General features: G+C 30.5%; 2 protein-coding genes across 2 annotated transcripts; one reads left to right on the forward strand and one right to left on the reverse strand.

Moving 5' to 3' along the window:
* Positions 1-57,463: 57,463 nt before the first annotated feature.
* Positions 57,464-82,747, reverse strand: LOC148303721 (uncharacterized). The gene is made up of 2 exons (XM_088269498.1): positions 81,709-82,747; positions 57,464-57,606 (listed from the first exon to the last, which is right to left on the reverse strand). Exons 1-2 carry the CDS (start codon positions 82,745-82,747, stop codon positions 57,464-57,466), a joined length of 1,182 nt encoding a protein of 393 aa, XP_088125624.1.
* Positions 78,443-102,069, forward strand: LOC148303722 (uncharacterized). The gene is made up of 5 exons (XM_088269478.1): positions 78,443-78,846; positions 97,353-97,510; positions 98,573-98,717; positions 98,802-98,912; positions 99,010-102,069. The coding sequence occupies exons 2-5, from the start codon at positions 97,366-97,368 to the stop codon at positions 101,993-101,995; spliced, it is 3,387 nt and encodes a 1,128-aa protein (XP_088125604.1). The 5' UTR covers positions 78,443-78,846; positions 97,353-97,365; the 3' UTR covers positions 101,996-102,069.
* The last annotated feature ends 42,110 nt before the right edge of the window (positions 102,070-144,179 follow it).

Here is a 144,179-nt window from a genome sequence, read left to right on the forward strand (position 1 = left end):
TCATATATTTGGGAAGTATGTTTTCAAGGGATGGGAAGATTGATAGAGATGAAAGTGAATACTGGGAACCAGATTACATGGTGATCAGTCCTGCGAGTATTTCTGTTACGTTAAATACATAGCGTTTCGCCATAAAAACCTGTCATATAAATACAATAACGAATTTTTAATTTCAAAGCAATACATGAAGGAGGTACTTTAAGAGATTTGATATTTCGCACAGACTTTAATGTGTATTTGTATTTATTATAGATAGATAAATAACAAGGTAGAGAAAAAGCAATCGAGAGGCAAATAGGAGGCAAAGAACATGAACATTTTGTAAACCGAGCGATCGTCATGGATCTTCCTCAAAAGGCATCTAGAGGAAGACTAAAAAATTCTTGGATGCTACAGAAAGATTCATGATTACAGGTTGTAATAACGCCATTGTTGCACCAAATGAGCGAGACGGTGTTAAAATTTCAAAACAATAGATTAATTACCTTAGGATATTTGAGATGTTAAGCAGACATAAACATATTCAAAACATTTTGAGTGTGTCCAAATACTTGTTCATAATACTTGTTTTTGGATAAGAGTTTTTACTAAATAAAAAGGTTCTTTTCATCTCACCAATTGATGTCTCTAATGATGTTCTGGTGATTCAATAACAATGTTTCTGAATTGGTTCATACATAACGAACTTCTAAGAATTTGAGTGGTGTGGTTGCCAATAATAGGTATAATTGTTGAATGATGTAAAGTGATCACTTAAACCAGCCTATGACGGTCGTCAGCCCCGTAAACGCCCAGACTTCCATATTATTCTTCATATTTGATGAGATGTCAAACAATAATATAAACATATTTATTTATTGTATGTGTATATTTCTTGTGTTTTTTTATCATGTCTCCGTAATTTGTAATTTTTTACACCCTCATTGATATCAATACACTACCGATAAACCGATATTAACTTCATAGGTTTCCAATTTATAGGGAGTGCCGTTTTCCGGTAATTTTCTATCCCAGCATTGTTATACGCCAGCTTTGTACAGAGGTGGGCAAAAAAAACGAGCCCTTATGAATGGGTGTGGTTCAGTGTCCTGACCGCCCAGGTTTGGAATACAAATGTACACTGCTGGTCCCCTGATTGATGCTCGCTGGGTACACTTAACCCTAGAATGGAGGCGCTCATTTTTTAGGTAAAAAAAAACTCTAGCGCCAGGTGTAAGCGATGAACGCAAACGGGAAAAAATAAAACCATCGCGAATTGTTTCATTAAATAACGAAAATGGCAATAAAGGTTTGTATAATTTATTAAATATATATTATCAAAAAGATTTTTTGCATGAAAATTAAATTGAATTGAAAATCTAAAAGGAATAGCTTCGACTAAAGTGGTGTTTAATTTGTGAATTGAATAAAAAATTGCCTGACATTGAGATTATGGATTTTCCTAAATTAGTGGGTCTATATTAAACGAGTCTAATATTAACACCTAAATATTAAAATCTTCAAGACAGTTTTTTTTTCATATATGAAGCAGAGGAAGACCGAGAAAAACATGGCCCGATCAGGTATGCCAAATACTTGAAAGTGGTCAGGTTAGGAGTCGTAACAATCGGCTTTTATGTATGAGGAGATGCATGAACGTGGAAGAGACGAAGAATGTTTGCAAAGACAGAGTGGTGTGGCGTTCTATTCTCTCTGCTTACCGCTGCGGGGAAGCAGCGTGATGGTTAGTTAGTTTTGTTAGTTATTTATGAAAAAAATATTGTTTTAAATTGATGACCAAATGTTAACGTTGTCTCGACAGATACGAATAAGTATAAGTACATAGATAGGGTATATGATAGTATACACTACACTCAAGAATTAGTTAATCTCATTGACATAATCAATATTATGTTAATAAGATTATAATATGATCACTTAAACCAGCCTCTGAGGGTTGTCTTGTATTATCGATTTAGTATCACTATTATGGATTTAGTTTTTGTGTACGGTTAAAAGATACAATATTGTAACTTAATTAATTTTCATGCCTAGAAACACTCAAAATTCCTGTAAAATGGTTCTTGGTTGAAATTGCGAAGCCAGCAATGAAATTAAAATTTAGTTGATGTGGTTTAAAATATATCAACTAAAATTTACTAAAAGATTGAAAAATTACTGTTAAAAATGCCGTCAATTTGGGGTTAATCCTTTTTCACTAGAAAACTCTCGTACCTATGTAACGGGTGTCACAGAATAAGCGGACGCATTCCCAAACTGACTGCAGTAGTTAATATTGTAGACCCAATCACGGAGACACCCGGTACCAGTTCCGTTGGCTTGTTTATGTATTCAATAAACTTTTTATAGTATAGCTATACATTTTTTATGTACAAAAAGAAAAAAGCCATTTGCATTTTGTGGAACACGAGTAAGAAAAACATGTTGAGAAAGTAAGAAATACATTATTTAATTTAAAACGAATACTGATTTGGAAAAATTTTAGGTTTTGAAAAAAGTCAATTTTATAAACATTATAAAATAAAAAGATTATTTTTAAACCCCTTTTTATTGTTTTTTTTTAACCGGTTTCGACAAGAACCTTGTCAACATCAGGTTAAAACATGCACATATTTAACCCTGATGATGACAAGGTTCTTGACGAAACCGGTTGGAGAAAAAATGAACCTATAAAAATTGATGAAAAACAAAGTTGTTTTATTTTATAAAAAATAATTTACCGTTTCATACTGTAATATGTACATTTCCCCTCAAAGTAATAAAAATTAGAAAAATATAAGGGTATTAATTAGAAAATTAGAATTTTTTAATGAAATTGTTTCACTCATAAAACATTTTTTTCTAACAAAAGTTATGATGTTTAATTTTTAGCCCCATGTGTTAGAAATGTGTTTTTATTATTTTAAAAAATACTTCAATTTCACACTATTTCATCGAATATGTATCGAATTGTGGTAGAGTGGATTCGAACCGGGAAACTCTGACTCAAGAGTTCGTGATACTAACCACGAGACCACAACCCGACACGAAACTATTAAAGAACTAGTCTATAAATAAGTAAACAAACCTATGTGTTTTTTTCAAGCAAGGTTTTTTGTGATTAATTGTTCTTAACTTTATATTAATATAAAATAAACCATTTAAGTTTCTTTGTATTATGAGAACAAATAAACAATAATAAAAGTCTCAGTCTAGGAAGCATTGTCGAAGATATATTGAGAAAGGGGTTAAAAAAGAGGAAAAACCTTATCTCCTTTAAGAAGCCTTAAATATGTAGCGTTAGGGTATTTTGTTTCCAAATAGTGAACAGGCGAGATACAAATTTCAGAGCTTTTAAGGCTAATGGACTATGTCCTTATCTGAGTTTGCTTACCTCAACAATCTTCTGTCATTTCGAGCTTAATGGCAAGAGATACCAGTTTTTTTTACATGTAAAATTGTTATTTCTAGTGTTTTGCACTTAGATATTAATTTCACTGCAAGAGAGAAATTTATTTTGACTACTTTTATAAATAAAACTTGAAATTTAAAATATATAACTAACTACCTAAAATAAACTTACCATCACGCCACTTCCCCGTAAGGGTAGGCAGAGAGAATAGAACGCCACACCACTCTTTCATTGCAAACATTCTTCGCCTCTTTCGTATTCATACATCTCCTACATACTCGCCTATTATTTCGACTCCTAACCTGACCGTTTTCAAATATTTGATATACCTGATCGTGATAACTTTGTCTCGGTCTTCTTTGACTCCTTTTTCCCATTTCATTCGCCTAATTAATTTGGTAATATCCAAACCATCTCAACACATATTTTTTTTTAATTTTGTGGATAATGCTTATCTCAGCTTTGCATTCCTTTCTTATTTCACCATTCGTTTTGCCGTACATTCTGAGAGATTGCATTTCGACTGCGTTTAGTCTACTTTCATTCATATTTTTCTAACTCCATGCTACACTTCCATACATTGGCCTTGGAACCCGGACGTTGATATATGCTGCAGTTTAGCGAAATATTTTTAAATATATAGAATTTTTTTAACCTAAACACACTTACATTTATATTTATTCAAAACTAACGGGTACCTGCGATAAATCACGAAAAAGCTTATTTACTGAAGGAAATGAAAAATATTTTCATTTTAAAAAAAGTTCAAGGGTAGAATTTGGTATAAATATTAATCCCATATCGCATATTTAATATGACAGCTTCATATGTGATTTTTTATGTGAAATTTTCGTAGATATCATAAATGATTATCTATATGCTTATCACATTACAAATATTCTTAATTTTTTGCTTTCTTTTTCTTTTTCTGCTTGGCGTTGGCCTTTTTTGTGGCCTGTTTTTAAGATGGATTAGATGCGATGTTGATTCCCCAGCTGTCAATCCATATCTTTCGTGATCTGCCTGGGAGTTGTCTATCTTAGAGTTGGCCGTGCAGTTCAATTTAGGGAGTCTAGATTATTCCATTCTCCTCACATGAGCATACCATTGTCTTCCTCATTATCTTCTCCACCCAAAGACGTCTTATGTAAATCTCGCATATCGCTCACTCCTTTCCAGAACGTCATAAATCAAAAATCGTCAATTTTCCGTTGTGCATGTTTTCGGAATTCCCAGAAAATGTACTATATCCCAGCAAAATAGGCATATTTTTAACTTAATATTTACCCTTTATAGGGCAGAAAGTGTTGTTTTTACATTTTGAACAAAAGGTATTGCTTAATTATTTTCTTAAATATACTAAATATTTTTCAAATGGAGAAAAATACTTCAGGTTTTACCTAAACAGATCTGTTGCACAGTAAAAAGTCCAATAAGTGGTTTGATATTTATTTTCAATACATTGTATTATATTTTTAAACTTTAAAAACGTTCTCCTGAAAAATCAAGTTTTTATTTTATTTATGACGTTCTTGAAAGGAGTGAGCGATATGTCTATTAAGCTGGTATTCCTTATTCTCTCTTATACTCTTGCCAGATATGCTCTGCATTTCTGACATCCTTTTTTTTTACTTTAAGTTATTTTGTCACTTTATATTATTGCGATATATTCTTTAAATTGCTATTAAAAAAAGGAATGAAAAAAATATGTAAGAATTTTTGTTTTTTTTACGAGAATTGTATGTATCACACCTCACATAGTACCTACTCAATATGTACAGGAACCCTTGCATGTTAGCACGTAAAACAATCATGCTTTGTCTACGATTCATACATACAGGCTATGTTTGTTTTCTCAGCGTATTAGCATAGTTCGACAATGAAAGGGATAACTAAATCAGTTTAATAATTGTTGCTTATTGTTGAGAGTTGAGACTTTTATTGCCTATATTTACTCCTAGATTCAATGAAATTATAATCTAGATTTACATTTTTAGGTACATTATTTATTTTAAAATTGTTTTGAATAAAAAATCCATACATAAAAATTATTTAAAAAAAATCAAAATCTATTTGCAAAACTTAGTAGAACGACTACAACTACTGCTTTTACTACCATCACGCCGTTTCTCCGAAGGGGTAGACAGAGAAGATAGAACGCCACACTCTTATGTCCTGATATATTATCCTCGTCTCCTTCATATCCTAGTCATACATGACATCAACAGATTAAATGTTCTGTTTATCTGATGGTGCCAAGTCTCATATTAACCACATAGCCTTTCTTAGTCATTCTCTCATATATAATTCTTATCTTTTATCATTAACTTTGTGTAATGGTAATGAAAATATACTTTTGATAATATAATTTTCCCATTGTGATTCATTTATTTTCTTTTCTCATTCAATTTTATTTTTTTATTTTTCTATAAATGTCAGACTTTAACAATTTCATTTTAATGTATATTTGACCTAATGATGGAATGATTATTCCTAAACCGGTAGTCACGAAGTACTGTTTTTTAAAGTGATATTACACAAAGTGAACGATGATTCATAAGGGTGTTATTTTGACATATGTTTATACAAAAATACAAAAATAATATGAGGGACAAGTGTAGATAAAAGCGATACGTGTGCCCTCTGAGATCCGTTTTGACCCCATGTGCTTCCTTCCTGTACCGTTGGATGGGAAGTAATGTATTATAATAGGGATGTTCTGCGACCACCCCTAGGACATAAACCAGACTGCACTGGCACCAAACACGTAACGTCAGGAGACAAAATGCAATCCGTTTATTTGCACGATACACGAAAGGCTAACATCTATTTATTTATTTTTGGTATGAATGGTTTTTTAAAAAAGTAAACGTTAGCATAAAAATTGAAAACAATTAAGAACACAATAAAAAAACAGAAGTTGTATAATATGTAAAAATATGTACTTATTATTAACACCCTAACTCTTATCACCCTAACCCTAATTCGCGAACCTCTGATTCTTAGCCTTTTTCAGGACATTGTTTACAAAAATGTGTAGGATGATTGTGTTTATAAATATACACATATTTGTTAAATAAATTCAATTTAATCTCACTTTCTTTTCACCTGTAGATGAAATTCAAATTCAAACCCTTATCCGCACCCCAATGGTGCATAGGGCACTGCATTATATAAACACAGTGTTATCTTGATCGTTGACACACGAAGGAAAGGTGATCAGCCCTCCGCTTTAAGTACCAGTCCAGGGTAATATTGAGTAAATATAAGAATGAAAAAATCACTTATATTTATTTGACCCCCCCTGGGAATCGAACCCGGGACCTCCAGAACGGTAGCCGACCATGCTGACCATTACACTACGGAGGCGGACGAAAACGCCTGTTTATTTTCAAAACTAGTCGTGTGTTATGAAATAAAACTCATTAAGTGGTATTATAAAAATGTTTAATTAAAAAAAAATCAACCTTGGCTCAGTTCGCAAAGTATTTTACTCCATCTGGAATAATATTATAAAAGTATTATATGAATAAATAACATAAATTTATAGAAATAACGATTTTTATCTAATTAAATCTCAATAAAAATGGACATTTGAAGTCAGGGCATTTACAGAGATTACGACCTAGGCTGGTTTAAGTGACCACTTTTAACATTCTACTGATGATTGACAGCTACATTACACCAAACGTTGGAGGCATATATTTATGCTTCTTTTAACGATCCTTTTGTGCTACCTCTTTGGTGATATCTATGGTTGAAATAAGTTAATTTTTATTATAATAAACCTCCATGAAAATTATGTTAAATTTTGAAAAATCTTTTCTTATCACTCAAAATATTAAAAAAGAAATTTTCGGTTTTCATTTTGACTCGGCAGTCACTTTGTAGTAATATTATTCCATTTTTAATTTAAGTTTTACTTGGTAAGTACAAATATTTCTTAAAATCTATTGTGACACTTGTTTCATACGGTATTTAAAAAAATATTGGTATCAACCAAGTAAAACTTACATTAAAAAAGAAATTAATAATTTTTGAAAATAGGCATTATTTTATTCCTATTTACATATACCTACGAGTATGCATATGAGTACATTATAAAAACAAACAAAAATAGAAATAAGTAATATTTGTGTTTTTATTATTTACACACATATTTCAATTTCATGCTATTACTGCCAGCCTTGGTAGCTCATAATTAGAAATAGGTATCAAATTGTGGTAAAGTGGGTTCGAACCGAGAAACTCTGACTGAAGAGTCCGCGACACAAACTACGAGACCAGAACCAGACTTGATAAATTATGCTTGGTTAAATTATAACTCTTTTATTCCACCGTGCAAAGCTATCTTTAATAGAGTTAGACACTTTGAAATGTATGAAAAAATATTTCCTTTAATTTCAATTTTTTTATAAAAATATTTTTATCGCACATTCTATATGCCTTTGTTCACTGTCATTTCGCGGGTGCTACATAGAGAACACAAAGCTCTTAAACGCATCTATATAAATGCACGTACATGTAATATCACTAGGTAACATGCAAAGTGTAGACTGGTTTATCGCTTTACTTATTTGTGAGAGACACTTTCTCTAAAGGTTGAACCATTAACATGTCACTTCTAATATATGGATAAAGACGGTTTGAACTTTTGCGCCGGAAGATGGAAAATGACGCGGAGAAGCGTTCATTTTTCACTGTGAGAAAGAGCTTTATGAATACCGGTTGAACTGAAAATAGGTTTCACATTTCTTCGGTTTAAAATTATATTTAATATTTCAGAACATAAATAGACATGAATTCAATAGTGATAAGTATTGTTGAGATTAAATAAACCTGACCAGGAGTGAGTTTAAATAAAATAATTTTCTTTTTAATTTATATCATAGTCGATGCTATAAGCGACATATTTTCTTGAAAAAAAAACATTTACACTAGTAAACATGATTTATCGCAACATTGGTTATTTTGACCTAAATCATGTTTTAAAAATGTTTTGATATAAATCACGTCATAAATCATGTTTTGTATTGGTCATATGTATATATATATATATATATATATATATATATATATATATATATATATATATATATATATATATATATATATATATATATATATATATATATATATATATATATATATATATATATATATATATATATATATATATATATATATATATATATATATATATATATATATATATATATATATATATATATATATATATATATCGCCAGGAACTACGCTTGGATGGCTTGTCTCTGGCCAATATCTGTACCCGACGGATTCTCCAGTTCTTTGGACACGTTGCGCGTGGCAACGAGGATAGCCTGGAACGCCTAGTTGTGATCGGTAGCCTGGAGGGAAAGAGAGGGAGAGGAAGATCCCCCACACGATGGACCGATCAAATTAAGGCAGCAGCAGGCACCTCAGTGGTTGGAGCGCTACGTGCAGCGCAGTCAAGGGATAACTGGAGAAGAGTCATTGCTTCTGCAAGGGTCACAACCCTCAGCAATGAGGATTAAGACGGAGAAGAAGAAGAATATATATATATATAAATATATATATATAAATATATATATATATATATATATATATATATATATATATATATATATATATATATATATATATATATATATATATATATATATATATATATATATATATATATATATATATATATATATAAATATACGACCATACTCTTGGAAAGGTTAAAGTAAATTGAATATTGTCCGCGTCCGTGGTGTAAAGGTTAGATTGTTAAACCAACGTGTTGGTGGTCCCAGGTTCGATTCCGAGGGGGGGGATTTATTTCCTTAAATAAATATTAGAGATTTTACACATTATTATATTCATGTAATATTTCCCAGGATATTACCCTGAAGCGCTTGAGTGATCACCTTGCTTCCATGAAAGTAACTATCAAGATAACACTGCGTCATTACGATGTAGTGCCCTATACACCATTGGGTGCGGATAACGGTTAGAAGAAGAAGAAGAGGAAATATTTGTTACTGAAAATCAAGGATAATTCTGACATATTTCAGTATATTAGTCCATGTGATTCCGATAATGGAGCCAACCAAAGTCAGCATATTAGATATGGATTGCTCAGCATTTAGATTGCCTCATATTCCGATATATTTGATAATCCGTCTGATATTATGCTTATTCGAGGAGATGCTTTGTACTGATTGATACTCGTATCATTTCGGACATTGATTTGTTGTAATATACGGTGGATTTGCTTGAATAAATCCTATTGGATTACAATTATAAGGAATCATTAAGCAGCTGCTCAATTAAAGGAAGCGATCATAATATCTGACAATGTATATTTGAAATTAAATGCGAGTATTTTATCAAAGAAATTCTTTAATAAAAATAAATATAATACTTTAAATGTGCATTTGCTTATCTTAAGAGTTACTTAAATTAAGTTTTGTGTTTGAATATTTCAATATAGACGTAGAAGTAAATTGATGTAAGAATATGGTTTTCAACATGGTTTACAACACAACTTGATCGCAAATCATGTTTTTTTCACAATGTTGGTGCCAAATCAATCAATAATTATTGTTAATGAGATATTGTGCGATGGGGGAGAGAAAGAAGACGTTTCTGGAGAGATCATGTGAGAAGAGCGAGTTCGGATCGAGTGGTGAGGGTGGCAGCGGACAGCAGCATAGGCGGAATCAAACCCCCAGGAAGACCACCTAAACGATGGAAGGATAGCTGGTCTTCCGCCTCCCAGGAGACACCCGAGAATGACAGGACCTAGTCCTAAAAGAAGAAGAAGAAGAGAAAATATTTTTTTATTTAATTAAATTTCATGTAATCATTTTATTATTTAATATCTTTCGGGTCATTCTATACCTTGTACATGGTGTGTAGGTATAATAAGTGCATCTCATACTATAGAACGTTTTGCAAATGGACCAGTGTTGCAAGTTTGAAAAATATTCTCGCTCCAGTTTTTGTTTGTATGACAGTTGCAACGTGGTCCCGCTTGCAGGAAAGAGTTAAGCTTTCGCTTATTTCGCTTTTTATTCTCCGTTCGCCGGTTAATATCGGAGCGCTGTGATAAAACCAAACACGTTCGGTCTGTTATTCATGCAAAAATGTACATTGATTGTATGCTCTGGACTCGCGCCTGCACTAAATAAGACTTTATTCTATTTCGCTTTGTAGAAAGCAGAGGGTTATTATGGACCAAAAAAATGGTCTGGGAAATTAATATTATTAATTCAATGAGAGTGGCTAGGATACAAAATACAGGAAACAGAGTACAGAAGGGTTACTGACGTGAACATATCCTTTTAATGTATTTCAAATCTGGACAGTTTTTATGAGAAAAAAATAACTTTTGTTAAGGTTTTATTCTGTATCTTTTTCATTAAAGTAAATATCCATTTCTATCCGTTTCCGTACTAATTATAATAACTTAACTTAAGCTGAGTGATTTTACAATATAAACATGAATTCGCTTAGTGCGATTCTATAAGAGATAAATAAATAAATTAACACAGGAGTTATTACCGTAAAGATAAATTCAAGAAAAGAGATATATAAAACATTAAATGATTATTTGTTAACATTGAAATCTGTACAAAAGTTCTAGGCGTAAACCTCCGACTGAGTGTTATCAAGAAAAAATAAAGGTGTCTTTAAAGATATAAAAAAAGTAAATCAATAAAGAATAGAAAAGTGAATCATGGGCCAAATGGTGAATATTACACAATAGATAAATCAAAACACTTTAACCAGCCTTTAACAGGTAATAATCCCGGTAAATGCACAGATTTTCACATTTTATTACAAATGTAAATATTTTGGTGTTAACGACACACTTCTCTGACCTGCTTAGAATAAAGTACCTACCCGATTTTTGCGTAGTATAACAGTATGAAAACCGCATTTTCCTTTCAGGCACTATTCCATCCACGATCTCGAATCTTCAACAATTCCTTGAATTCGTTCAAAAAATATCTAAATCCTTTCAAACATCATTTAAATAACAGTTCGATCTTATTTCCATATCGGTGGAACGTGCTTTCAGTGAAATTCATCCGCCCGGTCCAACTTCAATGGCGCAATCGAAATTCTCAAATTATTTATGTAAATATTAGTAACAGTTTAAATTACTTCCCGAAATCATTCAACAATTCAACCATTCCCTTTTGGAATCTTACTCAAGAATTATACAATATTATTACCACAAACATAAGAAAGTTTTTTTTCCATAATTCAACAGGAAACAACAAATAACCATATTCTCAATATTATTAATATTTAAAGCATTTACTTTGTCGTTAATCATTTTTACTTATTTATTTTTTTACAAAAATGGTATTTATAATAATATAAAACCACTCACCGAGAAAAAAATAAGTTACAAATAACCAATTTATACTTTCTACTTACTGAAGAATTATTTATTATAGCATTTTTAAGTTCTTCTTTCTCAACCCTTTCTCCACTACTAGACATAGATCTCTTCTAATATTCTCCATTCCTTCATGTCTTAAGCTCCACCAAATTCTACTCACGACAGGGATTATATCATCAACTCATTTTTGTGGAAGTTATCATACAGATTTTTGGTCTTCGACGATCCTATTTTAGAACTCTGGGTGTCCATCTCTCGTACCTCTGTCTCGCAACATGACCTGCTGATTGCCACAGTAAAAATGTATTGATAAGAATTGACTACATATGTATGCAATATTGCCATTTATATTCTAATGAAAAGCCTATTGAACTGCCTATGGGTTGTCAGTAGAGGATATCTTGATCAATGGGAACCTGATGCCTTGTAAAAGAGGCAAGCTTGATGGCGTCTCTCGGCATCAAGCGAAGTGCATGACCTAGACAACTAAATCGCATTTACTTGACAAAATTTATATTAAAAGATACGTTGATATAATGTTCATCTCCTGAAACTAATTCAAATGGACTGTTGCACAAACCTATAGCACAGTGAAATGATGTTTTTTTATAACTAAGATTTACTAATATTTTTTTTAATTTTATATATTGACTAAAATATAATTAAAGCATTTATTTTTTACCACTTGCGTATTATATTTTAACGACTAGCATCGAAAGCTACAGATGCTTCCATCTACGGGTTTAAATTTAAAAAAAAAACTGGTTGGATAAAGTGTACCAATCAAAAGTGGTTAAAACAAAGTTATTCATTTTATAATGTTTATAAAAAAAGTGTTTTATTTTTAATTTAATCATATCTTAACACAAAGAGAATACCGAACCACTAAATAAAATTTTATAAAGACCACACATTTTTTTGTCGTAGGTACTAATAAAAACTCTTTTTCAGGTGTTTGATTAAAAAAACTTCTTTGGATACATTCAAGCTAGAGGGTTTTAACAAAACCCTATGTTTTAACAAAACCCCTTAAAAACCACTTAAACTCTCCATTAAATCTAAAATACGGGGAGTGTCAATTAACGTTTTGTAGGACTGACGACACTACTTTCCCCCACAAAGGATGTTAATAATTTAGAAAACTTCGAGTCCTATAGCACAAAGAGTTTAACGGGTGAAACAAAATGGCCTCTTAGTTTATACGGCGATGTACTTTCAGCTTGTTCTAGCATAACACTGTAAGTGCCATCACACGCAAAGAGTTTGTCACACAAATACGTCATGAATACTCGGTATGTTGGTAAGTTTTATCATACTAGTTGATGTGATGAAACTTTCCAACATTATCTGAGCGGAACGAAAGGTTGCATATTTTTGAAGAGTGTAAATCTACTCCTATGTTAAGATTATTCCTATGTTAATTATTATATGTAAAAAGTAATAAAAAACACTTCAATGATTTTGATATAAAAAGAGATTACATTATATATATATATATATATATATATATATATATATATATATATATATATATATATATATACATATATATATATATATATATATATATATATATATATATATATATATATATATATATATATATATATATATATATATATATATATATATATATATATATATATATATATATATATATATATATATATATATATATATATATATATATATATATATATATATATATATATATATATATATATATATATATATATATATATATATATATATATATATATATATATATATATATATATATATATATATATATATATATATATATATATATATATATATATATATATATATATATATATATATATATATATATATATATATATATATATATATATATATATATATATATATATATATATATATATATATATATATATATATATATATATATATATATATATATATATATATATATATAAATATATATATATATATATATATATGTATATATACATATGAATGAGTGAAGAAAGAACGGTTAAACAAATTTATGAAGCGAATGTAGCTGGAAAAAGAAGCAGAGGACGACCGAGGAAAACTTGGCACAATCAGGTATGTCAAATACTTGAAAGCGGCCGGGTCAGGAGTCGTAATAATCGTCGAGTATGTATGAGGAGATGCATGAATGTAGAAGAGGCAAAGAATGTTTGCAAAGACAGAGAAATTCTCTCTGCCTACCCCTGCGAGGAAGCGGCGTGATGTTTAGTTAGTTAGTTAGTTACATAAACATTGTATATATATAAACTACTTACTTAATAAAATAATAATAACGCGCTTCACGCTTAAATAAATCAGTATTTGAAAAAGCTTAAATGTTTAAAAATGTTGCTGTTTACAGTGTTTTGTTAGAAAGGGTTTCATTAGAAAATTTCAAGAGCGGGTTTTTATCGTCCTTCGAAATATTTCCCACAATGTTTTTCCTCATAATAAATATCGAGTGAGCGCAGACACTCTCAGGGAAAATGCTTTGTCTTGGATTCGTAAAATTTTAATGGGAAATTTGAAAAAAGGTAAACACTAGCTTACAAAGGCCGTAAATAAGTTATACGCCGCTAAGTAAAGTGGGAGGAACGTTTTAGCCGAGGAATATTTTAACAAAATAAAAAGCCTATTTATATCACTCAAGAGATTAACATTTCGTAGTCACGTTAGACGTTTTATCGATGTTCACTTAAACTTTACAGATACCACCGCATTCAAGATATTATACAAACAAACTTAAATTTATTCAATAAAATATTTTTGTTTATTTTTTGAATTGGCATTTATTTCGTTGTAGAATTCCATGACTTTTTTGTTGTTGACAGAAATCAATTATTTGTTCACCCATTCTAATTTCTGATACTGAATGAAATTCTTTTGCTGTGAGTCATTTTTTTTATTATTTGAAAATGAATGTAAGTTATCTAAGTAGTAAATAAACACTCAACGAGATTTTTTCTCTCGGTTTTGAGACGTACCATCCTCGAAATCAGTTATCATTTATCACTTTCTGAGTTTATCAATGTCAACACCACTAATTTATAGAGCACAGATATTCTCATCAACAGGTGAAAATGCAGTTTGCTTTTACTTAAATTAATAACCAAGCAATAAAGTAAAATATTTTTATCGGGATATACAAGATTTTGAACAAACAAATTTTAACATGATTATTGTTTTATTTTATCTATTTAAATATAAAAATTAAAGACAACGTGCTTCATGACAGTGCTGTTACTTTTAGTTAGTGCTGCTGCTATTTTTATTTTATTTTATTTTATTTTATTTTATTTATTTGGGATTTTTACAGCCACTATAAAACAATAAACAATAACAATTAACAAATTTACAGCCAATTAAAAAAATCCACTGATAATACTATTCTTGTGAAAGTTATGTTGGTTGGGGTGTGTGTGGGTGTGTACAGTACCTATTCCATGTCAACATAAATCATCCATTGCCTCACGAAATTAACTAAATAAGAAATGGATGCATTTTTTTCTTTTCCATTTAATCAAACTGAGTTTAAAAACTGAGTTTGAACTGAGTGAGCCGGGTACAGCTAGTTTATATTGAAAACGTTTCAAAACATAAATCGCAAATAAAATCACAACATGATGACCAAATCACGTAATCGCATCCACAATAGATAAGCCAAATTAACACTTTGAAATGCCAATTGAACGATATGGACATTCTTGAGGTAATCTGACGGCTGACCCAAATCAATCAGAATGGCATGGGGTGCTCTATCGGCCTAGGGGTGTCCAGCTTCATTTACGGCAAGTTTCGTCATGGATTATCTGGTAAATGGAGCTTGATGGGGTTTATGAATCCATTTTGCGACACAGGAATCAGCCGGATGTCGCAACTAGGATAAACCCTGCGCAAAGTGCGTCGTGACGTAAATACAAATGCTTTTATGTAAAATTATGCTTCTCTGCATAGGAGCGGCTAGTATTCTAACGTACAGAGTACAGAGTCTAAAGCGCAATTAAAACAAATAATATGTGAACAAACAGATATTTGATGATGTTATTGTCCGCCTCCGTAGTGTGATGGTCAGCATGCTCGGCTACCGTTCTGGAGGTCCCGGGTTCAATTTCCAGGGGGGTTTAATAAATATAAGTGATTTTTTCAGTCTAATATTTATTCAATATTACACTGGACTGGTACCTGAAGTGGAGGGCTGATCACCTTTCCTTCATGTGTAAAACGATCGAGATAACACTGCGTTTATATGAAGCAGTGCCCTATGCACCATTAGGGTGCGGTAAGGGTTTTATTTATTATTATTATTGTCATGTATTAGAATTTAAGACATAGTAAAGTTGACTCCAAAAAATATGAGCTGATGACTTATTTTCTTTTGCCGGCAAAAAATGGACAAGAGTTGCCCAAGAAAGACAATCATTGAAGAATTTGGAAAAAGTCTGCATCCAGCAGTGAAGACATGGCTGAAGAAGAAGAAGAAGCATTTCGGAATTAAAAACGCTGGACTGGTTAACAAGTTTTAATGCAAATAACGATCAAGGTTTAATTTCGTTGATACGCTGCAGTGCCTTGTGCACCATTGGGTGATAAGTGTAAGAGGAAGATATATTCATGTCAATTTTGACTATTCTACACAATTTGAAGAAAATTACTCAATAAATATAATTAAGAAAGATGTGTACAGATGGTTTGGACATGTGGAACAAATGAGTGAGGAAATAACAGTAAAACAATTATATAAGGCGAATGTAGTGAGTAATAGAAACAACGGAAGACCGAAAACCCAGGAGATAACACAGGATATGATGGACGATGATGAATATATGATGGGAAGGTTTATGAAATTTATAAGAAAACTTTTAAAATTTCTTAATGTATGAATTTAAAGCACGGAGCAAAAAAGGATGAAATAGAATGAATGCAGTCGAATTATAAACACAAAGTTAATATAATTATAATTAAATAATAATATAAACATTCAGTAGGAAAAAGAAAAACATCAATATGGAAGAGGCGATGATTGTTTACGAAGACAGTGTAGTGTGGCGTTCTGTTCTATCTGTATTGAATTAAAGGAAGTAGCGTGATGGTCAATTAGTAAGTTGGATCATGTACTCGAAACATTTTTGTGACGCCCATCTTATTCATCGGAAGATTTATCTAATTCACCCCACCCAGTGCAGTGCAGGTCCAGTCCGACTTCTCGGCTGTATATTGTTTCCAATCCAGTTGGTCCCTTTTTTACAGCGAGCTAAAGTAATTTCGACAATCCCCGAAATTGGCTCGAGAAAGATCGGATGAAATGCTAAAAGAAAAACTTCAAGGCTTGTTAGTAATTAAATAAGGGATCAAAACGCTTCCTGCAAACGATCGCCGCGCGCGAGGAATACATATCAGTTCGGGAAGGATCGTTCAAGGCAGAAATCAACTAATGTGATATGTGCGCTAAAACGTGCGAATTTTGAATACGTTATCTCGGAACATGTGCACCTAAGGAAAAAACGAATTTTGTTATTAGGTTACAAAAATATACGAAATAAATCCATTACAATATTTTTTGATATCTTAACTTATGTAGATGAAGTAGAAAACGTTATGGAAGTCTGGGATTTAGAGGGGTAACGAGCGTCATAGGCATGGTTAAGTGATCGCTTTACACACGTGTAACATTCACCAATTTCACTCGTGATTGACAACCACAAGAATTTTCGGAACTCCTAGATATATTGATCAAACTCGTGACACAGTACATGTGATTTCATAACAGCCATCTATGTTGGAATGGAGAAAGCTTTTATTAAGCAAAGACTCTTTCTTTTTGTGTGTAAGGTCTGAATCTTGGATTAAATTCACATACTTAAGACCTGTCTGAAAACATGATTTTCAATTTATCCATTTTAATAAACAATTATAAATTATACTTCCTTCATAATCATATTATAGGGGGATACGTGGAGCAAATGGATGGCGAAGGAATTATTAAGAGTTATTTGGTAAATATGAATAAGAGAACAGAACAATGATGGCCTAGAAAGACTTGGCGCGACAAGAAAAGTAAAATCTGTTCTTTCAAAAGCCTAACTGAAAAACATGTATGACTAGATGTCTAGATGTAGCTAGAAGTACAGTCAGGACAGAAGGTTGTAGAATTTCATCTTCTCTGCCTACTGTTGGTGAAAACGGCGTTATAGTAGGTACCTACTCGTAAATTGTAGGTACTATAACACGTTTACGCACATGTTTTTTTTGGTAGAAAAAAATCCTTTACGGATGGTTAATTCAATATTTCTGATATCATGCGCAGTAAGAAGGCGAACTTTTTCACCAGAAGAATTCACATCCATTGGCCGCTTAAAATAAATTTTATATTTAAACTTTAAAACAAACAAACATATATTATTATTAGTTAAAATTTATTTTCAATAAATAAATCAAATCACAATTTGCTTGTTTCAAGGGTAAATGTTTTATATAATGTTATTAAAAGCATAATTATAATGCTAAATATTAACAATGTAGGGTCAAGTACCAATATTCCACAGGAAAATTCCTTGTTGATGTGAATTTGTTGCTTCTGCAATAAAGGCATTGTTCAGTCGATAATAAATAGCTGGGATCCTCGTTTTTCAATAAATATCGATTAGGGTAGATAAATTAGCAGCTTTTATGAATCAATGATTTATTAACGGCCATATTTCAGACAAAACATGCTCAAAAATACATATCACAGTGGTGTAGTTATTTTTGGCAAATTTTAAAATAACTCTATTTTTTATTCAAATAATACAAAACTCATAAAATTACTGAATATATGGAAATGTTACAAGTTAGAAAAGTTGATTTGTATGTTTGAATGTGAAGATTATAATGGATAGATATCAATATTTAAAGAAGACAAGGTATTTGAAAAATGAAATTGGTTGGAATAATATTACTTAATATGAAAATGGTTAGAAATAAAATTCATGTTATATTCATTTCAAAAAATGGACCACAAATAAGAAACAAAAACGTGTTTACAATCCCTTAATTTTTTTAAAAAAATATAAGTTTATTAATAATATTCAATTAATTGGTGTTTTATCGTATTCTTTCATGTGCTAAGGTTTTTATCAGAAGGTTGTTATTATTTTAGGGATCATAAAATAAAATTAGTTAAACATAAAATACTTTACATATCGCTCACTCCTTCCAAGAACGTCATAAATCAAAAATCGTCAATGTTCAGTTGTGCATGTTTTCAGAATGCCCAAAATTGTACTATATCCCAGCAAAAGAGGCATATTTTTAACTTAATATTTACCCGCTACAGGGCAGAAAATGTTGTTTTTGTATTGTGAAGAAAAGGTATTACTAAATTATTTTTAAAAATAAACTAAATATTTTTCAAATGGAGAAAAAACCTTCAAGTTGTAACTAAAAAAGATCTGCCGCACAGTTAAAAGTTCAATTAATGGCTTGATATTTATTTTTAATACATCTTATTCTATTCTTAAACTTTAAAAACGATCTCCTGAAAAATCAAGTTTTTTGATAATTGACGTTGTTGAAAAGAGTAAGTGATATATTTTTAATATTAACGTTTTAATTTTTATATTATTTCCTCACCAATTGATAAAAAAATTGATGAAATAACAAACCTTGGATAATCGTAGGACGTAGTCAGGTAGATACTATTGTAAAAACTACTTAAACTTCGTTTATAGATTTCCCTCGGTTTTCACATTCTAAAATAATCTAACAATTTCCTTTTATTTGTATCTGTAATGGGAATTTAAAATAGCAAATAACAGTAATGTAATTTCTCCACGTAACGCTTGCGCTCGCGTGATGCCTTCACGTAAATAATGATCTATTGAACTGAAACTGAAAATATGTCCGCAATCAGCTAACCACGCAAAATCTAAACGGTTTTCTATACACACTACACATGCCCTACATGTTATATGCCTTATACGCTAGTCTACCCTTACAATTGAAATGCTTATGAAACTAAATATTATATTGAAATATCTTCTGATGTGTTTTCGCGTTTAAGAAAAAATGGCTATAGGAGTATAAGGGGTAGTATCTTTTCAAGGCTTATATAAGTGTAATTTTTTTATTAAACTTTTTTTTTAGTTGGTTCCGTATACGTATGTATAAGTAAAGACCCCTACTTTGGTTAAAAATACTACAAAACAAGAAAATGAAATAAAAAACTCATTGTAATATAACTAGTTCTTTTTTCGATTTTTTTTTATTTCAAATCAAAAGCAATTTTTACAAATGATGTTTAAATGTATTTATGATACAGGTGGAACGTGGTCATTTCCTTATTTCAAATATAATGTCAGTTTTCAAAAAGTTTTGTCAAATTAATTCTATTTTCTGTGTACAGGGGCACATAAAAGTTTCATTGGGTTTTAAAAACGACATCTCGAAGGTTGCCACCTTAGTCGTTAAGATAGATAATAGTTGATTTACAAGCATATTATTTTGAGAAAATATAGCGGTGTATTGGTAAACCTGTACCCAAAATTCCCTGGTGTACTGAGTATGATAAATCAATTGGCTACATAATAAATTAACATCGCACATGATAAATGGGAATATCATGATCTACGAGGAATAATTTTAAAGGGTTTTATGATAGAAGCACAACATGATATTTTCATTTTCTATTAAAAGATTCAACGTTTCAAACTTGAAATGCTACAATCAAATATTATTGTAGTTATAAGTCATTTTTAAAGTAAGAAAATAATATGAGAAAAAAATAATCGGCTGCAATCGGTTTTCTTTGTTTTAGTCAAATTTAATACACACCTATCCGTAATATTGTTTTTTCTTCTGGAGATTAGTTTTGTAATGATTTAGAGTATTTTTTAGTTACAATTTTATATTTTTTTTTGTAAATATTGTCAATTTTTCCCAAAAGGTGTCCCTTTTAAAAGTAATACTTTTTATCAGGATCCAGTCTTTTGTTCAATCACTCTTTTTCTTTTTTAACTTTTTTGTCTGCCCTTATATACGTACTATGGTAGTTAGCGCATTTGGCTAGCTACCATATTTTATTTTATTTTTTATCTAGTGATGTTTGTGATCATTATTATTATAACATAAATATGGAATTATGTAATTGGCTTTCTTTTTTTTATAAATGTAACTATTATTTTTTTATACTTTTACTAAATGTAAAGCTGTACAATTCCTAAATAAACAAAATAAAATAAATATAAAAATTCACTTTTTGTAATTAGCGATTAATTTAACAGTGCATCGATGCGATGAAGTGCTGTTTGACTTATTGCTGTAGATAATATAAGAGTTAGAAAAATTTAACAAGGTGTGCCAAAATAGTTATTAGAATTAAGGAAAAAAATACAATTTTACGCCAGTTTTATTTTGTTTCCTTTTTATAAAAAAAAAAAAAACAATTTTTTTAAATGGATGGTTGGGTTTTGATAGCAATGTTATATGAAAGGAACACCAAAAACTTTCCATATTTTTTTCTTATTCTCAAGAGACTGAAAGATCTTGGCAGGGTTTAACCCTTTACCAAGGATCCTCCTGCCTGAAACGTTGTCCTATTTACACAGGACAAGCTCATCAACTTAACCAATATTTTGTCAGCGTGTTACGTCACCAAAGGACGTGTTATTATTGAACGTTTTGAGGTTTGTATGTTTTTCTGCTATCCTGGTATTTCCGTTTCTCAACTCGCTGTGTTTACAAAAAAAATACTGTTATTTTTTGTAAAACAAAATATCTAGGGAGAAATGTTGGATTGTGAGTATGGTAAAACATAAAAGGAAATAAAATAACAGAAATATTAATAAATTTTATACGTGATGATGTTATATCATAATTTCAACTTGTGAATTGAAATAATTATAATGAGAGAATAGTTATTTCGAAACAGGTAATCGTGAAGTAGAGTTTTTAAGTGGAATTACATTAAGTGAACGATGAATGAAAAGGTGAATTTTACATTTCTGTACCACAAAGTTAAAAATCGTTTAAAAATACAAAGTATCAAATTATCAATGTGCCCTTTTTACAGTTTATTATTGTAAAATCTATATTTACTTTAAAAAAAACAGTATGTATTTTAGTTTATGTTTTGTTTGAATAAAAATATATAAAGTCCGTCAGTATTCAAATATTTTTAAACTGAGTTTATAAATATGTAGAACAATAAAAATTAAAGATTGGCTGTGAAAATGCCATTGAAACACCTTGAAATTCATGAAAAATATCAGGACAAAATATTAATTTTAAATATTATATTGTACTATTTTATAAATAATTTAATTTTTGATTTTGAACATCGAACTCAATTTTCTCTCTTAAATTTAAATTCAATTAAATTTCATTTAAATTTTGTTGTTGTTTTAATTTGATACATATTCAAAAAAAATATATAACCTTCAATACTAAAAAGGTTGAAGGGTGGTGAACTTTTCAGGCTAAACGGAGTAAGCCGTGTAGGTCAATAGACATAGGTTCTTTGGGACAAAAAATAAATGCTTTTATCCCAAATATTATTTATATTTAAACTCATTCAAATCTATCAGATAACCTTTATTTTGGTTCAAGTATTTTTTGTGGTTTTAAAAAAACAAACAATTATTAAATACTTATATACTTATACAGGAAATTCAACGGTTATTTTGCATGAACTTGGTATGATCAAGAATTTTAAATACAAGAAAGCTGTCAGACCAGGAGTCTGTAAGGAGTTTTAAATACAAGAAAATTTAGCGGGTGTGTATGAAGAGATCCATGAATGTGGAAGAGGAAAAGATTGTAAAGACAGATTGGTGTGGCGTTCAAATCTCTCTGCCTTCCACTGCGGATAAGTGGCGTGATGGTTAGATAGTTTTTAGCATATAAATTTTTTAATGAATTCAAACTCGTTTTCTTTCATGAGTGCAAGAATTATAAATTTCGTTAATATTTTCATTTTTTAATCGTTGTTGTAGAATATCATAAGAAAATTCTTACCCCAACACACGAGAATTAAGGTTAGAAAGCCGACATTTTGACGTATAGACCCGTATTGTATAGACCCGTATTTTTAACTATGTTTTGCCATTGTGTTAATTATTATATTTATCATATATTTTAAATATATTTGTAATAATTATATCAAATATATATATATATACATATATATATATATATATATATATATATATATATATATATATATATATATATATATATATATATATACATATATGTTTATATATATATATATATATACATATATATATATATATATATATATGTATATATATATATATATATATATATATATATATATATATATATATATATATATATATATATATATATATATTTATATATATATATATATATATATAATATATATATAAATATATATATATATATATATATATATATATATATATATATATATATATATATATATATATATATATTATATATATATATATACATATATATATATATATATGTATATATATATATTTAAAAACATATATATATATATATATATATATATATATATATATATATATATATATATATATATATATATATATATATATATATATATATATATATATATATATATATATTATATATATATATATATATATATATATATAAATATATATATATATATATATATATATATATAAATATATATAAATATATATATATTTATATATATATATATATTTATATATATATATTTAAAATGTGTATTTCCCTTTTCTAAGAGTCTTTTGATGCGATTGATGTTGGTCCGGTTGGGAGATAAAAGTAAAAGTGAATAGAACAAATTTAGTATCCCGTATTTTATTTACGTATGCAATGCAAACTGTAAAATAAATGAAAATATTTGTTTAATCCAAATATGCTGTTGAATTTTGCGAGCCGCCTTAAAACTCACACAATAATTACGTTTACAAACGGGCTTATTTATTCATGAAAAAAATAAAGCAGTTTTATTTTATAAAATAAATATTTTGGATCTCTGAATACGCAGTACGGACAAGCTAAACAAGGAGACTTATAAGGGGAATTCACCCAGGCCACGGCCACGGTATAATTTCATAATTTATATACAAAAAGAAAAGTTAAAATTAATCCTTTAAGCCTGATAAATACAGTGAACTTTTCATCCCCTCACGTTAGGTACATTAAAAGAGCTAAGGCTTCCCCAGGAAGCAGATAATTTTTCTTGTACCGCTGTCTTTTAAATTTGAGGCAAAAACTTGATTGTTGAGAGAATTTTGAAGTAAGAAATTTGGAGCTTAAAAGTGACGTTAATTTGATGGTTATATTTGGTCCTTGGTGAAATTAGTAATAAAAAAATATAAAATTAGTAATAAAAAAATATACACACTTTACTTAAAATAAAAAAGTATAAAACAAAATTGTAAATACAAATAAAAAAACATATCGCATTTTTTTCTAAATACCTTTTTATGTACCATAATATTTATCCATCCACCTCCGTAGAGTAATGGTCACCTCACTCGGCTACTGGCAGTCCCGGGTTCAATACCTAGGTGTGGTAAAATAAATATAAGTAATTTTTTCACTTAATATTACCCTCGACTGATACCTGAAGCGGAGGGCTGATCACCTTTCCTTCATATGCTAACTAACGATCAAGATAGCGCTGTGTTTATATGATGCAGATGCTATGCACCATTGAAGAAGCAGAATGTTTTTAATGTACAAAGATCATTATCATTCCGCGTATATTGGGACGCTTGTTTTTGTAGGGTTGGAAAATTAAATTAAATTGTTTCCATTCAAGTTGCGTTGACACAAGTCAAGAGTTATTTACTAGGGGTTGATAGGGGAAATACGAAGCAGCATGGTTTTTTTAACACTAATATATGGTCGCCCTTACCGGATATAGGCCTCGGGGGACCCATTACACTTTAGTAGCGTTACCTTGTAAGGATTGCTTTATAGATGGTAAACTTTTTTTTTTGTTTTTGTTTATGGGCAAAAAAAACGAAGCGTTATTAGAAAAATACTATCAAGACTTATTGTCATTAGACGCGAGATTTTCTCAACACATAAAAAATCATGTAATTGAATTTTTTTTGTATGTCATCGTACATTTACTTTAAAATTACTTATTTTTTTTTACAAATATGTTAAAAATGTTAGTATATATATAACCACTCACCGAGATTTTTATGTCTACCGGTTTTGAGACGTACCCGTCTCTTCATCAGGACATCATGCAAACAATACCACCCTTCACCACCATAATCATTCAGGTGTCAAATGGAATCAAGACAGGTGTCACAATAGATTGAAAAAAAAGTGGTATATACAAATTAAAACTTAAATAAAAAATTTATAGATTTTATCACAAAGTGACTACTGAATATTTCATGAATGTTGTCAAGGTGTCATTTGGAGTTGACATATTTAAGTTGTCATATTTTTTAAATCATATTTTCAAATAGTGTACGGAGTGCGTGGAAGTTTTTGGTAAGGGAAGTGTAATTAACTATGAGTATTTCCATGTTTTAGAATTTAGTACATAAACCCTGATGATGACAAGGTTCTTGTCGAAACCGGTCGGATAAAGTGTTCCAAGAAAAAAGTGGTTAAAACAAAGTTTAATTTATTTTATAAACTGCTGAATCATTTAATGAAAATTGGTAAAAAATCATTCAAAATATTTTGCGAGCGCCCAGAACTTTTTTCACAATTTAACATACATTTAATGAAGATATTGTTAGTTAAAACCTACTAATTTCAAACAGAGTTGTTGCCAAAGAAGCAACACAAGGAAGATATAAAAATGGTTAGATTTTACAACAAAGTGACTGCCGAATCAATTCATGAAATGTAAAATTACATTACTTTGTCTTAATTTTAATGAAATAATTCGGAGTGTGTCTAAATACTTGTTCACAAATCTGGATTATCTCCAATCATGGGAGTTATTTTTCATATTGTTTTTTGACATCTCATCAAAGTTGAAGAAGAATTTGGAAGTCTGGGCATTTACGGGGCTGACGACTGTCATAGGCTGGTTTAAGTGATTACTTTACACACGTGTAACATTCACCAATTCTACTTATTATTGACACCCACACTACGCAAATTCTTGGAAGTTCCATATATATTTACAAACCAATTTTGAAACATTGTTCTTGAATCATTAAAATTTCACTAGAGACATCTATTGGTGAGATGAAAAGAAACTTTTTACTGTACAGATACTCTTAGTGATTCAAGAACAATGTTTCCAATAGAACTTCCAAGAATTTGAGTAGTGTGGTTATCAATAATGGGTAGAATTGGTGAATGTTACACGTGTGTAAAGTGATTACTTAAACCAACCTATGACGGTCGTCAGCCCCGTAAATGTCCAGATTTCCATATTCTTCTTCATCTTTGACGAGATGTCAAAAAATAATATGAACGAATTCAGGTCTGATGAGGTTACCGTATTAGCCGTCTCGTGAGCTTCCCTCGAAAAGTCCGCTTAAAATATAGTGTCTGAGCAGCATTCCGATTTGTCCAATTGGACGCAGTAGTTAAACCGGGAGATAATACACTTTTTATTCTCGAGTTATAACCTTCCGAGGAAATAAAACAGCAGAAGAACTCGAGTTCCTTATTGGACTAAAACTTAAGGAGTACCCAGAAAGGGAAAATACGATATTTATAGAGGCTTAAACAGAACACGAAATTGGGCCATAAACTTTAAGGCGCTTGTATTTGCTTTCTTCACATTTCGGAGGGGGGCTTTGATGCGAATCGGATTAAAAAGGTTTGAGATTAATTCGACGCGTAAACTTGATGATTCAATAAAAGGCATTCAGCTAAATTGCCTCGTTATTCCTCGGAGTAATAAACAGGAGAAGAAGCAGAAAGCAAATAATTGATTTCACTTTTCGATTTTTAGCATAATGGCGACTGTGCACTTAAAATGGGGAAAGAGCATTTAATTTATTTTACCACCTTTGTAGTTAAGTATTTAGTAAGAATGTAATACTGGCCCAAGGTCCCGGGGTCAATAAACTACGACAAAAATAAAATCATCGATTACTGTGATTGTACGAGGTTTACCCTTAATTGGAAATATGACTTTTGGTTAAAGGATTTTTTGTCTATTTTTCTTCTTAAACGTATCCATACCCAATGGTGCGTAGGGGACTGCATGGCAAAATTATCAATCTTACGCTTCACAAACCAGTGCAGGATAAAATTTAATAAATACTACAGTGAAAAACCACTGATATTCATACGCCCCCTTCTGGGAATTGAACCTATGTCACCAGCACAGCAGTTGAACGCGCTTACCATTACATTGTGGAGAGAAATTTGGTGTTTATATATATAAATATATATATATATATATATATATATATATATATATATATATATATATATATATATATATATATGTATATATATATATATATATATATATATATATATATATATATATATATATATATATATATATATATATATATATATATATATATATATATATATATATATATATATATAAATATATATATATATATATATATATATATATATATATATATATATATATATATATATATATATATATATATATATATATATATATATATATATAATATATATATATATATATATATATATATATATATATATATATATATATATATATATATATATATATAATATTATTATGGTTCAATTCAATTAAAAAATATTATCAAGAGAATATTAATTATTAATAGGGCATTAACTTTGTGGAACGACATGTTGATTATTTAAAAAACAAAAAGAAAAAAAAAACTCTTATCAAATACCATATAATGAGTATTACTTCTTACCTGTAGATAAAAACCTCTGTAGTTTTCGAAACTAGTCGTGTGTAATGAAATAAATTCATTAAATGGTATTATACAAGCGTTTAATTTTTTAAATAATCCACAAAATATTTTCACTTTCGATTCCCTTGATTTTCATGTAATTCTACGTGTAAGCTTACAGTCTACGTTCTGTAACTCCAAATTAATACCTGTATGTTCTGCATCTTGTGTCACTCTAATCCCACATTCATCAAGAAGGGTTATATTGAACGTCCAAACGGAGGTGATTTATTGGATCCCGAATGCAATAGCTTAAATGAATTGCATTTTTCCGAGATATATGATGCCATTTATAAAAGCATATCTTTTACCTAAAATAGATTGTTTTACCATACGTTAAAATTCAACTATTTGAAATCCAATAGTCTCATGTAACGTGTTTATGCTTTCTTAAAAAAAAGTCGTAAGTCAAACAAAGCTAATCGAAACATTCGTAGATTCAGTCAAATATGTACATTCAATTCAAACTCTTATCCGCACCCCAATGGTACATAGGGTACTGCATTATATAAACACAGTGTTATCTTGATCGTTAAAATACGAAGGAAAGATGATCAGCCTTCCGCTTCAGGTACCAGTCCAGGGTAATATTGAATTAATATTAGAGTGAAAAAATCACTTTTGACTTTTGAATATTTATTTGACCCCACCTGGGAATCGAACCCGGGACTTCCAGAACGGTAGCCGAGCGTGTTGACCATTACACTACGGAGGCGGACAAAATGTAAATGCAGTGTCAAAAATACTTGGTGGGTCTCTGCAAAACAAAAGATTCCTTGAATCTATTTTCTATCCATCTATTAATACAAAAAAAATGTCTATTAAAAGTAATAAAAGAAGTCGCCTTTTACTCATTTTGTTATTTGAACTCCTTTATTTACTTCCCAAAGAAAATGATGCCCATTAACCTAAATAATATTTTTTCAAAGAGAAAATTAAGAATTTTATAAGTACAAGCTTGTTCAATTTTGATTTTTTTTAATGTTGATGGGAACATTTGTAGTTGTATTTTTATTAATTAACTTAAAAGTGGTATTTCAGAAGTTTTTTTTTTTTAAATATTTAAATTTAAAAAAAAACATAACACTTATTTTCATATTTTTTTATTTGACATTTTATTTTTACACCAAAGAAAAAGACGCACTCGCTGACCTAAATAATTTTGTATTTTATATCTACTTCCTGTATTTTATTAGAAATATACTGGTAAACTGCCCTAATTTACAACGTGCAATTAATTAATATTTCATTGAGCAAAAACACACTGACTTATTTGAAATGTCCTGCCAACTGACACTGATTGACAAATAATAAATGTTTGGCTATTTAAATGTGTTTTGACGCAAATGAGTTTCCCTATTACCACGGATTTTTTATACAAGGCCCAAAATGATTGATGTGCATTCACCATGATTGAAAGGGGGTTTAAAATATAACGTGCTTATTCAATCAACCCCTGGTTAAAATTACATCCTATCATATGTTTAATTAATTGGTGGACAAAAAAAAATCGTCTATTCAAGTTTATTTAAGTGATTAAGAGGGAAGTCTTTAAACATGCGATAAAGTCTTTATCGCGGCATTGAAAAAATCTGGAATGTTTTGAAGGGTGTAAATCCATGAAATAAGGAAATATTGAATGGTTTTTAAACAATAATTGCTCATTCTAGCTGTGCAATATTGGACTTGTTTAGAATAATAATTATTTATTTGATTTTTTTATTTAAACTTCATGTACAGAAAAGAAATAAGTTCATTGGTGGGCTTATTGCTAAAAAGCAATAACCTCCAACCAACCAAAAATAGACTAGTGATATTGATCAAAACGTTTGATACCATATATTGCTGTTTGCAATCAGAGGGTAGATAGTACTTGAACATTTAAAAAACATAAATTACAAATTTATGATAATAAGGAAAGCAAAGTAAATAAGAATTCGATATATTTTTCTTTTCTGGTGTTTTTTTTCAATAAATGAAGGATTTCTAGAATTTCAAGCTCCTCATTGAATCTACAGCTACTTGAATCCGTTGGTCCATTTCCTAATGTCGCGAAGCCAGGACTTCATATTCCATTATTTCTTTGCGTATATAATAATTTACATATATTAAATAATAAAGTAAAAATTATTATAATTAAGTGAGCCGAGAATTACACACGAAGAAGTATTTTTCTCTCAAAGTCACCCTCATTGATGTGAAAGAACTTGATATGCAAGGTAAATGTTTCCACTCATACCTATTCTATCTGATAAGTTCGTACCGGTTAAGTCTCTTGCTTCTTTTCAGGTACCTAAATTACTTTCTTTGATTGAGGTGAGCAGTTGACAATGTTTTTTTTACTCTTTGTGACACCTATTACAAAATCAAACCTGCGTACATTTTGATGGATATAAATTATTGCTATAAAAAATTAATAGTATTTTTTCAGGTCTGCATACATACCTCAGATGTCAATTTGAAATAGAAATTCAATGAAATAGATTTCTACAAATGTAAGTTCTCAATTATTTTGTTTTAAATTATCTAGATGTTTTCAGTATTTTCTTCGCGATTAAATAAAATTCACACGTTTTTGTCTGTAAATTCTTCACCGTATCAGAAAAATCATAAAAATATTATAATAAATATGTAAAGCAAACTGTAAAATATTTATGCCTGTCACCTGATATCGCGGTAATAAAAACACCTCCGCGCACAATGTTTTTGGTGGGATATAAAATTCATGAAGTTATCCTTTTATTGAGCATTTTAAGTGCCGAGAGGATAAATAATTTAATTATAATGAAGGTAGAAGGCTGTTTTGGTAACGTTGTAAAAGTTGTTGAATTATTACTATTTTAAGAGCTTTTTAATGGTTACCTCAACTATCCGTCATTTGGAGTTTAATATGTTAAATACTTATGTAACTTCAAAGCTCTTCTTCTTTCTGCACCCCTAATAGTCAGAAAGGCGTAGTATTGGTTTGATGCAGATTTATCATTAGCGCAACGTTAAGGGTGGATCTTTGTTGTAAATCGTTGATCATAATATTAAAATTTGAAAGCAATATTTTTGTTCCGTCAGAAACAAAATATTGACTCTGTTTTAGAGGCTTATTTATCTTTATAATAAGGATTGAGACAGCAGATATAAAAAATCCATCACTGACACCGAGTTCACATTAAAAAAATCAATTAGCGGAAATCAAACCCTTGTATCATCTTAGCGAAATTTTCAACTCATAACGTTTATATTTTTGACGTATTCTGGGATGATTTTTGAGTTTTTAAATAACTGATAATACGCATATAAAACGAAAAAAAATGTATGAAAATATATCTTTATTTAATTGTATAATATTATAAAACAGCGAAAAAACACCGTTTTTTAACGATTTAATTATCCAGAAGGACTTCTTTGACTTCTTTAAACCCTCATATGCACCCGATGGTGCATAGGGCAAAGGAAGGAAAGGTGATCAGCCCTCTGCTTCAGGTACCAGCCCGGGGTAATATTGAGTAAATATTAGAGTGGGAAAATCACTTATATTTATTTTACCCCTTCTGGGAATCAAACTCGGGACCTCTAGTACGGTAGCCGAGCGTGCTGACAATTACACTACGGAGGCGGACAAAAAGTTCATACTGACATAAATTCATATTACATGAATATATTTTAATATCAATGAGAACGACGAAGGTAATCCATAAATAGAGTCCAGAAACAACAAACGTTAAAAATTCTAAAATGTTTTAAAATTCATCAACAATAGAGAATATGGGATAGGAATAGTAAATGAAGTTTGCAAAGCCTTAAACTCTTGAAAGAGTTTAATCCCCGAAGCGAATAGGTTGAGTCGATCTCGAAATGAAGAAGAATACATTTTTAACCATTAACTTTCAAACACAAGAAAAGCTCGAAATTGTTCGCCGCTCTCAAAAGAAAAGAGACTTCTCTTTTAAAAATACATCTGCCTTCTTATTTCAGCTTTAAAATGCTTTGCGAAAGGCTAAGTTAAACGCCTCGGAGAAGACGGAACACGAAAATGAATGAAAGCCTCCAGCCAAACTTCCCGAGCTTAACTTGAAATCCACGACACATTTCCCGCAGAGGATGGCTTATTTTTTCTGACAAAACGGTGTTTGGCGACTATGAAATCTAATCATATTTTTTTCAAGATTATCTCTTTATGTACCGTCTCTTGTTACATTGCCAAAGAAAATACTCATATTTGGGAGGGAGATTTTCTAAAGTATATATTATTTTATACGGTATCGCACGAGATTATCATTGCGTCGCATATTTTTCGAATAAAAATTCCTTGTTACATAATATTATTCGAGTATTTGGCTGTTGTTTTTTATTTGGCTGATTTAATTTTTATTATTTTATAAGTCAGTACCATCAGAAATTCTCACAGATTTTGTTTTAATTTAGTCCCTTAAACTCTTGTCAATTTTATTTGCGTAACAAAACACGTCCAATGAAATTCTTGGAATTTTCATTTCCGAAAAGATTCTTCATAAAATCCAAAAGTGCTAACGTTTTTAAGAACAAGGTTTGTCGTTGGTTGTTTTTCTTTAGGCACGGACAAAATATAATCGTAGTTCCTTAGATTCCTGTTTGATGTCCATTTACCTTATATGTGTAACTGTATTCGAACTGTTTATTTTTATTTTTTTAAATTGTATTTGATTAAAAAATATATAAAAATTTTGGCTTACCACAGGATTTGAATAAAATGCCAAAATTAATTTTAATTTACTTAAAATACTAGAAAAATTATAGTAAAATTAAAATTTATGAACTTACGTTTTTGTACTACGATGGATCTATATAAATAAGTAATTACTCAAATATGTGTATATTATGTAATAAAATGCACAGTTTAATTTTTGAATTAGTCAGTTCAATTCAATTTAATTTTTATCTTCGAAGATAAATATTAAATTGCCAGCTGATTTTTTTCTCCACCCAACGTTATATAAGGGTAGTGCATCAAATTGATGTAAGGTTAATTCAATCGTTGTTTATATGAAGACAAGGGTAATATTAAAGAAAAGTAGAGTAAAAAAACATATATTTATTGTGACCCCCTAAATATCGAACCCGGGACGTCCAGCAAAGTTGCTAAATGTGCATTATGGATGCGAAAGATTATATACTAAAGTATATTTGATTGGCTCTGAAACTGTAGGTAAAAATGACACCAATTGTGCATGCGAAATACAAGTATTTTCTGAAAAAACAAAATTTTGATAATAAAAAAGAACCGCTGAAAGTGTTATTTTTCTGTAATTTAGACGCATGCGATTCTTTTCCCGCTATTTCTTAATGATTCCGCGCTATTTTGCATAAAAATGATTGATTCGTCCCGAATTATGTTTCCCCCGTACGCGGCACGATTTCCACGCCGATTGGAATGCCCTCATAAACATCCTTTGTTAAACTCGTCGTGTATTCCGCTCCCGACCTTCGCTGGCTTGTATGCTTTTTATAATATTCTCGCAAAACATTTTACTTCCCAATAAGTGAGGCTATAAATCACGAGCCGGAGATAAGATCGAGCCCGCCCGGCCATTAAACCCGTGTTAGCTAAGCACCTGGTTATAGGCAAATTCTTAACACCCGACCGAATACCGACGCTACAGCCCCTTTATGGCCGACACACGAATACGCTCGCGACCTGCGAGTAATAATTCTGGGCTGAGACGAACAATACATTTGGCATAAATTGATCACAATTTCCAGTCTGTCGAAATTTCATTTCGCAGAAAATGCAATGTTATCTCAGCATTACTACATTTAATTTCATTAATTTATTTGGCAGTCGCTTTGTGGTAAAATCTATATATTTTCATTTTAAGTTTTATTTATTAAATACCACTATTTCTTAAAATCTATTCTAACACGTATTTTGATACATTTTTCATCATTTACATACAACACGTGTCATATTAGATTTTAAGAAATAGTGGCATTTACTAAGTAAAACTTAAATTAAAAACTACTCGATTTAAGGGCCATTCCTTTCGAATTATATAACATGATGTTTATTGGTGTTTTGTTTTATCTTGGAATTTTTTTCTGGAAACTTTTATTATTTTATATACGCTTTCTTAAAAACCTTTTGTAATTTTTCTTTTCGCATTGAAAAATATCAAATGAATGTATGTACATCATAATTGGCTTTGCTGTCATGCTGTAAATTAAAATAAATTACCATATAATATAAACTTATTCACTAACATTCATGAAGTAGACAAAGAGAATTTTATGTTTAATCACTATGTCTTTGCAAACATTTTTCGCCTTTTCCATGTTTGTGCATACATACATACCCATCAATTTTCCAACTTCTTACCTGACCATTTTTTAACCCACGAATGCTCAGACTTCTCCATATTCTCTAGTTTAAAAAGATGCTTTGTCTCATGTTGAGACACTTATTCTTCTTTTAATCGTAATCCACACCCAATGATACATAGGGCACTGCATCGTGTAACGCAGTTTTATCTTGATCGTTACCATTTTATGGTGGTCACTCCTGCACATCAGGGACCAGTCTTGTGTTATTTTAAATAGATATTTTTGTAAAAAATTCACCAATATTTATTTTCACGCCCCTGGAATATAAACAACCAATATATTTTTCACCACTCGGGCCTCCAGCATGGTAGTTAAACATACCAACCCATTACACTACACCGCGGAAGCAGACACCGATAATGCATAAAATATTTTCCAACATTTTGAGTGTCTCCAAATACTTCTTCACAAATCTGGATAATCTCGAAATATTTTAATTGAAAATTTACAAAGCCTCCGTAAATATTTTGATACATAATGCATGTTTTTGTATTTTTTTAAAATAAATATATTAGTAAGCATTAGCAAAAGGTTGAATTTTGTGTCGGATAATAAGATTGTCACAGGGGTGCAAAGGCGCGTAGTAGGGTAGTAGGGCAGGGTTGGGAGATTCGATTTGGGGGATCGGGGGATTACGGGATACCTTCGGACTCTCGCAGGGTATCGTAAACCATCGCTTTATAGGGTGTTCAATATCACCCCCGGGTGTGTTGAACCGACGGATATGGAAACTTGACCGAAAAAGAGGGATGTCGTACAAAATTATTATTTTACTTATTTATTATTTTCATTTTATCAGAAAAATAAAAATATCTTCTGGTACACAACCATGAACTTAATGAACAATAACAAAAACCTTAACAATAAATATGGGACTACTCCCACAACACTTTAACACTTCAATGTATCGTTCTAAAACACTTCAATATATCGTTCTAAACATTTTTTATTTGTTGCCGACGGATGTCGACGGAGGTCAAAATAAAATATGGAACAAATGCAAAATGAAGGAATGGGTGAATAAATAATGATCAAAAGTAAATTCTATGAAAACTGTAATATAGTTTTTCTTTTTTTCATTCTTTATATTTTATGTGTATATTAATTAGGTTTCAATAAATTAAAATTTTTTTAAAAAAAATAATGTTTAAAAAAAAATTGTAAACATCAAATGAAATATCGAAATGAAATAGCTTAGTAAATTCATTATTTCCTAATAAAATAAGCAAATGAAAATATACTAAAAACTTTATTTCTGTCAAGGTTTATGGACTAAAGAAAATTAAAGTATAATGGAAAGGTATGTACATACTGAAATCACTTAATGTGAAGTAAATTATTTCAATATACTGTAGAAGTTAATTATTTAACTATTAAATAAATATGTTGATCACTTGCAATTTTGGTAGACTCGAGGACCAACATGCAAACGTCAGTACTTACTTACAACATATGAAGAGTAAACAGTATTGAATCCCAAAAAGGCATTTAAAAAAAAACATTATGTAATCGTTATTGATATAAATTTAATGTTTTCTTTAACTGAGAAATAATAAAGTTCCACGAGTGAATCCCTATTCCCTTCTTCAAATATTGATTAATTAAAAAATATAAATGTAGGAACTTATTTCAAGATATTTTTTCGTACCTCTGAATAATAATCACAGGACTGTGACCAAACAATCACCAAAGGGCGCCGCCATGACAGTATGAAATTGCAAACAGATGAGTCTGCAACTTTACTGAGATGTGACCGTCACTCTCATCTAATAACATAATGTATACAGATAATTTAGGGTGCGTTTTAGTCACGCAAAATTTGGCGTCATTCTCCAAAGAAAATAAGTTTTATATTGATTTGGCATTAATTTTTTGGAATGACAAGTTGATTACTTTAAAAATAAAACTTGTAAAATACCACTCATTATGTTTTATTTCATCACACAAACTAGTTTCGAAAACTACAGAGGTAAAAACTAGAGAGGGGGGGGGAGAGTTAAGAGGCGGAACTTTGTTTAGTGGAAACATGGACAATTGTGGTGATGTACTTTGGAAAAGCTTATTTTTAATTATTTGTTCATGACTGGACCTCTGTTATGACCTTAAGCAGTTTATCCCACCCATCTTTTTATAAACCTTAATATTATTTTGCTCGTTAGTTTTTGTAACCACCTGTTAATGAAAACATCTATGGTTTTTGAAACTATTCGGGTGTGATAAAATAAAACTCAATAAGTGGTATTATACAAGTGCTTAATTTTTATAGAATGGACAGCGTTTCGATTTATCTTGATATTTTTTGAGGTAAGTATTAGAAATCCTCGAGATATTATGTTTAAGTTAGTATCCCTAGTATCTTGTTAAGAAGGACATCGCTGCAAACAATTAATTTGAGGCGAAGTAATCAGGCAAGGGTTCAACTCATAGGCGGGAAATTTCAGGTAGATACATGAACCCGTATCATGTGTTTTTCACCCTTAGTGTGGAGTTTCAGAAGGCTTCGCAATAGCAATCATGGAATTTTTTGAGGGGTATTGAAAACCACAACGATGTACGCCAAATTTACTGAAGACTGAAATAAGATTTGTTTTTTTAAGTTTATTTTCTCATTGTAAAAAAATACAAGGTTTCAGTTTTGATATAAGCACATAAATGGTGCCTCGCCAGACGCAAAAATTAATTTTTGGTCTGTATCTTAAATTCACAAAATTTTGAGTGCGCCCAAATCATTGTTCACAAATCTGGGTTTCTCTACTTAGGAGATATTGTATGTTGTTATGTATGTTATTTTATTGTTATGTTGTTTTGTATGTTATTTTTGTATGTTGTCAAAAAGAATATGGAAGTCTGGGTATTTACAGGACTAACGATCTGTTATGAACTGTGAAGTGACTTGGAAATGTAAATAAATGTAAATAAAGGTTTTTGTTAAATAAAAGTTTACTAATCTGTGTATCTGCTAGATGAAGAAGAATATAAAAATCTAGGTTTTAACAGGGCTAATGATCTATCGTAGGTTGGTTAAGTGATCACTTTTCTATGTTGATCTGTGGAGAATCTCAGAATTGTGAAAAAGTATTTTGACACACTCAAAATGTTATGAATAAAATAACTGGTCAAAATATGATCTGCATTCAAATTAAAAACCAAGTTTAAAGCTGTTTCCCAGTATGTTACAAAATCCGGATTTGAATCTTGCATACAATTTTTTTTAAAGGATTTCCGCTAAGTTAAAAGCTTTCTTAATTCATTCTAAGATGGCTGTTGTGAACTCAATTACGGAACGTTATGCGAAAGATCATATAAGTATGTATGTATGATTTCTAACAAAAATAAGTGCTGTGGTTGTCAATCATGGGTGGAATGGTGAATGTAATACGTGTGTAGAGTGATCACTTTACCAGCCTATGAGAGGTTGTAAGCCATATTAATACTTTGATTACTTTATTCTTCTTCATCTAGTTGAGTTAAGTGAGCTTAAATTTAAAATTGAGATGTCTAAAATATAAAATAAATATTTTCGCAACTTTCTCCTATGGCAACTATAGTATTGATGGGGTTTAGTGGTAGCTGGTTTATCCTCTATTCAGTGAGACATCGCCACAACAAATTATTGTTACGTCATTAACAATGGACCAATTAGTCGACCCCGGCAGAGTCTGATGACTCAGCAATAATTGGACAGAGCAAGCCATGGTGATGGATCACACTGCATGATTGATCATCTTCATACTTCATTGCGCAGGACTTACATACACGTCATAGAATTATCTCCATTAAGCGATAAATATTTATTTTTTCCATTCAAACCCTTATCCTCACCCAATAGTGCATAGGGCACTGCATCATATAAACATCTTATCTTATCTTGATCGTTAACACACGAAGGAAAGGTGATCAGCCCTCCGCTTCAAGTATCAGTCAATATCGAATAAATATTAGATTGAAAATATCACTTTTATTTATATGACCCCACCGCTGAGAATCGAACACGGAATTACCAGTAAGGTAGCCGGTGTGGTGACTATTACACTACAGAGGCGGACAATTACAATAAACTACAGAGGCAACAGATAAACGATTAATATTTTTTTATTCGCAAGTCAAAGCTTAATAGCGCAAGCTAATCTGGCAGTCCATAACGGAGTCCTAGTACCCTTTCCAATGTATGGAAGTGAATATACATATATATATATATATATATATATATATATATATATATATATATATATATATATATATATATATATATATATAAATATATATATATATATATATATAAATTTATATTTATATATATATATAAACATATATATATACACTTAAATATATATATATTTATATATATATATATATATATATATATATATATATATATATATATATATATATATATATATATATATGTAAACCTTAACCAGTTTTTATTTTTATCTGTTAATTTGAACATCAGGTCATCATTTAAAAATAAAAAATAAATCACTTCAATAATACGACTTTTGAGTTTATATGAGTAAACACAACTAGTTTCGAAAACTAAAAATGTTCTTATCAACACGTGAAAATATAAACTGATATGTAAAATATAAATCCAAACCGTCAAAATATTTAGATTGATATTTCAAAAGTAGCTTTATGCAATTATTCTCGTTTTATATTTTACCGGTTAAATTCCTCATTCAGGATTAAAATCTGCAAAGTAAACATAGAAATAAAAACAAATCGTAATAGACAGTGGAAAGTGGATATTAATGTAGGTGGGCATATGAAATGGGAGTAACGCAAAGTGTGCAACGTATAAAGAAACTAAATAAAAGAAACTCAACAAAACCTAACTAAAAAAAGGCGTATTAATGTGCTTGTATAACTGAGGAATGAAAAAAATAAATGGGTAGTTTAAATGAAAATTTTATACGCTAGAAGATGTATGTTTGTAGTGTTGTCAAAGAGACTATCGTTGTGAAGATTTATTTATATCATTTATTCATTGCATAAAACATTTTTCTTTACCTTTGTCACAGAATTTCATGGTTAATTATTACAGTAATGAAATTAATCCAAAATATATATGCAACCACTTTTACAAGGTAGAAAAAACCTTTTTTTGTTGAAAATATTAAAAAAAATATCATTTATTTGACATTAGGTAAATAAATCTGATACGAAAAAATAATTCAAATAATAAACAAAAAGAAAACGCAACATTCTGGGTGTGTCCAAATCGTTATTCACAAATCTCAGTTTCTCTATTAAGGATTTGTTTTTACATGTTGACATCTCAACAAAGCTGAAGAAGAATATGAAAATCTGGATACGTGACCAATTTTTACACGTGTGACATTCATCATTCTATTTATGATTGAGAACAATACTTCATATCATAAATCGTTATCATATTTGAGTATGTAAATTTTACATTAAATGGTCCCAGTTTGTAAAATAATCTGGTAAAAATCTTCCATAAATCTAAATCATAGGGGTCTCTGCTACATAAAAATTTTCTCAAACCAACCATAGATGCTGCCGTGAACTGAAGAACTTAATTTATACATTTAAATAGTTTTTTCAAAGCTTTATGTCAATAAAAAAAAATGTATGTGAAAATGATCATTTTTTGCATGTGCTTACCTTCAATCTGAAAAGAGTCAATTTATAAAGTAGTAAGCGCACACGTGACTGTAGATAAGCAACACAAATTGATGCTGCTGTGTAAATAATGTAAGACCACACTTCCTGTTGTGAATGTTCAAATGTTCACGAAAGCTTGTCCAAAGTTTTCACATGTTAATTACGCTTTTAGTTCTCCCGTGAGAAATCACAGTAAAAAAGATTCACAGTAATAATGGATTAAGTGCGATGCATTCGCATTCCCAATGCAGTAGTAGAATTTTGAAGTCAATCAAAAAAGAAGAATAACTTCAATTAAGATGAGAAAAAGTATCAAATATAAAATATTTTACATGTACATATTTGAATTCTAGATAAGATTTCTGTCGAAAATCAATTAAGGACTAAAATAATGACGAGAAGAAAAAAATGTGAAATATGTACGATTTTCAAATACCAAATAGGTCTTTACCTCGAAGAAAATTTTCAAGCGGTACGTTTTATCTTTTACTATATTTATATTTTAATTATTATTTTTAAGTCTTTTTTACAAATCACGAAATTATCTTTTATCTATATGTATTTATGTATATCCATATTTATATAAAGATTGCTTCGGAAATACAATTTCTAGTGATTATTGAAAAAAAATAAAAAAATAAATTTGAGATATGATATGTAAAAAATAAATAATATGTAATTTACTTCCATTTCAGACGAGATATTCTCGTAACGATGTCTAGAGAAGTGGAAAGATACATGTACCTAAGAGGATAATCTTGAATAAAGGCATGATCAAAGAGACAATATTTTTTTGTACTTCAATAGAATATATAAAGCACATATCTAAGTCTTAAGCCGATACTTGTTAGTGACTACTCGAAGATACACTTATAGACTATTATTATCTTTTTATATTAGTATGTAAGAAAAATAAATTGCAATTAATTGATTTCACAAATAATATACTTTATAATGAAGTAAGCTTAAAATATGATGACGTTATACATATTAAATGAAAACACGCTCGTTAACGAATGCTAGAATGTGTTAAAATTTCAAACGGATTGGTTGATCTTAAAAACAAATATTAATTACTAAAATTATATGGATTTTTATAACTTTTGCATTTGACTGACTTGTATCATTATTTAAAGCAGACTTTTTGTGTGGAGGTTATGTAATTAAAGGTTATTAAGGATGCTTGTAACTTACATATATCATACTTTAAATACACGTTTTTTTTACTCACAAATATGTTTACCTGTCATCTAGTTTTTTTTGCGCTGAAACGTAAAATAATTAATTACTCGCTTCCTTTTCAATGCTTGCCAAATTGAGCGCTCGCATAACCAAGCCACGTCAGCTATTAGCATTTGAATAATTATTATGACTAGCTAAAAGTTACTAAAATATCTACGCTAATTAATTAGCGTTTGCAAATAAAATTTTAAAAAAAACAGTGCCGTGTAAAGAAATCTAACTTTTAATTCAGTCAATACAGACTTTTAAAAAAAAAACAAAAATTGTTTTAAAAGTAGCCGGAAAATCAACTTTTGAACCATATGTTACACAAATGTTATATTTATATTACTTTGATTTTTCATATCAATTTCAATTGAAATTATTAAAATGTGATTAAAACTTACCTCAAAATACTTTTTGTCAAATACTACCTTTTGAACTTCGATATTTGTCAATATTATTACTTGTTTTGCATTGATTTTAAGTTCCTTTTGGTTAATATGTATATTTCGTTTATATAATGTGTTTAAAAAATTCCGATTAAAAAAAATAATCAGTTTGTCGTTTGTAATCAATGAAGGTAATAAAGATCATGTGCTGTAATTACAACCATCTCTTTTACTATTTAACAATTGATTGATAACCACAAAAAAATAAGAGCTAGATCCATTTTGTAACAAAATTGACCACTAATGATTTTGAACAAGGTGAATATGAAACGATGTGTAATATAATACGCCCTGAAATCAAAAGCAAAACCACATCCTTTTTATATTGTTACATGAATAAACCGATCCTCTATGGTATCTATGCGCGTGTCATTTGGAGGACCACAACAGAATTCAACACTTTATTTTACACTGTAGCAATGTTATTTTACACATATCACTATACTGGAATAGAGTCCCCATTCGTCCCGATACTTTGGGACATTATTGACAACGGTATCCCGATATACCTTAGAGCTAGAAAATGTCCCAATATTTAATCATTGAGGTTCCGATAGCTTTCAAATGTCTAAACAAGTGGAAATTTGATTTTTCATCTCCTGTCACAAGAATTTTCATTCATCTGAAAGTACTTAAAATTTGAAGTAAAAGAAAATTAATCCAATAAAAAATCTTCTCTGAAGTCTGATAAAAAAAAACAGGTCCTGAAAATCGCTTTCAATTTTAACACAAAATGGGACACTAAAAATACTAGAAATTTTTCCCATAGCGAATAAATAATTCCTTATTATTTTTTGAAATCTCATCAAAGATGAAGAAGAATATGGAAGTCTGGACATTTACGGGGCTGACGACCGTCATAGGCTGGTTTAAGTAATCACTTTACTCACGTGTAACATTCACCAATTCTACCCATTATTGACAACCACACTACTCAAATTCTTGGAAGTTCTATATATATATGAACAAATTTAGAAACCTTGTTCTTGAATCACTAGAACTTCACTAGAGACATATATACTCCTATAATTGGAGATAATCCAGATTTGTGAACTAGTATTTGGACACATTCAAAATGTTGTAAATAATTCCAAATCAAATCCGCATAAAAAATTAAAGAAAAAAACATTTGAAGTCGATATGGTTCTTTATGTCAAAATTTCCTACAATCTCTCTGGAAAATACGGTTACATTATTCTGGAATCGAGCTGTCGATATCATATCTATAAATAGAGCCCATTCTACCACAACTCTATTCTCATTTATAATAACGTGCCATTTAGACCAGTAAATAACGTGTGTTTTTTTATTATATGAATTTCTCGTTTTTTACTTGAACAAAAAAACATGCTCTAAACATATTTCTACTTACACACAATGAATGACTTTACAAGATAAACGAATTACTAACGCACGTTATTGACGAAGTAAAGGGGGAGATATAATTGTTTTATTTATTTAATAATAGTTCAATATGAAAAAAAATAATTGATTTTAATGTTACACCTTCTAAATAATGGAAAAATAATACTGAATTTGATGAAAATGCCACAAAATATTAAGGCAAGAATTTAAAACAATGTTTCTTTTTTATGGTATGTTGTTTCCTGAAAAGGGATATTTACATACAATAGTTAGTTATTTTTTTGGGATTTCTTGCTTAAAATTGAAAATCATAATAAATAACACTGTACAGGTATACTGCTATTATAAAGCAGATTCATACCACATTTTAATGTTACACTTTTAATTTTTGTGTATTATTACTAAAAATTTAACCGAATCCCGGAGATAACGCTACAATCCAAAGTCTCGATAATTTCTTCTATTTTGATAGTAAAAGTAATTTGAGTATTAATGGTTTTTGTGTATTGATTTTATTACTAATTATGTTTCTAAATATTTCACCGTTAAATCCCTGGTCTATTTTTATTCAGCCTGTTCTCTAACAAATGAAAAAAAATAAAAAAAAATTTAAACCAGAATAGCAGAAACTGTTGGTAAGCAGCATGTACCGGAAAATTCGCTAATATAGAAAAACAAAATAAAATTTCAAAAGACAACAAATTATTTTCAGTAAGGTGCGTTACAAAACAAACATTTTCATCAAAACAAGGTGTGTTCTTTGTTCTAGTATCACTGTTAATCCATTTTACACTGTATTATGTGTTATTTTCTGTTATGATTCACGCGACAATGCCAGTCAGTGTGGTGATGATTAATGTTGCTATCTTAGGGAAGGCGACACCGTTCCGTAAACCGTTTCGCGTGTAAAACAGAAGAATAGCGAGAGATTGCGTGACCGGGGCCCATGCCACGTGACTATCGGGGAAAATTGCGAGGAATTAACCCCAATATCCCGCGTAAAATCTTCACGAATATCCCTCCAACACGCGCCCCCAACTTCGCGTTACACGCGTCACAAACTTCATGTCACAGCCCTAATAATTACAAGGGTAGGAAAAATAAAAAAAATATTAATATTTCGCGTAAAACTCGACAAGGTTAATCGTTTTAATAGGGGCCGAGATTATAGACTCTACCTGACTGTAATAAATAACGTCTCTTAAAATTTGGCTGAACGATTTTTACTTTCGAATTTCGTAACTTGAACACTTTTTTGTACCTTAGCTACTTTAAACATTTTTGACACGTTTCGTTACATGCTAAAATAATACAAACTTCTACGTTTCGTATATACTCATGTTTGTGTTACATATATATATATATATATATATATATATATATATATATATATATATATATATATATATATATATATATATATATATATATATATATATATATATATATATATATATATATATATATATATATACATATATATATATATAAATATATATAAATATATATATATATATATATATATATATATATATATATATATATATATATATATATATATATATATATATATATATATATATATATATATATATATATATATTTATATATAAAAGGTTAATTCGGTGTTAAGATCAAATAAGATGTTTATAAATTAAACAAAATGGCATTTTATTGTATTTGTATTTGTTTTGAGTAGCGTAGAACGGGGCTACTTGAACTTTGTTGTGTTACTTGAGCCCAGTACAAAAAAATATTTAGATCGTGGTATCCATCGAAGTATCGTGACAATAAGTGTCACCTGTCAGGGAAACAATATATCATGTCGATAAGTTCATTATTGTAGACCAAATACAGTTTTTTTTGTACTGGGCTCAAGTAACACATCAAAGTTCAAGTAGCCCCGTTCTTCGGTAATTGACGAAAGATTTTGACATCTAAAATTCACATTTTGACATCTCAAGATAGACGAAGAAGAATATGGAAGTCTGGGTATTTGCAGGGCTTACATCCTATCAAAGGGTGGTTTAAGTGATCACTTTCTACACGCATAATATTCTTCATTCTATTCCTTATTGACAGCTTTACAATTACAATTTTTGGAATTCCTAGAAATATAATTAGTCTTATAACAGAGTACATATGAGTTCACAACAGTCATCTTTGTTAGATTAAGAAAGATTTTATTTGCAAATACCCTTGTATTTGGATGTTTACAAGATCCGAACCACACATTATTTTAACATACTGGAAAACGCCTGAAAACATGATATAAATTTTAATGCAGCTTACAATTTGTTCAGTTATTTTTATTCACAACATTTTGATTGTTAATTATAAAAAAAGTATTAAAGAACTGTGAATTTGAGGCAGTTTCTATAAGTTATTACGAAACCGGTCATCGTTGGTCGCTAAATATTTTGCCCAATTGTCTAAGTGCGACATAATTAGTATTCAGATTTGCAATTGAAGCCTCCGGATCCATTAGAGGTGCCCTTAAGCTGTTATTATGTGCGAACTATCCCCTTGAAAATCCTCCCCATCCCTCATGATATGAATAATTCCACAGAGGTAAGGTCCGAGCCTGTTGAATTCCAACTTTGTTCTATTGTGTTTGGACGAAGAACCTTTTAGTGTGTGATATCAATATTCATTACACATATAATTTGACCCTTGTCGAAATATACATGTTATATATTCCTAAGTGTGTGTAATTTATTCGGGCCGATATATACTCAGCGTTACGGGGAAGCATTTAAAAAAATACATAAACCCTTTAAAGCACCCTGAATATGAAAAATCCCTTCACAGTGGCGTGCAAAGAGTTTGAAATCAATGTAAGCACTAGGAAAACAGCGTAATAATTGGTATATATATATATATATATATATATATATATATATATATATATATATATATATATATATATATATATATAAATATATTTATATATGTGTATATATATATATATATATATATATATATATATATATATATATATATATATATATATATATATATAAATATATTTATATATGTGTATATATATATATATATATATATATATATATATATATATATATATTTATATATATATATACATATATATATATATATATATATATATATATATATATATATATATATATATATAAATATATTTATATATGTGTATATATATATATATATATATATATATATATATATATATATATATATTTATATATATATATACATATATATATATATATATATATATATATATATATATATATATATATATATATATATATATATATAAATATGTATGTATACATATGTACCAATTTTTCAAACATATCACATTATAACACATGAAATTATTTTACATAATAGAAAATGTCTGGAAAGTAAAGTGTTCAGTAGTAGACAGAATGGTAAATATCACTAAGGTTATGAGTACATATAATATCATCAATGAAACTATAAATATCTTATAAATTATCCATACCATTTCATTAAAATGTAAAAAAAAATCTATCGTTTTTGCTGTTCTTCATTGATAACTGAAATAAATCGAAATTTCAAAAAATTTTAATTTTACCACATGGCATTGAGACACCGTTTTTGATTTTCATGAGTGTTAAAATAAATGTAAATGATTTATATTACAAGAAGCGCTAGTCTTGCCTTTAAAAAAAAGATTAAAATAATTCTGATTCCATGCGACGGTGTCTTATGCACCACTTGATGCGTATAAGGGTATTAAAAATGGCTATATGGAAAATTCACTACTCTTCCTACAATACCTTTGGAAACGTTGGGAAAACAGACGTTTACAAGTTATAGATTTTCCCGTTCGTTATTATTTTTATTTGATGCAAAAATCACTAGGTCAAATATGTACTTTTAAATTTCAAAGTAATAATGAATATAAAAAACACGAAAGCGTTTCCTTGATCATAAATAAAAGAAGCTCATGACGTCGTTCGAACCCTTCAAAAAAGAGGATGAAAAAAATACCTTTTCATAGCGATCGTAAAACTCACTGAAAGAGTTATTATCGAGGTAATAAACTATAAGAGAAATTACTGAAATTTTTCTTCAGCAATTTACCCTGTTGTGAACCAAATGAAGTCAATAGGGCAATTTCCTCCTTCCTGTTAAGTTTCTTTGTAAACAAGAGCACGGTGCTTTTTAATATTGCAAATGAGCCGGTGGAAAATGTAAAATAAGAGTAGAAAAGCATTGTCAATTAATTTTCTTTTAGCAGAAACACATCCCTTTTGTAGTTACGGGGTACAATTAATTTGTTATATTATCGATCTATACAAAAAAACTGTAGACGTGTTCTTATTAAATTATTTTTTGCTTACATAATGACACTTCCGAGTAGTATGCAGATAACGCGAAAATAGGTTTACAACATTTTGAGTGTGTCCAAATACTTGTTCACAAATCTGGGTTATCTCCAATTATATGGGTATTTTTTTACAATTTTTTTATTCAACAAAGTTTCAAAATTAGTTCATATATAAAGAATTTCCAAGAATTTTAGTAGTGTGGTTGTCAATAATGGGTACAAATGGTTGTAATTAATTATTATTTAATTATAAGTTAATGTTACACGCGTGTAAAGTGGTCACTTAAACCAGCCTATGACGGTCGTCAGCCCCGTAAATGTCCAGACTTCCATATTCTTTTTCATCTTTGATGAGATGTGAAAAAATAATACGGAAATAGGTTTATAATAATATTTAATTAGATAATTTTTTTACAACATTTTGAGTGTATCCAAATTTTTACTAACAAACTATATTATCTCCGCTTAAGCATTATTTTTTACATTTTTTAATCTCAAAATGAATAAAAAAGAATATGGAAATCTGTTGTCATGAATATGGAAACCTGTAGTCGTGAAAAACAGTTTTCAAAGAGGTTTTACACAATGTGAACAGTGAATGATAAGGAAAGATATTTTACCATACCAAAAAGTTTGAGAAACACATAGACATATTAATTTTTTAAATATCAATATCTTGGAGATTTATCGATGTTATAAATAATACAATTATATATCTTTTTTAATGATTCTATTGGGGTGATAATTTCCAAACTGTAACACTTTTTTTTAGTATACAGCAGAACCGCTTCGTTGGGCAGAATAACGATAAAATAAAACTCACATTAACTTTCATCGGATTATTTTTCTAGGTTTCAACTTCAATAGATTTTTATTTGGTAGTACCCGTTGATCGTAAGTGAATAGCTCGTGTCACACTAGCATTCAGAGTTCACGTGAAGACTTCTTGTATTCCCAAACCAGCCTCTAAGTGGATTGCCTTGTTGGCGCTATTTGCACTGTTCCGTCGTGACTGACGTCACATCCGGAGGTTTCGCCGCCCCACTAGCTACTGGGAAATTCCGTTCACACTCGGGTATTAGAATGCCTGAAATATTCTCAAAATATCGTATTCATCTCGATCGTCTTAGCTGGGGGTGATGTAATTGCTCGGTCGTTTTGACTCGGGGCGGTAAATTGGATTCTGTAGTGATGGATCTTTGTTAAGATTGATTGAAGATTCATTTCCTGGCGCGTGATTGGTCTGCAGATGCAATTGACACAGCGAGCGTTAAGTTTGACTTCCGCTTCATAATCTCGGCAGATTGTTTCTGAATACAGATTCTTAGTGAACAGTCTGTTACAAACTTACTTACATTAAAGAATTAGTAGACCATAAACTGGTAAAGTTTTCCCTGCAAAGCAGCAACTGATTAAACTAATTCAATAGCAACCAAACCGTCAAAAATTCAATTATATAAAAATTAAATTTTTTATTCAATTTATAATAATTGTATTAGGTTTAATTTTTAAAAGATTTATTAAAATAAAATAAAAAACTATCGTTTCATAGCTCAATTCATAATTTTTTAACATTGGATATTTTTCAATCTGAGCAATTTTTGATTCCTATGATTGACCTTCAGTACTTTATAAAAACATCAAATAGCCAAAAAATATTTTAATCAATAATTGAATCATCAGAAATTACAACTCCATGAAATAAAATTACAAAAAGGCATCAAATACTCAGGTGTTTAAATAAAAGTATACGTACTTGTCAATATATTTTCAATAATTCAGATATACTTTCAAAAGTTCAGAAATATTATTTTTTCTCAATAAATTCCTGTAAAAACGTATCGATACCTAGTTCTTAAAAAATAATGTAAATGAAAATCAAAGATTACCTTACCGACAATATATGTGTTAGTTTGAATCAATATCGATGATGTTCATGATAGACATGTCATGTTTTTGTCTGTTCTTTAAAATTCAGCGGGTCGGGGATCTTTTAAAAATAAAAAAAATAAAGAATAAAGCATTTTTCACCTGTATTTTTAATCAAAAAATGTACATAGAGTACCTTATTAGATCGGTGTGATGTTTGTTGACTTTATCAATGCATACCCGTACTCGTATAAGTTGGAATGGCGTATAGGTGCCAATCTATAACAAGCCATAAAGTTAACAGGCTACGAGTGAGGGCTTGAGGAATAATAAAATATTTTACTGTATTGTTATTGTTTTATGTGAACATATCCTTAATTCTACTCTTACAACTCATTTTAACGTTTATAATACAGAAAAACATTGAAAGGATTAATTAAGTACCTACGTATCAACACAAAGGAAACGAAACGAATTTATTTTAACATCTAGCCCAAGGCAGACGTTCTGTTAGTAGAAAATTATTAGTTAAGAGTAGTTTTAATTTTTAATTTTATTCTTTTAATATCTTTCTATGTTCTGCCTTTGCGGGATGGCTTCAGTAAAAGTTTTCATACCCCGCGGCGACCAGATTTCAGTTTCCTGAACAAGTTAAAACAAAAAGAATGTCTAATGGCCATTATAAGAAAGAAGTGAAGGCATGTCTAACAACCGCTTAAATGTTATTACATTCTCTAGCTTTGGACTAATTAAAATTGCTTCGTAATGGTTGGTCATAAAAATACGTATTTAGAAATAACATGATATTTACCTTAGTATCTTTATAATAACCGGAAAACTGTTGGATAATTATTGAAACATTTGTTTAAATTGCTATCTGTAGCAGCAGTATGCTCAGGAAAAATAATAAATATTTGTTTGGATGTTTAATCAAAACCTTGTACTTTTCCCTATTTCTTTCGTTATTACAGGTATATGATAATTAAGAAACAATATACATAAAAAAAATATTTAGATTCCAAGCAATGACTGATTGCAAACACGACTTCCATATTTCCAACTCCATTATTGATGAATTTTAGTTACCTTCTCTTCCATATTTCTACTTACATCTTAAGACGAGCATTTAAAATTATACATATATATATATATATATATATATATATATATATATATATATATATATATATATATATGTTTAAATATTATAAATGTGTGTGTAAATATATAAATAAATCTATTTTATGAAAACTTGCAATTGAAAAATTGCATCACAAATACCGAGATCTTAATAAATAAAAAACCTTATTTATCAGGACGCTGTTTTCTATTATTAACTGTTTTTCCTTAAATGAATATTCGAGTTATATTGATATTTCATTTGTTATATACAAACTTGTGAACAGAGAGACCATTAATAAAGCAATATATGATAATAAAGTGAGAAAATCTGTTCTTGTGAGCCCTGTGTCCACTAAGTCCACTAATGGCGCCTAGCTGACTAATTATGTTTGACTTGTGTCTGTTTATACACTACCACCCTATTTACTTACGGCTGAACCCCACGATACCACTAATGCCATGTAACTGAACCCCTGTGTCAAAAAATGTTATTAAAAATAATACTGTAAATTTGTCCCTGTGATATTAATCGTCTCTTTTTACTATGGTTCAGGTTACTAGGCTTTGGCTAAGGTGAATCTCTAAATGAGGGGGGTATATTGGGATATATAATACCATTATGGAACTGGGAGGACATGCTCCGTTTACTTACATTTTCAATTTCTCTCCTTTGTCCCCGTAGCAAATCGCAAATACAAATCGCGGTCGCTTTTAAGTCGAATTTTAAGTTCAAAGTTCTTTCGAAGTTGAAACATCGAAATAACATTTGACGAAAAGACTCGATAGAATGCCAAATTCAAGTGCCCTCTTCGTTAAACACTTTGATCGGAGCTTATTCCTTACAATTGAGACATGTGGATGGGAACAAATATAGAAGTCTCCACTTTGGGTTGAGGGACAAATTAAATTTTGAATTATGCGAATTGGCTATAAAAACGACTTTGTTCAAGGTGTTGGACACATTACCAAAATAAAAATATTAAAACTGAATACAATCACTAATCGATACCTTACTTATTAAATTTTGTACAAATTCATCTCACAGAATCCTCATACAATGGCAAATTATGTTCAATTTCTATTTTTGTACAAAAAATGGCTTTAAATGAGTCCTTTTGGAAAATAATATCCGACACAACAAATTTTCACAAGTTTTTTTCAAATACAATGTTACTAAAATGGCCATCCATCTTTTAAAGAGATGTTTCCCAATTTTACGATTATAGAAAGGGAGAAATCAATCAATTTAAAATAAATTTTGTTAGCTCTAGTACCAATCCACGGTTGGTACATGATCTGGGTTACCTTTGATAACGTTTGTATGTTTGAGTAATTATCTAAATCATGGGTCGGCAACCAGTGGCGTCTTGATGCGGCCTTGAACAAGGCATAGCATTGTGATATTTTTTCGAAAACATGCCTTTAACATTGCCCCTGTTCTCTTTTTATCTACTTTTTTTCCTCAATCTCCTTTTCTATATGGCAGTTATATCCTTCACCTTCAACTCCTTCACTTTCCTAATCTCTATTTCATCAAATACTATACTGCATATTCCACTCCAAGATTAAAAAATCTTTAACACAAGATCGATCACCCTGCTTTCACAAAATGTAAGCATCGCGTTATTCCAGTTAAATGCCCTTTATATAATTTAGATGCAGACAAGTATCAGATGAAAAATATAGATAAGCTGTTTTTATACATATTTGTCCACCTTACTGCAATAATAGTGATATTTACTGATTAGTATTAAAACTATGTTATAAACTATGTTGGCCCATCCGATAAAACAAGTTTTTCGCAAAAAAAAATTTCATTCCTCGCGCCAAAGATATTTAATTTGCTGCCCGTAACCATTAAGAATTTCAGTAGCGATCATGTCTTTAAGAACAGTGTCCGTCGATGGTTGCTTCTCGTTAGAAGGGACAAGGTGGAAAGCAAATTAATTAAAGTCCAGGTGTAATTATTTTATTGTAAAACCTTTATACCGTAAATTGTTATTGTATCTATTGTATGTAATGTATATAATCTAATAATAAAAAAAAACAAATAATTATAAAAATAAAAAATTATATCAGCATGTAAGTATTTCGGCTGAACACAGGCCATGCCTAAAGAGCCGTAATACATCTAGTAAAAAAATGTTTATATCTATGAAATAAATAAATAAAATTATTTAAAACAAAACGTTTATATATATATATATATATATATATATATATATATATATATATATATATATATATATATATATATATATATATATATATATATATATATATATATATATATATATATATATATATATATATATATATATATATATAATATATATATATATATATATATATATATATATATATATATATATATATATATATATATATATATATATATATATATATATATATATATATATATATATATATATATATATATATATATATATATATATATATATATATATATATATATTTTTTTTTTTTTTTTTTTTTTTTTCAATATCTAGGTTTGATACATCGAGCTGGTGGTCTTTCATGCAGTTTATCCCGAACAATGAGCAAAGCGTGTGTGAACGTGTGAAGGGAGGGTTTTTTAAATTACAGAGAATTCACAAACTATTAAATAAACTAAACTGAATGCAATCAAAATGCGATACCTCAGACCAATGTGCGGCAAAATGATGTATGGTAGATGTTCGAATGGGGAAAAAAGAACTATGTAGACACAGAAAAAAAAATATTGACCAACCCCCTATAAATAGAAATGGACACTCCTGACTTTGTTTCCTTACTCCTCAATTGAAGGAAAGTTTTACATAGGCCTAGCGAACCATTGAAAATGGGCATAAATCTGCCAACTTACCAACTTTACGAAAATGGTGATTGAAATATATTATTTTTTATCTAAACCCTCAAAATTATTCGCATGTGAAAAGATCAAAACGTATTACAAAATAATCAGGTTAAATCACTCGTGAAATTTGGAGAAAAGACCCCTTAAGATTCGCTTAAGGGCTGCAAGTTTCGCGACAGCCGAAGTGGAAAGGCCTTTCCAAGTTTGATTGATTTCATTTGAATAAACGTATGAAAATAAATGGGGGAAAAAAAGCAATTGTAAGAATTTTACCTAGTACGAATTTCCCTCGGGAACGATTATTGGAATCCCTTTTGGGGACCCCATTAATGAAGGATTGGAAAATCTCGGTTTCATTACATTTACTGGGCATTGCGTCTATTGTTTGATGAATATTTTTGTGGGAGACTTAATATTGTCGTTTCAAAACACGTTTTATTTTCTTGAATGTTTTTTGCAGATACTTTTTTGCATATTTTATAAACTTTATAAAATAAAACTACTTTGTTTTTAACTACTTTTCATTGGTACTTTTCTACAACCAGTTTCGACAAGAACCATGTCATCATCAGAACATTTAAGAATGTAATGATGATGACAAGGTTCTTGTCGAAAGCTGTTGGAGAAAAGCACCAATGAAAAGTAGTTCAAAACAAAGTTGTTTTATTTTATTAAGTTTATAAAATGTTCCACAAAGTATCTGCGAAAAACATCCAAGAAAATAAAATGCATTTCGAAACGACAATATAAAGTCTCCTACAAAAATATTCATTGAACAATAGACGTTAATAGTTAAAACATAATTAACCCTGGTTCTTGTCGAAACCGTTTTGGAGAAAAATACCAATAAAAAGTGGTTAAAAACTAAGTAGTTCTTTTTTTTAACTTTTCATTTATTTTATACAATAAATAACCAATTGAATTAAAATATTAAAAAAATACAATAAAAAATTAACATTTATTTATTGTCTTAAGTTTTTTTCTAATAATAAATAAATTGTAAATAAAGACACTTGAGAATAAACAAATGACTTTATTTACAACAATCATGACTTATTTTAATGTTTATGCCTTAAAAATAAATAAAATAATAATAAAAAATTCATAGACAGTAAAAAAATAAAGAAAATATAATACAGATACATCGTTTTGACATTACAAACTCTAGATTTACACACGAACACCGATTTACGGAGTGCAAAGCAACGCACGAGTAGATAAATGTTTTATCACAATGGAAAATCAACGTTTCCAGTTACACCATTTAAACACTTAAAAAGGTTTTATACCGAACTTGATAGTTCATCTAGTTTTGACACTCAAATATTTGTGATAAAACCTGTGTAAAAACCTGTGTATTTTTTTAGTTTATTATCACAAACAACTACTTTCGAGAACTACAGATATAACATTCTCCTTATCATTCATCGTTGTGCGTAATACCATTTTAATTAATGACCTCTGGTTTCGGAATATTCATTCCATCATCAGGTCATAAAAATAAAATTATTACTGTCTGATATTTGTGGAAAAAAAATGAAAGTGGTATTACACAAAGTGAACTATGAATGATAAGAAGAGTGTTATATTATATTACTATACCAGAAAGTTAACAATGCTTTTAATATACAAAATAAATTACAAAACTTCTCATAAACAGGTGAAAATAAAAACACTACTTAAAATTTCCCCACCTTCAAAGTGTACTGCTTGTGAATAAATAATGTAAAGTTAATGCTATCCTGCAGGTCCCAGGTTCAATTCATAGGAGGGTCACAATAAAGACAGGTGCCGTAGCGTAGTTAAGTAGACGCTCGACTGCGAAATTGGCGTCGTGGATTCGATTTCCTCTAATTGCAAAATGAATTCAAGAAATATTTATTTTCAATTGGTATTGAAAATAAATATTTCTACATTTACCTTCTCAATTCTTTCTATCCTACCTGCAGACAATTCCTGTGCCTCCTATTTAAAATTTCCTATTTAAAGTTATTCCTTTTTAAAATATATTTTAGTGTTTTTTCACTCGTATATGCTCGTATTTCATATTACCCTGCACTGGTACATAATTGGTCACTTTGTCTTCATATAAAATAACATTGAATCAATCTGACGTAGTGTCTTATGCACCATTGGGTGCGGATAAGGGTCAGTTGTAGCAGAATGTAGTAGTTAATGGGAATATTTTTAGTTTATTTTAATTTTTAATGTATATGGCTAACATTAATAAATGTAGTCTTATACGAGTGTTTATCTTTTATATATATTTGAATCATATGCAACAAAGTTAATGTCAAGTCAATAAATTTAATATTTTGGCCATATTCGAAATATCACTGTTTTGACACTAACGAGCTAATATGTAGTATGGTGATTCATTAAGGAGCGAAAACATATAAGGATACTACTACTACTATTACTACTACTATCATCACGCCGTTTCCCCGCTGGGGTAGGCAGAAAGGATGGAACGCCACACTCTTCTGTCCTGACATACACTCCTCGCCTCCTTCACATCCATACATCTAGTCATACATGCCCTCCGATTACGCAGACTTTTGATACCACCAGATTTTAGGTTCTGACTATTGTGATCGTGCCAAGTCTTTTTCGGTCGTCCTCGTTATGTTTTTACGCTCACATTCGCCATATATATTTTTTTAGTAATTCTCTCTTATTCATTCGCCCCACATGTCCATACCACCGTAAAAAAATCATCCCAATCTTTTAATTTTTTCCTTGTTCAGCCTTACATTCCTTTTTATGTTTTGGTTTTTAATTCTGTCATACAATAATTTTTCACACATTCGTCTGAGCGTTCACTCTGCTTTCGTCCTTCCTTTGCCAGTTCCAATTATGAGGATACTAGAGGGTAAATTAAAACTTTCCAGTTGATTTCCATAGTAGATATCGTTACGGGGAATATTCCCCAAAGAATGGAAGCGTGGTTCGCTTAGGGTGATACCTAAAGGGAATGACAAGCTGAGGTCGGATCCCGGGGCTTACCGGCCGATCACACTTCTTCCCCTAATGGGAAAGGTTTTTGAAAAACTGATTAGACGAAGGCTTGATGTCTCCTTGTCGCCTCCCTGTGACCGTCAGTTTGGATTTGTTCGAGGGAAATCGACTGAGCACTCCATCCTATATGCACTGAATTGGGTGAAAGATAGCAGAGAAAAGTACGTCATGGGAGTATTTCTGGATATATCTGGTGCTTTTGATAACGCTTGGTGGCCGATGGTTCTCTTAAAACTGAAGAACCGGCTATGTCCGAGATATCTTTTTAAAATCATTGCTAGTTATTTTGCTGATAGAGAGGTATCCATCAGGTATGGCGATACTTGTGTGGTTCGAGCATCTACTATGGGCTGCCCTCAGGGTTCGGTTCTTGGGCCGACCCTGTGGAACCTTTTGTTTGACGACCTTTTATTACTTCCGCTGCCGAAGGGTTGCACTACGGTGGCTTATGCGGATGATGCGCTTCTTCTTGTCTCGGGAGGTTCAAGATCTATGATAGAGAAGAAGGCTAGTGATGCTTTGAATGAAATCTTAAAATGGGGTGAAAGAAACAAACTCTCTTTCTCGCCTCACAAGACGATTGGCTTGATGCTGCGTGGTAACCTGAATAGGGAGAGAAATCCTGTTGTAAAGATGGACGGGAAGAGCATCAGGTTTCAGGACCATGTCCGGTATCTTGGTGTTCAACTGGACAGATCTCAGTCGTTCCTCACGCACATCAAGACCGCCTCGGTAAAGGCTAAAAATTTGTTTTTCCATTTGCGTCGCCTAAGTTGTGTTGAATGGGGTATTCGTTCTCCAGCCCTGCGGATACTATATCGTGGATCCTATGTGGCTCAGGTTACGTATGCGGCTCAGGTATGGGTACATCGTTTGGATATCGGGGTGGCTAGACTGGCACTGCTTCGTGGACAGAGGGTTCCCTTGCTGGCACTGACAAGGGCATATCGGACTGTGGCGTCTGAGACCCTTCCTGTGCTCGCAGGAGTTCTCCCGATAGACTTGGAGACCAGAGAGGCAGTAGCAAAACGGTCTGTGAGGAAAGGAGAGAGTTTGGAATACTTCGGTATCGTGCTGCGCCCTTCCGAGACAGGATTTAGCGAGTTATGTAACGTCATGCGAGGCTTAACTCTCAATCAATGGCAGAATAGATGGGATATGGCACGAACAGGGAGATGGACGTGGTCTTTTTTACCTTCCATCAGACACAGGATGTGTAGCGAGTTTTTGGTTTTTGATCATCATACTGCACAAATGGTCTCTGGTCACGGGGAGTTTAGAGACAAGCTTTATAAGCTTGGACTTTCCTCTGTTTCGGGCTGTGCTTGCGGCGATGAACATCAATCAGCCGAACACATCCTGTGGCATTGTGTGCTATTGGATGACGCCAGAGATGAGATGCTGAATGGTCTGACAGGGGTCATGCGACCAGCGTGGAATGTGGATCTGATGGCCAACAGTACGAATTTTGCACTCTTCCGTCGGTTTGTCCGGACTTGGGTATCTCGTTGGGAACTCCTCAGATGCGCGGACGCCTAGGTGAGTTTGATTTGGTGGGACAGGCTGCTGTTCCTGTGGGATGCTGATACGGCCAGGACTGTGCTTCCTTCCGAGCGGAACGCACACGTTCTTTTGTGTTTTGTCCTCCCCTTACGGGGGTGGTATTTGGATCCTCTGCCTTTGTTAACCCAGGAAGTCCTTCTTTATTAATGTTTTTTTTTTCTTCTCTTAATGTATATAACGGTGTTTTTTGTTTTTAAATATTAGTTACTAGTTCTCTATTACTTTAGTCTTTAAGTCATTGTTTGTGTTCGTCTTAAATTGTATTCTGTTTTTTTTTATTCTTGGAAACATTGTTATTTTTTTGTTTTTTTTTTTGTTGTGTTCTTATTGTTTTTATTTTATTAAAATTAAAAGAGGTAATGAGGGGATCCCGAGGGGTGGGGACGAAGTGTCGGCCTCTGTCCGTACATCCTCCTCCCCCCTCATTAATTGAATAGAGCAATATTTATTTCTTCAGAAATATTTTGAAGATTTTCCTCTATGTGCAGCTGACAGAGAGTCCCTCAGGACTCTATAACTGCTGCGGGTGGATGGTGGGCTCAGATTCCAAAAAAAAGTAGATATCGTTGTCGTACAGGAGAAAGTGCCCAACTAACAAGACGTAAAATGTTCAGGAGGGCCGTTTAAGTCACTTTTGCTTGGCAAGCAAATAAACATCAATGCAGTTAGTCATTTTTAACAAGTCAATATATTATACTTCTAAGTTTAAAATTCATTGGAATCTTTTCAGGGCAATATTAAGCTACTAAGATATCGAATAGTCAATGATAACGTTTTTGTAAAAAAATGTCACTTTCTCCTGTATGACTATGATAACCTAATTTTGCATTCTACACACTGATTGTAATTTTATTCGCAAGGATTTCATACATAAAATACAGATATTTCATACAGATGTTCCATAAATTGAGTGTGGTGTCTTTATTACTATCCTAAGGCAAAACCGATATTCGTCCTCCGTCTTCGTGCGGACCAAAACTTCGAGAGCAGATACCGTAAGGGGGTTGGCATCAAATTGTAGAACCAGATCAATGCACAAGTGCACACCTTCGTAAAGTTTGTCGCAAGTTAGTTCACGAGTTAATGTTTGTTACACCTTCGCTAATGAACTAAGGAACTGGTAACTTGGAGACACACAACCCTGTGATCTCAAGTCTGTGCACATTGCACCACATTTGAGAATATTCTATTCCCTTTCCAAAGGTTTGCCAAATAAGTACCTTCGAGTAAAGTAGTCCCTAACCACTTTTCAAGACGATTCCCTCGAGTATTCTTGCACTTATTTTGCGTTCCCTTACAGCATGCTATAAGAGAGATTACTTTTTGAATAAACATTTTTCATGTTAAATGTAAAATGCTAGGTTAATTTAAAATTTTAAATGAATGTTCAATAATGGGTAGAATGGAGAAAAGTACACAAGTGTACAAAGTGATCACTTAAACCAGTCAAATCCCAGGTCATAAGTCTTGAAATACTCAAACATATGTTATTTGTATAATAAGGCAGGCGCCGTGGCGTAGTCGGGTAGACGCTCAACTGCAAAACTGGCGTTGCGGATTCGATTCCCACAATTGCAAAATGAATTTTTAAAAAAATCACATTAATTTTTGCATCTCATCAAAGATGAAGACAAATATGGAAGTCTGGGCATTCAAATTCTTGGAAGTTCTATATATATGAACCAATTTAGAAACCTTGTTCTTGAATCACTAGAGACATCTATCTATAGGTGAGATGTAAAGAATCATACATCATACATGTAAAGTGATCACTTAAACCAGCCTATGACGGTCGTCAGCCCCGTAAATGCCCAGACTTCCATATTCTTCTTCATCTATGATGAGATGTCAAAAAATAATATGAAAATAACTCCTGTAATTGGAGATAATCCAGATTTTGTGAACAAGTATTTGGACACACTCAAAATTTTGTCATATAATTTTTAGAACTTTTTTCAAATTATTGATATTCAAGGACAGGATTGAGGTTTGCAATGGACAGCTTTTGGGAAACAAATAAACTTTTTTTAAAAAAAATATTAATTACTCAAACGAATAATTTAACTAAATTAAAAAATTTATTCCAGTCTAAGGGATTATAAATTGAATATCGTTATTTTAATCACAATTCCCAAGGAGAGTTTAATTTATGCTATAAAAACTGAGTTTTGAAGTATCTAATAAAAGGAAGGACAACGATCATAAAAATTCTGTACAAAAATACAAGTAAATTGAAATATGAATTATATTAAAATTATTCACCCAATTACAGTTTGTCATCTTTACACGGCCAACGAAAACTTCATAAAGACGTCCTGTTATACAAACTTCCCCTCTTTATTTTCCAAGTGAATAATTTTTGTAAATTGTAACTGTATTCCGTGTAATTATCCTATTATAAATTCTTTTTTTCGGAAATACTGAGGAAAAATTTTTCCCAGTATTTATAAAAGTATAAAAGTTTTTTTACAAGATACAACAACAGTAATTTACTTTGAACCTCCCCATAATTATTCCATATGCGTATAGGAACATATATTTTTAAAAAAATTACAAGTTCTGAAAATCTGTGCTTGAATCTCGATGTGAACTTTTACGCTTATGCTAAAAGAAATATGATAAAATATACACGGTTAAAAATACTTATACTTACTTAAAATAACAAATAGTAAGCAATAGTAATTGGAGATAATCCAGATTTGTGAATAAGTATTTGAACACACTCAAAATTTTGTAGGTAGTATTTTGTTCAAAAGGCAATATTACGTTTTAATAAAATACACTTAAGCTATGATCACATTTTTATGAATTTAAAATTTTCATTTATGAAAGGTCTTTTGAAACAGTATTGATTTCTCGGCTTAACTTGAAATGGCTTTATTGAAAATAACGTCCCTTCTCTCGCGCCCCGTCTTCTCGAAATATGCAAATGAAGAGAAATAAGATTCTCCTGACAAAGCCGTACTGAACAAATAGATTTTGTATCGGTGTCAGAGAAAATTGGATCAATTAGCAGCTCGGAACTCTAATATTTCGTTAAATTCCCGCCCGGGAACATCAGCGCAAAGAAAATATCTACATTATGTATATTTGTACATTATTCCTCTTCTTGGGTATGTTTATTATGTGGCTGAATTTCCCTGCGAAACTTGGCTTACTTCGTATTGTTTGAGTAAACCCGGAATTAGAAAGTTTCGGCTTTTAATATCGTCGCTATATAAACAAGCCGATGTTTATTGTTATACTAGGCAACATCGTGTTACGCTGGATATTTTACACGCTCAGTGTAAAACTAGTATAACTCGCAAAGAGAATTTATAATATACGGCAAAAGGATGCATGGAAGATGTTCGAATGGTGATATAAGGAGTAAATGCAAAGCTGGGACAACCATTATCGAAAAAATTAAGAAAGGTGGTGTTGAGATGAGTCGGGCAAATGAATCGAATGAGTGAAGAAAGAATGGTAAAACTAATTTACTAGGCGAATGTGGTTAGAAATAGAAACAGAGAAAGATCGAAGAAAATTTGGCATGACAGTTATTACAAATATTTAAAAGTGGTCAAGTCAGAAGTCGGAATAAACTTCGGGTAAATATGAGGAGGTACATGAATGTGGAAGAAGCGATGATTGTTTGTAAAGTTGGAAATACATGTAGGTTTTAATTATCTCTGCCTATCCGTGCAAGAAGCGGTATGATAGTTAGTTTGTTGAATGGAATTTTGAGATATATTCGTTATATATAAGGTTTATGTTCTCCTTAATTAACCTTCGAATTGCATATCAATCTGTTTTACGTATAGAATAGGATCTTTGAGACAAACTTTTTGTTTTTCAATTGATTTTTGACAGTATTAATTGCACGAAAGTTTAGTTGACGTTTTGAACAGCCTAGATGGAACATTTACACCAGCAAATTAATTTTGATAATTTTAAAACAATCACATAAAATATTTAGATCTTTGAATTAAAAATAATAATTAAAACAAACAAAAATACATATATTTTTTTATTTAAATAAAAGTTTATAATATAATTCGATATCATAATAATATTCTAAGTTCTATGTAGCATTTATGTTCTGGCGGTTGTCAATGAAATATGAGGAGTCCTAATTATTTTCATGAACTCAACTTTATCCTTTTCATATGTACTTTCCATTTTTTACAAGATATTCGAAATGGGATAGAGCCACACATACTGCATCACTGTTACTTAAATACGTTTGTTTATATAATGTAACATGTACAAATGTATTTCCTCTCAATATATGCGTACACACGAGAATTCGCATGTCAAGAGTCTAAGCAAATAGCAGCCACTTCGTGTGGTAATTTGCAGCTTCATACAATTTGTCATATTATTTTGACAAGCGATCAGCAAACATACTCGTCAAAACATTGATAATGAAAACTGTTCTAGCCCAGTGCAGTGGCGTAGCCTCATTTTTTTAATATCCTTACATTTAAATAAAATCATTCAATACCCTTAATTTGTGTTACATGTACACTTTTCAAATATTGTCATTCACAATGCGTTGAGTTTATCAGCTACTTATATTTAAAATATTATCATTTGCAATTTGTTATGCTGTAGAATGTAGTTTATCAGCTTTTTTACTTTTAAAATATTATCATTCATAATTTATTATGTCGTAAGAATGTAATTTGTCAGCAACTTCATTTAAAAAAATTAGACTTTATAAAATTAAACAATTTTGTTTTCACCACTGTTTTATTGACACACTTTATCCAACCAGTTTCGACAAGAACCTTGTCATCATCAGGGTTTATGTAAAAAATTCAAAAATATTGAAATACTCATAATTAATTACCCTTCCCTTACCAAAAACTTCCACGCACTACATAAACCCTGATGATGGCAAGGTTCTTGTTGAAACCGGTTGGATAAAGTGTTCCAATAAAAAAGTGCTTTAAACAAAGTTCTTTAATTTTATAAAGTTTAAAAAATGTGCCACAAAGTATCTGCGAAAAACATTCAAGAAATTTAAAAAATAGGTTCACTCACATTTTGTAAGGATGTACGAATGTTGTTTATCGAGGACTTTAAAAAAAATATTTATATTTATAAATATTTTTTACTCTCCACTTCACTTTTAATAGTATCATTCACAATTTATTGGGTTGTAAGAATGTAATTTATCAGCCACTTTACTTTGTTCTTTCACAAACATTGCACTTTCTGCAAGTTGTTTTAAGGATTTTAGATTCCGATTTTTTTAACGATTTCTTTTATTTATTGATTCAATCGATGTTTGAAAAATGACCTATTTAATAGTCACTATGGTATATATTATATATTTAATTGTTACAATAAATGTAGGTAATGTTAATAATATGAGGGACTGCGGATGACTGACTTATGAACGGAAAAATATGTTTTGGTAGATAATGAGATCAATGGAATAAAACATAATCAAACATGATCTTTAGTAGAGGCGAGTAGTAAAGAAAAATAAGATAGTATTAAAGACATATTTATTATCATCCTGTATATATATTCCAATCACATGTCGATGGTAAAAAAACAATCTGTATTTATCAAATGTATGTCAACAATATTTTGCCCAACATTATAATGTGTATCATGAATGCTTAATATCATAAATCTCCTGGCGGGGTTGATTTAGTCCTAATAAAATATTTGAAGAGGGTTGTTTTACCATTTAAATGTTTGACAACCCTTACAGCGGGACCTGACGCGTCTTGTGTTCGCAATTAATTCCTGTTTGTTCAAGAAGCTCGCATTAATTCAGTTGTCATTCAGTCTGGAGTTGGAATGCTCGAATCAGACTGACGTATGACGTCACTCGGAGTGTAAAGTGTTCATAAATTGGCTATAAAATGCGATGTTTATCGTTAATAAGGAAAACAATTTATGTTTTTATTTCGGTGAAATTGTCATTTATAACGTTTTCAAAATATAACACTTAATTTCCTTGCGAAGTAATTTTTTCACAATTTGTCAATGTTACTAAAATGACGAGGAAAGAAATCAAATTTAATACTTCTATATTTTTTCTTTTCAGTTATAGAATTTTCGGTATATAAAAATTCGATTCGGAGTCAATTTTATTTGGATATTTTCTATATGTTAGTTCACTTAATACCTATTATATAGATTATCGTCCGCCTCCGTAGTGTAATGGTCAGCACGCTCGGCTACCGTCCTAGAGGACCCGGGTTCGATTCCCTGGGGGGTCAAATAAATATAAGTTATTTTTTTCACTCTAATATTTATTCAATATTACCCTGGACCAGGTGGTACCTGATCACCTTTCCTTCGTGTTAACGATCAAGATAACACTGTTTTTATATAATGCAGTGCCCTATGCACCATTGGAGTGCGGATAAAGGTTTGAAAAAATATAGGTTATTTATTTTTTTATATGCTTTTTTCAGCGGAATAGCGTCATAATATCTATACTTGTTTTAGTCAAGTCACTCAGATCATACTTTTATTACATAATTACATAAACATGACAAACTTACTAACCATTACGTCGCTTCTCCGCAGAGTTAGGTAGAGAGAATAGAAAACCAAACCACTCTGTATTTTACAAACATTCTTCGCCTCTTCCATATTCATGCATCTCTTCATAAAATGGGGATCAGGGCAGTCAGGCGCTGTTTAGAGCTACCCTAGGCGAGGACAATTGTGTCACCTACTTTCAAAATCCGCCAGATCTAATTTTATAAGATTTTAAATTTAAAATGAATACACTATCGGAATGCCAATTGTGGCTTTTATTGTTAGAAATATTGATATATACTTGAAAACCCTGCTAAAAAAATACTTTAAAACAGCGTTGTATATCAAATTCCGCTTTATTCATGGAAGTTGCCTTTTGACCCATATCGGCCAATTAGAGAGCGGGTATAAGTTAAAAATTAAGATAATGTCATTATCGGGTTGAGTCTCGGGTTTTTCTTTTAAATACTAAAAAAATCTAAATAAAACTGGAAAATTCTCTGTTAAATAATATTTTATCTAATGATAGACATTAACATAAATGTTGCCGGAGAATTTTTCGTTTTTTGTAAAATCGACTAACATGGATCTGGCAGATTTTGAAAGTAGGTGACACAATTACCCTCAAGTGATAGTCGACATCAGGGAGACCTGATATGACACGCACAGAAGAAGAAGATATGGCATTTATTTCTCTTTCATATTTTTTTTTCACAATAATTAAAACCATGGTTTGAGTACTTGTTTATTGTAATATTTACACCACGGTTTGAGTACTTGTTTATTGTAATATTTTACGTAGGTAGTGGTAAAATACCGTGTGACTCAATTTTGTGAAGGTTTTCATAACCCATCAATATTAGTAAAGGTTCAGCAAATTGACTGCCGTAAAGCGGCCAGAACATCAATTTTGAGAGACATTATGCGTTATTCAATTTAAAGTAACGACAATCCATTTTGAGATACGTAATAAATTATTTCCAACCCCTGACTTACCTTCTAGTTCTATAAACCATGATTTTATTAAATGAAAATGTAAATTCACGACATTTTGAGTATGTCCAAATACTTGTTTACAAATCTGGGTTTCTCCATTTGAGAGTTTTTTTTTACATTTTTGACGCCTCAACAAAGATGAAGAAGAATAAGAAAGCCTGGACATTTACAGGGGTTTAAAATCAGTCATAAACTGGTTAAGCTAATAATTTATCATACGTGTGGTTGTCAATCACGGGTTGAATGGTGAATGTGACACGTGTGTATAGTGATCATTTAACCAGCCGATGATATGTCGTAAGCCCTATAAATGCCCAGACTTTCATATTCTTCTTCATCTACATTGAGAGGTTTAAATACGAAAATGTTGATATTTGTTTGCTTAATATCTTCCAAAGCTACTCACCGATGCTTTTAAAGAAAATTAAAAATTGGTGATATGTGTTTTTACTTGTGGCAGGGAGAAAATGCGTATTTGAAAAACATTTTTTCTTACCCAAAATGGCAGTGCCATCTATTGAACATAATAATTCCACGCGCAGTATGAAATATTGCTCACATCAGGCTGAGTTCTCTTTGACAGCAACAGTTTTTAAAAAAATATATTGTTTAACAGATTTTTTTATCACTGCTTCACAAGCACTTCGAAAAGGAACACAGTAGAAATGTTTGCTTTTAATTTTCTTTCTCTTTTATTTTACTAGATTAAGCCACAGCATATATAGTTTGCGTGGCAGGACATATATTGTTTTTTTTAATGTTTTTTATTAAAAATATTATCCTTATCCTTAAAATATTCAAAATATTTTAAGGATAAAGTTGTCTTAAACAAAAATTGTCATGAATATGCTACTAGACAAAAGGATAAAATAAGACTACCATTATTGAAAAGAGCTGAGTCGCAAAATCGCTTGATGTATAAGGGTTTAAAAATGTATGATGAGATGCCTGAATGTATGAAGAATGAAAAGTGTCTGAAAGAATTTAAAAATAAATGTCTAAGTTACTGTAAGGAAATGTAAATATATAAAGATGATGTAAATGTATATAATAGTTTATATTAGTTTTAATATAAGCTAACTTAAGAAATAAATAAAAAAAAAATAAAAAAATATATTGAAATGTAAAGCTTCATTTCTTGAATTATTATTTACAGTTATGACATAACCAAAAGTCACATCAAGGGATTCACTTATTTTATTTAATATTTCTTTTTGTGTTTGCTGGTAAGTGATAGCTAGTTATAAAATGGAAAAAAATGTGAAAATAAATTTCAAGCTTTAATTAACTGCGTTCTATATTAATCTTATCGCCACCAAACGAGGCATAAAGAATCAAATTGAAACTGATAACAGAACTCTATAGTATTTTAAAATACATTACGCATTTTCCATTTTTTGCAAACACGTCTCAAAGCCAAATTAAAATGAATCTATATTGTATGTAGAATACCTCTAGACATAAGTCATCCAAAGTAGTTTAGCTGACAATTATTATAAATGTCAGTCGATCGTCAGTCACTAAACCCCGGGTAATTTGTAAACGTCAGCGTCCGTGCCTCTGAACATTAGTGAGGGGATTAACAGGATCCAGGATTAGACTATTCCATTTGTCCTTAGTCCTGAGAATCTGTACCAAACTTGGCTCACTAATCGATACATATTGAGGACTTATCTAATTGAGATTGACATATAATTATAAATTTGATACCTCAAAATTATTAAAAACTAAAATGATCATAATTAAAGTGAAATAAGATATTATATTTTATATATTAAAAACATTATTAATTTTGTAGTATGGTAATATATCACTCTCTTTGTGATTCAGCGTTCATTTTGTAAAATACCACTTTAATAAACACTAATTCGTGACTAAAGGTTTTGAAATAATCATTCCATCATCAGGTCATTAAAATGAAATTGTTACGGTGACATTTATACAAAATAAAAATAAAAATAATTATTGTATCGAACCGAACTTTAAAAGTTAAAAATGAAAAATGCAAAGAATGATAGCATGTGAATTAATTCGGAATAGAATCTTAAATTTGTAAATGAATCTCCCTGTTTAAATATTAAAATAATCATTTTCAAGGATTTTGGCAAACCTGAGGGTGTTTTAAAAAAATATATTAAATTTTCCGAATTCGGGTAATATGGTTGTCATGGGTACAATAGTGAATGTAAGGCAGTGCATATAGCGATCAATTAAACTTTCCAGTGAAAAATTGTTAGCTCTATAAATGCTTTAAATTAATTTCTACTTTAGAAAAAATAATGAATTTTAAGTATCTTCAATTTGGAGCAAATCCGTCAAATTGAAGAAAAAAATAGTCACAGTTTTATTTTTATTACACTGCTACTACATTTTTCTTTAGTAGGAAATATTTCAAAACCTCATTATAAATTTTATAACCTGTAGTTATAGTTGAGTGCCTCCAAAATAATATCAAATATAAATTTACTCTACTTTGAAATGCGCCAATTCGATTATTATGTTATAGATACAAGTATAATTATGAAATTCTGTATTGTAATATATATCACAATATGTGAAAATTCATTCAAAGTAGCTTTTCAAATAATACTGAATCATTATCAGTATTTTCAATACCCGACGCAATTGTCGCAAATAAATTTAAAGCTTTGAACCAAATAAATATCTGCAATCTGTTGATATTATTATACGAGAGGCGAATTGTGAAAATATTGATATCAACCATAATGTTTCAGTGAAATCGAGTTCCATTGTTAAATTGCTCCGGACGTAAATAATACCTAAATTTACATTCTATACGGGTATCTTTTTTGATGAATTCGTTTATTTTAAATCGGTGTGTAAAAATTATGACGTGAGTTTTTGATCCTCCTTTCAATTTTTCATTTTATTTTACCTTTACCTCTAGTAATGTCAAATCGTTTAAGAAAATAATAGTTTTCCACATATAATTATCGTTTAAAGCTGAATCAATTATTTATTAATTTAAATGTAAAAAAAGTTATTTCAAATCAAAGTTAAAAATTATGCAATCAAACGAGTTCATTACATTAAATTTTTCCATGCTTAATTATGAAAGTAGATTTTCAGTGAGGTTAATAATTTACTTTTGATGAATTTTGGGAGTTATTTGAATACAAAACATCAGCTCCCTTAAAACTTGAAAATTTGATGGAGAATCTCAAAAATATGTATTTGTGAAGTGTATGTAGATAATAAGTGGGTTATCTTTTAGAAATATACAATACTCTTAGACCAAATTAAAGGCTTTATTCATACTAGGAGCGACTCGTAAACTAGAATCTAGTGTTAATTTGAATGTATTCGTATACAGGGGGCGATAAAAAAAATTGAATCTCCTAAGTATTAATATTACAATAACAGGGTTTGATATTGCGAGTTCTCTACCTATCTCAATGTATTTCACTCCCTCAATAGGTTCACGTATATTATACGAGATTCACAAGTGTGGAAAGACTAGTCATACTATAAATACATCAATGATAAAGTAGCACCGTTATAAAACAAATAAAAATATAAAAAATGCATAATGTAATAAAATAAGGACAAGTCATAAGGACAATTGTAAAATGAATTCAAGATATACACTAAGACCTCACTTTGCGTCGTAGGTACGATCCAAAATTTAACGACGCAATTTACAAAACCGGAAATTACCTTTTAGAAAATTCAAAAAAATATTTTCTGAATAATAATTTTAAAAAACAACGCAATTCGAAAAAACAACGACGCGAAAATGAGTCTTAATTCAGTAAAGACGCAACATCGAAAAAACGCAAAGTGAAACGACGCAAAGCGAGGTCTGAGTGTATTTATTTTTAATTGGCTTGGGTGTTTGTGATGTGTGTTTCACATTTACCTTCTCTATCCTCACTATCCTACCTGCAGACAAGCCTATAAAAAAGAGGCTTTGCGAGTTATTCCTTTTTAAAAATAAAACATAGAAAAACACAAATACTTTTCAAAATAACCCTTTTGCACACAAAACACGATTCCGTTTGTATTATGGAAACGCAGTGGGTAGGCAAGGTACCAGCACGCAGTATCAGTACTTTGAAATGTAAGTACATACAACACAATGAGATGGCTTTGGAGACGACAGATTCAGATAGAAATCGAAGGGCGTGACGAGCGACATTTATGCTAATCTATCTGTCAAGTAAACCTAAACAAGCCGCACGCATACAGAATCAGGGATGACACAATAACCACCAAAACTGTTTATTTATTTTTATGTTTATATATGTAATAATCAATTCAATACATTTATGTTGATAATAGTTTTGATCATAATTTTATTAAAGATTTATATTTTTTTAATGATTTTTATGGATATATATTTTTTAAATGATATTCTGATCCTGTCATTATGAAATAGGGATGAAATATTAACTATTATTTTTTTCTCATCAATTGATTCGGCAGACATTTTGTGGTAAAATCTATCCCTTTTTTATTTTGACTTCGTAAATACCAATATTTCACTAGTACCTACTATTTAGCAAGTAAAACAAAAAATAAAAACCACATTTTTCGTTGAACTTTCCCATTTTCTTTTAATATTCAATTAATATTTTAAAAACTTTACTTGGTAAATATCACTGTTTCTTAAAATCTATTGTGACACGTGTTTTGATGCATTCCGCTTCACTTTTAAACAACGCGATTGAAAAATAATACGGAATGCATCTCGGAATGGTATTTATCTAGTACATAAAACTAAAATAATTAAATATTATTTTGATCGTTTATTTTTTGATCGAAACATATTTTATGACGAAAATGAATTTATTCACATTTGTGAAATTTTATCCATCTTCAAACATTGTCGAAAAAAATCAGCTAAGTGATATAATCTGTTGCATTTTTCCTGTATTTTATCCTTGAAAATGATTTAATGGCACCTAAAACGAAAAAAATAGCTACACAAAAAATTGCCAGCCCTGATTTTGTATTATGTATGTTTATATATAGATGACAGCACTTTATTGCGAAAATTCCGGTGACAAGCGACATCTCAGATGAGCAGTTGACGGAGATTGTGGTGAAGTGAAAGTGTATTGTAAGTTTGGGGTGATTTTGGGATTTCCGATATTCAATTCATGGCGGTATACAATGACTCACCCTTACGCCCTGGCAGTGGCGCGGTATTATGACTATTTGTAAGAACAAATTTATCAATATTTCATATTGTAACTCTATATCTTTTAACTCTATACTTTTTAACTATCATTTATCCGGCTTGCGATGGATTCTGTACTCACACTATGTTTAACTATACCCAGGGTACATTTTACAAGACTTATTTTTACTATTACTACTACTACTACTACCATCACGCTGTTTTCCCGCAGGGGTAGGCAGAGAGGATGGAACGCCACACTCTTCTGTCCTGACATACACTCCTCGCCTCCTTCACATCCATACATCTTGTCATACATGCCCTCCGATTACGCAGACTTTTGACACCGCCAGATTTTAGGTTCTGATTGATCTGATCGTGCCAAGATTTTTTCGGTCGTCCTCGTTCTGTTTTCCCTCTCACATTTACCACATATATTTTCTTATTCATTCTCTCGTTATTTATTCGCTCCACATGTCCATCCCACCGCAAAGAACTCTTCCTAATCTTTTCAATTATTCCTCGTTCAGCCTTACATTCCTTTCTTACATTTTCGTTTTTCATTCTGTCATACAATGATTTTCCACACATTCGACTTATTTTTAAACTTTCTAAAATAAAACAACTTTGTTTTAACCACTTTTTATTAGTACACTTTTTCCAACTGATTCCGACAAGAACCTTGTCATCCTCAGGGTTTATGTACTAATTCTAAAACATTGAAATACTCAGAGTTAGGTTACTATGAGTATTTCAATGTTTTGGAATTAATACATGAACCCTGAGGATGACAAGGTTCTTGTCTAAACCGGTTGGAAAAAGTGTACCAATAAAAAAAAAAAAGAAACGCCAGAAAATACCATTTTCATTTTTATTATTAAGCTTATAATTTGACCAGATAATTTATTTACAACATTTTGAGTGTGTCCAAATACTTGTTCACAAAATCTGGATTACCTCCAATTACAGGAGTTATTTTCATATTATTTTTATCCTTGAGTTTAATCTTGCCGAGGGTACATTTTACATGACTTATTTATAAAACTGTACGATTATTTTAATAACATGCAATTAAATACGTCTGCCTCCAAAGTGTAAGGGTGAGCACTATTTATCTTATTTCCTATCCCATCCATACCATCTCAACAGATCTTTCTTAATTTTATCAATAATGCTTATGTCAGCCTTGCATTCTTTCCCTATTTCACAATTCGAATCACACATCATTTTGCAGCACAAATGTGATCAAATTTTGACTGCATTCAGTCTATTCGTTTTTGCCAACTCCATACTTGACTACCATACATTGGAAACGGTACTAGAACTCCGTTATGTACTGCCAGTTTAGCTTGGGCTTTTAAGCTTTTACATGCGAATAAATGATTATTTGATATCGTATATCTGTTGCCTCTGTAGTGTATTGTAATTGACCCGTATGTAGTGTAATGGCCACTACGCCCGGCTACTGTATTGGAGGTCCCGGGTTCGATTTCCAGGGGGGGTCAAATAAATAAAAGAGAATTTTTCACTGTAATATTTATTCAATATTACCCTGTACATACTTTAAACGAAGGGGTGATCACCTTTCCTTAAATTTTTAACGATCAAAATAATATTGCGTTTATATTATACAGTGCCCTTTGCACCATCGGGTGCGACTGAGAGTTTGAAGAAGGAGAATAATAAAATAGGGTATGACCGAATGATGTGATTTATTATCCATTATTAATTTACGACTTTCTCTTTCATAATAAATAATTAAAAACTGGACCATTTTAACCCTTTGTTGAATCATTAAGCTCATGATAATTTTTTCCTTTTTTTCAGCTATCAGCGCTTTCATAATTAGTTCGGACAGTTTTTGTGTAAAAAAATTAAGAGCTACTCCAAACTTCCGACTTCCAAGTAATACATAGTGATAGGCGGAAACGGCTGTGCAGTAATCCTAGTGCGACCAACCGGATGTGCCTGTCTTTAGCAATCTGCTTAGTCGCATCCACGCTCACAGCCTCCAACTTCCGGTGGCTATTAATCTTAAACCTGAAATCTTACCCTATCCATCTATTCCACAGCTGAAGCAAATCTCTGGCACTGAAACAAATTATGGGTGATTTTGAGGCTTCCCGTTCGGATTAATAGTAAAGAGATATTACGGTTCCTAACACGACAGGATTCCATCCTGTTTCTTCATTGATTCGTTTTTATTGATTACACTTTTGAAATAATTGCTTTCGAATTGGATACGTTTGATGAACTTTGATTTCCTAAATATTATGAATACTTACATTTTAAATATTAAAAAATCATTATTTTTGGTGAAATTTAATGTTTATTTCAAATAAATAAGTCATTCGTACCCGGCCACGCTTTACTGTTTCTCAGTTTGGGCCCATGGTAAAGAATGAAAATAATTAGCACATTTTTAAAATTTGTTTTACTTCAAAATATAGTTATGTAAATTTAAAAAAAAACAATACAATGCAATTGAAAACAATGAAATTAAATACATATGTAAAAAAGACTATTCGCCATGAACAATGTTTTTTAGTATTGGCTGTTACGTTTAACAGATGGCGCTTCAATTGTGGCTTTGAAAAAAAAATAGTTTGCAAAAAGAACATTGTTTCTGTGGCGCTTTATATATATGTAAATATTTTTTCTGCCATAGGGATACGTTTAAGTTCATTTTAATAAAAATCAAACACTTGAATAATCCACTTAATTGAGTTTTATTTTTATTTACAACTAGTTTCGAAAACGACAATTGTTTTCATCTTCTGGTACAAATTAAAACTGTAGTTTTAATTTGTACCAGATGAAAACAATTGTCGTTTTCGAAACTAGTCGTAAATAAAAATAAAACTCAATTAAGTGGATTATTCAAGTGTTTAATTTTTATTAAAATAATCATGTCATTCCACAAAGTTAATGCCGAATCAATAAATAATATATTTGAGTTCATTGATCGATTCGGCAGTCTATGGTTGTATCTATCCATTTTTCATTTATATTTTACTTGGTAAGTACTAGTTTTTCTTAAAATCTATTCTGACATTTGTTTCGATTCATTCTGCATCATTCTGAATTGATAAAAATAGATTTATTGTGAATCAAACGATTTCAAACAAATAATGCAATTCATTTTATAAGTAGGTGTAACCTTGTCATTCCAGGTCTTAGAATCTAAGGGAACCATTAGACCTTAGATGGTTCCACCGTCTTGAATCACCTATTCCTATGTTTCGTGATATACATTAGAAATTCATGAAACTAAATTTAACGTGAGGGCCGATGTTCAAGAAACTTGTGGACTGTATGAAATTTCAGCTAAGATATCTCAGTTAAGTCAAGTTACCTTACTGCGGTTGTTTAGTCGTTTTATAAAGTTTGTCTTCGAAGAGTGAATACCTCATATCTAGACCTACCTGCCGAAGGTGGTCAAAAACAAACATTTTTTGACATCTCAACATAAATGATGAAAAATACGGCAGTCTGAGCAATTACAGGGCCTACGATCTCTCATAGGCTGGTTAGGAATCACTTTACACACGTAACATTCACTATTCCATCTTTACTAGTATTTGGATTTAGAAAGCTTTTATTTAGCAGAGGCTCTTTTTTATTATTTGTGAATACGAAATATTTTACCAGTAGGGTGAATAATTCGCTCACTCCTTTCAACAACGTCATATATCAAAAATCGTCAGTTTTCAGTTGTGCAATTTTTTCGGAATGCCTAGAATGTGTACTATATCCCAGCAAAAGTGGCATATTTTTAACTTAATATTTACTCGTTACAGGGCAGAAAGTGTTTTGCATTTTGATGAAAAGGTTTTGTTTAATTTGTTTTCAAATATACTTAATATTTTTCAAACGGAGAAAAAATATTCAGGTTTTACCTTAAAAGATCTGTTGCACAGTAAAAAGTTCAATAAGTGGCTTGATATTTATTTTCAATAAATTTTATTATATTTTTAAAGTAAGAATAAATAAATTAATTAATTAAAGTGTAATGCCGTATATTTGAAACAAGTGAAAATTCTTAAACAACATGAAGAAAAAGAGAAAATTATTGTGACAGACAGATATAGAAATCATGTAATAATAAATACAAAAATTCTAAGTTTGAGTTTTTTTCCTGCTTATTTAATAACTATACTGTCATTGATTGCTGCTTTAATTTACTTTACATTGGTGGTTTTTGGTTACTTAAATACGAGATAAATGTATGTCGAGATATTACGCTTGAAAAAGTACGACCCGAGTTGACTAGTCATGCAAAAAAATGTGCCTAATAAACGTGACTCAATTCTCTTCCAAAAAATTATTATCGGATCGCCGTCTAAGAGGTTTTACTTTTTAAAAATTCACAAATAATAAAAAATAGACAGCTTATTTGGCGGTTATATTAAAAGTATTTGATAAATTTATAAATAATATGACAATATATTGTATATTCGACTGCAGATCAAATGAATTAGTAATGTCATGTCAAATATTGATGGAATAAAATAGATTTATATTGCGTACTATCCAATCACATCAGTAAATAACGGATGGATAAATTCGGGCCCGAAATCCCAATTTGGATTAACTTTGGGCGTCATTAACATTAGCGTATTGTTAATCCGGCCGATGAACTTATCGCGCTGTTGCTGACCATTTTCAATTTCATAAATGACTAGTGCCAATAATAATTAACGTTTGTGGTATACTTCAATTACAGTCCAGTACAGTGCAGACGCGCAATTATTATCGCAAAACTAGTATGATCAAGTTTTCCAATTTTGATACAAATTGTTCAATAGCTTAATTGTCAATTAAATACTAATCTAAATTTGATATATTTGAACGGGTGCATAGTGTGTGATGTCACTGTAGTCGTCAACGAGCTGCTAAATAAAAACTTTTTCAATCCAACATAGATGGCTCTTGTGTTCTCATATGTAAAGCGTTATGAGATTAATGGTATATGTATGAGATCCAAAAAAAATAAAAGTGTGTTGGGCAGATTTTTTTAAAGTTCTTTAGTTAGCTTATATTACATTCAATACAAACTATTTTTTGTACTTATCTTGACTTTCAGTACTTTATTAATATTTTTTTATTTATTTAAAACTATTTAGAATGGAGAATGTTGCACGTATGTTTAGTGATCACTTAACGACATTTAATGACAAGTCATAAGCCCTTTAAATACCCAGACTTCCATATTCTTCTTTACCTATGTTGAGATGATTTTTTTTACGAACAACTACAATATAAATAAAGTGGATAAAATTCAGATATGAACATTATTTTGACACACTCAAAATGTTGTAAACTATGATCATTCTGAAAAATAAAAATAACACAGTGTACGAAGTATATAAAAAGGCGCCGTAAGGCAGCTGGATAGACTCTTGCCTACGCAACTGGCGTCGCGGGTTCGATTCCCGACAGTTGAAAAATAAAATTCTAAAAATATTTACTATCAATTGGTTTTGTGATGTTAAGTTTTGATTTCACGTATACCTTCCCTATCCTTACATCCTACGCACATACCTCTTAAATATTGTATAAACTTTGTATCTTTCTCATTATAGATAAAGGTCATAAACCAGCTTGTCATAGGACGGGTTATAAGTCCTGCAAATGCCCAGACTTTTATATTCTCCTTCATCTATATTTAGATGTCAATATAACTCTTCAGTGGAGAAATCCTCATTTCGCTTACTCCTTTCAACAACGTCATATATCAAAAATCGTCAATTTTCAGTTAAGCATGTTTTCGAAATGCCCAGAAAATTTACTATATCCCAGCAAAAGCCGCATATTTTTAACATAATGTTTACCCGCTTCAGGGCAGAAAGTGTTGTTTTTGGAATTTTGAAAAAAAGGTATTGTTTAATTATTTTTGTATATATACTAAATATTTTTCAAACAGAGAAAAAACATTCAGGATTAACTAAAAAGATATGTTGCACAGTAAAAAGTTCAATAAGTTGCTTGATATTTATTTTTCATACATTTCATTATATTCTCAAACTTTAAAAATGATCTCCTAAAAAATCAAGTTTTTTTATGAATAACGTTGTTGAAAGGAGTGAGCGATTTGTGAACGTATTGAGAAACACTAAAAAAGTTGCGATTATTTTTATCTCCGCTAAGATTTTTACAAATTAACCCTTTCCATACTCAATCGATTTTGTAAGGGTTTTATTAAACAGTTTAAATAATCCTACCAGGATTAGATATAATCTGACTCGTGTTGTGTATTTTTACTGTCCGGTCGCATACGAGTACAGTTAACCCCCCTGTAACGTTGAGATAAGAAGCGCGTTATCGGGGGGACCTTTATAAGGGGTTAATGTTTCCAACTTAATTTTGTACATTTTAACCAGTGAAAACGGCTTAAATGAGTAATTATTAAATTAAAATACAAATCAAATACTTTTGCCCTCTATAACGTTCCCTCCGCTAACGCGGTACTTATCTCAACGTTATGGGAGGGTTTACTGTATTTCTATATGAGCTTTTAATCTACTAAAGTTAAGGGCTTAATAGGCTAGAATAATACGAGAAAGTTCTTGCAAGGTTGCTGCTTTATTTAAAGCCAATACTTTTCATAGGGGAGTGGTGAACCGGTGCTGTGGGTCGGAAAACGGTATGATAAACTTGTTAACAATGATAATGGATATTACGTTTAAAATTACACATATGGAGTTTATTAATTAAGTCAAGCTTGTAAATAAACCGATTCCGACAAAGTTCTGTGAACCTAAAAATTATACTGTGTGAATAGATACGAGTATATGTAGAGTCGGGTGGGGTAACTGTACGCATATTTTTTTTATTTCGTACGGCTCCTGTTAGAGGTAATTTACATTCAACTATCGCAGGTAAAATGACCATTTTTATAGTTTGTGCAATTCTCATGCCACCATGCTGTACATTGACGGTTTAACAATTGCAAATATAAATAATACAGGGAAAAAATTGAGATACCTCGAAAAAATTCATTTGCCTGAAAATTTTTAACATTCGATACAAGGTCCTCTGTACACACGACCAGCTTCAAGGCCACCCAAAGCGCTTCTAAATATTGGATCAGCGCATCTCTACCATGTACGGACTAGTCGCAAACTTCACTGCGTTCACTTACCCTCCGCTTACAGTTACCCCACGCGACTCTATACAGCAAATGAAAAGGCATATAAAAAATATTTATATCAAGAGTTATCACTCAAGCCAGTCAAATGCCAGGTTTTAATCTCTGTCATCTTCTTTTGTAGGTGCTTCATCTCAAGTTGTGACACCTATATTATAAATATGTTAAGATAATAAATAATCAAGTGTCTCATAGGGTAAAATGATTTTATGAATATTTAAAAAAATACGATTAAAAATGAATAAATAAATTTCAAGTGGGGCTCAAGTATGTCAAATTAATCCAGGAATATACCTTGGCAGAAATCTTAAATACAAATAGAAAGACTCCTTGCTTAAGAACGCTTTTCCTATTCCAATATAGAAGGCTGTTGTGAACTCACATGTACTAAGGTCATGAGTTTTATCAATATATCAGGAAATTCCAAAAATTGAGTAGTGTGCATGTCAATCATGTGTAAAATTCGTGAATGTTACACGTGTGTAAATAGATTACTTAACCAAGCCTATGACTGTCGTAAGCCCTGTAAATGCCAAGACATTCATATTCTTTTTCATCTATGTTGAGATGCTAAAAATATTTAAAATAACTCCTAAGCGGAGATAATCCAGATCTTGTAAACAAGTGTTTGGACATACTCAAAATAAAATAACTGGTTAAATATAAGCTACATAATAAATACCTTTGAATAAAAATAATAATATTAAATGTCAATTATTAGCAAAAGAGTAAAATATTAATACAGCGAAGTAATGCTGAGTTTTCACTGTTGTAAAAAAACGTGTTTATGGAAAGTGAACTTCAATTTCATTTAAGCATTATTTCGTAGCTTTCCATGATTATCATCGCTGTATGTAATAAAAACTCGAAAAAAAACTATTACGTCACTATAAATCAATGAATTACATAATTTTTCCGTTATTTCGCATGTAAATCGGCGTACGGAAACAGCGGAAGAAAAATACTGCCAGTGTCATACATAATTCATACAACTTTATTATGTTCGATAATGGAATAAAACCCGCCAATTCCAAATTTGAAAAAGAATAACTTCAAATCCACGTTCCATCCGGATAATCGAATCCCCACCACATTATAGGATACTGTTTTATACTTAAGGATTTATTAGTGGGGTCAGAGTCAGTCGCGGTCTGACACGGCCCGGGGAAGGTTGTTTTTCCGCTCCGAGCTCTCGGCTCCTGCGCTTTCCCACGAAAGCGCGCTGTAATACTATGAATAATACAATCCCGCCAGGAAAATATATGGTGGAAGGTGTGACGATATTATGTATGGTTACTTCCCGCCCGGGAATCGTTACTGCTCTGTCAACGTTTTAAATAATGCATTATCAGTTATGAACATATGAAATATTCAAGGAATGATTCAGAGAGAATGTAGCAGTTGCCCCAAGTGTTGCGACTTTTATTGTGATAGTGGTGATAAGGAAATTGTGAAACAAGTGAAAAAACTGTTTTTGAAACCGTTTAAAAAAGTGATCATGGTTTGAACGTATTCTAAAATTATTTTTACAGGACTTTGGAATCAGAAAACATTCACTGGAATGTCATAATAAGGTAAGACGAATTTCAAAACTAAGTTTTACAGTATCATACAATTGAACTAGATTTTACGTACCAACTTTGTGATTCAAGTTTTTATTTTATTAAATTCGTAATTTTTTTTAATGGACATAAAAAAACATATTTTAAAGAATATTTTATTAAAAAATTAATAAAACGCATTTGTTTAATTCAAAATTTATATAACTAGTTAAAAATCAATTAAAAACTAGATTTACAACATTTTGAGTGTGTCCAAATACTTGTTCACAAATCTGGATTATCTCCAATTAACGGAGGATTTATCATATTATTTTTTAATATCTCATCAAAGATGAAGAAGAATATGAAATTCTAGGCATTTACGGGGCTGACGACCGTCATAAGACCTATGACGGTCGTCAGCCCTGTAAATGCCCAGGCTTTGATATTCTTCTTCATCTTTGATAAGATGTCAAAAAATAATATAAAAACTAGATGTTTTTTTTAAGTCGCTATTATACGTAATACTTAATTTTTTTCCGCCGAAATGTGATCAACCTTTTAAAATCAAGATGAATAAATAAAAAAAATCTAGTAATAGTTAATATACCATATCCCAAGAAGTGAGAAAATCCCTCAAGAATTCAGTACGCTCATGTCATTAAATTTTATGTACCATACACAATAAATAACGCCCGTTAAAATGTAGAAGAATATTTATTATGGTGGTATTTTGTTTTTTCTTCTTTTCTAAAAACATCTCCCTTAAATATAAACCGTAATATATTATGACCCCAGAAATGAGAAAAAAAGATCCCTGTATAATATAGGCATTGTAGGGCTCCATTTTAATATACAATATATAAAAAAATGCTTTCTGTATATTTTGAAGGTATATTTAATTTTATATAACTTTCTTTATTAAATATTTCAAATTCTTTATTTTGAGTAATAGTGGATAAAAAAGAGAAAAGGTATTTTTAAAAAGATAGCATGGTTTTTTATACGATGATTTTTTATTCAAACTTACAATTAATCGTTTATATATCAGGCAGTATATTATTTCTGATCAAACCAATGTAAAATAATTGATAAATATAAGGAATAAGAGAGAAAAAAAATGAAATTTGAATATTAAATTTATTATATTACAAAAAAGAACATTGTCAGCTTTGAGAGGACTCTAGATATTTTTATATGTTATACAACCTGAAATGCTATGTACTTATGTATGAATAGTCGATTCATATGACGATTACGACTTTTTAGTAAACATATTTATTTCATTTCATTATTAAACTTTTCGTACATAATAAATGTACATTGGTGGGTTTATTACTTAAACTATCTTACTTCCAAAAACATACTGATGAAAAAGGTTGATGAAAAATGTATACATAAATGTTTGTTAATAATTAAAGAAAACACTTTGTTTTTTACCACTTGAGTTTTTATTAAAGACTACATGTTTCAGAAGTTAAACTTCCATCATTCAGGTCTGTATGTTATTATACAGACCTGAATGATGGAAGTTTAACTTCTGAAACATGTAGTCTTTAATAAAAACTCAAGTGGTAAAAAACAAAGTGTTTTCTTTAATTATTGTAATATGTCTTACCACAAAGTTAATGCCGAAACAATAAATAAAATAAATGTTTGTTAATGTTAAATCATATACATAATTTCATTTCGTTTTAACTAAGTATTTATTGTTTTGGCGTTTAATTTGTAAAACTCCATTTTAATTTATGAATTAATTTTTAAATCAAATACAGATTTTTGAGTCTATAAGTCGTTTTTTATTAGAAACACATGAATATTGTGATAATTGTTTCGCCTAGTTATGGCATTTAAAACGAATGCACAATATTAATTTTTATATATTTTTAATAAAATACAACTTAGTGGACTCAATAAATCTGTGTTTGATTTAAAAATTAATTAATTAATTTAACTAAGTAATTTAAACTTTAAGTAATTTATGAACCATCTCGCCTTAATGCACTTGGGGAAAAAGCAAAATGTAAGAGCACCGAAAATGCTCATATGTTATCAAAAGTTCAATGCATTTTCTCATGCATGCTGTCTTTAGTTCCGACATTTCTAGCATCATAAATCATGTCTATTATTATGCTTTCCTGCGACAATGCATTCATCAACATCCTTTATCCCCGCATGTCACTCGTACTATTATATTTGTGTCAAGTTCTTTTAGTCAATTGCTTAAGCCAAATATGCAAATTGAATATTTTTAAAACGCGTAAATGTTAGGTAATGTGTACATATACAATAAAAATTAATTGATGTTGTAAAATAATATCCATTAGATTTTATTAAATACAACTAAAAACAGAAAAGGCATACACATTTCATCTTTTATCGTGCCTTTTTTTTTTTTTTTTTAGATGGGAATTGCATTTATTATTTACCTTGCTTATTATGTACAAGGTTTATAGATCATTTAGTGGATTTTTGTTTCTTCTAGCTAATTAAATATGTTTTTATTTGAATCTGTGTTGGGAACAGGAGGGATCATCTAGTGTGGGTCAAATAGGAACTTCTCTGCATTTGCTCATTGCTGGGAGGAAACCACGTAAAACTCCTCAGGAGAAGGCGGACTGTTGACTGTCATCAGCAGACCTTCCATTCCACTAGAAGAGGGTTCGGCATTTTGTGTCCTACTTTGGTTTATGTTACCAATGTCCTTCACTATTTTTATCATGTATGATACTACCTCTTGTGACAATTCCTTATGAACTATCACGGATTCGATGTTGGATAGATCCTCACCCAGGCTCCTGCAACGCGCCTCCAGCTGTTGTCTTTCAAAGCTGAAAAGGGGGCAAAGCATCAACAGGTGAGGGACATCTTGAGGTGTCTCATCATCACACGTACAGCTGTCGATCTCGGAGATCTTGAAACGATGTAGGTAGCTCATGAACCCACCGTGACCCGTAAGGATTTGAGTGAGCTCAAAGCCAGGTTTCTGCAGTCTCCTGAAATCAAAGGCATGGAAAATGGTTGGTAAGAACATTTTGGTTACCTTTCCGGTGGTTTCGTTCAAATAACGATCGTTCCAGAGTTGGAGGGTCCTGCTTCTAATTTTCCTTTTGGCAAAACTTAGCGGGAAGTTGGCATAGTCAGGGGCAGTCTTCTTGAGTGTTGCCTCCCGGGCCTTTTCATCCGCCTTTTCGTTCCCTAGGATACCGCAGTGACCCCTTATCCAGCCGATATACACATTCTGGTGTCTGCATCTTAACTTTTGAATATCTGTTCTGATGTCCATGACAATAGGGTTGATCGAATTTCGGTCCGCTATTGCGTGGACGCCAGATTTACAGTCTGTCAGGATCGTTATCTGCTTCCATCTGTTGGGGGGTTTTTTCAAAACATAAAACAAGGCTTCTTTGATCGCATAAAGTTCCGCCTGGAACACAGAACAGAAGTCGTCGAGTTTCAACTTCCTCGAAGGCAGCTCTCTCACGCCATCGAAGGGTACAAAAGCTGCACCTACTTTGCCGTTCAAGAGACTACCATCGGTGAAGATCCTCAACTCTTCCTGCAATGTCCCAGGTAGAGTCTGGTCATCGTACCCGTGATCTATGGAAAGTCGTTCAGCTGGATGAGGGAGGGAGAAGTAGTCTCCGACTCCCTGGTAGAATCTGTCTTCCGGCAGGTCCTGCAAGATAAGGCTTTTCTTGACTGCGTATGCCTCAGCAAGCTCCCTAATCCTCAGATCGAGTGGCATAAATCCACTTAAAACCTGAGCTGAAACAAGGGAGATTGTCCTGTATCCTTTGCATGACCTGATAGCAATATGTCTTTGCATGGAGTCCAGTTTCTTTCTGATGACTTTCTTGCGAACCGCTTCCACCCACACGCTTGAGGCATATGTTATCAGAGGTTCTACAGCGCCTATATATATTTGCTGCATAACTTCCGGTGACGCTCCCCATGTCGGTTTGGCGGCTCTCAAGAGTTTTTTTATCGTGCCTTAAAGTTATGTCACAGCTAACACGTTGCGAAGGTGTATTAAGTGATCACTTAAGCCTGCCAGTGTCAGTACGTAAGCACTAGGAATGCCCAGCCTTCCATATTCATTCGAATAATAATACATGCTTTGTCCCAAAATATCTTATTATATCAACCTAAAAATCAAAGTACACAATTTGATAGAACTACAAAAAATAACAGGATAAATTAGAAATATATTCCTACAGAGGAAATTGAAATATTGTATTATTTCAGGCTCAAAATACTATATTGAAATACGAAATATAAAATCCTAACCTCCAGGTATCGGTGAACGTATTTATATATTATATTATTTATCTTTATTTTATTTAAGTGATTTTTTCAGCCTTTTATTTATTCAAAATTGCCTTGGACTGGTGCCGGAAGCGGAGAGCTGATCAACTTTCTTTCATGTGTTAACGATCAAGATAACACTGCATTTATATGATGCAGTTCCCTATGCACCATTGGGGTTCGAATAAGGGTTTGAATGAATGAATATTTTATTATCATGGACTTGTAATTTCCAAAAAAAATTGTATTCATCTTCTTTTAAATACGTCGAACTAACGTGTTTCATTTTTAAAATATAAATATTTATCCAGGTGTGAAGGGAGTAAATAAATCTGTTTAAATTTAACTTCACAGAATGCTGACAGCGAATGTCTCAAACCTCACGCATTTATGCCGTATTAGTGATATATATCCCTCATAACGCATGATGTTTTCCGGCAGTTTACCGTGAACCAGACAAAAATGTTACGAAGCCAGGACACCCTTTATAACAGGGTGGGCAACCCTTGCTAGTTTTAGGGCCAAGTCATCGAGTCAGGGGATACATAAAATAATATTTACTTTTTACTTAAAATAATAGGTTAAATCGTTTTTTAAACTTGCTTTGCCAAAATTAAGTAGTTAGCGTTTTAGCAGTTCAGTTCAGTTCAAAAATTGATGTAGATAGCGTCTTATACGCCTGAAATATAGGTTTAATTTTTTTGTTCGTTTATATATGTAGATAACGGTCAGTTGGTAATAACATACACCAAATATCTTAAAGTTGACAAAAATGTAGTTAGAGCACTTTACGTAGGGTACGTCGAAATATGACATGGCAGAATCTTGCGATCTATGTACTTCTGATCTGGCCACTTTTTATTATCTGCTTATGAACAGTACTTTTACATTTACTTAAAATTTTTAATGACTTTACACATGATAGAATCACGCTGTGCAACTTTATTGCATAATTATCAACCAAAAATCACGGCGCTATATAAATTTCCCAATATCACATATTATTCCCAACATTTTGAGTGTGTCCAAATACTTGCTCACGAATCTCGATTATCTCCAATTATAGGAGTTATTTTTCATATTATATTTTGACATCTCAACAAAGATGAAGAACAATATAGATGTCTGGGCTTACAACCGTCATAGGCTGGTTTAAGTGATCCCTTTACACACTTGTAACATTCACCAATTCTACCAATGATGGACAACCACACTACTCAAATTCTTGGAAGTTCTATATACTCGTATATGATCCAATTTTGAAACATCGTTCTTGAATCACTTAGAATATCATTAGACATATCTATTGGTGAGATGAAGAAGCTTTTTTTTACTATATTGTTAAGAATAAAATGATTTATCCTCAATATTATTAATATTAAAGCATTTACTGTGTGGTTGGTCATTTTTAATCATTTATTTTTTTACTAAATTGTTAGTAATATTAAATTCACCGAGTTTTTTATGTCTACCGGTTTTGAGACGGTAGACATAAAAATCTCTGTGAGTGGTTATATACTAATATTACTAACAATATTGTAAAAAAAATGTTTTACTCAAGATACGGTTTAGAAGCTGAAAGAAGTAAAAGTAATCGCGGAGCAGGGGTTGTTCGTATATGATTTATAAAGATCTATACAAACAAACCAACCCCTGAGTCAGTTATGTCTTCTATGAAATGTCCCGGGTTTAATGCCGCTGTCTGTTTGAATACAGAACGGCAGTTTTATGGACCATTTCATAAGAAATACTGGAAGTTGAATAAGGTTGTCCAATTGGAGGCTGTAAATTAGTTCGATTTCAATATCCCAGTGCCTTCCCGGCATCCCAGATTGCTCGAAAGTTAAATGGCAATTTTTAGTGCCGTTCAATTATTGCCCCGCACAAAGTTGGGGTGAAATACGGCTTTCGTCTGACGCAAATTGAGACTCAACTTTGCAAAGACGTTCATTAAAAAGAAAGTATTTCAAATTCACAATGTTCGACATTATTTAGGGCCATCGAAAAATTTAATAAAACCGAATTTTATAATAACGGTTTCCTTTTTAATTGGATAGAGATTCAACTTAATTTTATTCAAAAAAACTCATTTTGCCGGTCGTCGTTCTCGCTTTTTTTGGCTGAGCCAGTAAAAATGTCAATGAATGGCACATGGTGTGTAAAATCGATTATTTTCCCTTTATTAAATCAAAACAGAAATTTGTGATATAAAAATTGTATTTAATAATACTTTAATCCATTTTCGTACTTTTCATTAATGATACCTTCAGTAAACAAACTGTTTTTAAAAAACGTATGCGTAATATATATAATAATGTATATTTTACATTTAAATGTCTTTATACACACAACATTTTGAGTGTGTCCAAATGTGTTCACAAATCTGGATTCTATCCACATTTTGTTACATTTTGACATCTCATCACACATGAAGAAAACTATGGAAATCTGGGTATTTACAAGACAAATGACCTAACAAAGGCTGGTTAAGTGATCACATTACACACGTACAACATTCATCAATTTTACCCATGATTGACAACCATAATTAGACCAGTTATTTTATGTACAACTTTATTCCATTGAAGAACTTATAAAGTGTATTTTAAATGATAAATTCGGGATTGTATCTAAATTAAAGTTATTAAAATATATACTTTATACTTCTGTAATAACATAATATTGTTATTATTATTTTTATAATAGCGGCTGTGAAAGCATTTTTGACTGACTGAATAATGATTTTGGTAGTATTCTAACGTTAATCTTTCTTTTATTATAATTGCAACTATTAAGTTATTTTCACTTTTTATTATTTGTATTTTTATTGGAAAACCAACAGAATATTTAACAAAAATAACATTCCAATTACAGGTTTTCACTTAAGTAATCTAAAAATAAAAATTAACTGTCAAGTACATAAAAGTATAACTATATTATAAACTTACATTACATGTTTTTATCAAATAATAGAAATTTTCTTTATCAACTAGTCAAATAGACATCAACAATATTTCTCTTAAAAGTATTAAAGGAAACATTATTGATGTCTTTTCCATTAAGCATTACATTGCACATATTGCAGGCTCGATTTAAAAATTAATTTTGATAGGATTTTAAGAATTTAAAATATTTTTTTGCTTCTGGTGCTGATGCTCCCGGGACTCTAAAATTGATGAGTGATAAAAGCTCTGGGCAATCTACATAATTATTAAAAAATTTATACCGGAAAATAAGGTCAGCAGTGTTCCTACGTTTTATGAGCTTGGGTAAATTCATAAATTCATTTCTTGAAGCCATCCGTCTAAAATTAATATATATTTTTTGTAACGATTCTGTGTTACATACCCAATAAGGCAAAGGTCGAAAACCATTTTTATAAATTCAATTAGAAAATATATTTAAAACGCTTGTTTTAAATTTATTTACAAAGTTGTACGTTGTAAAATATTTCTTGAATTTTCCAATAAATCAGGTTTGTTTTGCCATTTTATTATATTCTAGAATTATTCCAAAATCACAACCTTAATGTCCTTGCAATTAATAAGTCTCCTCAATTCAGACCAGCGTGTTTTTCATCCTTCCTGCAGCATTTTAGTGAAAAATTGTTCATTGTTGACGGTTTAAAATATTCATTCAATGACTTGCCAAAAAGTGTAACCTACCCAAGTAACTTTTGATCTCCCCATCCTCCAGAAACTATTCGTGGGTTACGCCGAAAACTTTACTTTTAAACAAAAACGTGACTTTTTACATTATCGGTATATTTATTCAGCTAATAATATTCTCGTGAATATAAAATTGCGTTTCAACATTTTGAGTGTGTCAAAATATTTGTTCATATATCAGGATTATCTCCAATTATATGAGTTATTTTTTTAATTATTTTTATTGATTCAAACACTTTGTTTCGAATTTGAAGTATAAATATATATAGAGGTTCCAAGAAATGTAGTGTAGTTGTCAATCGTGGATAGAATTGGTGAATGTTACACGTGTGTAACGTGATCACTAAAATTAGTCCATGACGATCGTTAGCCTTATAAATAACCAGACTGCCATATCCTGCTTCATCTATGTTGAGATGTCAAAAAACAATATAAAATTATGTTCATTTTATTTTCAAATATTATTAAGTTAATTATTCATTTCACTTATTCTTCTTACTCCTGTCCGCATCCAATGGTGCATATGACAATGCAACCCATAGTTGCCGTGTAATATTGATCGTATTTATTTATTTGTAGAACTCCATTTTAATTTATGTTTTAATTTTTAAATCGAACAGATTTTTTGAGTCTACTAAGTTGTATTTTATTAACAAAAACACATAAAAAATTAATATTGTGATAATTTTTTCGCCTAGTTATGGCATTTTCAAACGAATTTCGTTCGTTATCTAAACGTAATGTGAATGTCATATGGTATCTAAATGCTCTAACCATTACACTACGTAGGCAGATTTATGCTAATGAAATACGATATAAATAATACATATGAGATTTTATCTCTTCTGTATTTAAAAAAATATCTTTATTCCGCCCGTTTTTTTAATTATTTTATTTTTTAGAGTTTCTTGAATAAAAGAGAAATAACTTTTTTTTAAAAGAGTGTTGTGAAACATAATAAAAATAATGAACACATCATCCTTTTTATTGTTTCATTTTCCCGTCCCTCCTAAAATACAGAATTATGACTTTCATTAATTTATGGGAACAACAATTTTTGAAATAATTTAGTTACTCATCCTACAAATATTAAATTTTTGTTTATTTCTTCTTACTTGTTAATACAAGCAGGATCCAATCACCTTAAAAGGCTGTATACGCTACAAACCTTACCATTTTTACTATTATTTGTCATCTTTTGGTTGGCTTCATGATTTGTGATATTATCACTGTATGAAAATAAGCCACTAATCATAACTTCTAGAATAGTGTACATACTTTATTCTAGAAATTTATTTATTTGTTCGCCTTATTGTGTAGTGAAGGTCTCTGATGAGGGTGAGGAGTGGAAGAAAAAACTTCTTTTTATTTTCTTAAAACCACGAAAGTAATTAAGACCAATTAATTGGGCTTAATTATTGTACATCATTTGTTTTCATATCAACAGATAAAATAGACGATAAAACCTTTGTTTTTCTAATTGTGAAATACATATTAACAATACACCGTGAACCCATGTATGTATATTCAAATTTTGTCAAATTCAAGTAGGTACTTCATCCTCGTGGGAACAGTTAACAATTGAATTAAGGGTCTGTGGAATAATAATTTACATCAGTCCCTCGTCGGTTACGGGTCAGATTTGTTTTCAAAAAGAAGGACTTTGATTTATTTCAAACGTAAAACATCCCTTTGAAAGTAATCACTTCTGATTACAAATGGGACAAAGAATGAATAATAATTACACGGAAAGGGATTGGATTGATTTTAACCCGTCAGCTCCCATTGCTAAGTAAATATGTTCATTTGTTAGAAAAATGTTTAGTAAACTTTATAAAAAAAACAAATTTGCTTTTCATATTATTTATTGACATCCCATCAAAGATACAGAAGAATATGGAAGTCTAGGCATTTACGGTGCCATGGACCGTCATAGGCTGGTTTAAGTGATCACTTTACACACGTGAAACAATCACCAATTCTACCCATGATTGACAACTACACTACTCAAATTGTTGGTAGTTCTATTGACTTATTGGAGATGTCAAAATATAAAAATTATTTTTAGTTGTTAAATAAACAATGTTGTGAACAAGGAATTAGACACACCCACAAAAGTTGTGAATATAAAAAAAAACTGATCAAACTAAAAGCTCCAAGTCTCCCAGTATGTAAAATAATCCAGTAAAGATTTTTCATACATCTAACAAGAAGGATCTCTGCTAAATAAAAGCTCTCAACCAAAGATGCCTCGCGTGAACTCAATCATGAAGCCTCATTAGATTTATGATAAATGCATGAGTTCCAAAAATTTGAGTAGCGCGTTTGTCAATCATGGGTAGAATGGTAAATGTTACACATGTGTAAAGTGATCACACGTTGCAAGCTTACTTAACACACGTATGAAAAAACGTGTCAATTATACCATACATAAATGAGTAAAATTTAGTAGTGTTACTGAATCATGGGTTGAATGGTTAATGTAACACATTTATAAATTTATCACTAAACCAGCCTATAACAGGTCATAATCCGTGTAAATACCTAGACTTTCATATTCTTCTTCATCTATATTGAGATGTTAAAATGTGAAATAAGAAGCTCTAAAAGTTAGCTTAAAACAAAGTAAGCTCAAAGACAAGTTTCAATTTAAATGCAAATTTACATTTCTAAAGGAGACATCAGGAAGTAACAGGTTAAATACGAAAAATACCTTGTATCTCGATACTAAGCTAAATGCTTTCAACCATCTCTTGTTGCAAACGTAATGGAGCACGAAACGCTTAATTATAATTTTTTCTCTACTTTTCTTCCTCCCTTTCCGCTCTGACAGAAAATACTCATTAATAATACTGGTTTCTTTAGTCTATCTTTTAGAAACAAATAAAAATTAAGCTTTTTTTATCGATACCTCAATTTAGATGAAGAAGAATATCAAATTGTAGAAGAAGAATATTGATTTTTAATCAATGTTTTACTTAGTAAATACCACTATTTCTTAAAATCTACTGTGACACGTGTTTCGATGCATTCCGCATCATTTTCAAACACCAAGTAAAACATTGATTAAAAATGGATAGATTTTACCACAAAAACCACCGAATCAATTAATAAAGAACATAAAGTCTGGATGGACAGGGCTGACGACTTGCCATAGGTCAAGTGATCACTTTTTAAACTGAATGACATTCACCATTATTACTCATGATTGACTATTCAAATTTGACACTGCTTATATTTTTTAAATAATATTTAAGATTCATTTGAAAACTCTTACTAGTTTGAAATTAGTAAGTTTTTATAAGAAAAAACCTTCACGAAACGTATATATGTAAACTCTTACTAACTAGGAGACGCCTAAAATTACCATATAATTTTTTTTATGACAGTTATTTTTAAACTGGTTATTTTTGTTCACAATACTTTGAGTGTATTTTTGCTTTATTTATATCAAGCTACCGAGTTATTTATATGAAGGCTTTTTATTGAAACTTTTTAGTCAAGCAAAAATCTAGAATTTTTGCTTGACTAAAATCTAGAACACACTCAAAATACTATGAAACAGAATCTTAATCGAATCGCTGTCGTTTGATATCAACGGTTAATTTTAAACATAATCAAATAAAAACATTTTGGAATTCGTATGAATGAAATATTAACATACATGAATCAGATGGTGACGAAAAAGTCATTTTTAAGAAAAAAATAAAAATTTGATTTCTGGTATGTTGAGATTGTTTAAACATATGAAAATAATGAGTAGGTAGAGAACGGTAAAACAAGTTTTTAGGGAGATTTGTAGTGAAAAAAAAACATTATTTTTCTAAACTTATTATTTGATGTGGACAGAGTCAGAATAATTGATGGGTAATCTGAGAAGATGTATCAATGTAGAAAAGGCAAATAATGTATCTACATAGAGTGGTGTGACGTTTTTAACCCTTCTACCTACCTCTGCTTAAAAACAAATAATTTTGGATTTTTTTCAATTCAATTAAATTTAATATTTCCCCAACAAGTTTTTTGCCATTTAATAGACAAGAAAGTATAATGTTGGATTATTTCAGAGTACGAGTACCTATCTCAAAAGTCATAATTCCTCATTTTTGACAGTTTAACATAGTCTAGTCACATTTTCGGGATTTCAATTACAATATAAATTAATATTAATGGCGGTGAAAAAAGCTCAAACCTGCTCTCAAATTTTTGTATTCATGTTTATTCCATTCGAATTTATTCACATAAAATATATCATCCCCGTCAGGTTAGCCTACCTTATTTGTTATTATGATGATTGATCATTCCTGTCGAGCTATTACCCCGCATAATCTATCATGCTGCATATTTCAAGAAGAAAGCTATGTCAAGTCTCAGGATAATTCTTTCCTTCAGGCTTTCAGTATCGGATTGTGAATTTACATAAAATCTTACCTTAGAATCTTATCTAAACGATGACTGTTGTAATTTATATTTGCCATGAATCATAAATTACATTTTTTCATATGTGTGTATATATATATATATATATATATATATATATATATATATATATATATATATATATATATATATATATATATAAATTATATTTATATCGTAGTCGTACAGGAGAAATTGACCAACTAACATAACGTAAAATGTTCAGGAGGGCCATTTAAAAATAAATAATAATTGGCATAGTAGTGATCCTGTCTTTAAGAACAGCGTTCGTCAATGGTTGCTTCTCGTTGGAAGGGACAAGGTAGAAAGTGAATTAATTAAAGTCAAGGTGTAATTATTTTATTGTAAAACCTTTATACTTTCAATTGTAATTGTATCTATTGTATATGATGTATAAAATCTAGTTATAAATATATATATACACATATATATATATATATATATATATATATATATATATATATATATATATATATATATATATATATATATATATATATACATATATATATATATATATATATATATATATATATATATATATATATATATATATATATATATATATATATATATATATATATATATATATATATATATATATATATAACAAATATATATTTACATAATAAAAATTTTAAAAATGTATTTACAAAGTATTTCAGTTCAACACAGGCTATGCTTCTTTAGGCATGCAGTCATACATGAAGTAAGAATAAATATATGTTTCTATGAAATAAATCATTAAAAAAAATACCAATGCAGTTTGTCATTGTAACCAAGTCAATATATTATACTTCCAAGTTTAAAACACCTTCTACAATTTCATGAGTTCGATTCTCACTACATAATTACAAAATAAACTCAAGAAATACCCATTTTCAGTTGGTCTAGGTCTATCTGCTAACAAGCCTCCAAAATAGAGGATTTGTACAGTCCGTTCATATTTATTTTACCTCCGATTTATTTACATTCATGTTTATTTTATTTTATTTTATTTGTATACATATTTAAACATGTTTATTTTATTTATGTTTATATTTATTTTACCTTTGATTTATATTTAGTTAGCTAATATAACAACTAGAGGTAAAATAACTGTAGATTCACGGTACGTTATTCTTTTTTTTAAATACCACTTATGAAATTACTAAAAAATCTTAATGTTTAAAGTTTCAAGAAGAATTTTCTTATTAATTCATTTTTATAAAATCCTCGTAATGTAAATGATCGTCGACTTCGACATAAGTAATTTATTTCATGTTTGGTTCATTCTATTCAGTGATCACCATAGCCATTTATGTTAGCCATTGAGTAAACAAAATTAAGGTATAGTTAGGAGCAAAAAAAATACAATTGTTAAAAGTTGAAATTTTTTACAATCTTACGAATCACAATTGTATTATACCTTTAAAAAACTGAGTAAAAAACATCACAAAATTATTTTCACTCCAGTTTTCCTTTTTTAATTACTGCCTTATTACTTCGATTTGTAACATAAAAATGATTGCTTTTTCTACGTTTAATTGCTGTTTTATAATTGACAAAGCGATTAAGAGTAAAAAAAGAATATTCAAGTATATATCGACTTTTATCTGATCACATTATTGATTTGTCATTAGAATTTTCATGAAACATTTGTATTTGGATTAGTTACTTTAATAATACATTTTGAAATGTTAATGACGAATTGTTATTCCTAACGTATTTGTATTGAGAATCGGATTAAATATTAACATCCAGATGTCTATATAATTACAAACCTGAGGATTAATACTCAAATTGAAATTTCTGTATTTAGATTGTATATGTAAAAGAATATTTAGTCATACGAATAAAGTATAACAATGTACATAAGTGTCCGTTATTTTCATGTAACTTTATAAATAAAATTTTGAAAATTCTCCTTAGTTGCCTTGGAAATTTGATTCAACATTGCATTAGAATTCGTATGTTTTTATTCATCTAAATATGATATAGCATACATATATATACGCACAAATGTTCTTTTGTCTATTATCCTAAATCGATTACATTGAAATTTTAACAATATTTTGATATTTAGTAACAATAAAAAGCCTTTTTCATCTCACCATAGATGTCTATTGTAAAATTCTAGTGACTTCAAGCAGTGTGTTATGAATTTGAACGATATATGTATAAGTTACAAAAAAATGAGTAGCGTGGTTTTCAATCAGGGGTAGAATTGGTGAATTTTACACGTATGTAAAGTGATCACTTAAACCAGCCTATAACTGTCGTACGTCCCATAAATGTTAAGACTTCCATATTATTCTTCATCTTTGTTGAGATATCAAAAAATAATAAATGAAAATTTGACAAACCAGTGACATGTTATATGCCCGTAACAGGCAAAAACTTTTTTTTCTCACAACTGACCTTGATTGCATTGTGATTTCATAGATAATTAATATATAAATTGATTCACGAGCATTTAAAATTTAAGCATTTTAGAAATTGTAATTTTGTTTTTTTTTTTTATTATTCTGAGCCATAGCAACGCGCTGCTCAGGTATGGCTAGTAGACAATTGTTAAATAACTCGTTGATTATATTGAGTACAGTACAATTTTATTATTCCACATAAATGACTATACACAACAGTGCCTAGAGCATAAAATATTTATAAAATTGATGTAATTATTATACATACTTAATTTGTAAGGGATATATTTTTCCCTTATCAATTACATATGTTTGCTTTATATAACGTTGGTTCTTTGTCATTAGAGACACCTTTTAATATGAGTAATTATAGTGAGTGGTCGTAAAAATTATACAAATGTGCCTATAGTTTTTTTTCCGTTCTACTAACCAAGAAAATATGTATTTTTTATTGAAATATAGTATTCATCATAATTATCATCTTTTAAGCCTTGTTACTTATGTATCCAAATGTGCGTAGGAACTATATTGATTGAACGCAGTGTTGTCTTGATCGTTAAAATACGTTGCCCTGCGTCCAGGGTAATATTTTAAAAAAATATTTCATGAACATAGCGATCTAAAGGGGAGAAAATTATTTTAAATTGGTTTGAAATTAATGATTACCTTATATTTGGAATTTTTGCTTATTATTTCGATTCACAATACACGTTCCCACCACAACCCGACTAAATTATTAACCATTTTTTTTTATAAATAATCTAAATCAAAGTAAATGAAGTTAATCTTTGTTATTGTTCAAGGTTCTACTATTATTTATAATAACGCTGAACTAATCGAAAATTTTAACTAACAATAATTATATTTTTTTATTGTATCGGAAATTGAATTATTCACCCCACACAAAATATATAAAAAAAATAATGTGGTACACTCGTCTAAGAGAACGCACGTTGCATTTAGTCTACTTTCATCCTTATTTTGCCAACTCCACGCTTCACTTCCATTTATTAGGATTAGAACCAGGACTTCATTGCGCACTGCCAGTTTAAAATTTGATTATGTAGTAAAAATACCCTTTCTGATCAGAATCTTCCAATAAGATTGGACATCCATATTAAATGTCAAACGGACCTACGTCATATTCTAACGCCGAACTTCTGGGTCTCAGTTAACCCTCGGTATCAGTTTGTCAAGCGACCGTGAATGAGGGGGGTGAAACGGGGCAAAACGCTTGGCTTAACCCTTCCCTTACGGTGCTGAAATCTTCCGCATGCACCAGTGAAATGTATTTTGTACACCATATGAAAATGGGATTTAAAAACGGGAAAAATGTTAATATTCCTAAATGTTGCTTTTATTGAGCAAAGTTGAATTATTTTTTTAATGTTAGCTAAATACCTGAAAATGAAAAAAAAATTCATCGCCAGTAGCCACCATAGCAAGCGTAGCGACACAACCACCCTTAACAATGACTTGTGCGCAACTAAAATGAGATCGTCGGAAACAGTATGAAGCCGCATGCGTATGTACGTAAAGTGCGGCACACACGCATACTCTGGGAAACGTTTGTGTATTGGTGATTCTATCCCCGATTTTTATACAATTGATTTATTTCAGTCGCTGCAAATGAATAACTTTATATTATTATACTTTTATTTTATTTATTGTTTCGGCATTCACTTTGTGGTATGACATGATGAAATTGTAAAACAAAAACACTTTTTTACCATTTGAGTTTATTTTATTATGACGACAAGTCTTGGAAGAAGCTAAGCTCCCATCTATATGACTAAATGTTAACTGATTATAAACAAGATTACATTTAGACCTGAAGATGGAAGCATAGCTTCTGAAACTATCCATAATAATAAAATAAACTCTAGTGGTAAAAAACATGTGTTTTTCTTTACATTACATAAGTATTACGGAGGAATACAATAATTCAGAGCCCGTATCTATGAAATTTTATATTGATATTCTCATTTTTAAAGTCTAGTTGTAGTAAATACATATCACCGGGATGTCAAGGTTAATCTCGACTGTAGGGGCATCCCGGCGGGGTGTCGGTCCGAAGTAACCCCCCGCCTCTCGAGGGTTGAGGATCTTATTATGAGACCCTCTCAGCCGAGTGGGAGACCCCTAATGACCATCTCAGTAACACGCGTTGTACAATGTCTGCTAGTTTAGTCAATTTAACGCTTTATCTTATTGTTTTCACCACCGGAATGACGCAACTGCTTTAGAGGCATTTCGAGAATTTGGTTGATTCATTTATTTTCTTCCCCTTAAGTTATGTTATGTTAGTTCTTAAGTTTGATTTTTGTGAAATTCTGTAATGGGAGAATTTTACGTGTTTGAATATGAAAAATGAAACAGTAAGATAGTTACATTTTGAGTGTGTTCAAATACTTGTTCACAAATCTGGATTATCTCCAATTATACGAGTTATTTTTCATATTATTTTTGAAAATGGAAAGAGTTTCTGCTCAATAAAAGCGACTTTTATCTCACCAATATATGTCTATAATTAAATTCTAGTGATTCAAGGGCTATGTTTCAAAATTGAATCAAATATATGGAAGTTCCAAGTTTGAGTATTGTGGTTGTCATACATGGGTAGCGTTGGTGTATGTTACACGTGAGTAAAGTAATCAATTAAACCAGCCTTTGACGGTCGTAAGCCACGTAAATGCCCAGATCTCAATATTCTACTTCATCTATGTTGAGATGTCAAAAAATAATATGTATGATGTAATAATAGTTTATTGTCGAAGATATATTTATTCCCGCTAGCTAAGAGAGAGTGACAGAAATATAGGACTTTAAACGTGAATTCTAGCCATAAATATAGCTATTCAAGGCTAGAATTCACGTTTAAAGTCCTATGCACTAACACTTTACCGTCCTACGTATCATTGTATCCCTATAATGCCTATCCAGCTGATATAAAGTACTGGGCGTCACTTTATAGGCCAAACAAAAACCATCGATAAATATATAATACTATACAATTTCAACAAATTTTCAAATATTTAGTAGTTAAATTATGCCCACAACATGTAAATCTTAAAATAAAAATAAAAGAAAAGAAAAAAACTAGTATACCTACCATTAAAAAAAAACACTAAACCATGGGTGTAAGTTCCTCTCCAAGCAGAAGAGCTCGGTCTCTTTTTTGAAGAGGCACATCGAAACTAAAATTAAAAATTTGCCATGTGTTCTTTTGAAATTAAGTCTTAACTGCCAAGGCCATGGAAACCCCTCCAATAACCAAGGGGTCTGTATGGGCCCAAGTGTAAAGTATTATATTTTTATATTATTTTGAGAAATAAAAAGACTTTTTATTTGTGTATATACTCACATATGTGAATGGATCAAAACATAAAGTCTTTTTATTTCTCAAAATAATATCATATGATCCACAAATTTAATGCTTTCAATATTCAAAACATATTATAATATTGATTATTCCTCGACTACTGTTTATTTTTTTGGGCTGGCAACACTTATTTTGTAACACTGACAATACTGCTTGATACCAGTTTACATTTATGCAGTTATTTCAAATTTTAAATATTTTTTCCCTAGCGATAAAAAAATGGAAATTAGAAAAAAAATCCTGGGCAGTTAAAAATTTCTTTCTATTATGGACCCTAGGGGCAGTCGTTGGTTAATTAGTTCTTTTCAACGCAACTAAAATGCACCGTTGTTTCAGCTGCAGTAAGGGCATGCGTCCCTGGGCGGCACTGGTGCTATGGGCGGTTCTATGGACGGGCGGTGCACTCGCACAATGGCCATGTCCTTTCAACTCCCTGTGCTGGTGCCGCCCTGGTCAGATCTCCTGCGTGGCTGTACCACTACACAAGCTGCCAGGTAAATCAACCACACCTCATATAATTATATTTTATAGAGAACACACAAATTACACAATTAAGATACAATCGTAGTATGCACAGTGAAACTGTAGGTTAACTACAATTTTTCAGAAAAAGTCATGATTAAAGGGTCGTTTTACCGATTATAGACAAAAAATAATTCACAAAATTTTGATTGTGTCCAAATACTTGTTCACAAAATCTGGATTATCTCCAATTACAGGAGTTATTTTCATATTATTTTTTGACATCTCATCAAAGATTAAGAGTTTAATTAAGAGTTTCTGCTGAGTAAAAAGCTTCTTTACATCTCACCAATAGATGTCTCTAGTGAAGTTCTAGTGATTCAAGAACAAGGTTTCTAAATTGGTTCATTTATATAAAACATCCAAGAATTTGAGTAGTGTGGTTGTCAATAATGGGTAGAATTGGTGAATGTTACACGCGTGTAAAGTGATCACTCAAACTAGCCTATGACGGTCGTCAGCCCCGTAAATGACCAGACTTCCATATTCTTCTTCATCTTTGATGAGATGTCAAAAAAAATTGTTTAAATAATTATATTATGTTACAATCAAAATATTATTTTCCATGTATGTAAAAAGGTTTTTTCCTTCAAATTGGACGTTTTACAAAACAAATTGGACGTTATTTTATATTTTATAAAAAAGGTTTTAAAATATTTAAAGTTATACTCATGATACAAATTAGTATTGAAAATCTTGTCTGAAAACTTGAGTACACATCGCGCGGATGGGCTTTGACAGCGCGCCGCGCATACTTGGCAACTTGACGACTAAGGCAATTGATCGTGTTAAGAATAAAGAATGTGGGCAGTTATTCAGACTGACAGTATATGTAGTATTAATATGAATATATTTTTGAAATTCTTACTCAATTGTTATACACAATATAGTATCCAATTTTTTTTGTAAGGCGCCAAATTTTGTTTGTTAAACTTCGGAGTCAAAGTAAAGGTTTTAACATTAGAACAGGACATTAAGCTGTTGCAACAACTTTGTGATTTGCAAGGATTCTATTTAATTAAATTTTTTTACAGAACTGAGTAGTCCTGGACTTGTTCATTTAGAGGTAACGGGAACTGGACTTAGAGGGATAGAAAGTGGAGCTCTAGATGCACTGAGGCTTCAATCACTTGTACTGTCTGATAACCGTCTACAATCCCTTCCCGATCGAGCTTTGAAGTACGAATATATTTTTTTTCAAAATAAAATGAAAAGCATTTACCCAAAGCTTTTATTTTATCAAACAAAATATTTTTTTTCCAGTTCAATGGCACTAACATTGTCATCTTTAGACTTTGGATACAACGAATTTCCGGATATTCCATTTAACACTTTAAAAGACCTAAAGATTTTAAACTGGCTAAATTTACAAAAGTAAGTATTCATATTGTTGCAAATATATCGAATATTATTGTAAATATAACGATAAAATTAAGGACAAATCCTAATCAATTTTTATTTTTATTTACAGTAATAACATCGTAGATTTGGGTGGCGACTGGGCACATCTCAAAGATTCGCTAACGAGCCTTATTTTAACTGGAAACAGTATTTCTGAAATAATGCCCGACTCGCTACATCAGCTGAAGCATCTCAATAAGCTAGATTTGGATAAAAATAAAATCACCGCCATCGCAAAAATGTCTTTACCTCAAAACTTAAAGAACCTTAACTTGGCGGATAATCTTTTGAGCAAGTTCCCGATAGATTTATTTCCGAACCTTTTGCATTTGCAGACCTTAAATCTCAGGGGAAATCTCATACAGCGTATATCCCACGTCACATTAAGGAACCATAGAAACATGGATAAGCTAGAGCTGGGAGACAACGGGTTGCAAACGTGGCCTAGTAATTTATTTAATAACACCCTCATTGTCAGGCATCTGAGTCTTGAGCTTAACCAGTTAAGAATAATCCCCGCCAACGCTTTCAAAGGAATGCACACAGTGAAACTTGTCTTGGCGTATAATAAAATAGAGCATCTGGACGATGAAGCTTTCCACAGCTTGGAACATACTCTCGAACAACTGGATCTAGAGCACAACTACCTCTCGACCGTTCCTTCTGCAGTCATGAATCTCAAGAGACTTAAACACTTATACTTACCGTCCAATAAAATATCTAATATCCATTTTTTACCGCAGCATGTGAAAGTTTTATCTCTCAACGGGAACTTGCTAACTTCCATTCCGAAAGACGCTCTCCGAAACTGCAGTTTGACGCATCTCGATCTGGGATACAATCTGATATCCTACCTGGAGGAGGGAGACTTCGATCAGTGGGGTGACTCCGTTAAAACTTTGTACCTGCGAAGCAATAAAATCACGAGACTCGACGCGGGAGTGTTTTCTTCTTTGACGCAATTGAAAGAACTAAGTTTGAGCTTCAACGATATCCATTTCGTTCACCCGGAAGTTTTCGTGAACATGTCGCAAACGCTTAAAATCTTAGAGATGTCTCTCTCTATGTACCACGACGACTTTCCCGAAGAGGTATTACTTCATCTCGAGAGCTTGGAGTGGCTTGGATTAGATAATAACAATATTCAGTCGTTGTTCGTTCAATCATTGTTCCATTTACAGAAATTACAGTACCTTAATCTAGAATTTAATAGGATCACAAGTATTCCGGTTGGCTTTTTCGACGTTTATAAATTCGAAAATGTCAGAGAGGTTTATCTTTCTTACAATCTGTTAGAAATATTAGAGACGGAAACATTTCATTCCCTCCCAGAATTACAAATTTTGGATTTGACAGTGAATAGAATAAGAAATATTTCTACTAGTTCGTTTCGTGATATGCCAAAACTGATGCATATAGCATTATTCGATAACCTTGTGACTGATATTGGCGAGAACGCGTTCCGCGATCTCCCCAGTTTATTTAAGTTAGAATTACAGAAAAATCAACTTACCGAATTTTCGTTAAAGGTGTTTCATAACGTTACGGATATAGAAATACCGTTTCTTTTAAATATAAGTAGGAACCAAATTGTTTTGCTAGACGGCAGTGGCACTGAAATTTTTATTGATACGTTAGATACTGCGCACAATCGACTAGCCGATACACCTACATCATTTTTATCTAAAATCGCAAAGAGACTTAAAAGGTGTATCCTCTCCTATAACGAAATAGGAAATTTAGAAACTAATTCCTTCGAAAATTTAGACGTATTAGAAATATTAAATTTAGACCATAATTATATTAGCACAATACGAAGACGGGCGTTTTTAGGATTGAAACAATTACAAATATTAGATTTATCACATAATCGAATCGAACAATTATCTGTAGAACAATTTTCAAATTTAAACAATTTGAGGTTTTTAAATTTAAGACGAAATCATATAAGAACCTTACCTAGGGACGTATTTAAGAACACTATGCTAGAACATCTCGATTTAAGTATAAACGAATTTATCATTCTGCCGTCGATGGCTTTTTCGCAGGTCGGATTCACGTTGAGGTATTTAGACATAAGCCATAACAGTATCGGTAGTGTAGATACGACATTATTCCAGGAAACCCCGTTCCTCCTGAGCCTCGACTTGAGTGATAATAGATTAACTACTTTATCCGATAATATATTCAACAGTTTGGGGAATCTGCAGTACTTAGACATCAGTTCCAATTCCATCAGAGCAAACTTCAAAGAATTATTACATTACCTTCCAGTATTAAAATATTTGAGTCTCTCGAATGTGGGACTCAAGGTTTTCCCCTTTATACCTCTCCGAAACTTGACCTCACTTAATCTTACTTTCAATTTCATTGAGCATGCGAAGGAAATTGCCGTAAAGAATATGGGTGCATTGAGATATCTGTATTTGAAAGGAAACTCACTTACTTCCGTCCCTTCTCACATTTGGCAACACACGCCCAAATTAAAGATACTTGATTTATCGAAAAACCCGATTCAATCGCTGAACGAAAATAGCTTTCTCGGCTTAGAAAGGCTGGAAAACTTAGATATTCGCAATCTCCATAAGCTGAAACATTTCGACCCGGGAACGTTGTCAACGTTAAAAAGTTTAACGACCCTGCGGACAGAACTGAGACAAAATATTAAAGACCTGCATTTGGGGAATATTGTTTCTGAAGTAGAAGGCTTACAAGTCTTACAAATAAATATCAAAGAAGAATATCTCGAATTTCAATTAAACGGGGTGTTTGTGCCGAAGCTCAAGGAATTAATAATATCTGGCGAAGACTTGGTGAAGATATCTGTCGGAGCTTTCGAAGGGGCCGAAAGGTTATACGAGCTAAGTGTCGCTATTCGAGACACATCAATTAAAGAGCTGCCGGCGGGGTTCCTCGAGGACTTGGGACAAGTGTCGCAACTAGCTCTCGACCTTAGTAGAAACCAACTCGAGTCACTGAGTCCGGCCACATTCTACCCAAACTCGTCGACCTGGGAGAAACTAGCCACAAAACTGATCTCAGGTAAGATCATTTGAATTCGTTAGAAGATGTATTAAATGTTAAATAAAACACTGATTTTTTGAGTCTGCTAAGTTGTATTTTATTGTTAAAAAAACATAAAATTAAATTTTGTGACAATTGTTTTGCCTGGGTATGGCATTTTCAAAGTGACATTCGTTTGAAAATGCCATAACTAGGTGAAACAATTTTCACAAAATAGTTTTTTATGTTTATTTAAACAATAAAATACATAAATTAAAATACAGTTCTACAAATTAGAGACCAAATATCCAAATATATATTTTTTTTAATTCGCACATATCTGTAAGGATTTAAGAAGTCCTTATGTATTAATTTGGCATTGAGTTTGTGGAATAACATGATTACTTAAATATATAAAAATAAAACCCTTTTACAAGATCACTATTTAAGTGTATTAATGTAAACACAGACAGTTTCGATAACTATAGATGTTCTTATCAATAGATGAAAATTCAAACTGTTTATTTTCATTTGTTTGTATTTTAATCACCCTGTTACCTTGGTGTTACATATCGCTCACTCCTTTCAAGAACGTCATAAATCAAAAATCGTCAATTTTCAGTTGTGAATGTTTTCGGAATGCCCAGAAAATGTACTATATCCCAGCAAAAGATGCATATTTTAAACTTAACATTTACCTGCTACAGGGCAGAAAGTGTTGTTTTTGCATTTTGAAGAAAAGGTATTGTTTAATTATTTTTTGAAATATACTAAATATTTTTCAAATGGAGAAAAAACCTTCAGGTTTTACCTAAAAAGATCTGTAGCACTGTAAAAAGTTCAATGAGTGGCTTGATATTTATTTTTGACGCATTGTATTATATTTTTAAACTTTAAAATCGTTCTCCCGAAAAATCAAGTTTTTTGATTTATGACGTTCTTGAAAGGAGTGAGCGATATGTTCCTAATAGTGGAAAAAGAGTAACACATTTACAAAAGTTTCATAGGTAATTTGAAGTAATAGTTTTATTCGTTATTTTATTAATAATCATCAGTTTATTATAAATATTGTTCAATATGTTATAATACATTAGGAAAATATTAATCAAGCATATTGAAAGGTAATAACTGCAAAACTAAGACCTAAATATAAATGTGTCTCATCGGAAGATTAACAAAAATCATCACCTTTTTTATATGACTAAAAATACAGCATATCGATTATATATTAATATGAATTTTTTAACAAACAATAATACATTATTATTTTTATCATGATGGTGGATTGATTTATTATTTATGAATGGATCTACGCATGTACATAATTTGATAAAAACGCCATTTATTATTTATCTGTTTCATACAGACATAGGTCTCAGTATACTGTTATATTATTTTTTTATAATATTAAAAAATACATACGAGTAAAAACAGAAAAAACCTTTTATCGAAAACAAACTTTTTCTAGTGCTTAGTATTATCATAATTAAATATTTAATTTGTTCATACCTACATATTTTGTACTGATTACTATTTAAAGTATCTTTCAGGTATTATGAAATATTTTCCCGTAAATTAAATTTTAAAATATTTATTTCACTAACGTTTCTGCTTTTTTATACTATATAATACTCCTTAAAACATCTGATGTATTTGAAATACACATGCTATAAATTATGTTAATTTTAAGATTTTTTTCAATTACAGCCAATAATAATAATTAATAAAAAAATCACTTAAGTCAGGGTTTTATTCGTTAAAAAATAAAAAACCAGTATTAAAAAAATCTCCATAAATAATATTTAAAATATATGACGTGGGAAAGCAAACATTTTTTAATTTCATTTCATTTACAAAAAATATTATGTTTCTTTCCTCTCCGAGTTTTAAATTCTTTGATGGAAATTATTAAATATATTATTTCAATTTCTAAGGGGATGTTTACGTTTTCGAGACGTCAATTTAATAATTTAATCTAAAAATATAAACTTATGAACCGAAAATAATGAAACAATAATTAAAATTACTTAAGAAATACGAAAACATTAAATTATTTTTCACGATTTTGAGCAAAATAAATCATATTTTGTCAAATAAATTTAAATATATTCAAAAATTTTGAAATGTATTTATGAGACGTGTGCCATTTTTTTTTTGTTAATCTGAAGTTAGGAGTATGACTTACTAAACATAGAAGCTTAAAGTAAAAAAAAAATCTGATCAATCAACCAAACATTCATCATTGAAAATTTAATTAAATGCAAACTATTTTTTTGTATTCGCTGATGGTAGTTAATTTTTTTTGGAACTTATAACTCTGTTGGCCTTAATCTTCAGCGAGTGTTTTTGCGTAGAATTTTCACTCATGAATTACCTGAAATTAAACTTTAAACATTAAGAGTAAAGCCACTCACAAGTAGGAATAAGCTTTAAAACTTATAAAGTAAAAGCTTAAGTAAGGCTATAATAAACCGTAGCTAGATTTCAGAATCACTTTTACGTTATGTTATCTAAAAAAAACTATGACCGTACATAATGACTTTTTTTCAATTTTATCTGAAAATCATAAAATCCGTGGTTGTATGAAATATAGTTCGTTTATCTACGAATAAGCTATAAAACTTATAAATAATAGTAAATAAGAAGACTATGTATGGCCTTTATAAGCGTTGTTCCTAAAACAAGAGTTGTTTTAGAGTTATTAGATAATAGATGTTAGGTTATTCAAAAAATCATATTCGTACATTACGCCAATTTTAAATTTTTAATTGAAATTATAAAAAAACGTACTTGTACTACGATTTTTAAATAAAAATATTTTTAATATGGAAATATAGTTTCAAGAGTGCTTTATTTAAAAAAAATATATCCCACATGGATATATTCGTATTTCGACTAAAACTTGAAAAAGATGGGTAAAATTTAATAATTTCAGGTACTTATATATTGACAACACTTACAGTGCGTCCAAATACTCGTTTACAAATCTTGATTATATCCAATTATAGAAGTTATTTTTCTTATTATTTTTGATGAAGAAGAATTCTGAATTATAGATTATAATCCAGGGTTCTAACCTAACATACAAATATAAATCAATCAATAAAAAGCTTCTTTTCTTGTCACCAATAGATGTCTCTAGTGAATTTTAGTGATTCAAGAACAATGTTTCGAAATTGGGTCATATACGAGTATATAGAAAGAAGAATTTGAGAAGTGTGGTTGTTAATCATTGGTAAAATTGGTGAATGTTACACATTTGTAAAGTGACCACTTAAACCAGCCTATGACGGTCGTAAGCCTCGTAAATACCCAGACTTCCATATTCATCTTTACCGTTGTTGAGATGTCAAAAAAATGTATTTTAATATTAGTTTGTATGAAACGGTAAATTTATTCTTTATTTATTGTTTCGGCATTAACTTTGTGGTAAGACATGTTACAATGATTAAAGAAAACACTTGTTTTTTACCACTTGAGTTTTATTATAGACTACATGTTTCAGAAGTTAAACTTCCATCATTCAGGTCTGTATAATAACAATTTTATATTTTATATTTTAGTTATTATACAGACCTGAATGATGGAAGTTTAACTTCTGAAACATGTAGTCTATAATAAAACTCAAGTGGTAAAAAACGAAGTGTTTTCTTTAATCATTATAAATTTATTCTAAGAACGTGGAAAACAATTATGTTTTTCTGAGTAGATAATGTAATTTAATCAATATTTTTGATAAAAATAGTTGTTGAGATGCCAAAAAAATATATTTTAATATTTGTTTTTATGAAACAATAAATTTCTTCTAAGAAAGTAGAAAACAATGATGTTTTTATGAGTAGTCAATGTAATTAAATCAATATTTTTGATACAAATACTTGTTGAGATGTCAAATAAAATGTATTTTAATATTTGTTTTCATGGAAAAATAAATTTCTTCTAAGAAAGTAGAAAATAATGATGTATTTATGAGTAGTCAATGTAATTTAACCAATATTTTTGATACAAATAGTCTAGCACGTAGTTTGATTAAAATTTTCATCTCGCCCAGGCGGTCTCACGGTGTCGTCCAACCCCCTGCCGTGCGACTGCGGCGTGGCGTGGCTCGCGCGCTGGGTGCGGCGCTGGGCGCGCGAGGCGGGCCCGGCGCGGGGCCGCGCGCCGCCCGCCGCGCACTGCTCGCGCGGGCCGGCCGAGCGCGCGCTGCTGCGCCTCTACCCGGAGGACCTGCGCTGCCACGCCAGCGCGCTGGCCGCCGCGGCGCCCGTGCCCGCCGGCCACGGCACGGCCGGCCTGGCCGCGCTGTGCTCCCTCGTGCTCGCGAGGATATTTTGAACTATGCCATGCGAATAAGTGCTCAGTCGAAGGTTCAAACTGCTCCTAAATTCAAGAAATCAACACGACGAGGGTTTTATTTTATATTACACGTAAGAGGAATATTTTATTCGATTTCATGATGTTAACTAATATTATGTATAATGTCATATATATATTTTTATTTTTTAATTAATGTTTTACTTAGTAAATACCAATATTTCTTAAAATCTACTGTGACACGTGTTTCGATGCATTCCGCGTCATTTTCAAACACCGTACCAAAAACGATGCGAAATGCATCGAAACACGTATCACAGTAAATTTTAAGAAATAGTGGTATGTATTTACTTAAGTAAAGTCAAGTAAAACATTGATTAAAAAGGGATAGATTTTACCACAGAGTGACTGCCGAATCAATTTATGAAATTTACATTTTTACTTCATGTATTTAAATCAAACACTGGTTTTAGTCTACGGAATTGTTTATTTTATTTTTAAAACATAATAAAAATTGTGAGACAATTTTTTCGCAGAGAGCTTTTTAGAGCATTTTCAAAATTTGGTTTACCTATTTTTATCCACAAATCATTTTTTCATGATATTTTCGTAAAATGCTATAAGCCACTTTAATTCCTTTATCAGGTTGATATTCAAAGGAAGATTTATCGAAAACTGCCGAAAGCGTAAAAAAGTTCCCTCATATCGAGGAGCTTGAAATTTTTATTTTCAAAATACAAAAATTGGCAATATCGGAAAATCAGAGTGATATCAATGCAATTTTTAAAATGCTTCCACCAAAAAGTAAAACAATTCAAAAAACCTAATTTTAAAAATGCATGTGAAAATATTATGGAAAATGTAAAAAAGCAAAAGTGTATTAATATGTTATTAAGAAACAAAACACGAACATATTACATAGGCACTTTATCAACATGACAAATGTTTGAATTCATTTTACAGGCTTTAAGTATTCTTGTTTGCCTATTTCATTTAACATTCCGTATTTTAATATGAGAGTCATTAGAGAATCCGTTTTAGTTCAAAAACAGTATTCCACAATTTATTTCATCATACTAGTTTTTTTCATGAGCATTTAATTTCCTTCTTGAAGTATTTAATATAACTTCTCAGAAATTTACTTTTCACACATTTATTTTACTTGGTAAAACATATTTTTAATATCGTATTACGAGTACTCATTATAACGGAGTAATAAAACGAGCATAATTTAATTATTTTATTCATTTGATACCTTTTAATAATAGAAATACGATGTCACACGAATTATTTATAACATATTGTACTTTAAACCTTTACTGTGATAATTTTAAAAATGTACCACCTTAAGTAATTTTGAATATTTGTTTGTTGTGATATTTATACCAAAAAAAAATATTAAATTTTTTAAGTCTTTGATTTCAAATAAAAGTATGTGTACATCTTCACTTGATGGGGTATGTTCAGTGGAAAGCAATATTGGATATCACATATCTACGTATAAATTATTAAAAAATCTAATAACAGTATATAAAGGATGTTTTTATGGAGGTTTAGTTAACTGGCAATGTTCTTTCTACAGACTGTCAATTTTACAGTTGATTTGTAGTCAGTGGGTTTTGCCATTTCCCAATCGGTTCGCCAAACTTATCGTGCACCACGTCCATTTTACGCAAAATTTTGTTCACCGATGAAGCACATTTTTAGAATGAATCGCCATGTCAACAAGCAGAATTTCCGAATTTGGAGTGGAGAAAACCTTTTTTTATTTGTATCCTTCTAAAAAAAATGTCATTATATCTTTATATTGGAAAAATGAATCATCTTGTTTCCGTTTTTTCTGATAAATTCGCTATTAAAACATAGAATTTTGTTAAATGGTGACATGTTGTACTACATGTTTATGTATTTGCAATTATCAGGCTATATAAACCCGAAGTTCACGTTGGGGAATTTGTAAAATAATTATTTTTTGAGCAGGTAATGATGTCACAATTTGTGTGCATTCTTGCCATTTAAAATACATTACAGTACATTGAAGTAACCTCTCATATCTCTCTCATTTTTAACCAATTTCAATAATTGTCGATGGTTGTGTTAACTTAATTGATTTTTTATATCAGTAGTTGGTTTTTCAAATGTTATTTAATTAATAAATTTGTAAATTTTTTATTTGTTTGTATACACTTTGTATACAATTTGTATTCACATCACAATTTTTACATATTTAGAACTTTTTTGCAGAGACCCACCAAGCTACTTTGTGTGTTGTCGGTGGAGTCAGTGTAAACAACATATATTAAACTTAATTAAATTAAATGTATGATGTGTAAATATTGTAAATAAATTGTTTTTAAGTAATTAAATATTGTAGAAAGTCCTTCAAATGCATATCATTTCTTAATTGTAAGAAGCCAAAACTTATTTTATCATGTATTGTATTTCTGATTAGTTGTAAAAATGTATAAAATTTAAGTAGGAAATTTTGAATAAACAATGTCTTAAAAATTGTGTTTTTATTTTTATATGTATCTTAAATCTCAAATGCTCTAAATTTTTAATTCAATGACGCGATGACCGCAGATTGGAATGAAAAATAATGATCTGATTGATAAGGCAAGTACATAAGATTTTATTGATAAGGCATTAAAAAATAATGATTTGAATGATAAGGCAAGTGATTTCATAATCGCTCACTCCTTTCAAGAACGTCATAAATCAAAATTCGTCAATTTTCAGTTATGCATGTTTTCGGAAAGCCCAGAAAATGTACTATATCATAGCAAAAGTGGCATATTTTAAACATAATAATTACCCGCTACAGGGCAGAAAGTGTTGTTTTTGCATTTCGAAGAAAATGTATTGTTTAATTATTTTTTCTAAATTTAATAAATATTTTTAAAATGGAGAAAAAACCTTCAGGTTACATCTCAAAAGATCTGTTGCACAGTAAAAAGTTTAATAAGTGGCTTGATATTTATTTTTAATACATTGCATTATATTTTTAAACTTTGAAAACGTTCTCCTGAAAAATCAAGTTTTTTGATTTATGACGTTCTTGAAAGGAGTGAGCGGTATCTTTGAGTTATATTGTTGCATCGTACCGATGAAAAAAGTCATAACAATTTCGTTGAAAAAAGTCATAATTAAATTTTATTTTTAAATATGATCACTTAACGCTTATCACGCCAATTAAAGCACAAATTTGGTCGAGTTAAATATATGTATTTTTAGCTTCTCATATATATTCGAAAAATTGATATCAAAAACTTAGGCTGGAATTAAATACAAACCGAAAAAACGCAACGAATACCATCTGAATCAGGTAACTCAAAAAGTAACAGAAACCCATTAGTCAAAAAGGCGTTATTTTAGAAAACAAAGTACCTAAATGGTTTTATAAATATTCCGTAAAAACTGTTTACATGTTTATTGAATCAAATTAAGTTAAAATTGTATTGCCACATATCGTCACAATACGTTTTCATTACTTTGTGTTATAAAATTTTACGAGTTTATTTATACAAAATATTTACAGTTTATTCACTCGCGTGTTGCGTTAATAACCCAAACTGTTAATTTACTAGCAATGGCGTGTAAAAGTAACGCAAAACACATTTTCCTCGAGGTCGTTGGGTCAATATTGTTATATGTGTTCTGGGCTCTGAGCCCATCGACACGTCCAACAAATAATGTTGGTTCTGCACAAAACGCGAAAATGGACATAAAATAACTACGAGACTATTATGTTAGGAGCAGTGGCGGTACTTCCCTAGAAGCCCAAAAGCCCGGCTTTCCTAAAAAGTCCAAATAAAAATGACTAAATGTAGACCAAATGATTAAAAATACATAATTAATGTGTGACTGTTTTTAAATTATCGCGCGCTTATATGATTATTAAACACTTTGCATGCCATTATATGGTGATGGTACTTATTGGTAATGGTTAATATCTGAGGAAGATATTTTATTATGGTGAACGTTTTCTTTATTCAAAGGTGATGGCTATACCTTACAAAAGCTACATGTATGCATATTTTTACAATGATTACATTACATTGTTTATATTTATAATACTTTCTAGGTGCTTACTATACTGGGAATGATATGAGGTGAAGAAATTATAGGTAAATCATATATTCACGAATGTGAAAAATAATGGGTTTGCCTTACTGGTAAACCCTAGGCACGCCACTGGTTAGGAGATCAATGGGTAATATTGAATCTACGGTCAGATTTTTAGTCTGATTTATAAAATTTTAACAAATAAAAATCTTGCCACGTTATGAAATCTGATACTGTAATTCTAGGCTTCGTTCGGATAGACATTTGCAATTAACTAAACGAGGAACACTGAAAAATATTTTAGAAGAATTATGAACCTAAGTTTTGTTTTTCATTTATTTACACCCAATTGTTTCATTTATTAATTAATTTGCCGTTAAATTTGTAGAAATCCATTATACTTTAAATATTAAAATCAAACACTGTTTTTTAGGGTCTGCTAATTTATATTTTTTTAAACATAAAAAATAAAGAATAAAATTCATGAAAAATGTTTAAATTTTCACCACTTTTTTGAGTTAAAAAGAGGTTAAAAACAAAGAAGTTTCTTTTATAAAGTTCGTAACAATTGTTAACCATAGAGAGACTCAATAATCTAACATGTCAGAAAGAGCCTTTTATGAGTCTACCCGGACTACTCTGATTCAAACCTACCATTATTCCAAATTCAGACTTGTTCTTTTGACATATTCTCTACTTTTGAATTACTTCTTTAAAATAAACATAGTATCATCATCATATCAGCCCGTTGAGGTCCACTGCTGGACAAAGGCCTCCCCCTTCCGCCTCCACTCCTCCCGATCCTGCGCCGTCCTCATCCACTGTCTTCCAGCAAACTTCCTGATGTCGTCCACCCATCTCATCTTAAACATAGTATATTAAATGAAAATAAATAGATAAAAAAACAAAAGTTATTTCAACCATGTACCGCATTGTTTGCTTTTTAATCATTTAAAATTCAAGGTAAAAAATGGTTTTCTAGATCCAACTTTATTCTTTGAATGTGTCGTTAGGTGCGTGGTTATCCTGTACCATCCAACAAGACCACTTAATTGCTGTTTTTATTGTAGATACGATAACTACGGCGATGATCTACTACTGAAAGCGTTGGTGAAACTTGGCGAAAAAACCGTGGTATTTCAGGTTAATTTCGAAAACCATAATTAACTACTTTTGTGTTTCTTTTATTTATGCTTGTATTTACAAGACTGTGATAAAAAACTATTTTCAAATACCTTTATCGTTGGTTTTTTTAACCAATAATAAATTACTCATCAAGGTCAGACAAATAAAATCAAATATCGAACCTAACCTGTTTAATACCAACTAAACCTTACCACTCTTCCATGTGGATTCATATAATATATGTGGATATTTTTTCTCTCTATTTAAAATTACAAGGGATATAACTGCGTTTTTAATTTATTAAATTTAATACTTAAGTCGTGATTATATTCTTGCCAAACCCACCTGCTTCTAGAATCTAAGAATTTTTAAAGTCGATGAAATAACTTAAATAATGTCCAACGCAGTATTTTTCATCGAATCCCATAACATTTGAGAAACCGTGTTAAGCAAAAGCATACCCGAATTATCTGATTTAATTTATGACATTAAAAAAATCTTCTTTTTTTCCTTTACAATATTGTGTTTTTATAACCATTGATCGATCCCACCAAATTGTACTAAAATTAACAGAATGTCTCTTGCTAACGATGTAAAGTCTGATATAAATAAAAGAACATTAAAAAAGCTAACGTTAAACAGCCAAATGAAAATAACGTTTACAAGCAAAAGTTAATTTAATGAAGTCAAATAAAACCGCCTTGGTAATGGAGGAGCGGAATTTATATCAATTCAGGCAAATGATTGTAGGAACAACCGACGGGGTAGATTTCATTTGAAACGATTCATTCTCATTAGGGTTTTATTCGCAACTACATTGATTAGCACCGGACACGAGCCACATTTAGCGGAACCAGCAAATCAGGGGTAAAGAATAATGGAATCATTCGTGGCCGGCGGTTGATCCAGGAGGTACAAACCATTGAAAAAGTATAGCGACATCTTAATCGAAATTTGACACTCTATTGATAGGAGCCTAATATTGATGACTGGTATATTTTGTAACAAAAATACAATAAGGTCATTCTTCCCCTCTCAATTCTTTAATTCGGGTGGATTTTTTCATTCTCTCCAATCAAGTAGTCTCCAATCAATTGAGTTAATTAACTACTTCGAAAATAGACATCGAAGTTCCTTTTACTTACACCCACTACTCTACCACGTTTCTCCGATTGACAATTTTTTTTTTGGTAAAACAAAATAAAAGCACAATTCGTGTAGTAAGATGTCATACTTGTGTAAGCGCTCGAGATAATCTGGCAAGCTTTATAATGTATTGAAATTGGAATCATTCGAATTTCAGATAAAATGATACCAATAGTTACATGTTAATAACTCGGCCATTGATTAGTAAAACATGCAAGTTCCTGATATTTATAAATAAAATAAAACAAAATAAACGCACAAATCGTATAGTAAGATGTCATACTTGTGTAAGCGCTCGAAATAATCTGGCAAGCTTTATAATGTATTGAAATTGGAATCATTCGAATTTCAGATAAAATGATACCAAAAGTTACATGTTAATAACTCAGGCCATTAACCTGTCTGGGAGTATGGCCGTACATGTACGGCCATACCAAACTTTTCTCAAAGGAGTTTGGACGTACATGTACGGCCGATACAAAATATGATTTATGACACGATTTATATCAAAACATGTTAAAAACATGATTTATCGATATTTTGATAATTTTGATATAAATCATGTTTACTGGGGTAAATATCTTTGTTTATTCAAGAAAACATGTTGCTTATAGCATCGACTATAATATAAAAATTTAAAAGTAAAAAAAAAAACAAAAACAAATTCACTCCTCAGATACAGTTTTGTCCGGAGAAACTCACACCCAGACAGGTTAATTAGTAAAACATGCAAGTTCCTGATATACTTATATAAATAAATAAAAAATGGCAATTGACTCTCAAAGAACATATCATACTCAGTTTCTGACGAAATTGGAGCGTGCTGGTAAATGAAAGCCAATATTTTGCAGAGTTCATTATTACATCCTGCAGTCGCTTCGCGAGAAGTGTAGACATATCTATCTTGTTATTTTAAGAAACAGTGAGCTTTAATTTCCATGCGTACATTTAATTAGATTTTGTAAACATTCTTTGATGTAAATGGTAAACTCGTACATTATGGTACATCAATAATAATTTTTTTTTATATTTACATCATTACGTTTCAATATTATTTCATTATTTGATATGTTTCTATTATTTCTTTGATTCTGATATAAGGAATCTCCTGTTTAGTGTGAGGACACTAAATAAAAAATCCAAAAAATACATTTTTAGTTTTTTCAAAGCAAATAAATGATTTTTTTACTTCCATCTATATAAAGTTGATAACATCTGAACTAAGCGGATACCGTTACAGAAAATTGAAATTGATTCATATCTGAATCAATTGTCGTATAATGGCACTAATGATCACATCGTAAAAATCGACATTTTGAAAAGGCTTACGTTCTCATGACGTATGTAGGCAGATTGAATAGATTCCGGAATGAGAATGAAAACTAAATGAATCTGATTAAAACTGAAATTTATTTTTCGATGTCATTGACTCAAATTTTATGACATGTAGTTTTTGAAGTCTAGAATATTTTTTAAATACCTACTTGTTTGAGACAGAAATACAAAACTTTTCGGTTATAAAAGAAAATCTTGTATCTGTTAACGGTTTGACTATTTTTTTTAAATCAATAACTAAACAGCTTTAATTTATGTTTTGAATATCGAAAGCATTAACTTTGTGGATCATATTGATATATTATTTTGAGAAATAATGTAGCTTTAATTTAGTTTTTTTCCCATCAGTCAATACTTGTCAAAATTTATCGATTTAGTTAATCGTAAAATGTCAATCACTTAGACATTTATCATTATTTTAAATGAATGTTGAAATACTAAAGGTAATATTAAATATTGATTATTCATTAGCATTAAAACGCTTGTGCAAGTTTGAGTTTATTTATTTAAACACACTGGTTTAAAAAATTACAGATGTTCTTATCAACAAGATAACAACATCACTTATTTCAGATTTTCACCTGCTCATGAGAACGTTTATAGTTCCCAAAACAAGTCGTATTAATATTTTTAAACTCAAAATTCATCTTAATTATCAGTTTATTTTTTTAATTTGAAACTGAAAGAATTTTTTTCTGTTTAGTTCGTGGATTAATTTAAAAAAATACCATTTTTCATACGATTTAATATACTTTCTGTACTTCACACAATCTTATAATTTTAGTTGAGCTGATTCTCCCCAAAAAAAGAGACTGAGCTCTTGTGCTTGGAGAGGGACTTTTTCTTCTGTCGATGGTTATGCCTGTAGGAAGAGCTACCGCTATGTTGAACAATATCCCATTGGATATTGATCTGTTCCATGTGTCTGAAGGAGTTTTTCGAAGCGGGATTCTTCTACACCTTTAGCAATGGTTTTTGCATATTTTCGATTTTTGTATGTATTTTAACAAAGACGCACTATTATACATATACTCTTTAAATTTTTTAGTTTGTAATGTATATATTAATTGCAAATAAAATAATTGAAATTGAAATTGAATTCGGTTTTATAGTTATTATATTATTAATAAATATTTTTGTAAAACTTGTTACAAATATCTCCACTTAAATATATTTGTCATCCGCCTCCGTAGTGTAATGGTCAGCACGCTCCGCTACCGTTCTGGAGGTCCCGGGTTCGATTCCCAAGGAGGGTAAAATAAATACAAGTGATTTTTTCAGTATAATATTTATTCAATATTACCCTCTACTGGTACCTGGAGCGGAGGGCTGATCACCTTTCCTTCGTGTGTAAACGATCAAGATAACACTGCGTTTATATGACGCAGTGCCCTTTGCACCATTGGGTGCGGATAAGGGTTTTATTATTATAAATATATTTGTACACGTCTGTACTATAAACACAAAAAGTTACATTTTTCATCTGAGAACTTTCGACAACCCGAACGTTTTGAGGAATAAATAATTCATGGAATCAATATTTACCTCTGACGTGGATAGAGTACAACCTTAAATAGCAACGGGGAAGTGTTCTCTATTTTTATTTTCACAGTTATTGGTTCGGAAAATGTAAGAGACAAAAACGCCATGTTGCAGGATGCAGTAAAAGTCGGAAGTAGGACAGTCACTCGAAATGCACTCGATTCACACTAATAATTCAACTACTTTGGCAGGAACATTTAGAAGGAAGGAGTTGTGAACATTTCATTTCCGGTACTTCTTGTATTTATAAAAAGTCTACAAATCAAACAGAGGAATTTCACTGGAAGCTGTGTTAACAATGAAAACTTTATTTTCTTTCTAGTAATTGATAAAATGTTTTGATTAACTTTTACTTTAAAATAACTTTATTTATTTACTTATTTTTCAAAACATTTTACAAATATAAGTCATATTTATAATATTCCCGATGAGTGATTTCTATTTCTCATTTTGGGATATGGTTTTTAGGTTAACAAGACTAGAACACAAATAATGAAGTAACAAAAAAGTTTTTTTTTTTAAATAACCAAAACTAATACATAGCAAAATATAAAAACAATAAACTGGTATAATAAAAAGGCATGGTAAGCATATTTAAAATAAACAAATGAGAAAATATAAAAAATAAGAAAATATAACAAATGAGAAAATATAAAAAATGAATAAATATAACAAATGAGAAAATATAAAAAATCTAAGGTAAAAACAAAATAAGAAAATATGACTCAACACTACATGTATATCGTTTCATAAAGTACTTTTTCAGATCGTTTATTTTGATCCCCGAAAGGGTTCTATTTTATATATGTCAGACAGCTGGTTAATTTGGACTTTTAATAAATAAATTAGACTTTATTATTTGAAACATTAAAAATTCATAAGATAACAAAAAAAAAGATTCCTAACTGTACCACGAAATAGACGAAAAGAGAAATCACATATTTCTAATATATTAAATTTAGCCATGCTTGTGGGTATAAAATATTTTAGCAGCTGTTAAAAATTACGCAATCTGCACGAGCAGTGTAAAGTGTTAATGTTATGTTCAATAGACGCTGCCTTTGCTATAAAAAATTGGTTTTTGAAACACATTTTTCCTTTCATAATTAAAAAAATCCATCCAAAGTGTCAACGTGTCAAAATTTCAACAATTTTCTCTCAATAACTTGGAGACATTAACATTTTTGAACAAACTAAAATTATCATCGTTATTTATATAAATACAATTATCATCAATAAATATAACGTTACATATTCCAATACGTGAATTTAAAAGGAAAGATTGTAAAATATTTCAGTTTTATTAACAATGTAATTTTGCATAAAAACATTTTAACCAACACAAAATTAAACATAATCTAATGATGTTATCACGCACGTCTGTCGGTAGTTTTTCCACATCAATTACTCCCAGGAGGGGATTTAAAGCCTTACTTTACCTCCAGTCTTAAGGTAACAAGTGTTAAGAAAATACTAAGAGCTATTTTTAATCCGAACCTTTTGTAGAAATAAATTATTTTTTAAATTCACTTTTTTTAAATTCTACTGGTACTATAATGGATAATTATTTAAAACAGTTACAACAACAAAAAACTACGACAAAAGTTGGACTACCTTATATACCTCAAACAACTGCCTTGATACGTAACTTCCTTTTATTAATATAATTTTAAAGGTAGTAAATTTACTTCAGATTTTTGATATTAGAATTTGTAAAAGGTATCTCAATCAAAACGAAGCATCTATCGTTTTTTATACGAAAGAAGATGGAATATCCCATGGCTTAAGACCTAGCATTTGGCTAGCTTAAGTTAGCACATTACACACTATTCTGCCCATTATTGAACATCTGTACTGCATTATTTTTTTATTGTAAATGTGCAGTTGTAAATATGCATCAGTCTTAGATTATTTTCACATGCAAAAGTAGTTATGTGATTTTGAGATTATAAAGTATGGCTGGTAAGGGGCGCCATAAGTTGAGAAATTTGTGAAGTAACAAAAATTTACTCTAATTAAAAAATAAGTGAGATTTACTCCGAATTACTTCAAGTATATTTTAGGAAACTTGCCTGAAATAACATTTAAATTTTATGAAATTAAACAACTTTGTTCTAACCACTTTTTTATTATTATTACACTTTAACCTACCGGTTTCGACAAGAACCTTGTCATCATCAGGATTAATTGAATGTTAAAACATTAAAAACAGTAAAATACTTATAGTTAATTACATTCCCATTAACTACTTTGCCACAAAGTATCTGCGAAAAACATTCAAGAAATAACGTTTAAATGTTTCTATACTCTATTTTATCAGTTAATTGCGTTTGATAATCAACTGGTGACATTAACAAATAATGCTTAATTGTTGAATAAAATTGTTGCTTAAAAAAACAGTCGAGGTGTTTAAGAGTCATTCTCTAAGGCTCCAATTGCTATACATAATGCTGCGAGGCGCGACTTGGTGAATGTTTATGGATACGTAAATATTCTGGAGCCCAGAATTGAAGGGCACTTAGCCGCCGCTTTTGTGTAGTAGTCATTTACGAGACAAGTGAAATGCTTTATGCACTCATTGTTGGGCACATCACCCTCACCGCTTCGGTGAACCAGACTATAGAAGAGGAAGGGAAGATAGGGAAGCCTATTACTACTAATAATACTATTTTCAACCTGTTTTCCTGGAAGTGCAAATAGAGAGGATGGAACTCCTGACATAATTTTTACTCAACATCCAACGTCCAGTCACATAAAACTTCCGGTTAGCGTATTTCCAAAGTAAATTTTTATAAACTTTATAATAATCGTCTTTGTCATCCGGAGTTGAAGTATTTGCTGCGCAATGCTCAATAAAAGCAACATTTAGGAATTTTTTAAATCATATTTTCATATGGTGTGCGGAGTGCGTGGAAGTTTTTGGTATTGTAAGTGAAGGGTAATTAATTATAACCTAACTGTGAGAATTCCAATTTTTTCGAATTAGTATAAAAACCCTGGAGATGACAAGGTTCTTGTTGAAACCGGCTGGAAAAAGTGTACCAATAAAAAACGATAAAATGAAGTTGTTTTATTTTATAATGTTTATAAAATGCCACAAAGTATCTGCAAAAAATATTCAAGAAATACTTTTTTTTATGAATTCACATTAATCAAATACTATACAACGTGTGTCCAAATACTTTTTTATTTATTTCATATAATTACATAAAAATATTATAATTTTTTTAATTTGATAGACATTTCTACTTTTAACATATTTTTTATACTAATTACGGTGTTTTCTTTCTTCGAAAAAGACTAAGCTCTTGTACTTCATTCATTGTTTATTGTTTATACTTATGAAAGATTTTTTTTTTTCTTTGCTTCATTGTATGGTTTATATCTGGATTTTCTTAAAAACTAACTAACTAACAATCACGCCGCTTCCCAGCAGGGGTAGGCAGAGAGAATAGAGCGCCACACCACTCTGTCCTTGCAAACATTCTTCGCCTCTTCCACGTTCATGCATCTCCTCATACATACCCGCCGATTGTTACGACTCCTAACCTGACCACTTTCAAGTATTTGGCATACCTGATCGTGCCATGTTTTTCTCGGTCTTCCTCTGCTTCTTTTCCCGCTAACATTCGCCTCATAAATTTGTTTTACCGTTCTTTCCTCGCTCATTCGTTCTACATGTCCAAACCATCTCAACACACCTTTCTTAATTTTATCGATAATGCTTATCTCAGCTTTGCATTCCTTCCTTATTTCACTATTCGCACATCTATCATACATCGTTTTGTTACACATTCTTCTGAGAGATCGCATTTCGACTGCATTCAGCCTACTTTCATCCTTCTTTTGCCAACTCCATGTTTCACTTCCATACATTAGAGTTGGAACCAGGACTCCGTTATGCACTGCCATTTTGGATTTTTTTCACTAAGGGAATATGTTTTTGACATGTTTTGGACATCTCAATATATACGAAGACTAATTTGGAAGTACAGGTATGTATTACCTATAACAGGCTGGTTCAGTGATCATTTTACTCACGTGCAATATTCAAAATTCTATCCATTACAATTACATTACTCGATTACAAACACATAACTCAAAATTTTAAAACTCTTACACATATCATTTATCTCATGACGCTGTATATATAAGTTCACAAGACCCATCGATGTTAGATTGATGAAGCTTTTATTTAGTAGAGACCCTTTTCGGATGTATGCAAGATCCGAACATATGATAATGAGTCTCAAAGTACCATTTTGTTATCAAAATAAGATTTATATTTTTTAAACTTGACTTTCACAGGTAAAAAAATTAAGTAATTGGCCTTTTCATTTTTGTTCTGTGCCAAGATTTTGTTATATGCTAGCCCTCGCCCTCCTTTCTAATTTTCACGTGCCAAATATACTTTCGCAGTCATTCTCTCATTATTTATTCTCTCCACGTGCCCAAACCAAATCAGTGAATATTTTTAATTATACCTTACCAAGTCTTACACTCCCTTCTAATTTCTTAATTTTTACCTCTGTCCAACATAGAATTTGGGATAAGGGGTCGTATTTCAATAGCATTTAATCAACTTTCATCGTTATTCATGGAATGATAAGTTAATTTTTTTGTGTGAAAAAAAATGTTTTTCGCGACCTGATATAATAAAACCTTATAGAAATAACGTTTTTAAGGTGAATAAGGGTAAAAAGAAGAAGGAGTTTTTACCCATTTTTTTTTAAATAAAGCAATTTCAAACATAAAAGAGAACGAGTAATTTTATTTTAAAATTTTATTTTTACTTTGGTAAATATCACATATTCTTAAAATCTATAACAAAACGTTTTTGAATGCATTCCAAACTATTATCAAACACCGTATGTGCTTTAAATACCAAAAATGACATGTTAAAATCTATTGTGATACATCGAAACACGTATCACAATAGATTTTAAGAAATAGTGGTATAAATAAAGTGATAGTGAAATTTAAAATAAAACGATATAACCGCGAAGTAACTACCAAATCAATTATTGAAAATAGTTCCATCCGCAAAATAAACTTTTGACATTTATTTTTCAATGATGCAATTTATTCATCCCAAAAAAACTATTATAATTGTCTCAAATGCTTTTAAATTATTACACTCAGTCACAAACAAAGATCAAGTCATAAACAATTTAGAAAACTTAGACATACATAATTTGTATTTTTATTTTTTTTTTTGCATTACATGACATAAATTTAAATACAAAAATATGAATAAAATAGATGTGAATAAATGCTTTTCCAAAATACGTTACCATTATTATCTATATTTCCATTACAAGAAGTCTAACCCTTTACCTCCCCCTCTAATTATTTCCCTTCCAACCTCAATATATACTTAAATAGTATTTTAGCTCGTTAGTTTTTATAATCACCTGTCGATGAAAATGACTGCAGATTTCGAATCAAGTCGTTTGTATTGAAACTAAACTCAATAAGTGGTATTATACAAGTATTTCATTAAAAATAAAAAATAAAAACAATTTTCTAAAAGTAGTAAAAAAATCCAAAAAGATCCAGTACGTTTACAATTGACCATTATTAGCTAATGGCTCAAAGACGCCGGAGCGGACGGACGTCGCCGTTAGCACCGGATGGCGTCCGCTACGGACGTCAGCTCTATAGACATTCACCGTCGCGACGCCGCCGTGTCGTTCTAAAACTATTAAACAAACACCGCAGCGTTGGCTTGTCATATCGGTACCTAACGATTACAGAGTTTCACGATTTTGTCGCATAAAAAAAAGTTTTTGCAATGAATAGTACACGAGTTAAGTCAATATAACTAGAAAAAAAGAGTAGTGTGGTTGTCAAGTGTAAACTGGGTAAATACCCAGACTACCATATTCCTTTACATTTTTGTTGCGATTAAAAAATACCAATCTTATCGGACTTATTGAATATTATATAACAATGAAACTTTTATAACAAGACATATTAAATACATATAAATTATATAACATTCAAATCTGTAACAGGCGTAAAAATTGTTCTTAACAACTTTTATTTGTAATTAAAATGTAACTTTGTTTTAAAATCACCATAAATATTTTATTGTAACTAAATTATAATTTTCACCGGTTTTGAAGCTAACAGCTTTTTATTAAGACTGATTAATACTATAACACTATTAAGTGGATATTCAAATATTCAAAACCATATTCAAAATATTTTGACAGCTAGGCAAATGAGCTTGGGTAGATCTTAAGTGGCTTTATTTATTTTTCTTGTGTTGATTGGTAGTCATAGTCAAAAGGGTTTAGGGATGATTGGAAACATATTTAATAACGGACTTTTAGAAAGAAAAATGTCTTGTGTATTTACTAATTGTAAATTATTTTTACTTGCATTTTTAATTTCTTATATTTCTAAGTAATCTAAATTCATTCCTCTTAGGCATCCAAAATTTCAAATTCAAATTAATATCAAATAAAAATTTTAACTTTTATTTGGCTTGGTGCACATGGAACCCGGTGATTCTAAGGCGAACTACACTTTTATTCTTCTTTCCAACTATGTACACTTTCTGTCCACTACAAGAGCCTTCCCTTCCCTGTCTGGTTAAACAGACCAAAAACAACATGCCATTAAAACATCGGGGCCACATTAACGTCACGACCATTATTTTTATTCCATTACATTTTCTGTCAGTTAATTTATTTTCTAAAACGATTTTGTCAAAGGAAATTCATCAGATTTGTCCAAGAGTAAAAATGACAATTAATAAAATATGCGTGAAGAACAATAGGAATGGCATTAATTTGTTTTTTTTTAGTAAAATTGACAATGCTTTATACATATATAAATATTTTTACGTATATGGGTCCCTTCATGTGTCAAACGCACTTGTTTTCAAAATTTCAATGCAATTTGAATCCGGGACGGAATGCATATAATACAATAAACGTGGAAAATAGAACTCTCATTTTCCTTTATTCTGACTCTCGCTATGATTTATTAAATTCATAATAGTAGGGAGACCAAACGACAGTAAGATATAAATATATTTTTATTGGACTGTTTTAAATCGACTTCTGCATACTTTTTGCTTAAATTGCTTATCATCCACCTTCGAAATATATGTAGAAAAAATATATAACGTTACAAAGATTGCTTCTTTTGCTACCATATTTTGATGATAATATTTATAACAAATCAGTTGATTAATACCAAAAATGCATCATAGGAACATTACTGTCAGTTATCTTAAATATTATTCCTAAATAATGTGAGTTTTACCCGCCTCCGCAGTGTAATGTTTAGCGTGTTTAGCTATCGTGCTGGAGGTCTTGGGTTCAATTTCCAAGGAGGGGTGGGTGATAATAAATGTTAATTATTTTACACTCTAATATTTATTTAATATTACCCTGGACTACTCCTTGAGGTGCAAGGGTACATTACCTTTATGTAAGTAATGATCAAGATAACACTGCGTCAATACGATGCAGTTCCCATATGCACCATTGGGTGTGGATTAGGGTTAGAAGAACATTTGAAAAGACACACATGTTTGTTTTAATTATACAATTTAGTTTTTTTTATAATCGGAAAAAAATATTTAAAACTGCTATCTTAATGACATCTTAACCTTTTCAATCACATATCTAGATGGCGTCGAATAACAATTATGACGATTCCAATTTACAATATAAACCTGTCGTTAGACAAAAAACTTTTTAAGCATGGTCTCTCTATTGTAACCCTGTCAGGATTTCAATATTTTCGGCCTAAAATTTTAATACGAGTTGACGACTAGTTTTGTGGATAGATCGAGGAATAACGGATTGTGATTCAAAATGAAAAACAAACAACGCCGTACGTTTTTCCACTATTCAAATATTTAGTTAAAAACAAATTCCTCAAATAATTTCATAAGGCGACCAAATATCATGTGCACGACCACAAAAACAATATTAATTATTTGGCCTATTTGATTTTTAATTTAAACGTTTTGTTCAAAAGTGATTTTTTTTTATAAATCGTAAAAAAATATGGCATTGCATACAAAGCTTACGTGTGCGTAATACTTGGAATGAAACGAGTTGTCGGTCATCATTGACGACATCCGGTGTTGAAAGCAATAGAGTAGGGGTGAGTTTTTAAAAAAAAAGCAATAAATGTATTATAATTGTATAAATTAATTGCATGACTTTATCCACCTCCAAAGTATATGGTTAGTACGCTCGGCTACCGTTCTGTAGGTCTCGGGTTCGATTCCTACGGGAGGATCAAATAAATATAAGTATTTTTTTCACTCTAATATTTATTTAATATTACCATGGACTGGTACGTACCTGAAGCGGAGGGCTGATCACCTTTCCTTTATAAATGCATTTATATGATGCATTGCCCTATGAACCATTGGGTTTCGGATAAGGGTTTGAAGAAGAATATCATGATGTTGATCAACCTTGACACATAAACATGTATCTATTTGAATATGAATCACAGCTATACACAAGTTACTTTCACAGAAACAAAATTGGTTTAATATACTTTGTTTCTCGTTTCTCTTTATGTATTTTTGTGACTTCAATTTTCGTAAAATTACAAGTAATTGTAAGATATAAATGATCATTAAATTTTTAATATCGACGTTTAACTTGTCGAGAGAAAAAAAACACAATATGAATCGAAAATTTTAGCACAACCCTGAAAGAATCCCTAACATAATGTCCAAAATGTACCTGATACTTTTATAAATCATGACGTCAGATCCTCAGAAGCCTTATTTTAATAGATATATCAGATTTTGGTAGCCGAAGGGTTGATTATAATTTATATTCATACTTACAACATTTTGAGTGTGTCCAAATACTTGTTCACAAAATCTGGATTATCTCCAATTACAGGAGTTATTTTCATATTATTTTTGACATCTCATCAAAGATGAAGAAGAATATGGAAGTCTGGGCATTTGCAGGGCTGACGACGGTCATAGGCTGGTTTAAGTGATCACTTTACACACGTGTAACATTCACCAATTCTACCCATTATTGACAACCACATCACTCAAATTCTTGGAAGTTCTATATAAATATATGAACCAATTTAGAAACCTCGTTCTTGAATCACTTGAACTTCACTAGAGACATCTATTGGTGAGATGTAAAGAAGCTTTTTACTAAGCAGAAACTCTTATATTAGTATGTGAGGTCCAAACCCTGGATTTTAATCACACACATGAGAAACGCTAGAAAATATCATTTTCATTTTTATTATTAAGCTTATAGTGATGTGGTTGTCAATAATGGGTAGAATTGGTGAATGTTACACGTGTGTAAAGTGATCACTTAAACCAGCCTATGACGATCGCCAGCCCCGTAAATTCCCAGATTTCCATATTCTTTTTCATCTTTGATGAGATGTCAAAAATAATATAAACATACTTGTTACATACAATGAGATAAATAAATAATTTTCGGTCCATAAGGGCGCAGTGACCCCTTAACGACGGTGCTAAAAAAAGGGAAAGGGTAAATAAATCATAATGAGTCGAAGGCGTTATTGTAAATTATGATGAAGTTAAGTATGACGGGTTGTTTGAAAGCCACCCTATTATATCGCATTAAAGGACCTATTCATTAAAATCCCATTGATTATAATGCCGAAGGTAATCTCAGCCATTATACTCGGATCGAGCTCTCTATACAGTGAAGCAAAAACGTAATATTTTCAAATTGTATGAAAAAATACAACAAAAATAAAACTGATACTTGAAAAGTCAAAATCAAAGGAAGATATTTATCTACGTAAATTATTTAGATGTAAAGAAGGAAAGAAAAAGAGGACAGATCGTGTGCATTCTACTCTCTCTACCTACCCCTGCAGGTGTAGGTAGAGAGAGTAGAATGTAAAAACTAACTAAACAATGTGATGCTTAGTTAGTTTTTTTAAGAAGGTATATATATATATATATATATATATATATATATATATATTTTTTTTTTTTTTTGTACTTTTTTTTTGTTGATATCTGAAAATAGATAAATAAGAATACAAATGTCTAGGAATTTACAAGGCAATTGACTTGTCATAGGCTAGTTTTAAGTGATCACATAAGCTCTGTTAGTTCGACATCCTTATTTTTTTTCGTATATCGCTCACTCCTTTCAAGAACGTCATAAATCAAAAATCCTCAACTTTCAGTTGTGCATGTTTTCGGAATGCCCAGAAAATATACTATTTTCCATCAAAAGTGGCATATTTTTTTAACATAATATTTAATCTACTCTGTTACAGTAAGTCTAGCTTTTAAACCTTCCATTTCAAGGCGTATTCAATAGTATAGTAAATAATACAATTTTTATTAAAATATTGATCCTGAAAAATATCGCTCACTCCTTTCAACAACGTCATTTATCAAAAATTGTCGATTGTCAGTTGTGCATGTCTTTGGAATGTCTAGAAAATGTACTTTATCCCAGCAAAAGCGGCATATTTTTAACTTAACATTTTCCCGCTACAGGGCAGAAAGTGTTGATTTTGCATTTTGAAGAAAATGTATCGTTTAATTTTTTTTTTTAAATATACTTAATATTTTTCAAATGGAGAAAAAACCTTCAGGTTTTATCTAAAAAGATCTATTGCACAGTAAAAAGTTCAATAAGTGGCTTGATATTTATTTTTAATACATTGTATTATATTTTTAAACTTTAAAAACGTTCTCCTGAAAAATCAACTTTTTTTATTTATGAAGTTCTTGAAAGGAGTGAGTGATATGTTGAGATTTCAATAAAAAACATCTCGATATACATTACTCCTAAGTGGAATTAGATAAAGATTTTGTGAATAAAGTTTTGGTCACACTGAAAATATTGTAGACTCGTAAAATAAAACTATTGTGGTACCAACTTATCTGATCACCGGATAAACAAAATGTAAGACAATCACCTGTAGATGACTAAGAGCATTATCAATTATCATTTTCATTCACACAGACGCTTCCATTCCTTTATTACTTGATCTTATTTTGGGTGTTACACTAGATAAACTAAACTTCTCCTAAACTTCTTCTCCTAAACTCACTTGACCTGCTTCATTTCCTTTCCCATGGTTATTTCCTTCCCTCTGTGGTCTTTTGTGTACTTCATTTACATCCCATTAAACATATTCTATTCCAATATCCATACAAATGATGCAAGACTCAAAACCATATCAGGAAATGAATATTTAATTTGTCTACAAGTTATAGTGAATGAAAACGTTAACAATAACTTGTAGACTATTTATTGTTAACGTTTTCAATGAATGACAACGTTAACAAAAAGTAAACAGTCATTATATTTATTAAATAAAACAACTTTGTTTTAACCACTTTTCAAAATAAAAAAAATACTTAAAACAAAGTTGTTTTATTTTATAAAGTTTATAAAATGTCCACAAAGTATCTGCGAAAAACATTTAAGAAAAAAAAGTTAATATATTATTTATTGGTGTTTTATTATGATGATTAAAATAAAATGAAATATATTGACGAGCTGCAACTACAAATTGGTATTAACTTTTTGAATGGCAAATATCGTTAAATTCGAGAACAAAATTTTCTCGCAGAACTTATCGAAGTTTCAAAGCTTTAGGATGTTCAAATACGAAAATTAGGAAAACGCTTGAAAATTTCCCAACTCATCAAAAGTTAGGAGAGGTATTTATATGTTTTATAATGTAGCTAAACATACAACAACGTATTTTTTAAACTTGCTTTTAATTTTTACAAACTTTTTATACACTTTTCAGAGCCTCGCAAGTGAACCTTCTTTCAAGTTACGGACAACTTCCTGAAAAGATATAATTTTTCTATGCTCTCGAATTATTCTGTCCCGCTAGATTTTTCGTAGTTGGTGCAAATAAAAACAAACTCTTGAGATTTTGCAATTCAAATGTTGCACCGCCTTGAATTTTTAACATCATCTGGAATTAAACGTCTGGTTTTTTCGCCCCTTATGTAAAACAAACCCTGTAAGTTAAAACTATTTAAATAATTTTCAACAGGATTGCAAGCTGAGCTTACTCCTGTTTTTCGATTTAAATTTTGTAACGCTAGACCTTAGAATATTCCATGATATTCATGCACATACTTATTTTTTCGTACATACAATTTTACTGGCGAGCATATTGCTTGAAATTAAATTACATTTATAACACAGTTAAAATAAGCCGATATTATTTTATGTTAACTGATATTTAAATCTAGTTTATTATTCTTTTGATATTAATATATAATAAAAAAGTAAATATTTCAGTTTATTTAATCTTGTTTCTTGTTGAAGTAGGTATTCTCTAGAATGAATTTCGTTTGTCTTTCATAAATATGAAACGGAAATTGTAATGACTCATTAATTATTATTTAAAGTACTTGACTATAAAATTTCATCACGCGTAAATCAACACATTCGAGATAAGGGAATTAATGAATATCATAAATAATTCACAGTCAGAAAATGCAAATTTGATCATAATATGAAATTTACAATAAAATAATTGTTTTCCGTTATTTATGATACAGTTTTTCGTTACCATCCGATCAGATAGGAAAACTCAACAGGTTTTAGTGCGAGTGAGAAATTGGTTGAAAATTAGGGAATAGGAACAGGAAATTAAGGCTGATTCTATCAAATTATAGGGGAAGAAGAAACCCCCTACGATTTCGTCGAAGGCCAACGCTGAGGGTTGTTAAGAAGGTACTATTTTATATACATGTCCGTATGTATATTTGATATTGGTATTCGTGTAGTTATATGTAAATTCAAACGTTTGTAAGGGGTAGAGAACGATAACGATTAACCATTGTTTTCTCATCATCGATTACGAATATATTTAGGGTTGGTATCAACCCGCAAAACACAGTTTGAACAACGTTTTAATAATTTTGAAATGTAAAATGAAATATAATTTGACATTCGTTTAAACATTACAACAATTATAGCATGAGTCAAAAGTGAATATTTTCAGTACAATTTAAAATGCAAGAATAGCCATTTCTTTAAAATTTCATAAACTTAGCTTAGTCCTCTCCCCATCAACTCCTTCTTTGTAATTATTTATTGTTTCTGCATCGCCTTTTTCAATTAATATAAATATAAACACTTGTATGTATAATACCACTCATTTAAACTATGTTTTCATATTTTTGTTATCACATGTCGATGAAAACGAGTGTAGTTTTCGAAACTAGTCGTATGAAATTAAATAAAACTCAATGAGTGGTATTATACAAGTATTTTATTTATAAAATAATCCTAAATTGATCATTTTCCTGATGTTTTCTTTATTTTATTTACGGTCATGCAATTACTTTAACGTTCCTACTTAAATTTTCCAAATGTGAGTTCGTTTCAATATCTACATTTCTCATTTATTTACGACCACCATCGGATTACTAATTTTAAATAATATTATAGGAATAATAGAGAGGTAAAAAAAATCTTACGTTCTTTTTTCTTTGTATCGTTAAGTATTTCAGCCATAGTACACCTCGAGAGCTAAAAGTCTTTTGTAACTAAAAATGTTTAGTTTAAAGGCACTATGTTTGTAACGAAGATTAATACGTCGGAAAAAGTTCCTTTCTATTAGATCTAGTATTGACTTCTTTTCGATTTAAACAAAGTGTTTGAAGATGAGACGGCAGAAACACTCAAATTATCTGCCAAGCACACGAACGGAATAGTGCTTTCACTTCAAGCTTTTAAGTTTCCATTGGTTTCTACCAATCATGGAAATTCTGGAACACCGCAAGCATACCATACACGAGCTTTTTAGTATTAAAATCATGCAAACTTGAACCCTAACGTTTTTAATTATATATTTTTTATCATCCATTAAGTTTGGTCAACTGTTAAAGCTTTGAATGAAATGATTATAATTGAATTAAATAAAATATCGACCAGATCATTTTGTGAATTAGAAAACATGTTGTATTGGGTTAGCTCTATAATATTAAAATTGTGTTGACCAGTATTTAAAAACCTTGGTTCAAACGTGTTTTTAAAGCGTTAACATTATTAACATTATTTATTATATCAAACACTGGATTATTCACCCTACAGATGACATCTAAATTTCAATAAGTTAACTTATCTATTATGCTTTTCTTAAGTGACCCGTATACAATAGCAGTGAATAAAAATAAATAAGCCCGTTTATGTACGAGAATACAACCCTGAGTCTATCCCTTACTGATATTATTTTCGCAACTAATAAATCTCCTTCATTTCTTTTTCCACATTCTCAAAATGAGCTTCACTTTTCTTGCGTCATATGTACGTCATTTAATGTATACTCTTATACCAATAAATCTGCAATGCATGACTGATGACTTTGCCTACATATGAGTAACGAACAAGTTAATACTGCTTATGTTCAATGCCATGCTCTATGCACAATTGTGGATGAGGTTAAAAAATCATTTGAATTAAACATCAAAAAAATACTTTTCAAGGAATTTTTAGTCTCCCATTTCCAAAATATAATTCTATTATTCGTACCAATTCACTGTAAGCACCATTGATAATACAAAAATCAAGCTTTTGTCTAATTCAAACCATTTCCTCGACGAACTTTTTTTTATAAAAACGAGTGTCTGCGTTATCTTAGATTCAGAATCCCTATAAAGAGACGATTTCTCGGTATCGCTATGTTTTGTGGCAAGCCTTAAGCCTACACATTACATAAGCGATCACAAAAGAAAAACCCAATGAAAGAAATCGCGCTGTTTCCACTCTAACGTCGGTTTTTCCGGAGATGTATCTAAACACGCCCACTGCAGGGAAATAAAAAGAAAAAACTCCGGGAACGGAGGCGAAAGAAAATTGAATAGAATTGCCAAAGAGAGGGGTGTTTTGTTAAAACGCGAGGAGCAGTCAGCATCCCAAACACAACAACGATGATTAAAGTTATCTTCAAAGTGTAATCTTTTTTACCCTTAACTGATTTCAACATTTTTGAACTGCTATAATTTTTTCATTCTTTTATATTCATCCTCTTTTAAAATGTATACACAAAATTATACAACAAAGCTATTGTTCTTTTTATAATAAAGTACATGCAGACTTAATAGTATTTCTTTTAAATCACATTAACACAATGCACCAATTTTTGTTTTGCAATCGTAGTACCACTGAAAGTAAAAAAATACCAATTTTAAAGCATAATGGTACTAAGTAAAGTAAAATAATATTAATCTTGAAATATTTTTTGAATTAAAATAATGTATTTAATTCATGCAATTTTGAATGAAACATCGACTGGATTTGCAGTCAAATTAATCCGATAGTACGGAATGGCGTTAAATTCGCTTTTTAAAACCATGAAATAATGATTTTGTGTTTGACGATATCTCAATAAATTGCTTGAAAATTATCTCAACAAATCAATGAAAAATATGACTTGAATTATATTCGTTTTTTATTTAACTTTGTTTAGAAAGCTTTTCCCTAAATAACTGTTATTTTATAGTAGGTATACATACGTATGTATCTTTTCAACGCTCTTAAAAATAAATATAACACTACCTTGGATCAACCTGTAATTACACGAAAGCAAAGTCATTTCGGAAATTTCGATTTACTGAAGAGATATTTATTCATTTATTTAATTTCTTTTAAAAAATAATTGCAAAATATAAAGAAATATCGGAGATAAAAGGGGAAAGAAAACTATTTTATATTTAAAAATGTAGTGTTTCCATGGTACGCTTGTAGGTATAAGGTTATACAGGGTGGTAAATTTAATTTTTATCATCGATACTTTCATAATTCCAGTATCGTATCATTTAACATGGCATGTAAGTGTTGCAGTGGTAGTAATCATGGGCTATAACTTTGAAGTGGTAATTCTTGATGTGAAGTGGCACATTAAATGCGAGCTTTACTCGCAAAATAAAACTTTATTAACAAGCACTTGCATGGAACAATGTGGATGAAAGTGTTCTCGTCAGTGGCATGCAAAATCTTAATGAAAATTAAGTGCATCGCTTAGGATGCACGCGACCATAAACCGTTCGATAGTGGCTCATGCATTGTGAATAATCCGCACTTTACATCGACATCCAAAGTATTTTACTATCTTATCACTAAATTATTAGGTAGTTTAATATGAATACCTACCACCAACCCCCGAGTTATAGAACACTATGGAGAGGGTAGCTCAGAATAACGAAACTACTTAAAATTATTATTTTATTTACAACATTTTTAGTGTGACCAAATACGTTTTCATTAATCAGGGTTTTCTCGACACTTTTTACATTTTATTGACATATCAACATAGATGAAGAAGAAAATGGAATTATGTGTATTGATGGCGCTTAAAACCTCTCATAAGCTACAATGATTAAAGAAAACACTTGTTTTTTACCACTTGAGTTTTATTATAGACTACATGTTTCAGAAGTTAAACTTCCATCATTCAGGTCTGTATAGTAACTAAAATATAAAATATAAAATTGTTCAATAAATAAGGAGAAGGGAAAGTAAGGGGAAGGGGTTAGTCAAGGGACGGAGTTTGAAAACAAAGGAAAAATGGAAAGCAATGGTGAAGAATTTTGAAACAATATATTATTCATTAAATTATAATAAATTAAGTAAGTCAGTAAGTAAAGTAAAGTAATGTTTAATCATTGTAACATGTCTTACCACAAAGTTAATGCCGAAACAATAAATAAAACTCTCATAAGCTAGTTAAGTGATCAACTTACACACGTGCAACATTCACCATTCTACCCATGATTGACTACACTACTCACATTTTTGGAACTCCTAGATATATGATCAATCTTATGACACAGTATGATACAGAGTTCACAACAGCCATGTATATTGGATCCAACATAAATAGCTGTTGTGGACTGTGTTATGAGATTGATCTAGGAGCTTCAAAAATGTGAGTAGTGTGATTGTCAATCCTGGGTAGAATGGTAAATGTTGCACTTATGTAAAGTGATCACTTAACCAGCGTATGATAGGTCATAAGCCCTGTAAATACCCAAACTTCTATATTCCTTTTAAACTATGTTGTAAAAAAATATCTCGTTAAAAGCTTGTTTCTGAGCATTAAAAATAATAATTATTTGAACATTTAAGGAATATCAAAAATAGTCACCAATACTACTGATATAAGTTCTGTTACTCCACAAATGGTACTATTCAAATAAAGCAATAAGGTTTTGCTTTAACTATTGACAAGACAGGTAATCCTTCACGTGTTCACTTTAGCAGAACAGTTTCTAGTAATTGATCGCAGGACCCATACACCGGAAAACCCTTTTTAAATATGTACTAGCTGGATAAACTTATACTGGATAAACTTATACCGAATAAACTTTAACTCGATAAAATATGTACAAAAAAACACTTTTCATAGAGAAAAAATATTTATACACCAAAAAAATAATAAAGTTGTAACACAGGATTTTAAAAATACTTAATCATAATAAAATGAGCATTATCGATGGAAAAATAAATAAAAACGTTTATAGCGGCTTTTAAAAAAAATAAATAAAAATTTCAAGACAGTAAAAAAACGCAAATAAAAACAAAATATATAAAGAAAACGTTTCACTGCGAAATTCCCTTAGCTACTTACACCCTTATCAATATTTATTCAAAAAGAGGTTTAAAACTAACAAAGTAATTTCAGACTATTAGTATGCATTCTTTTTTATGCCTAAGCTATTGTTGCTCTTCTTAGACATTTTTATGTTTTTCGTTTATTTTTCCTCCTTCATTTACTTTCCCATGTAGAAAAAACGCCTTTTCACCGAGCCTATTCACCTACGTTATCTGTATCGTAACATATAAGGAACGTGTGCTTTCTAATTATTATTTTTTTACCTGACTGAGTCACGGTTAAGTATGCCCGGGTAGAACAAGTTTAAATAAATATCTTCTTCTTCTAACCGTTATCCCCACCCAATGGCGCATGTGGCACTGCATTGCATAGAAGCAATGTTATCTTGATCGTTAAATACACGAAGGAAAGGTGAGAAGTCCAGGGTCATATTAAAATAATTATATACTGAAAAATCACTAATATTTATTTTGATTCTCTCTCTGGGATTCGAACCCGGGACCTCCAGGATGGTAGTAGCCTAGCACGCTAGTCAGTTTACTATGAAGGCGGAATAATTTAATTTAGAGAAATGCAAAATAAGAATGTTTGGTAATTAAATATAAGAGCAAAAAAAACAGTATTGCCCAGACTTCCATATTCTTCTTCATCTTTGATGAGATGTCAAAAAAAAAAACAATATTCATTTTGACCTCCTGAGATAACCCGGGACCTCCAGCATGGCAGCCAAATTTTTAACCACTACACTATGGAGGTAGTTGAAATTATCATGTTTAAAACCCTTTCATTTTATTTCAACATTCGTGCAAAACACGTTGACACTAAAATCGACCTATTTACCTCGAGTCGTTTTTTGATATAAAAGTAAATTATACCTTTACTGATTGCATGCTAATTTACGGGAACAACATTACACCTCTACTACAGTACAACTCGAGGTCGGTGTAGACTGGAATGGAAAGTTTTGCATTATATTTTAAATATAAATTTGAATTTATCGTTAATAATAATATGCAGCGTGTATAAAATTAGATTTAATGCCGAGCGATGTCAGAAATAATATTATTACCAGTGCTATAAATTCTATCAGTACTTTAGCAAAAAATAATTGTGATATGAGATAAATATCGTTTCAAAGGTTGTTCAGCATGCACGTTATAATATGAACACCTTTCACAGCTGATTTATATTCATATTTTAAATACCTTGAATGTTTAATTGCTTTGAGAAAAATTCTAAATTTTTAAGGGTAGTTTTAATGCTAATGTAAGAATGGTAAGTGTTATAAATACCATTTTGATTTTAAGAGTGCTAAATTATTTTGAAATTTATATACGATATAACCAATTATAAAGAATGTTATTCAAATGAAAAAATATTTGAAAGAATATACACTGGAACCATTCATAACGAGCATAATTCTTTTCAGAATGTTACTCGTTAAGCGAAACACTCGTTAAAAGATTTTTTTGTTGTTTTGACTAGCGCGGAAGTCCCGGCTCACAAGTTAATGTCGTGAAAAGGGGTCTTACCTTTTCTACGTAACTGATTTTGCAAATGTCACTCGTTAAGGGAGCATCTTTTTCACATATTTTTTTTGCTCGTTATGAGAGGTGCTTTTTATGAGTGGTTCTACTTTAAACGTTTCATTTCAATTGCATTAACTAAGTAAATAACCATCACTAAGCATAGAGAATAGGATGCCTCACCACTCTGATTCGCAAACATTATTGCCCTCTTCTACATTTATGCACACATCCTCCCTCATAGATATCTGCTAATTATTCCGACCCCTGTCTTGAATACTTTCAAGTATTTGAATTATGTGATTTATTTCTTTCTTTTGCATTCTTTCCTTATTTCACCATTCGAACGTCTATCATACATTGCAATATCTTTTTATTCAATTTTTCACGGAATGTATCGAGATCCGAAATTTCAATACTTTTATGGTTAAATTAAAATTAAAACACTTGATTTTTACCACTTGAGTTATATTTATTTTTATTTTGAGTTTATATTAAGACTTGAGGATGGAAGCTTTCGGAAGCTATCTGTAGCTAGCCGTTAAAATAAAAATTAATATAAATCAAGTATTTTAACTTAAATTAAATCGTGTCTTACCACAAAGTGAATGCTTCAATTCTCTAATTAAAAGCATTGTTAACTTTATGGTATGGTAATTTAACACTCTCCTTATCATTCATCGTTCACTTTGTGTAATACCACTTAAAAAAAACACTTATTTATGACTACCGGTTTGAGAATAATCATTCCATCATCGGGACATTAAAATGAAATTTTTACGATCTGACATTTGTGCAAAAATAAAATTTTGAAAGAGATAAAGAAGACAAATGAATAACAATGGAATATTTATTTTTAAAAGGGGACTTGAAGTTAAATTTAGTTGGTTAATTGGTTTACTTATTTCTAATTTTCCTAGACTACCCAAACAAAGACCAGTTTAAACACTCTCCTTGTCATTCAATTTAAAAGACCCTATTTATTTACAGTTTGTTCACAGATATTTTAACTGTAGTTTTTTTTTTAATATTTGGCAGTATAAGTAATTTTTAAAAATGTTTACTATTATTTAACCTCTAGTTTTTCTATAATTTTTTTATTATGTGTACTGCCAAATAATTAATTTTAAAAAAACTTGAGGGAAAATAACTCTGAACAGACTGTTCATGATATATTTCTTTACCCGTAAATTTATTAAAATTATGGTCTTCAGATATAAGGTGATTAGCAAATTTAAAATAATATATTATTATTAAGGCTCCTTAGATGTTCATTAATTCTGAAATTGAATTTACGCGATGTTTTTCCAATGGAAAATACGGGAAAATTGAAATACTCAAATTAACTAAAAGTACGATTAGAACAAAATGTCATTATCTACCTACATTTGTACATTATATGAATAAACATCCATCCGATTTCCATATTTCGGTGTCAGGTGTGTGTTTATTGGATTAACCCTCCCCGAACGGCCAGAATGCTCAGTGTTTTAGCATTGATGATTAGATTAAGTACTTTAGCATAGTTTTCCATATATTTGCACTACTTCCGTGGATCTAAGCTCGGGACTCATGCAAATGCGTCTCGAAAGCATTATCTTGCAGATCCGCAGTTGGAGATCGTTCCTCACTCGACAACCTGAGGGCGATGGTCTGAATTTAAACCGATTTACGGATCTTAGATTTGATCTGACTGGAGTAGTGATACAAGAGATGGATATATGTGCGTGTATACGACCATGCACTTTATTCCTAAATGAAAATGTATCTTGCTTCTTGAATTCACTTCAAGAGAATATTCAATGCTGTCAAGTGTTCTTTACTCTAGAGAATGTTAAGTATTCGTGTGAGTTGTGACTTTTATTTACAAAATAATAATTATTTTAACTTTCTGCACAGAATAAATATACGTTAGTAGGTGTACTATAGATATTGTTTCTTCCAAATTAGTTTATTCAAAGGTTTATTTTATAATCCACTCAATTTCAATAAGATTGTAATATGTCTTACCACAAAGTTAATATCAAAACAATAAATACAATTTCAATATATTGATAACACAACTTTACCTAGGCAACGAACAGACTGTCTTATCTTTAAGAATATTAAAAACATGAAAAATTGTGTATTTTTTGATGATATATTTTGATATATTCATCTTTAGAAATTAAGATTATGTAAAGTATAAATGTTTTCGAGAAGAACAAAGGGACGCAGTTCATTAACTTTTAAATGTTCACAATATTGTCCCCACCACATGCAACTCCTTTAAAATCGTATGTAAGGGGTGGAGGACCAATATTTGTGTGCTCAGATAAGATTAAATGTTAAATTTCAAATCAATCGGTGAATAATTTTTGGACGGTTAAGATTTTGACCGAACTTTTATTACTTATTTATTTTTTTACAATAATGTTAGTAATATCAGTATGTAACCACTCACCGAGATTTTATATATATACTAGTATCAACGCTGAAAATAAAACAAATTATTTTAAAACGTGTATATAAAAAGAAATGTCTTATTATATTAACGTTTTAACTTATAAAGATCATTTTTTTCCTAACAACTATTTTTAAGGTACAGATTTTTTACCTGGATTGCATAATTTAGTCTTACAAACGCATTTTGTTAACTTTAAACGTAACAACAACACACAAATGATTAATAATAGATACAAGAAACTCTTAACACGTAAGTACATTAATAAAACATCACGCTCTTAAACATAATTTAATATGCCTATATTAGCCATGTATATATGTATGTACATACATACAAGTATGTTCACGTTTTACATACAAGTATGTAAACGTATAACATAGGTGATATTTCGTATTCTTAATCTCGTAGCATTAGGTTTCAGTATTCCTAAAAGCCACTTTACTTAGTCTCAAAAGGAAATGGGTATTGTAAATTCCGCCGACACATTCTGCGAGGCTTTCCGCCGTCGAGTAGTAATCTACAAGTCTCATCTTGCCGAATACATTGGGTAATAGATAAAAACTATACAAACGACCTGCGCCATCAATTACCGACTGTCTTCTCCCGGCCGGACTCTGTGATTAGTATGCCCGAACCGCAACCGCGTGGGAAGCCCTGGCGGTCTATTTCACACAAATAAATACAGCAGTAATGAACGAAAAATCTTTAGAGAGATCTCTCTAATTTCGCCAAGTCACGAAAGCAGGAAACAATGGACAACAGGATCTGATCAAAGGCTACCCGGCCAGTTTTGAGTCCAAAAAAACCTGTTTTTTGTGTTAAATGTTGAGAACAAGTAATTACATTATAGAAGTATACTATTCAAAATCATTGAAAATAAGTAATCAAAAATCGTTTGGGCAATATATTGCTGACTGTTTTACGAAATTCAATTTGAAATTCATGAAATGTGCTTAATTTTTGACGTTTTTAATTCAAGTTTTACTGAGAAAATACCACTATTTCTTAAAATCTATTGTGTTTCGATGCATTTCGCATCATTTTCACCGTAAAGATGTTTTTTAAATGTAACACGTGTTACAGTACATTTTAAGAAATAGTGGTATTTAATAAGTAAAACTTAAATTAAAAATTGAAATATTCTTTCACAAAGGGACTGCCGAATCAATCAATGAAAATATTTGAGAGTCTGACAAAATTTCCTTGCAATAATTCGTAATTTAAAATAATACCTGCATTATTTTATATGATAAAAACAACCATTATAAAAGTGTCACACAATTCAAAATCACAAAGGCGCAAGACTTGCTAATTATTTGATATCTTATATACTTGTTAACAACAAGGTATCACACAGTTCAAAACCATTGAAAATAAGTATACCAGGATCGTTTGCGGACCGTGTATATTGCTAGCCGTATACTGTTTTACGCAGGAATTCACAAAACCTGCTAAATACTTGACATTGTGACGAAATATATTTACAAAACTGCTAGTCTCCTATGTTTTAAGTAAGTAGTAAAAGGTTTTATGTGTTTTTAGCACCTGAATATTGTCTACAGTGACTTAAAATGTCAATGTAGTGTAATACTAATCACGTTTGGCTACATTCTTTGGTGGTTGATTCCTAGGGTGTGAAAATGAACATCGGCAATTTATACTCTCCAATTTAACTAAAAAGGGATTGATTTACTTATAATTTATTTGATTATTCAGATACAGCCAAAACTTCAATACTTATACAGGTATGCGTCTTCTTCAGTATCTCACAACGTAACCTCCTTTGAATATCTAGGATTTGGTATAACCCTTATGCGTCTTACAATCTCGTCAACTTTTTATTTGGCCTGTCTTGTGCTGTACCGTTTATATAATTTGTTGAAATCAAATCGCCTTGTTTTAAAAACAATTTCAATCTAGGGAAAAACGACGTTTTCTTATTAATTTTTTATTCGAATTCCATTTCCACTTTTTCGAGAACTTGCAGTGAAAATCCAATCTCAAACTGTAATATGGCGATGACGTTGTTGTAATGAGAACTTAAATTGAAACCATTCAGGGAATAAAATTGCAATCATAGTAGCTCTATTGGAAAGGGAATATATGCCATATGCTCAACCTAGGGAGCAGGAAAATAACATATAGCGCAAGCAAAAATAATTACGTCGATAAGACAATATATGTGATGTTGACATAAAGTTATTGAACTTGGAAAATTATTAAAAAAATTATCCGAGCAATATATTTTAAGGTGTATATATTTTTATATTAAAAAAATGATTTAGAATAAATGAAGTTCTAACCCTTATCGTATGATTTCATTATTTATCCCTCTTTTTTACTTTTCTCGAGGCATGGTACCAAATATCATTTCATAGAGGAAGACTGAAGAAAACATGTCATGATCAAGTATTTTAAATACTTGAAAGTGGTCAGACGAGGAGTCGGAATAATCAGCGGGTATGTATGAAGAGTTGCATGAATGTGGAAGAGGCGAAGTTTGTTTGCAAAGACAGATTGGTTTGGCGTTCTATTTGTGGTAGTTAATAAGTCCGTAAATGCCCAGACTTCCATATTCTTCTTCATCTTTGATGAGATGTTAATAAATAATATGAAAGTGACTCCTGTAATTGGAGATAATCCAGATTTTGTGAACCAGTATTTAGACACACTCAAAATGTTTATTATTATCATTATCATTATCAAAAAAGTTTTTTTATCATTTCATCTAATTAATATTATTGAGTGCGATAACAATATTTTTTTTTTAAATTTGTGTGTGTATATTTTTATTATGATGAGCAATGAATAAGAAAACTATCACAAAAATGTAAGCTGAAATATCATATTTTAAATACTTCACTTGAGGCAATTGTGTGAATGTTGCCCGATATATACGAGTAGGCATCAACACCATCTTGTGGCGAAAAACCGCGGAGACTTTTTAATATAACCTTTTATATAGACCACGCTAACTGCATTTTCACGATTAAACATTTTGGTTTTGATCCACGATTGTTTTAACGGTCCTCTTTGTTGAAGTCCATATTTGCGTACAAGAAAAATGGATGAAAAAAGCTTTTATGGGTAATCAATTACCTCGGACTGGTAGGGGTATCTAACCCGCCCGGAAATTCATCTCATGTGGATATTTTTGTCACTCTTTTTTTTCGAAATGGAAAATTTATGTACGGCCTAAAATTTGTTTTTTTGGAGATTAAGAGACTTACGCTATTTTCCCCAGGAGGGGCCTTTGTTCACGGTTGTCGTGTTTAATGCATGAAAATAAGGGTGTTCTTTGAAATTATTTTTTGAATATTTAAATGTTCTCACTCTTTTTTTATTTTATGATTTGAGCACCATCAAACGCCATATATTTTTTGATAATAGATGATTATTAAAGTAAACCAATATTTCAATGCAAATGGATGTTTTAATATCAGTTGCAAACAATGTGTAGTTCATTAAGGCTAGTTCTAATACTGATCTTTTGTTTTTATTTAATGAACGCAATTCTACTGACGATTATGAAGAGAAAGTGGAATGAATATAGACAATATGTAATAAGGATTTCTATTAGTACTAAAATTGTTCGGTTGCAACACTACGGAAAAAATGCAAGGCATATTATAAAATGAAAGGGGTGAAATTTAGGGGGTTAATATAATTACCTCCTAAATTTCACCGTAGGGGTAAATGTTATTTAAATCTTTCCAAATCTATTTTTAAAAAATATTGAACTAGCAGACAACCTAGTCTCCATTTTGTAACGACAAATAAAATAAAAGTGGAAAAAATGGACGTTTTAAATTTTTAAATTTGAAAGAAAAATAGTAAATTTATTAATACTTGTTTTGAAATAAGTAAAAAGGTTAATTCAAATTTAAACCTTGAAAATGTCACTAAGAAAATTTTTACACTATGGTAAATTTTTATACTATTATGGTACTTCTAGTGGATTTGAGATTTCGAATTTTCAAATATAAATAAGTTTCAAAAGAGCGCAATACTGAGAACGAGAAAACCTTTAACCTATGGGTTTTATTTTTGAACCAATAGATGAAAATTGTGGTACAATCAAATGGTAGGGATATAGATGGATTTATACATGTTTAAAGTTTAAACTCATAGTTTAAAGTGTTTTAATGCATTTTTAAAAAACATGCAAGGTAACTTTTTCTTCAAAGTAATAATTAGCGACTTCATTTCAAGGAAAATGAAAAAATATGCTATAATTACTGTTGCTTCATTAGGCATGTTCGTGCTTTCTGCAATCAACTGCAGCCAATTAAACTCGTATGTTACTTAAATTTCTCCCATTATATTATGGAATAGAGGACTCAAATAATGGCATCTATAATAAAATGCAATACTATTTACTACTAATTTGCTACGGTGCGCTTTTAAGATAGTTATCATTCGGGAGAACTCGTATCGGGGCTCTGTTTTTATATTTGAACTTTATAAAATAAATTAACTTTGTTTTAACCACTTTTTTATTATTAGTACACTAAAACCTACCGCTTTCGAAAAAGAATCTTGTCATCGTCAGGGATTATCAAGTTCTAAAACATTAAAAACATTAAAATACTCATAATTATATTCCCTTACCAAAACCTAAATAAAATTTAGGATTTAGTTTTTGGTAAGGGAAGTGTACTTATAATAAAAAGTAGTTAAAAAAATTGTTTAATTTTATAAAGTTCATAAAATGTGCCACAAAATATCTGCGAAAAACATTCAAGAAATTTTATATTTGAGTTCCACGTGTAATTCATACTGACAAGTAGAAAAATACATAAAGAATAATCTAATTATCTAAGTTTGTTTCGATTAAAAATTTTGCTCAAATTATTTATTGAAAAAATAGATCTAAGGTCATTTTTCTTTTTAACGTATAACTCATATAAAACATATTTTCTAAATTTTTCGTTTTCATTTTTTAGATTTTTGTTTTCTGTTAAAATCAAATATTTGTAGTTTATATTAGAACTTTTAATCAAATTTCATTTCTGATCATGTCTTTTGTATTCTTGCTAGTGCCAGTGCCCTTTACTATAACCTAAAATATAATATATACCCACACACAGGGCATGCCTTTGAGGGATCTTTTTCTGTATTATTTTTTTTGTACTTGTATTTAAATTATATTGTAATGTGCAAAAGAATTTAAAATAAAGAAGAAAAAATAATAATCATAAAAAATGTTGAAGATACTGCTTTCAAAGTATATTTATATGACTTGATAGCTGTTTATTGTTGTGAAGTTATGTATGATAATTAAAACGAAAAAAAAACAATTAAGGAATACAAATTTGACGTAAAAAAGGTAATGCTATATCTGAAGAATATTATTTGTGTAAAAAACTATATTTTTAACTTTATTCTTTATGTCAGGGTATTGGAAACATTTCTGAAATTTGACTTATCTAATAACTGAAAAATTTACATTTTATTTGATAAAATATTATATTAAAATCGTTTATATTTTGCAAGTCTGATTTTTTTGCTAAGTATTGTGTTTTAAATGAAATAAATTATTTAAACCAATTATCCCAACAGCAATAAACGTAGCATAAACAAACAAGTCTACATATTGCTTTTGGACACACATATTAGTATATATCCATTCCCATTGTCATTGGTGGGTGAGTCGTTCAATTTCCGTTCGAGATTAGCACAAGCGTAATGTCAGAATTATAGTGCTAAGCCTCCTACTGTCTGGGGGCATCAAGCTTCCTGCATTAGGGGAAGAGTCATTCCTCAACCCCTGGAGGCTGGAGATATGACTTGATTTGTGCACTCCAATGTACCAACCCGAGGCATATTAATTAGCTTACTCCTCAGGGTTGCGACGTTCAACCGAAATACGTAACAAAGAAAGGAGAGAAAAACTACAGTACTCTTTATTACAATACTACAATGCTACTATACTAGAATAATACAATAATGCAATACTAAGCGAACAATGAATATAGTTATCTTAGTATTGCATTATTATATTCCTTCATTCCTCTGTGGGGAAGCAGCGTGATAGTTAGTTTTTTTCTACAACATTTACAGTGTGTCCAAATACTTGTTCACAAATATTAAATGTTGTAAATAAATTAACTGGTCAAATTATAAGCTAAATAATAAAAAAATAAAATGAAATTTCCTGGCGTTTCTCATGTGTGTTATTATAATCTAGGATTCGGACCTCACATACTTACATTTCTCTTAGTAGAGTTTCTGCTTAGTAAATAGCTTTTCTTCATCTCACCAATAGATGTCTCTAGTGAAGTTCTAGTGATTCAAGAACAATGTTTCTAAATTGGTTCATATATATAAAGGTCTTCCAAGAATTTGAGTAGTGGGGTTGTCAATAATAGGAAGAATTGGTGAATGATACACGTGTGTATCATGTGCTGGTTTAAGTGATCACTTAAACCAGCCCATGACGGTCGTCAGCCCCGTAAATGCCCAGACTTCCACATTATTCTTCATCTTTGATGAGATGTCAAAAAATAATAGTATTTTTCTGTTTGGTATATCTGCTATATGTAATTCAATTCGTCAATTCGAATTTTTGAAAACTACATTTTTTTGTACCTAAATATTCATAACACCATGTTATCTAAACACTTTCTGTTCACCAACATAGTTCGTCAAAAAATCTACTTTTTCTACAATTTGACTTCAAAAATTATCCTGGAAAGTAATATAAAGCGAGACAAGTATCCAATTGTAACATGTCTACTATAAATACGCAATACGCAACTAAATTTGGGATTTGCTTAAGAAATTATATTTAAGTGATCGGATTCAAACACCTAATTATTCCTATAATTTTTTGACATCTCATCAAAGATGAAGAAGAATATGGAAGTCTGGGCATTTAAGGGGCTGACGACCGTCATAGGCTGGTTTAAGTAATCACTTTACACACGTGTAACATTCACCAATTCTACCCATTATTGACAACCACACTACTCAACTTCTTGGAAGTTCTATATATTTGAACCAATTTAGAAATTTTGTTCTTGAATCACTAGAACCCCGTAAATGTTGTAAAGATTGTCGTCAGCCCAATGTAAATGCCCAGACCTCCATATTCTTCTTCATCTTTGATGAGATGTCAAAAAATAATATGAA

The sequence above is a fragment of the Brachycentrus maculatus genome, unplaced genomic scaffold (assembly GCF_059751285.1).
Source record: "Brachycentrus maculatus isolate JH-2025_06_01 unplaced genomic scaffold, ASM5975128v1 h1tg000353l, whole genome shotgun sequence".
NCBI lineage: Eukaryota > Metazoa > Arthropoda > Insecta > Trichoptera > Brachycentridae > Brachycentrus > Brachycentrus maculatus.

Coding starts and splice junctions, on each gene's coding strand:
- LOC148303721 (XM_088269498.1), bottom strand. CDS start 82,747: ATGCAGCAAATATATATAGGCGCTGTAGAACCTCTGATAACATATGCC. Junction 57,607..81,708: donor GATCTCCGAGATCGACAGCT/GTACGTGTGATG, acceptor GGGTTAACAAAG/GCAGAGGATCCAAATACCAC.
- LOC148303722 (XM_088269478.1), top strand. CDS start 97,366: ATGCGTCCCTGGGCGGCACTGGTGCTATGGGCGGTTCTATGGACGGGC. Junction 98,718..98,801: donor CTTCCCGATCGAGCTTTGAA/GTACGAATATAT, acceptor TTTTTTTTCCAG/TTCAATGGCACTAACATTGT. Junction 98,913..99,009: donor AACTGGCTAAATTTACAAAA/GTAAGTATTCAT, acceptor TTTTATTTACAG/TAATAACATCGTAGATTTGG.